Below are 133446 nucleotides of genomic sequence, written 5' to 3' on the forward strand. Positions count from 1 at the left end.
AATAAGTACTTGTTGAACTACCTCCTTTAAATGTATCTATCCATCTACCAGAAAATAAGGAACAGGATTCCACCAACTGGATGTTTTGTTAGGCACATACCTGATGTTTTACATCGGGTAAAAGCTAGCAAAGCGGGTCTTACGTTACTATTTAGTTGCACCAGTGGGAATATTAAAGAGCAATGCTTCTTTGTTTGACCTGTTCTTGTTTTTTCTTGATAAAGCAATCTATTGTGAAGGAAAAATGACTATTTTGATATAAAATCACATTGTGTTTCTTCATTGTCTATATTTGTGTTCAGATTATGTAATATTTTGTGTAACGTTGGAACTATAAAACTCAAGTCTCCTTTCAGTAGAAAGTTGGGAATTTTATTGGGGTAGGGGGGATTATGCTATTTTGTCTTATGAGAGTTTGTAAAACTTTCCTGATGTTTGCAGCAAGACCAGGAATCAATCCTATCCCGTTTATGTTTTTCTCTAAAAAGTGAAAATGGTTCACTTTTTATCCATTTCACTTTCATAGTTTCAAATTCTTTTAATATTAATGAAAAGTTGAAGTCTCAATATAGTCTAAATTTTCACCAGGAAGACGAGATTGAAAGGTGCAAAGCTTGCCAGTTGGTTTTCCACAAGCATTGCTTTAGAAAACTTGCAAATTGTCCTTGTGGGGCTCAACTCAGATTGAAGGAGACAAGGAGCTTAACTAACAGAGGAAGCCAAAGGGGGGGTGGTGGTGGTGGTGAAAGCAGAGGAGCTTTGGACTTATTAGGCAGAGGACTGAGTTCTGGGTTGTCAACAAGGTTCCTGTCTGGATTATTTACGAATGAAAAGGCAGAGAAGAGTAGTAGGGAGCATAAAGACGAAAATATTATTTTAATGGGCTCCTTACCTACCACTTCTTTATGATCACCAAGTGCTGTCTCTCTATTTCTTACGTTTATCCGCTATACCATTACATACATTTTATTACATCTTAGGATGTTTCTTCAATAAACACATTTGTCCATGTAGTCAAATTTTGGGTTTCTCATTCTTTGTAAAAAAATAATTAATGTATAGTGTTGCGCCTTATTCTATTTTATCTACGCTCACTGGATACTTGTTTTTGTTCATTCCAGGATAATACAATTTAGGGCTATTGCAGAAAAAAAAAAAAACACTCTTGGGGGTTTTGCATTCTGTTTTCCGATAAAATTCATTTTATTCTTTTAAAATTATATTCCGTATATTTTGGAATACATCTTTTGTCATTTTGAAATATATAAGATGAATTTTGGATTGAACAATTTAGAATACATGTGTATTCAAAATTGTACATTCTGTAATACATTATTTTGGACTTTTTGTAAATATGTTTATATTTTACTTGAATTAATTTCAAACATAATTTATTTTATAGAGTATTTTTTAATTTTAAAATAAATAATTTATGTAATGGAAAAGTATTTTTTTAATAGGAATAATATTCACCAAAAGATTATGGAATGATGATAATATCTCTTTTTAAATTTCTGTACAATATCATTCTAAAATTTAAAAATACAAATTTTAAGTATAAAGTTTGTAAATATCTGGTATAAATAATATTCTCATTCATGACGTCTCAAACTAACTATAATGAATTGTGAGTTTCGTCATGTTTGAGTATCTTTTGTCACATCCACAATTAATTATGTGTTGTAGAATGTCGGTAATACTCCTAAATATACATTGCATTCACTGAACTAGTGCATTAGACACTTGAAAAATAAAAATAAAAAGTCTTGGTAACATAATAATGGAAATAACTGACATGACAAACATGTTTGTGCTGAGATGATGATCATGTTTAGTCATCATTTGGACTATGTGGTCAACATGACACAACAATACACATGGTCGATCTTTGTCCATCTGAGGAAGTATGTAAGGATGTGACATTAATATGAGCTAGGGCTTATATTTGATTGCATATGTAGATATGACCATCCCGAGTTGGTCTTACATGTGCATGAGTGCAACACTTCCTCATACATACTCACAAACATTCAGATAGACGACGAGTTGTCTCCATGGTATCCCAAGCCGAATTGAGTTGGATGAAGCTTGGTTTGGATGCAACGAAAAATGAAAATTGACTAAAGAAGGAATGGAAGTGAATTGGTGGTGGGTTTTCACGTACGAAGCTTGAAAAGTAGAATAGTACTCTACGATTTTCCTAAGCTAAGTTCACTTGAACTTCTAGCTAGGAGAAAGCTGAGACAAGAGAGTGAATGAATCTAAATTTGTGTAGATTTTCATTACTCAATTTAAGTCTAAAATGTACATGAAGGTGAGCCCTATTTATAGGGAAAGAAGGAGCAAGTTCCGTATGCAACAAACTACCAAGGTACTCACCCGCCCCAGCCTCTCATTAACCCTAGCTTGTATGGAAAGTTAGGGTTTGTAGGAGCTCTTGTCATGTGGCTTCTAACCCTAAGTTTAGGGCATTTTATGCATGGTTATCAAACTCACGAGTTAACTCGTATGAGTTTGCATTTTTACTCACCATTTCCGAGTTAACTCGAAAACAAACTCGATTTTGGAGCAAACTCGATAGAACGGAAGCAAACTTAGTGAAATCGATTGAGTCCAAAGGGTATTATTTTTAACCCAAAACGACCTTGCGTTAGGGTTAAAAAAACTCACTTTATGCTCGTGTTTGGGTTCGCATTGAGGTGACATTCAAGTCGCCTTCTTTTGTGGTTGCCTCTGTTCGTGGTTGTCTCCATTCGTTGTTGTCGTCGTTTGTGGTCATCATTCGTGGTTGGCTCGCCTTTCTCGTCGTCGATCTTAGTTCTGATAGTTTTGCATCGTCGACAGCCCCGCTGAGTGGTCCGCGCCTAGATTAATGTTTTGTGTTCTCTTCTCTCTGGTTTAAGTGGATTTTGAGTTATGTATTGTGAGTGAAATAAAAAAAGTACCTGCAATTAGGTTTTCTTTTAATTGAAAATGAGTGAGAATTTGGAAGATTACATATTTGCTGCATTTTATTTAGAAGTGTTTTCTTTTTAATTGAATTTTTTAATTTCGTTCTTTTTATAAATTCATGTTTTCTTAAAGTATGTGTGGAGTGGATCAAATTCAAGTGAGAGCAATTCTATATTATTTTGTAATATTTGTATAAACTTATTTGTTTTGAATATTTTGAATTTATATTATTCTCATTCACTACTAAATATAATTGTTTTATTAGTATTTTGATATTTTGTTTTAAATACTTTAATTAATTTATTATTGAAATATTTTTTTCATACAAAGTAAACTCTTACGAGTTTACAAGTCGACTCTATATAGCTCCCACTAGTTTACGTAGACTTTCGAGTTTGACAACCTTAATTTTATTATGTTATGCATGACTCAAAATATAAAGCCAGAAACTGAAAATCCTACTATACTATGTACTTTTTCTACAAGGCTTAAAAGAAAAAGTGTTTTCATATGTGTCTCTTCTCTTATCATGTATTGTGGAGACTAGATATGTATGGTTGGTCCTCCCATTATACCTCCATTAAAAATATTTTTCCTATGCAATATGGTCAAGGGTGACACCTTGTTTGTTTTTTGAGATTTATCTTCCTCCTAATTCATGAATCTACCTGTAAAACACAACAAACATTAGAACTACACAAAATAGAACATAAAAGTTATGTTTTGATTTTTTAGATACTAGGTGTTCATTTTATTGTTCTGTTTTATTTTATCTTTTTGTTTCTTATTAACTAGCATAGGTAATGATGACATGTCATTGAAAGTAGAAGTTGTACCTTTTGTTTGAGAAGAGTGCAAGAGTATGCATAGTGATTTTGAAGGTTTGAGCCCATACTTTCTTCTTTTTTGACTTTTTATGGATTTTTATTTTTTTATTTTTTTGTTTTAATTTTATTTCATCCTCTCTCACTTGTTGAGGTGTGAGAGGACATAAAATTAAACTTATTTCTATTGAAAGATAAGGTTATTTTATTGGTATGACCCTCATGATAAGATCATATTGTCAAAATTTTCCAAGTATTGTGTATCCTATCTCTACAGGAACAATGTCACACATCACATTTTCTAGATATTTCCTACAACTATGTACATACTTACTTGGTGATGGAATACTGCTCCACTATCTTGACTTATTCAATCTAGCTTATATGGGTGAGGATGTGATAAGGCTAATTTTTCAACCAATCTATAACTACAACAATTGCAATAAGAGCCATTATTCATAATTATTGAACAAATGTTTTCAAAAACTCTACAACATGTGTGAAATATTTTCTCTCGTTGAGATCGTTCCAATTTTGTCAATCAGCTTTGTAGAAGCTTTTTCACCAAAAGTAACTCCACTTTTTAAGGTTGAATTTCTGCCATAGAAGTTTCAACTTCTTCTTCACTGGGTGAAGAAAAGAAAATGTTAATGTTTCTAGTATCTTTTTCTTTTAAAATCATGTTTCTTTTTTAAAGATATTAAGAAGAATAATGTTTTTTTTTAAGACACTCCAAATATTGAACATTTTTAGTTTTAATTTTTTTAGAAGATTCTTTATAATTATGTTTTTCTTTTTCTTTATTTTTCTCTCCTTTTCCTCTCTTTTTCTCATGATCTCTCTTCTTTATATTTAGAGGAGTAACCTCCTTCTTATAATATTTCTTGACATAGGAGTTAGAGTAATCTTTCCAAAAATATGTTTTTCTTCATTGTTTTCCTACACTATTGTGACTACGTATTTCTTTTTCTTTTTTTTTTCTGTTTTGCTATATGTTCTTTATTTCTATTTTTTTTTTACATTAATATATTTGTGAATTTTATATTATAATTTAAAGGATAAACAATTTATATAAAAAAAATAAGGAAATCTTCATTATATTATAAATATAGATAGATCTTCATGTGCTTCATAAGGTAATAACATTGTTGTTATTTTTATATTACTTTATTTTTTTGTTTTTGTTTTTTATATGATCAATTTTAATTGTTTTGGTTCCTTTCGTTAGTTGTCTTGGTCCCCTTTAGTTTTTTAAGTTTTTACCTTGTCACAAAATAGGAATCAGTAGTATAAATTGCTAGAAATTTTATAGTATTTTGAAAAAAATAAACTTAATGTAGATGTTCCTCTTCATTATCTTTCTTCTTTTTCTTGGTCACCCACTTTCTTATTCTCCATTTTTAACATGTGTAGGTTATTTTTAGCTGCATAGTCTTCTTCCCCTCTGCGGAAGCATTGCGGTATAAACCATGCATTCTTGTGTTTTGATGATTTTAGGTCTCTAGTGCTTATTAAATGTTCATAATATAAATTTGTCTTATTTAATGTTTAATGTATATTCGTAATTTGAATTTCGGTGCACATTATCTATAACACTTGCGAGTATTACCATGACTAATCACTTATAAAAAAGTATAAATATTTAAGATATTGTAAAATTCTTCCAAAAACTAAGAGCATCATATTCTTCTAAAGATCCACCCTTAAACATAGGTCCCAAATATCTATTTGTTATCAACATAACACAATTGTAAGGCCTCAACCCTATAACTTAATAACAATGAAAAACATAAATATAAATTATATACATGAATATATATTTACAAATTCATCTTAAGAGACTTTTATATAATATGTTGCGTAAGTCCTCATGGTACAACATAAATCTTTCATACAGGATACCAAAGTTACCAAATTAGCAAAAGTATAAAAGAAAAATCATGATATGAAAAAAAAAGTAATTGAAAGTGTGTTTTAAAAGATAAGAAATAATGATATGATCAACACATTCATGTGATCCCCACACAAAATAATAGTAACATTATCAGACACAAAGAGTAATGTTTGCATAAGCTACATTAAACATATGTGTTCAAAGTAAGCACTACATAAGCAAGTATATCAAAAGACTAAAATAATACAACGACCTTTGAAAAAACGAGAAAATAGACTTGAAAGTCATGTATCATACACAAAAGGAAAATTTTGAAATGATACACACCTAAAATGTTTAAATGAAGTTCAATCTCATATCTCAACTTTGAGTCACACAACTTACCCACTTTAAATACATATGAGGCATGTTGATATATAAACTCTTAAAAACATAGAGGTAATATAAAACTTTTACCTTTCTAAATATAACATTAACGCCCCTAATATAACAACATGTGTACCAACAATCCAATCAGGTCTAACTCACATGGTCAGACACCTAATACTCACACTCTCATGAGCCTATCAAGCTTATCATATTTCAAAATGAATATATTTTTTTTATTTAGAATTTAGAATGTGTTACGAAGTGGACTTTAAGTCTAACCCAACCCCATAAAATCGGCTCATACGGTTGAGGTTTGCATTCTCTTATATACAATGAAATATCTTTATCTCTAGTGGATGTGGGATCTCCAAGAGAATGGATTCACCCTTTAACCTATCAATCTATAACACAACTCAATTGGGTGGGAAAAAACTATAAATAGTCTTTCTTTCTTTTTTTACTTTTAATTCACTTTCATGACCACATTTTTAAAAGTTATACTCTTGAAAAATATGTAGTGTCTTAAAATTACAAAATCATGTTTTAATTTAATAATATTTAATCACATAATTATCACATTAAACTAAAGTTAAGTAACTAAAAATGGTATTTAATAAAAATAAAGTAAAAATAATAACATAAAAAAATAATTATTAAGACTGATAAAAAATATATTAAAAGATTATATCAGACAACAAAACGCTAACTAAAAGTAAATTTAGTAAAATCTCAAAGGACTAAAAACAAAATCTACCAAAAAAATTATATATAATTGTCACATCAAAATAGTCATCAAATCACCGTCTAATGGTAATACCAACTAGAAGAATAAACCATTAACTAATAAAAATTTAGAGATTAATAGTCCAACATTTATTCGAGGACAAATAAAAAACTTTAAAACTAAAGGAAATAAAACATTTTACCCAAAAATTTAGTTAAGGAGTTAACATCCTTCAACAATTTTTTTTCATAGGTTCCATTTAAAAACCGAACCCCTTTCTGAAGAGTTTGCATTGGACATTGATTACGACATTAGTAAGAAAATAATGACTGGTTGCACGTAATTAACACTGATAAATAATCTTGGTTTAGTGCTTATAAATTCATAATTAGTTACACAGTTCTTTTTCTAATTGAGTGTTGAGAGTAAGAACAAAATTCTAATGACTGTTCTGATAGAAGAAAGTATATTTTGTTTTTATTTGTGAAAATCCTATTGCTACAGAATAATAGTTTTATCTCTCTTCTTCTTTATATTTTCTTGAACATAAATAATAAGAAGATTGAAGGTGGTGTGTTCCAGTGTTGGGTTGAATTCATTTGGCACATTGATAAGAGTCTGGGAAACGAGTTGACAAAATATGGTGTTTCAGCTTCATTAACAAAGCGAAAATTCCATAGCATGGAATGTGAAATAATGCCCCTGCAAAGTACCTACAAAGCAATTACAAGTTATTAATAAGTATGAGATATCTTAAACTTGCTAGAACAAGGATTAGAGTAACAACATAATATACTATTCTTTAACTCTTTTTATTATTGTTTCCTGGTTAACATTAAAGTTTTTTACCCCTTTGTATTAAAAGTCAGCACAAGTTCTGAAGTTCTTATTTTGATTAGTAAACAAGACAAAAGAAACTTCAAAAGCTGGCCTTTAGTTTTCTGCTTTGGTATACCAATTTCAAATAATATATAATTAGGAAGAAATAAAATTGGTACCAGAGTGGAGCATAAGAGGATGATAAATCAAGAAATGGATAAGGCCACCTGTTTTGTCCAGAGAAGAAATTATATTAGAAAATTATTTATAAGATGTCTTGTAGTAGAATGAATTATGTATAACAACATAGTTGAAGACTTTATACCAGAGGTTAATGCAAGCATGAACCATCCACAGGAAAATCACATATATGATTGCCCACAGCCAAAAGTATCCAATTCGAAACCAAGGGAACCGCTGAAGAGGAAAAAAAAAAAGTAAAGGGCGAGAATTTTCTGATGCATAAGCATTGGAAGTGGAGTAATAAATGGAATCAAATGCAGAAACTCACCAGACAATTTAAAGCTGTGTCACCTATGAGGAAAACTGCATTGATTGAGTGCATAATGACTATCAACTACCACAGAACAATAGAACACATGGTCAAGAAATATCCAGCTTAATTATGTGATAGAAATTATAAGAGAAAAAATGTTAGTCAATGGGGCCATAAATGATACTTACAAAATTTAGGTTGTAATCTTTGATAGTTAGAAATGGAACTATTATAAACCAAAATACACAATCTGTGAGCATGACAGCACCAGCATTGATCTGTTCACAAGTGAAGAGAAAAAAATCAATTATGTGGTAAATGGAACAGCTATGTTCTTTCCCTTCCACTTTTGTAAGCAAAGGCTGAAAGAATAAACTTGCTACAAAGTGTAACTCTGTGCAGGAAAAGCAGAATGTTGATCTCCTTACTCAATTTTTGAGTATAATCAGAGTGCAATGTTATACTATGAACTAAATTCATCATAATAATAACTCTTATGGCTTGCACTTCAATCAGTGATACATGAAAAATGGGAAGTATACCTGGAATATTATTTGAAAAATATAACCCAAAATCCCTGCATGTTGGCGAACAATAACTTCTGAGGCTCCCAAGCTCTTCTCTTGGTCAGATGGATTATTAGAGCTTTGTGGTAATGCAGAAGAATCATATATTCCTTTCTCTGCATCTCCATCAACATGGTCAACCTTATACCCAGTTGCTTTCTTATGATGTTTGTAGCATCCATGTATGGAGAGCAATGATCCAAGCTGCAGCATCAAGCACACAAGGACAAGTTTATGTAAGGTATTGCATTCTAAATTATGAAAGAGTAACATCACTACAGAAAAATAAGATATTGGCCACTTATACTTACCCCAAAATATATGGTGATTAAAGTGAAAGTCCACCTGTTCACAAACCATTAACAAATTAACTCAAATAAAACGTCAAAAATGCCTTATCAATACAGTTATAGTGGTTTCCATCTATTTTCTTACATCGGCATCTTAAATCAGGTAAGCACTTACTTTCTTACAAGGATTCTTTATTCAGACTCCTAACTAACAAATTTCATAAGTGATTGGTCACAGATTATAGAAGCCTAATTCCAAGAGCAGACAAAGAATAATAACAATTATACGCACAACCCCTTTGGCAAAATTACAGCATGATTATAGTTTGAGATTAATCTTGTTTAAAACACAGTACACTTCACAATGCTCCTATTCATAGTGTCCCTTCCAATAGCAATCAAATTTTAATGGAGATAAATTCAACTAGGAAAAAGAACTTACTGAGTGTAATAGTAAAAAATGTTTCCTCCATCAACAATCGAACTGAATATGAGAAGCACCAAAAGAGCAATAAAGGCCACAACTCTGAAAGACATGAGCCATGCAGGGTGAATTCCTTTTAGACAAGGCCTCCAAGTTTCATCCTCATACAAAGTTGCTGATGTTTCTTTTTGTGTTTCCCCGCTTTCATTGGTTGCTGGTTTTCTCAAACGCTCATACTTCCATACAAGCAACGCTGACAACATTACTGAAACCAGAATCCATATGGAACAAAGAAAAGCTCTCCAATTAAGCCAGTAACTGTGTGTATTTGTCTTTGCAGTCATAATGGGCTGCCATGAGTCCTTGTGAGAGCCTATTAGAAAGACCATGATGGACTTACTTTACCTTCTTCTGAGGTTTCTCACACTAGCAATCTTAAGCTGGACTGGTCTTGTTTCCACTACCTAGATTATTACAAGATGTAAAAGAGAATGAAAAGAGAAATGTTGGAAATTAAAAACAACCACTGTTGAAGAATGAATGAACAAATTCAAGTAGGAAAACTTAAGTGCTTCCTGTTATTGATATCTCAGAAACAAAAACACCCAGAAAGGAAATATAGAAACTTTGAAAAGGGTGAAATAAAATCAGAGCCCACATAGGGCTCTGAACTACAACTCATGAGCAAATGAACCACTACAGAGAACCATTTCATGCTACCAAAACAAACACAAGAGAACCTCAATGGGAAAGTACTCATGCGTTTGGCATGCTTATCAAAATATGGACAGGTGCAGAAATTTTGGGCCATTAAGAACCAAAAAGTTGAAATTCTTGACCCATTTTGACCACATTAATCGCTTGGATTATGTAGAGATTCCAAACTTAAATGATTTTTTTGCAAAAGAAGATACGCGACAGTTTTAACAGTGCATCAATGGACTTATAAAGCGGGTAAAAAGGTGGGAGCTAAACTCTTAAGCAAGGAAAAGGTTGAAACTTGCAAGGGAAAACAAGACAATGTGGATATGTACGAGAAGCGAAGATGCTTTGCTTCTTTGCTTTTGTATATAGAAAAACAAAAAAACAAAAATATGGAAGGTTACATACAGGAAAAGAAAAGAATTGGAGCTTTTTGCACAAGCTTCTTCACTTAGATTTTTTTTGAAGTTACTAACTTTAACTTCATATTATCTCTTTTTTAAACTTGCTGAAGTTTTGATGTACACATATCCATGCAAATTTTTAATTAACCAATGAAAGACATGCATGTTGCTTGTGGGGTTTTTCTAGAATTACCAATCTTATTTTTTACTTTTTATAAAAAAAAAACTATGGCAGACACAGAGGAAAGCGACAGGGGTCATTTTCAATTTTGGATTTTGTGTTGGGAATTTGGGATGCGCATTGTGCTATGGTGGGGTTGCTTCGTCTATATAATAATCCAAGAACAGGTCTCTTGTGAGAGCCCTTGGTTGTTCTTAAAGGAGGAAAGTGCTTAACTTACTCAGAAGGAGATCAGAGAGACACACATAAAAATAAAAAAAAGCTAAAATAATGAAGATTAGTGTGTAGGAAACCTTATATTTCAACAATAGTTTGAAACATGATGGTTGATTTGGACAATCTGTGGTGAGTTTGAACAGCTTCAAATAAACTAAGCAATTCGAATTTCATTTTCTTTAAAATACTCTTTGGTGTGTGTTTGTTAGTGTTAATGGACACAATTATCGCAGGATGCAAAGGAAGAACTTGGGGAATGAATTAATGAATGAAAGTTGTGAGGAGGTAGTGATGATGAGAGTGGAAGAATGAAAATGTTAATTGTTTGTGCTTTGTTTGGGTCCACTTTTGGGAGTTGAGACCACCTCGTTTGGTTGGAATTGTGGCAACAGTGACTGCATGATCCTTGTAATAATAGATGCATGACTATGAACCATTTGCAAATGTAGCTATCTCATGCTCACGGTTTCTAATGCATCACAACTACATGCCACTTTCTTAATTCAGATTCCTCCATAAACATTCTTAATTCCATTGTTGTTGTTTTTTCATAAAATACCACAATCTTATTTTCCCAAAAATAAAAAAATTAGGCTTTTTTAAGATGACTTTTATAAATATTCATAAAATATATTATTAAAAAGTGAATTTTAAGTCTAACTCAACTTCATAAAATCAGTTTATGAAATGAACCCATTTATATATAATAAAATATTCTTCTAGTCGATGTGGAATTCTAACCTAAAGGTTGACATCATTGTTTTTTCTTATAAATACAAATTAGTTTGTGTTTCAACACTTTTGGAAATTTTTTGTTTAGTTTCTTCAAAATTAAAATGCAGTTTTAATTTATGACTTGGTTTTAATTTATGAAGAATCTAATTTATTTGACCTCTCACTATAAATATTTTTAAAAAATTATCCTGCCATAGATGTTTTTTCTATATACAATTTGTAAGTCCATAAATCCTAAAGAGGAAGTTGTGACTACATTTTCATATTAAGTACAAAATAAGATACGGGAATATTTTGTAATAAATGTGATTATCTTTAAACCAAAACCATGGATGAAGTATATTCTTTGTATTTAAAGGGGGTTGGACGAAAATAAGAGATGACATAGGATGAAAATAATGTTTTTTATTTTATATTTTATCTATCACATAAGTAGTCTTGTTTATTTCTTTATTTTCTTTCTTTTTGTCTCTGTATCTCAGGCACAAAATGTAATATTACTAAGAAAACTTTAAAAACAAGTTTATTAAAATATCCTTTTTTTTTGTTTTTTCTTAATATTGAAAGGACATGTAATCTAGAGAAAAGACAACAAAAGTTATCATAATTTTTAAAATTTATTCATTAAATTATCTTGAAAGTTTATTTTAACTTCTTTTATAATTAATATTTATAAAAAAATTATATATTTTCCTTTCCTATTATGAATCAAAAAAACTACTAAACATTATATATATATTATATATATTATTATTATCTCGTTTAATCTTAAAAAAAACTTAAATAAATGAAAGGTTGTTAGTTGATCATGCTGAGTTTATATGGTTTCTCTCTAAACAAAAGTTAAGTCTTGTAAAACTTTGATTCTGTTTTGGTTTAAAGATGGGGATTGTAGTTCTTATTTCTTTCATGCAGGTTAAAAGTGTGCTAATTCCATTGGGATTCATAGGTTGGTGGAAGGGGATTTGGTTTTTGACGATATGAAGGATATTGAGGAACAAATTATTTCTTTTTTTAAAAAAATTGTATGATAATTCTGATGCTGTTTCTATGGATTTCTGGGAGGATTTGACTGCTTACCATATTCCTAGAGTCGTTTTTAAGGTTGACAATATCGTGTTGGTTAGGTGCCATTCTAATGAGGAGATTAAGAAATTTGTTTTTGCTCTCAACTCTGATAGTGCTCCCTATTTATGTTTGTAATATTATTAACTAGGTTTTCTCCCAAAACTGGACTTGAGGGATGAGGGAGGATGAATGATGATGTGGTTTCCTTATTTCTAGATTTTTGGCTAACTTTATAAAAAATTTAAGTCTATTGTTGATACAAACTACTTGACAAACAAGTGACTAAGGATACAACAGATATTTCATAATTAGGTCAGTCATCCCAACATATAAGACTAGGTCCCATCAAATCTCAAGAGATGTTATTAACTAGTTTTTCTTCCAAAACTGGATCGGGGATGAATGCTGATGTGGTTTCCTTATTCCTAGATTCTTTGACTAACTTTATAAAGGATTTTAAGTCCATTCTTGACAAATAGATGACTAAGGATACAACAGACACTTCACAATTAGGTCAGTCATATCAGCATACAAGACAAGACCCAACCAAACCTCAAGAGAGCCTCAGCAAAAAAAGAACAAAACATAAACCACAACATCATATGTTTTTCCTTCTAGTCTTTTCACAAGACAAGTTTATGTAAATAAATTGGGTTCACTTTGGGGTCCAAATGGAAGAACAAGCTAGAGTAGAGTTTACTTAGCATAAATTGGGGTGTACTTAGCATAAATTGGGTTTGTGTCAAACACACCTTTCATGACAAGTGAACTTAGGTTTAGGGTTTTTTGACCTACCTTCTAGAATGTTTTTCACAAATGACGCCCCTACCCCTCTCAGTCTTGCTCCCCAACTCTCTCTCTCTTATATAAAGGGTGTCTTGCCTCATGTAATTGACACACTTGAATTTGAATTAAGAAGAGAAACTTTGCTTGAGTGATTAGTGAGTTTTGTCTCCTAAATTGTTCTTGGGTCTTATCTCGAGAGTAGTGCACCTCAAGTAGCGACTATTCACCACTCATCTTGGAATTCCCCCCCCCCTTCCAAGTGGCGTGATTCCTTGCTCCATTCTCTATAAACTTTCTTCATCTCTTCATCTTTTTCCTTTCTTATTTGCACCATTTTCATTCCTTTTTATGTTCTTGTGTTCTTCCTTTCCTATTCGGTTTCCATCTTGTTTCTTTCCATTATATGTTCTTTAATTCTGCACCTCATCATCATCAACACCATATAATTGTGTTTTTCTCTTTGCTCTCTAGAAGAGAGACATTCACACTTACTTAACCACTTGGTTAAGTTTGTGTTCAGTGAACATCTTCTTTGGGTTTCTCACCATATTCTTCTGCTTAAACAAAAACTCATAAACAAAGTGAAACCCATAACAATGTGCAATTCTAAAATCAACTCACATCATGTGGTATTCAGAGCATGATTTTAATTATGCTTATCTTTTCTGAGTTCATTTTCTACTTTAAAATTCCAGCACATTTCAACTATGTCTTTATCTTCCAACAATTTAAATTCCATTTTTATCTTTAAACACCTTCCAATTTCACCTTTAAGTTCTTGTCATTTACAATCCCGCCTTTTTATTCATTAAGCAATTTAAATTCTGCTTTTGAATTATTTGTCATTTTTTTTTTCTTTCCTTACCTATCTTGCTTGAGTCTTATGTTCTTAGTGTTCTAGGAGTCTTTAAATCCATTGCTTGAGCTAAAAGAAATTAGAATTTGTTTAAGTGGTAGTTTCAATTATAATCAATTTATACTCAATTTTTTCATAATTATTAAATTTTTCAGTAACAATACAAAAAGTAGGACAAATATTTTAATTGAATTCTTTTATATTTAATTTTTTAATAACAAATATTTTTATTGAATTTTAAAAAAAAAAAAATTATACGCAGACTAGCCCACAAATCCACAACCTGACTCTTACGGGGCGAAACAAAGAAATCAACACGCAATCATTATGCGGAGACAACCTAGTCCACATTTTGTGTAACAAACATGGGGTCAGCCCACATTACCCTCCTATATATATAAAAAGGTCCTACCTACACTATAAAAAAAAATGGCATTTGGATTTTTGAATAGTCATAAATGTTGGTTTGGATAAAGAAAGTTGAGTGACTAGAAATAATAGTTGTTTCTGCCCTAGGAATTCCAATTCCAAAGTGGTCCTACTGCCACAAATGCTACTACACATGCATAACAGTAAAACGGAATCTGCCTTCGTCCCAGAGGCTTGTTTGGGATTCCGCAAAAGTGAAGCATCGTGACACAGTATTGACAGGGGCTAACATTAACCTCACCCGCGGGGCACATAACTTCAACAAATTTTCCCCACAATTTATGGCTTTTAAGATCGACTCTTTCTTCTCATCAACTTGGACAAGTTATTATAAAGAGACAGAAAATAATAGACACCACTAACTCTAATCACGTTTCAGATAAGCTAATAACTGAATGTATACGCGAAAGCTCTGATTGGAGACGGAAAACATGATTGTGATTCGTGAAAATAAAAGCTTATGCTTTTGGTAAACGTGATTTTATGCTTTGGATTTGATGAGCTTGGTGAAAAAGATGGTTTGAGTAGGGACGTCTTAATTAACATGCAATCTTCTTTGTTCAATATTTCCGAGATTTTTTCATTATTCGTTCTAGTTTTTCTAAATATAATAATCATTTTCTTTTTCAATGCTTTGTAAAACGCTTTTTATAAATGTTGACAATTATGATTGGTGCATGATAATGATGATTAGATACTCTTATTCAATTAATTTATCTGTTCAGAAAATCGTTTTAAAATAAATATTATTTTGGTACATGTAAAACTGGTTTTGCTGGAAACTCAAAAAAAAAATCGAAACTGTTGATAAACCATTATTATAAAAGTTAGATATCTTTTATTACATCAGCAAAACAAAGAAAATTAGAGAGAAGAAAACATAGTGGACACGAAGTTTTGGTTTGTTTAGGGGCATAACCAAGTGCTGTGACTTGGCACTTAAGTAAAAACATGCTTTCCTAGTACGATACCAAAGCATGAGGAAGAGGCAACTAACTAAAAAACTAACTACACACGAAATCCTTCCCTATCTAGCAAATAATTGATAGTTTATGATGCATATTTCTTCAAAAAAAATTATTAATAACTCATATTCTATGGATATGGATCCTGAAATGAAGAGAAAAGTACATGAAATAGGGTTTCGACAATTCTTAAAGTTTATACAATTTTTGTGATGGATTTAAATATAAATATTTGACCGTGATAATACACATATATAGTGAAATAAAATAATATTTTAATTATATTTAATTTATTTTTTAATTTAAAATATGATTATATTATTAATAGGAAATAGATGTAGTTTACTTTTTGAGTGTAAAAATAAATTTTTCCTTCCAAAATATTTATCAACATGTAAAACAGCTTGGTAGAATGGTGTTGAAGGAGTATTAACTTGGCGAAATGTCAAAGGTGGTGAAGAACTTCCAAAAGGCTTCTAGCCAAAGATAATAATGAATAAGGACAATCGATTTTCATCATTGAAAATATTTGGGTGTGTTGTGTTTTTCGTTTTGGAAACTTGATCCAAATTGGAAGAAGTGTTTTTTTTTATGTCAAAGACATAAAAGGGTTGATGTTTTGGAATCTTATTTAAAGTGATTTCAAGTGGGTGTTGAGAATTTGACAATGCTTGATGGAAGGACTCCATTACCAACACCAGAACCTGAACCTGTCACTCCATTTGGCTTTTGCACTTACTTTCAAAGAGATTATAACTAGTTAGGAGAAAGGTAGATGGAAGGGGAATTATGAAAGAGATGGAGTCATGTGAAAGGAATAAACATGGATCTGATTGAAATTGGTGTGGACACTATAGTTAAAATCCTGAATTTTTTTTTTTACTTTCTAAGTTACTAGAAAGTCATAAAATAAAAAATAATTTTAAAGATAAAAATAATTAGTTGTTATACGGATTAAATTAGATATTATTTTAAAAATTAAAAAAAGTATTGGTATTTAAATTAATTTCTATTATTGGTAAATAGTTTATAAATTAATATCTAATTAGTTACTTAGAATTTAGTTACCTATTGTTATTACTAACTCTAGCAACAATGTAAAACCTATTATAAAGTTTGGGAAAGATCAAATAAACTCAACTTAATGTTCATGAAGATGACTGGGACAATATTAAGACAACTCTTTCCAAAAACTAAAAGTTCCAAAGAGTTTGAGGTTTGTGCTAGAAAGCTCCAAGACAATTCATAAGTCTCCTAATAGGACAATAATGAGTATATTGACAACTATGAAGTTTGATGGATCATTATGAATAAGCATGTTATTGAAATGATAAACATTTTAACAAGACTTAACACCTTGAGAATGACTAAGAATGAGAACTTTCTTGTATATTTTATTCTAAACTTGTTACCATCTAAGTATGACCCATTTTAAGTGATCTATAACATCTAGTGTGGGTCATTTGAAGTTACTTATTTCGAAAAAGAAATGTTCTTTATCATCTTTATTGATCATTGTTGATATTATGGTTATGCCTATTTATTGAATTTCAAGTAGTGAATGTCTTGATAATTTATTTGAAGGAAGTAGAAAGACAATTACACAGAAAGGTGAAAGTTGTCAAGTTTAATAGAGGTAGTGAGTATTTTGAAAGGTATGATGAAACTAAAAAACACCTAGGTCCATTTGCCAAAGTTCTTTAGAAACATGACATTTGTGCACAATACACAATGTCAGGGACACCACAACAAAATGGTGTATCAGAAAGGCGTAATAGAACATTAATGGATATGGTTAGAAGTATGTTAAGTAATTGTTCTTTAACTTTTATATTTAAGCATGTAGGCCTTGAAACTACCATGCATTTACTAAATAGAGTTCATAGTAAGACAATTCAAAAGATACTTTTAAACTGTGGACTGGTAGACACCTAATATATGACACAAATATGTTTTATTGTTCATAGTATGAAAATTGTTGAAATTGTAAATTCAATGTTCATTGAGAATGATGAAATAAGTTAGAGTTCAATTTCACAACAACTGCAAATTAAAGAAGTTAGAGTACAAGTTCCTTTGATTTGTTCATCTAGCAATAATGTGATTGTTCCTCTAATTGTTACGACAAATGACAATAAAAGAGAAACACAATAACGAGCTCATTATTCAAAATGATCCTATTGTAGAAGAATAACAAATAAATAACATTAAGGAGGTGTCAAAGAAAAAAGAGACAAATTATTGCAAATGATTGTGGTATTTCTACGCGAATTAAAAATTAACTTAAGCATTAATGATGTTGATCCAATTATGTTTTTATAAGTTTTCAATTGTGATTATTATAAGAAATGACTACACGTCGGGAAAGAAGCATTGAAATCCATCCATGGAACAAAATTATGTTTGGAAACTTGTAAAATTGCTAAAAGGTTACAAAAGAATTGGTTGTAACTGGTCTTTAAGACTATCTATGACTCCCATTGCAACCTTTAATTATAAGTTCAATCTTTTTGCTAAGGGTTTTACTCAAAAAGATGGTATTGATTGTAAGGAGATATGTTTTCCTATCTAACAAAAGGATTTCTTGAGGATTGTCATGGCACTAATAGCTCATTATGACTTGGAGTTACATTAATTGGATGTTAAGACTACCAAGGTTTTAACTACTAATATTTTAGATTCTAAATTAATCTTTAAAGGACTAATAGAGACTACTTTAAAATATAAAATAGTTAGTCGCGAAAACTTTGATAACTAATGATTAAATATTAATTTAAAATTATTTTATAAATTTTAAGAAAAAAAATAAAATTAATTTAAATATTGATAATTATTTTAATTTATAAAATAATTAAATAATAATTAATTATTTTATGTTACGAAAGTGGACTTTAATCTCTAGTCGATGTGGGATCTCCAACACACCCCCCTCACGCCGAGAGTCAAAATGGCTTTGATACCATGTTACGAAAGTGGACTTTAAGCCTAACTCAACCCCATAAAACCGGCTCATAGGGTTGAGGTTTGCACCCACTTATATACAATGAAAGGCTCTCATCTCTAGTCGATGTGGGATCTCCAACATTTTAATCTCTAAAATTAATTTTTATATAATGATTTGTGTGTAATGATATGTTCACTCACATATCCTCTGAAAACATAATACAATGCTTTAAATTCAAAATAAATAATTTTAAAATAAGAAAATGCATAAAATTGGATTATAAATCAATTTTATGGTTGATTATAGAAGTGATAGAAGGTAAACATGCAAACATTTGCATTCTAACTCGTAAACACTGCTAAGTTCTACTTTTTAACTCTAAGAGTTAATTTTTACTTTGAAATAATATTTTTAAATAATTTCATAAAAAGCGGATCTTATTTATATTTTAAAAGTTGTTTTTTATTTTATCTAGTACATGATAAATACTTATTTTACATAATTAAAATTCATAATAATAATTAACTCTCTTATATTATCATTGTAACTATTAAAGAATGGATTTTAAAATGTCAGTCATTATTTTTTATCAAAATAATGAGTATTTTGAAATCTTTTAACCAGTCATACGTTTAAGACTAATTGTATTTAACAAAAAAATTATAATTCATCTCTGAAAATTATTTTTAATAGTTAATTTTAAATATCCAAAATATATATTTATTTTAACTTTATTCCGTACCAACCCATTTTTGTACTGTACTATGTTCACAATCATATCTTCTTACAGTTAACCATCTATAACTATTTATTAATTTTGTTGAAGAACTGATATTTTATTATTGTGTAAGCAAAAAGATGGGAAAATATTTTTTTATTTTGTAGCATCATCCTGTACAAATTTTATTCATCATGAACATGAAATCCTATAACTATAAAAGTGAGAATAATACGAAAATTTAGTTTTTGTACAAGAGTCATATATATGAAATGATATTTTGTTAACATGTAATATCATTTGCATAAATTGATACAGTGTTTTTGGGAGAAAGACGTACCTTTAATTTCACACGCAGTGGTAGGTATAATTAAGTTGATGAAATAATGCAGCTGAGAAAGGAAGCAAAGTTAGGTTTAATTTATAAGATCATGAGAAGGAGGTGAGTGAAGATATGTTCTTATGCATCAATGGTTGAACGTAATCAACTTCTAAATTGGATGGTTTGTGTGATGAAAAGATATAATGTTGTGAACGCAAAAGACTCTAAGCAAGCACATGTGTATACAATGATTCAAACATCCCCCTTCAAACAATACACTTATACGTCATTTTGAACATCGCTCAGTATACCACCATTAAAAAAATAATTAAATAAAAATCAACTTTTATAAACCAAAATAATTAGTTACAATAGTAACTAAATTAGTTCCTATTGTTAAATAATTTTTAAATTGATATCTAATTAGTAACTAAGGTTTTAACTACTAATTATTTAGTTTTTAGCAAAAACTTTGGTTGTTAATTAGATACCAATTTAGAAACTATTTAACAATAATATAAACTAATTTAGAAACCATTTTTTTTAGTTTCTAAAATGCTCTCTAATTTAATTACTATTGCAATTAATTATTTTGATTTATAAAAATTGGTTTCTATTTCATGATTTTCTTATAATGCACTTCCAACTCTACCCAAGGCCGAGACCTCCCTCGACCACAAAAATTATTATATTTACTAAACTTCATTTCAGCACCTTAAAACAAGATTGAAAGGAGGATTAAGACAATTATACATTGTGTTAAAAGGTTAACCACAAAAATTACACTAATACCAGTCCATGAACACAAAAATCTAAATCGTTCTTATAAATAGGTTGACTGACTTAACCGTTGGAGAACCTTTTACATGTACTCTTCCAACATGCTAACCGAAAACTAAGGCACATAAGAATCGTCCATTGCAAAAGAAGGAAATCCTCCCGACCCGTGCTGTACTTTGGATTTTGAGAGAATTCAGGTCAAAATATCTATAAAGCTATACAACAAAACTAGAATAGAGCGTTAGGAAAAAGTAACCAAGAACAAGTAAGTGACCAATATCAACTACTACCAAACTGCAACTAACTGATATTTAGTAATAATGGAGTTCTGTACACACCAAAATTAATATACATTTGTAAGGTTCTCTCCCAAAACAAGAAAATAAAATGAAATATAAATTTGTACAGCAAAACATGTCTCATTCGGCAAACCGAAAATGCAAATAGTGAGCTTTAATTTCGATATGGCTGTGAGAACAAGTTCCCAATGCTTATTGGTGCAACCTGAGAAGGTGATGCTGCAATGGTACCTCAGATAATTTCACCATCATCACCATCTCCAAGTAGAGAGAGAGAAAAAGGGGCAACGTCCACGCTAAATGCTCTTGGACCTACTCGATCAACGTGTATCAGCTCAAAGTTACCTTCCTGTATTATAGCAGATGAGATTTAAATATCTGCTTTTCCGTTCAATGGGAAGATAAAGAGAATAAGAAATACTCAGAAGTTGAAATCAATCGTGAAATCAAACTGCAACTAATGTATTCAGAACATTGAGAAGTGTCAATAATACAAAACAGAAACATTATACCTGTTACACTTGTACTTAAATAACGATACCATTATAACAGTAATAAAAACATAATGTAATTTAAAAAAATATAAAGAGATGTTGTTATCATTAACTTTTTCCCCAGATCATTTACAAGTTTCTGCTATATAGAGTTCAGCATTAACAATGTCATGTGAACATCTAGTCCATTAATTTGATAGACGTGACATTACCAAACACAATTAAGAAATCAAAGGACTTTAATAATCTAACTTTCTTAAAAAAAATTAAAAAAGAGAGTATTTTTTCCACTGGGTGAGACTATTTCACAGAAGAATAATAAGAAACAAAAGAAAAGTTTTTTACCATTCTACCATTTTGTGCGTTTAAAGGGCATGTAGAAGAGAATTCAAAACTACTCTTAGGAAATATAGCTGGCTGTTCACCACCAACCCCAATTCCCCTGCACGTGGAAAGTGAAGAGCAAAAGTTGCATAAAACTTGAATCCACGTGAGTATAAAAAGAATATGAAAAAGACCATTAAAAAGCATAAGGAGCATAAGAATGATGAACTCACCAGAAATTTTCAGTTTTTCCATTAGCATCGGTTATAATCCAGTGCCTTCTGAGGAGCTGAACAGGGCGGTTTGTGTTATTAGTAATTCTTATTTTATATTCAAAGAAATATACCTCCTCTGCTGTTGATTCACTTCTGCCCTCTAAATATACACTCTTAACTTGTACTCGAATTCCCTGAACAAGTTCAAAATAAGCTCTGAAAGTTCATTTCTTATTTTACAATTATGTGATGCCCAGATGAAAAATGAACTCATGATTTCTTTCCTTTTGTAGTTTATAGAAAAAATATATATATTTTCAGGTGTTTTGGGATTGGATTAGATATTATTTCAGAGGACAGAATCCTAAACAAAAAGCTCCAAACGCACGTGAAAACCAAGTATTCCATTGATTTCCAAGAAGGTACTTGGCATTGAACTAATCACTGCACTGATGCAGTTAAATTAAAAGCAATCCCTGAAGAGATTATACCAAGAAAGGTCACAACAAAGTAACTGTTTGTAAAAGTAAGTAGTATTCATACCAAGGTTGTACAATCACTTGAACATTTTAAGAGAGAATGTGGAGCAATTTCTTTGAGCTGATCACGATATTTAGCTGCATCCTGCATATGCACAAGAAGAGAAGATAAGAAGCCAAGATCAACCCCAAACCTCATACTTTCATGGCGCACTACAAATCAAAATCAATTTTGTAAGGTTGAATTAAAATTAGAACTTATTTATTAATATATTAAAAACATGTAATTAATGTGCAAAATTCTTAGTTTAAAAACGATAATTGACCTGAAATCTCTCATCAGCAACAGCTTCTTTCAACAACCTCCGCAGACGCAGAACAGGAACCTCGTCCTCGAAGCATTTGAGCGAGTCACGAATCCTTGCAGCCTCTTCATAAAACTACCACCGTTTCAAATTCAGTATTTCCAACACCGAGGAGCCACATCAATGAAAAAACCATTTTCTTTTCAAACAAAAGAAAAAAAAAACAATAGCACTAACCTCGGACTTCGCCGCTATCTCCATCCGGTGCTTCAAGATCGCGTAATTGTGACTAGGAGACAAAAACGAACCCGAATTCCACCCTTCACTCGCGCCAATTCCCTCGTTCCCGTTCTTCCCCGAACCGCACGACACAGCCACATTCCTCCAATTCCTACTGTTTCTACAATTCACTCTCTGCATCATCCTCCTCCTACTCCTTTCTTCGGAGTTCGTTATAACCGGTGACAGCATACCCACGCATGTCTTCGCGCTCAACAACGACTGCATCATTCTCCTCTATTTTTTTATTTTTTTGTCTGAATGAAATCCTCAACTTCAAAATCGAATCAGATTGTGAAAGTAAAAAGGAATCAAATTGATTATTACCTTCAGCACTTTTATTGCTGTGTGCTACCTCGATTTCCGCGGTTTTTTTTCCTGGATTTGGTTCTGAAACCATTTTTTGCGGTTGTTCATAGATTCTTGTCTGCGTGCTATAAATAAATACCAAATCCTAAATATCTGAAAAGTCAGATGCCAAATTAGCCGTTGTCGTATTATTGGGGATTTTCGATTTGGGACGAGGAGCACACTTTTGTTTGAGGAATATTGTAAATTTACGTCATTTTATAAATTTAATTTAGGATCAATTAAAAATACTTTTTGTTCTACTACCATGGTGAAGTCATTCTTTTAAAAAGGAATAATTGAGTTAACAAAGGAAAAGATTAATTTGGAAATCATGCATAAGAAACAGTCACGTCCCCTGATAAAAAATAAATAAACTGTAAAATTCTTAAATTAAAATATAAAATATATATTTAAATTAATAAAATAATTAAAACTTAATTAAGTTTTTTAATTTTTAATATAATTTTACATATTTTATTTCTATATTATATTATATTACTTTATGAAAATTTATATAAATTGATTGTATAGCATTATGTGTATTTTGAGAGAGTTTATCTAGTTTTCTTATATCTAGAAACATGTTTGTGTTCTGTAATGTTTTTATTTTTATAGTTTAGTTCCTGAGTTTTGCTTCACTTCCTTCATGATTTTTTTTACACTTTTTTCTTTTTTAATATTATGAAAAAGTAATCATTTTATTATTTTTATAACATATATTATATTATAAATGAAAAAACATGACCTTTGAAGTTTAAATATGTTGTTACATTCAAAATACTTCCTTTTTTTTCATATAAATAAGTTCTTTGTCCTTTTTCATTTTTTGGTAATTTTTTCAGTTGCATTTTCTTTGATGGATTACCTTTTGCTTTAAAGAACTTTTGAGGTATGTTGTTTGCTTCATTCTTATGTCTAGTTTGTTAAGACATGATCAAGTACATATTAGACAAATCCCAATATTTGATGTTTTGATGCTAACAAACACAATAAAATTTTGCTAGTACTAATGTTTGTAATGAGAAATTATCAGAAATTAAAATTACAAAAAATATAAGCTTATAAAAAATGCAAGTTATATGTATACATATGTAAACTCATATATATCATATTGTTTATCATCTAAAGAGATCATGAAAAGTTATTGTAACACATGTACATAACATTCAAGCATAATATGATTCTTCAATATCTAGAAGCTTTATACATATCAACTCTACAGGGCAATGTAGGTTGACAACAATGTAGGTTGACAACCATTTTCAAGATTGATTCTGACAAATAGTACAAACATTTATATTAAGAATGTTTATGTACAACCTTTTATGCACAGTGTAGAGATATTGCATCTTAAAGGTGACATGCTTTGTAGAAATAATTGAAATCCTATAAAGCATGAAAAAGCTCTACATGCACCTACCTAATGTACAAAGATCCCTTACGAATCCTTATAAAAGAAGATGCTCATTCTTATGAATGATAATTGAATAATGTACAATACAGGAGTGTAACTTAGTTTAAGTGAACAAAGTACAAACAAGTTTTTATCTTCTTCTCTATTATATGAGTAGTCATTCTATCTCTATCTCATCTCCTTTGTGAAAATTGATTTATAAAAAGTGCTTCAGTTATTAGATGATCTTCCTCCATATCATCTAGTAAAAGCAATGGGTTTCCTTTGCATAAATTTTTTAAACACTATTTAATCCCACCTTCAAGATCCAATTTTTATTTCATGGTTTGTTTTCTAACCATGTATGTAGCTTCTTCTTCCGCTAGTAGTTTAAGTTAATTTTCTCATAGTGGTTGTTCCTTGCTAACAAAAAGAGGTTTTTGACATTGGAAATGAGTATACTAATGAAGAGAGTCGTAATGCCTCTTTCTTTAGTAAAGTAGTAGTGCAGAAAACGCATATAACACCAGTTATAGGAGACAAATAACACCGGTTCCATCATCGATGTAGATCTCAGCGATGTAAAATGTCAATTACATATAATACCGATTACATCACCGATGTAGATCTTAACGATGTAAAATGTCAAGTACATATAACACCGGTTGTAAAAACTGATGTAATATGTACCAAAATCTGAATAAAATATTCAAAAATATGTGTTTCAGAGTCACATACTAAACCCTAAACCTAGTACCAAAGCGTTCAACATATAAAAATTAAAACAACAATTCAAAAATGAAAATATAATACATTATATTTCAAACATAATACATTATAAAACACAATACACATTGCTGAGGGTCGATCACCCGTAGACCCAATACCAAGATGTTTAACATATAACAATTATCTTAAAACATAATACATTATATTCTAAATACAATATAATAAAATTAATTATATATATAAATAATTTTAAACCAAATAATAATTAAAATTAAAATATTTAAAAATTAAAAAAAAAACTAACTTAGAGCATGAACGTGAACAAACACCGATACATTTATGTATTTCATTAAAACATAATGTTGAAATCAAATGAGTTTCTCTTAATGGTGCTAGATATGGTGGTATTTTTTCAATCTATACCACCTCTTTCAAAAGTTTCAAAAGTGTACTTTTCAAAGTCAAGTGTCCAAAAATTGATGTAGTTAAACCTTTTTTTTTCTACTTTTACAACATTCCTCTCAATTTTCTCTTTACTAGAAAAAGAAACCTGACGAATTCAAATCCAATGTCGAGCACATATTAAGTTTAAAAGATAAAATGGACTTAGAAATTCAAAATGATACTCTTTAAATTGTATGTGTATTGATCATATGTTGTCATACTTTATAGAAATAATGGGTCATGTAAATCTAGGTGTATTGGATTATTTCTATAATGTAAACTGTGGTGGTTATACATGCCTTATGTTAGTATGGTCGATTAGAAATGTAGGTCTTAAACAAGAGGGGGGTGAATTATTTATGAAAGATTTTCGCAAATGTTGAAGGTAGATTGAAAGCCAATGAGGAATCAAAGAAATAGAAATAAGTTCAGCCAATTTCAAATTTGTTTTTAATGTGATTCTAGAAGATAAACCGGTTGTTTTTGCGAAACAATCGGTTGTTCTTATTAGCAATGTTAAAAACAAAGCAAAAACATATTTAAAAGAGAGTAGGGATAGAGAGATCAACACAAAGAGTTTATACTGGCTCACTCTTTACCAAGAGCTACATCTAGTCCTCAGAAACCTCTGAGAATTCACTAAGCAGACAAACACCTTATTACACAACACACACTAAAGAGGTGATCTTGAACCCTTCAAGAACACACACCACCTTTGGAAAAACACCACAGATTCCAGAACAACCTTTGAATCTACACAACACTAGTCTTTATAGAAATACAGTAGTCAAGAGAGAAAGGAATGAGTACATATAGGTACAATCTCATATTAAAGTGAAAATAATACAATGCAATCCTATTCCACTTAGAAAGAATTCAAAGCTTGAAGCATGGAAAAAACTGATTTGAAAGAGATATTCTGAATCAATAACAAAATTATTTAAACTTCAATCAGTTGCTAAAAGCATTTAATGCAAGAGCCAAATCAGTTTTAAAACAATTAAAATAGATTAAATCAACTTAACAAAATTCTATTAAGATTTTCAAAAAATCAACTGATTGAAAACAACGAAACAATCGATTGAATTGGCTTGACAACAAGGTCAACCAATTTCAAGCTTTTTTCAAAATACTCTAAGTGTAAAATATCTGGTTGAATCGAAATTTCAATAGGTTTATTTTCCACTTTCTTTAGAAAACATCTCTTTTTCAAAAGAACTTGAATCAAACAACTTTGGATCATAATTATGAGTGGATTAACAAATTCAAACTACACAAAATACATGCACTCAACCAACAGTATAGTCTTCAAGCAATCCACTTAGATTTGGAGACATCAAAGCCTATATTCAACATGGTCGTGTAATAGTTGTAGACATTGTTTAAGAAAAGTTCGTCTAATGCTTTAGAGTTATGTCGTCTAGTGAACCAACATTTTTTTACATATGTTTTATAATGTTAACATTGTGTACTTGTAGATAGTCATTTTGTAGCTCTGTATAGAGGTAACTTTTGTTTTATCTGTAAAGTAAAAGATTAAAACATTGTATGTAAAAGAGCTTACATAATACACAAAATAATTATTCAAATCCATCTTTAAAATTTTGGTTATATTTTTTTATATAAAACATTTTAAAATATCTATTTAATAATTTTTGGTGTGTCAACTTATTTACATGTTCTTCCAAAAAAAATTATTTATTTTACATTTTCTCTGCCATATCAAACAGGAAAAATATGAGAAAATGACATTTTTTTTTTCACTTTTCTATTTTCTTTTCTCTCCATCCATATAAACGTATGTTAATAATATTGAAAATACTAACTACAACAAGAAAATTATTAAATAAAAAATAATTAATCACTATATTAATTAAATTAAATAGTATTCTAATTAATAAAATATTAATTTATAAATGTTAACATATTTAATTTTCTATTTTAAATTATTGGACTTTGTTTCTTTGGCCCAACTTTTCTTTTCTATTTTAGTTAGGTCTTAATATTTCTCTTATATATACACCATGTATTTTACTCTTTAATATACAAGTGAATAAAAGTTTTTTTTATATTTATTTTTCTCTACAATTAGGGTTCATTAAAACCTCTCTTTCTTCATTACGATTACATGCGATTACGTACGCTACATTAAAGCATCACATCAGACAAGGAATATTCATCTTCATTTACTGTAATATGGTATCAGAGCTCTTCGAATGAAGAGTTCTGCTGCGCTTCTCTCTGATTTTTATTTCTTGGTTTTTTTTTTCTGTTCTCTTTCAAAATCTTGATTGGTTTTAAAAATCTTTTAGGCAATGTTTAATGAAAACCCTAGTCTTCATAGTCTTAATAGTAGTCACACTATTACATGCAATTTTTGTGGTAAATATGGTCATACTGAGGCTGTTTGTTTTCGCAAAGTGGGTTTTCCTTCTGGTAATGTTAAAACCTCAAAGTTTTCTTTTACTAGAAAAGTCTGCACTTTTTATAATCGTCTTGGCCACACTGTTGACACCTGTTATAAAAAGCATGGGTTCCCTCCTGGCTACAAATTCACCAATTGGACATCCCAAGCCAATAATATGATTACTACTGACACTTTTTCTGAGCTTTTTCCTAAAGAACATGATGTAAAGGGGATTCTACTTACATCACAAAAGTGCCAATTCCTTACCAACATTTTGCGTTAGCAAAACCTTGAGGATCCTACCCCTCACACTCAAATTAATCAAGTCGGCACCATCTCTACGGATGAAATCCTCAATACTGAGCATTCTTCAACAGGTAAGTTTCTCTCTTCACTATCTTCTATAAAAGAATCTTGGATTATTGATTTTGGTGCCACTGATCATGTTTGTCACAATTTGAACGTTTTTACTACTTATACTAAAATTAAACCTGTCTTAATTAGTCTTCCAAATGGCCAAACTGTTTATGCCACATATTCTGGTTTAGTACGTTTTTCTGATTAGTTTTATTTGTCTGATGTATTATACGTGCCTCATTTTCAATTAAACTTAATATCTGTTTCTAAACTCACACACCAACTTAAATGCACTTTAACTTTCACTTCAACCCACTGCATTATACAAGACAATCTCACTCAAGAGAGGATTGGTACAGTTAAAGCCACCGCTGGCTTGTACCTTGTCACTACCTTGCCTGCTTCTAGTCATTCTAAACCGCATTGTTTTGCTCCTCTTATTAATTGTAATATCACGGACAAAACACTGTGGCACTATAGACTGGGGCACCCTTCACATGAAAGATTACATGTCTTACGTAAACAATACCCTTTTATTACTATTGATACTCATCATGTATGTGACACTTGTAGTCGTGCAAAACAGAGAAAACTTCCTTTCACTTTAAGTACTACTGCTACCTCTGCTATTTTTGATCTTGTACACTTTGATATTTGGGGACCCTGTTCCATAACTTCTATGCAAGGTTTTCGTTATTTCTTAACTATTGTTGATGATTACTCGCGTTATACTTGGGTTATTTTGTTGCATAATAAATCTGAAGTATGTTCGCACATCATTAACTTCACTGTTTTTGTTCAAAATCATTTCCAAACTAATATCAAAACGATTCGTACTGATAATGGTGTTGAGTTTGCTATGTCAAGTTTTTATGCTTCAAAGGGAATTATACATCAAACATCTTGTGTTGAAACACCACAACAAAATGGCATTGTGGAACGTAAACATCAACACATACTAAATGTAACCAGAGCCTTACTTTTTCAAGCAAATCTTCCTCCTATTTTTTGGAAATTTGCTGTAAATCATGTTGTTTTCTTAATAAATTCTATTCCTACTCCATTACTTAATAACATCACTCCTCATGAACAATTGTTTGGAAAACCGTAAGACATTTCTTTTTTAAAAGTGTTTGGTTGCCTATGTTATGCTAGTACCATTACTGCACATAGGAAGAAATTAGATGATAGATCTATCAAAGGTATTTTTCTTGGTTTCCCGCAAAATACAAAAGGTTATATTGTCTTAAATTTAAAGTTTCATCGCATAGAGATATCAAGACATGTAATCTTTCATGAAACCCATTTTCCATATAAATTGGATGGTGGCTTGCCTAGGGACCCCAACACTTTATCTCTCCCTATTTCTAACGCATATAATTCTGCTCTTGATTTTTTTTTTGATACTGCACCTCCTGCCGAGCCGTGTGCCTCTACTCCTGCATCTCTTGCTGAGTCGTGTGCCTCTGCTCCTGCACCTAATACTGCCCCTCCACCAGCCTTATTATCCTCTGATCTTCCAGCAAATAATGTCTCTGCTCCTGCATCCAACACTGCACCTCCACCAGCATCATCACCTCCTGCACCTCCAGGAAGCACCTCACCCCAATTTCCAAGAAGATCAACTCGTCCTCACTGACAACCTGCCTATCTTGCTGATTTCCACACAACAACCAACACTGTAAGTAGTAGATATCCTATTCATAATTACTTGTCTTACAATTCCTTATCTTCTAATTTTAGAAATATTATTTCCTCTATCAATTCTCATCCTGAACCTCGCACCTATACCGAAGCCTCCAAACATGCTTCTTGGCAATTTGCCATGCAAGTTGAGCTTCAAGCTCTTGCTGCTAACAATACTTGGCAACTTACCCCTCTCCCTCCAGGAAAGAAAACTATTGGTTGTAAATGGGTATATAAAATCAAATATCATTCTGATGTCACTGTTGAGCGCCACAAAGCTAGAGTTGTTGCCAAAGGGTTCACCCAAGTTGAAGGACTTGATTTCTTAGACACTTTTGCACCTGTTGCTAAACTCACTACCGTTCGCCTTCTCCTTGCTGTTGCCACTACCAAAAATTGGGTTTTAAAACAACTTGATGTCAATAATACCTTTCTTCACGGTGATCTCCATGAAGAGGTATACATGAACCCCCCACCTGACCTCTCTCTTCCTTCTCCCCAGCATGTCTGCAAGCTTCAACGGTCTTTGTATGGTCTTCCTCAAGCTGGTCGTCAATGGTACGCAAAACTTTCTACTTTTCTTTTATCAAATAAGTACTCTATCTTTGTTGCTGACCACTCTCTTTTTCTTAAATATAATAATGATAAACTCACTGTTATTCTCGTTTATGTTGATGACTTGGTCTTAACTGGTGATGACACGGAGGAAATCAATACAATTACTGCATCCCTTCACCATCACTTCAAGATAAAAAATTTAGGTAATCTCACTTACTTTTTGGGACTGGAAATTGCTCGCAACAATACTGGTCTTCATTTAAGTCAGCGCAAGTATACTCTTGATCTCCTTCAAGATGACTCTGCACCTGTGGCCACTCCTATGACTCACACCTCCCGTCTCTCTCCCGACCAAGGCTCACCTCTCGCTGATGCCACTTCCCAGTACAGAAGACTCATTGGACGTCTAATTTACTTAACCAACACGCGACCAGACATCGCCTTCGCTATCCACAATTTAAGCCAATTCATATCTGCACCCACAACTCATCATCAGCAAGCTGTCTCCCGTCTTTTGCGTTACCTCAAAGGCACCCCTCGTGAAGGACTATATTTTTCTCACACTAGTTCACTTCTCCTTTGTGGTTTTAGTGACTCTGACTGGGCAACATGCCCTACCACACGCAAATCTGTCACTGGATATTCCATCTACTTAGGAGACTCCCTAATATCATGGAAATAAAAAAAGCAGCCAACTATCTCCCGCAACTCCTCTGAAGCCGAGTATAGAGCACTTGCCACCACCACATGGTTGTCTTACCTCCTTCAGGATTTACATCTTCCTCTCTCCCAGCCTGCAACCCTGTATTGTGACAACAAATCTGCCCTTCAAATAGCTTCCAATCAAGTTTTTCATGAACAAACCAAGCACATCGAAATTGATTGCCACCTAGTTCGTGAAAAACTTAACTCTGGTCTCCTCAAACTACTGCCTATTACCTCTGCAATGCAAGTTGCTGACATATTCACCAAACCCCTTGCTTCCGCACAGTTCTCTACTCTCAAATCCAAGCTGGTCTGACAAATATCTACTCCCCAGCTTGAGTTAACATATTTAATTTTCTATTTTAAATTATTGGGCTTTGTTTCTTTGGCCCAACTTTCCTTTTCTATTTTAGTTAGGTCTTAATCTTTCTCTTATATATACACCATGTATTTTACTCTTTAATATACAAGTGAATAAAAGTTTCTTTTATATTTATTTTTCTCTACAATTAGGGTTCATCAAAATCTCTCTTTCTTCATTACGATTACATGCGATTACGTACGCTACATTAAAGCATCACATCAGACAAAGAATATTCATCTTCATTTACTGTAATAATAAATTTTATTAATTATAAAAATTATTTTAAATATTAATATTTTTTTTAATTTTTAAAATAATATCTAATTTAATTAATATAGTGATTAATTATTTTTATTTTTGAAATTGATTTTTATTTAATGATTCTTATTGGGAAAGATATGAATGGAATGTTTTAAAAATATATTTTTTAAAACTTTTGCTGAAAACATGATTTGAAATTGTATCTGAAATCCAATTATTTCACTTAATGTTGATATGATGGTGCCTATTGGTCAAAGACAAGAGAACAGATGTTTGGTGTAATTTTATTCTTTCAAAGAAATTGTTTATTTCTTTCAAAGAAATATTAGGAAAATAAATGTTGGTAAAACTCATGCACATAAGTCTTTAGAGGATTTAATTTAAAAGAGTTTCATATGATATATAATTAATATTTTTCTTAGAACATTAAATATGATACAACTTCATCTTCTCTTCTTCCTCTTCCCTTTGCTGTACAAAGTGGAATTTTGCTGAAAATCTTCAATAGAAGTTCTTCTGAATGCAGAAAATTAGGTATATTAAAGTGGCTGCCATTGATAGTGAGTGACTTTTAGATGCAATAGGTTCAACTACTCTCACCAACCAATTTTCTTGTTTCTTACCTAGTTACCCCTCTCACATGTAATCGTTTATATTAATACTATTAAGATCTGTTTTGTCTTTAGAATACAATAATAAGATAAAAACATTATTTTCTTTGACAGAGAAGACAATAACATGACAAGAACAAGAAAATTTTAATGTGATGCACATTAGATACTGCATTAAGATAATAATACAACATCATTTTTGTTTTATAAAATTACATATAATTTAAAAAATAATGTTTTTATAAATTATATTTTTAACTAAATTATACAAAATTATAATTATTTATGTAGTTACTTTTCTTAACATATTATTAAAAAATTATATTATATTTTTTAAAATTATCATTATTATTCGAATAATTTTGCTTAAAATACTCGAATAATATTTTTTTTAATCAATAATATAATTTAAATTTAAGTGTTTAAACTATTATATATATATATAATTTAAAGAATAAAAGCTTATAATAAATGTGTGCTATATTAATTACTCTACTACTATATATAATATATTTTTTTAATAAATGTCTTATACTTTACGAGTAAATATTCCTGATCCATGTAATATGAGAATATACTTTCTAGAGATTGTTCTACTTTATTAGTTTCTTGTTTAAATTCTTATTGGAAATCAGAAATGTAGATAATATGAATAAGACAATTGTAGGTTAAAATAAAATAACATTATCATATTTTACGTTATATACTGAAATAAATCATAATAAAATAGTTATCATATCTCTTAGATAAGTAAACAGAAATCATTAATGTATAAAAAAAAAGAATGGGTTTAATCATTAATTTAATGTGACATATACACATATTTTTTTAATTTAGTATTAATTAAATATTTTTCATTTTTCATTTGTAGAATTTTTAAGATAAATTTAAAGTATATTTATAATTACATCTGTTTAAGTGATAGATAACATATCATTATCTTATAAATATATTAAATATTTAAATAATTTTTAAATTTTCACAAATTTAGGTATTTTTAATCTAGTTTAAAAAAATTGTTTTATTGAGTATCCAAATTTTTTATTTGAGTATTTCTCATTTGGTTTTACTTTAATTGAGTTGATATGGTTATTATCTGGCATTATCATTGTTTACATTTCTCCAAATGAAAAATAAAAAATATATAGTTAAGTTTTAAATTCCTCATAAATTTGATATTCATATTAAGAATTTTTGTTCGTGTTCAAAATCATTATATTTTTTAATTGAATCTCCACGTCAACTTGAATGACATGACCATTTATTTTTTTAGTAACAAACACAAGATCATGAATTGGATAATAAAAAACAAAACTCTAATGCTTTGTTTGGATTTAGAATGGATTTGGGAATGGATTTGAGGGAGTGAATTTGAGATGATTGGAAGGAAAGTGTAAAGAAAATTAGGTTGTTTGGATTAAGGTAAATAGAGTAGAAAGTGTAGGGAAAATTTATAAAAGTTTGTAAACGATAGATGTGATTGAAATTATATTTTTTTAATTGATAAAAATATAAATTTACAAATTTATCTTTATATTTAAAAATTGTTAAAAGTTTAATTTGATTTATTTATTTATAAATTACAATTATTTTTAATTAAAATATTATTTTTAATTAAAATATTATTTTCATTGAAGTATTATTTTTGATAATGTATTATAACTAATTTTAAAAAAATGAAAAATGATATAAAATTTGATAAAAAATATTTAAATATTTATAATTATAAATATTTGATAAAAAAACTTATATTAAATAACATTATTATTTTTATTTTTTAATAAATAATATAATTATTATATAAATTTATTTTTTTATTTTTAAAATTACATTTATTATTATTATTTATATTTATAATTTACTATAATATGATTAATTATATTATTTTATAATAATTCTTTTTTATAGTTTTAATTATATTTTTTATATTTGAATTATAATTTTATTTTAAATAAAAAATAATAATAATTTAAGTTTAAAGTAAAGGTTAATTAAGTAAATTGAAAATAATATGCAACTTTGTTCGCAGTTTTGCGAAGAAAGTTTGAAACGAATTCAACTTCTCGTTTTTCGTGTTTTATTATGAATTATGCTTCATTTTTCGTGTTTTACTTGAAAATAGTAAACATTTTCATTTCTTTAGAAACAAACGATACCTAAAACATTAATTATCTTTATCAAAAGACATTATTTTTGTGTATCTATATAATTGATTTGATTTTTATTTTAGTTTTTAATTTTAAAAAATAAAATTATGTCATTTTATAAAGATAATTAAAGTTTCACATATTTATTTTTATTGTTGCCAAAATTCATGATGTTGTGTTTGAAACTTGAAAATCAAACAATCATATTATCTTATTTGACAATAAAATTATATAGGAAACACTCAAAAGAAGAATATAATTTTTTTTTAAACTCAAAAAAACGAAATATTTTAATAAAAACTTAATTAAAAATACCAAATTTTATTAAGAAATTAAAACTTAATTATATTATTTCTTTTATTTTCATGTGAAAACATATAAATAATAACAATAAAAAAATAACGATTTAACAAAAAAATTAAATAATAGTTACTCACTTGAAAAATTATAAATTTTTTAAACAATCAATTAAAATATTCAAATTATGAGCCACTTTAAACTTAATTAAGCGTATTTAAATTTAAATTTTATGCATAAAAAATTACTTAATTTATGCTATTACAAATTTTTGGTTTACTTTGTAAGTTATATTATGGTATATTATTTTAAATATTTTTGTAATTTTTGTTTCAATTATGATATTTATATTTATATATGTTTCAATATTTTATAGTAATGCAATAAATTCTTGTTTATTTATCACAAAGTTTATAGTTAAATGTATGCAAGAAACACTTAATTAAATTAACGAGAGTTTTTTTTATAAATATTTGATTGCAGCCAAGAGAAATATGAAAATTAAAAAAATGAATGAAGATACGACAAGACAAACCGAACCATATATCAAAACCCTGTTAAAAACTAAGGAGATATATCATTTGATTTATACTCTAGAGGTTCACATCACTTCTTCTTCGACAAATACAATAAAAGGAATTGTACAATCAGAACCCCATAATAATAGGATTTATTAGGGTTCTAATATTTTCACTTAATTTATATGATAAGTATTAGTTTAATAGATAGCAAAACCATGATCATTTTATAATGATATCTTGATAATAAATATAAAAAAAGTTATTATTTATTATAATATAATATTTTATTTTAAAAAATATTTGTAGAATAATTATTTTTTAGTCAATGAAAAATAAACTTTATTCTTAGTGTTTCATTGGACTAACTGAACTAAAACTTTGATTGGACTTAAGCCTAAAATATAGTTAAAAGGAACAAAAACACATTAATAAAAGGTGTTAAAAAGTGGTTTCACCCACACACCATTCTTCATTTATTATTTTTTTTTTAAGAAAAAAAAGGAATCAGGCATTGGCATATTCGATATTTTAGTATGAATATTAATTTTTCTTCTTTTTTCGGCTATTTTGTCCACTAATTTCTTTGCATTTTCAGATAGATGTAGCGATCCCAAACAAAAGTATCTTCTCTTTAAAAAAAAAGCCACCTACTCCCATTCATTTCATCACTGACTCTAACATTCGCAAACAAACACCAAAGAAAACCTTGGGTGGTGGCGGCCTCTCCTAAGAACTCTCCCTCTCTTTCTCCCTTAAAAGCTAAACTTAACGTCACAACTCTTAACAACCCCTCCGACAACACATCACAACCACCAACCGCAACACAAGAGAAACCTAAGCTCTTGTGTTCCGTTTGTTTCTTCTCATTCCTTCTCCCTCTCTCTCTCTCTCTCTCTGTGTCTCTCTCAGATCTCGAAAATGCAGAGCGCGGCTTTCACACTCTCTCCCTCGCTCTCTCTTCCTCTCCGCAACCATTCTCTAAACTCTTCTAGACCTTCCCTCCCTCTCAGACTTTTCGCCAAACACACAGAAGGCGTGAACTCCAATGTCGCCTCTTCCACTTCCTTCCTTCGCCGATCTTGGACTCTCTCTCCTTCCCCTTCCTCCTCCTTCAAGTTCCGCCCGCTCCCTCCCTCCCCTCCGCGCGCCGCCGAGAACGCCGTTCCCGACAGCGCGCCTGCCGAAAATAGTCAGCTGTTGAAAACACTCCAGCTCGGCGCATTGTTTGGCCTCTGGTACCTCTTCAACATCTACTTCAATATCTACAACAAACAGGTCCTTCCCCAGATCTCTCCTTGTTTTAAACAATTGAAAAACGATTTTGCTGAAACGTTATCATTTGCCAAACACGCCCTTAGATTTGTCGTAATTTATAACACAAAACTTAAAAGGCATTTCCATATGTGTTTTTCTTTTTTTGTGTGTATTTTTTGTTGGAATTAGAGTTTCACTTCGTTAATCAGCATTGATATTTAATAATAGCTTGGTGAAACTTCAATTCTGATTGATAATGAACAATTGTGGGGCTGCATGCTTCTGGGTTTTGAGTTGTCCATAATGACGGAATCCTGTAAATGGATATTTCAATTATGGTTTCGGATTCTGTGATGATAATGTTCACTAATTGTAAACGGCAATGCTTGTTTGATGAGGATTTGAATTTTATTTTTGACTTGGTGCGTGTGTATGTTTTGGTGTTGTTTTGGCTTCTGTTGTTTGTAGGTGTTGAAGGCGTTCCATTTTCCGGTAACTGTGACTCTTGTTCAATTTGCCGTTGGGACCGCGCTCGTGTCGTTTATGTGGGGTTTGAATCTCTACAAGAGGCCGAAGCTCAGTGGTGCTATGGTATGTTGGTCTCTCCTGTGTTGAATTTGTGTGTTTATTTTGTTGTGTTTTGTGTTGCTAAGGTCGATTATTTGTGGCAGCTTGTAGCAATTTTGCCGCTAGCTGTGGTGCATACTTTGGGGAATCTTTTCACTAATATGAGTCTTGGGAAGGTGGCTGTGTCTTTCACTCACACAATCAAGGCCATGGAACCTTTCTTTTCAGTGATCCTTTCTGCCATGTTCCTTGGAGAGGTTAGATATGTAGTTCAAACTGTCTTGCTTAACGGGATTAATCTGAAGTAATTTTTACTATGATTGTTAGCGGCTTGTGCTGTGGTTTGAATTGTCTTTTTTGTTCATGAAATTGACGATAATTATCATGTTGGTATATTTTTCACGAGGAATGAAAAATTCTAGTGTCACTTTCTAACACATTCTTTACTATTAATTAAAATTTATGAAAAATGACAAATTTTTGTATCATCTATGATGATTTTTGTAGTTCTGAATAAATTTTAATAACAGGATATTGAGCGGTAGAGAGAGTGTGTTGCTAATACTCCTCTTCTCATAAAGTTGTTTGTGAATTGTTATGTATTCTAAGCCTTTCCTTTAAAGGAAAAATAGAAATATTTGGTACATTGGGAATTAATTTTCTTCCATATTATTCTTTGTTTCTCTATCTCTTACAGTTTCCTACACCGTGGGTTGTTGGTTCCCTTGTGCCTATTGTTGGTGGAGTTGCACTGGCGTCTGTTACTGAGGCCTCTTTCAATTGGTAAGATGTCTGCTTCTTACCTTGTTCCTTCCAGAAAAAGAAGACAACTTAGTTGGTGGGATTTGAAAAGGGAAGTTTTGGTCATGCAAATTGTAATATGTTTTGGTGGAATGGTGTACAGGGCCGGTTTTTGGAGTGCAATGGCCTCCAATGTGACAAATCAATCCCGTAATGTTCTTAGCAAAAAGGCCATGGTTAACAAAGAGGTAATATGATCTGTGACCACTTCCAAATGTGGACATATTTCATTGTTTATATCCATCTTTGCACTTCAGAGGGTATTTTAACAGGAAATAACGATGAATTTTTTCTTCTCAGGATTCTTTGGACAATATTACTCTCTTCTCTATAATAACAGTAATGTCCTTCTTCTTGTTAGCACCAGTGGCTGTCTTCATGGAGGGTGTCAAATTTACCCCTGCTTACTTGCAATCTGCTGTGAGTAACTTGATGGTTAAAATAGATACTATTGTCGTTATCATTGCTGCAATCAAAATATATAATTGTGTTGAATTTGCTAGTATTGATGCACCTTTCTTGACAGGGGGTAAATGTTAGACAACTTTACATCAGATCTCTTCTTGCTGCACTCTGTTTCCATGCGTATCAACAAGTAAGCTTTGCTTTTCTATGAATTATGGTGGACCTTTATATGTTTTTACTTTTTGGGGATGCTTTGAAGTTGCAAGTTTGCAACTTGCTAGCATCTGGAAAGGGAGGGGGGGTAGCTGGTCTGGTGGAGATTGAACCCTCCAGCATCAACTTCTGTTCACTAGTGTTTTTTATGTGGTTCCCAAGCATTTTTATCTTTTGACTGCAAGATTAAATATAATTAACCATTCCTTATTGGGAAACAGTAAATTGTCTGATGTGAAATGCTTAACGTAGTACTAATAGAGTCAACTCTCTGGTGGTATTTCTCTCATGGTACTTAGACGACCAAGAATATTTTAGAGAAGTTAAGCGACATACAACTATTATGCTTCGAGATATATTATGTGTTTGTATCCTGTTATCTCCGTGCAAATGGGTATTTACTTATCGGGCTGTTAACTATTTCAATTGAATTAGAAAGATGACTTGTTTTATCTGAAGAATTGGGTGCTTAAGAAATAAATATTTTTTCTTTCTATAAATAAAAAGCCAAGTTATAATTTAGGATTCTAGTCGTTGCTTCTTGCTTGCTATGCCCTAGATAAGGTCTTGCTTGCCCTATAACTGTTTACATGGCTCCGTTCTGTAATAGTTAAATGGTGTTGTATTCTGGAATGATATACTGATGTTTTTCTGTGAATTTGCAGGTGTCTTATATGATATTACAAAGGGTATCACCAGTTACCCATTCTGTGGGCAATTGTGTGAAGCGGGTTGTGGTCATTGTGAGCTCTGTCATTTTCTTCCAAACACCTGTCTCACCCGTGAATGCTTTTGGTAAAGTTGCTTCTTTCTGGTTTGAACAGGAAAACATTTGAAGATATTTGTTCTGAAAATTTCTTAAATATTCAATATCTCTCTATTCACCCCGTTGCTAAGATTTTTATTTTATTTTTCTACAGGAACTGCCATAGCTCTTGCTGGCGTGTTCCTCTATTCAAGGGTGAAGCGAATTAAGTCAAAGCCAAAAGCAACTTAATTTTCAATGGTGAAATTTTGTTAGTTGCATCACGAAAAGCCAAATAGCTGCAACCAGCAATTCTAATTTCTTTGTAGGGGCGACATAGAGAATATGAGGATTACCTTTATTTACCCTCGCTTGTGCCATTTTTATCTTGTGGATTTCATTATTTATGTCTGAGTAAACTACCTATTGGTTTTGCTCCATGAAAAAAAAATATTTTGGTCAAATACCACGGCAAGTTGTGATTTTAATGAATGATTTTCGTATGTATAGCCATAAATATTTTGAATGTCTGCAAGTTTTGATTGGGAAATGGGCCCTGTTAAGTGTCAGCAATATTACGTACTGAGTATTCTTTTTCTCAGATCCCTGTGCATTAAATTGTAAATGTAGTTGCATCTGAGTATAGTTGAAATTTGAGATGCAACCACCACAATATCTTTACAGTTCCGCATGAAGTTTTTTTGAAAATAAAAAATGCAACTATACATTCACAATTCATTTTTTTTTCTACACCCATTTTATAATTTTAATACTATTATTTTAATTATTGCATCAGCAGTTATAATTTTTCTCAAAATATAATTTTATCTTGCTACATTTCTCGTTTCTCTTTCATTCTTCTTGTGTTGTGGATTGCGGTTTCATGTGGTGTTTTTTTTTTTTACCTTTCCGAGGCTAGCAATGGTGTGGCTTGTGGTGGTGAGGGGAGTTGTGTTCGTTTGTGTCGTAGGTAGTGGTAATTAGGATGGTGGTTGTTGTTGTTGCAAGAATCGCTATGGGCAGTAGAATCCTTAAATCCCTTAGTTTGGCTAAAAGAAATGTAATTTGTGTTAATATACTCATGTGTATAGTTTGTATTGACACTCTGATCACTTGTATAATTTTAATCTTACAAAAAATATATAGAAATATGGAACTTGTAATTTAATTTATTTTCTAGAGAAAATGCTTTGTGTCATACTGTTGAAAAAAGTTGTCTGTGGTCACTTGCATGGTAAATTAACTTTTATTTTCTATTTTTTCATTCGTCAGGGTTGTTATAATGTTGTTTATGATTTTGTGGTAGTGTTAGAAAACCTAGAACAAGTGGAGTTACATTCTATTTTTTGTTGTTGTTTTACATTATTGGTTTTTATGCAATAAGATTAAAAATATGCAACAAGGGGTACATATATTCCCAAGCATTTGGTCTTTCAACTTTGTATATTTTCCAAGTCTTTTTACAGACGAAGACTAAAAACATTGTAGTAAGTCATTGCCACTACAAAGAACATAGACATCAATTACTACTCGAATGCTCCCTTCTCTTGTAGAAGAAGTGTCTAAATTCTATAAGTCCAAGACTCTTCTATGTATACTAAATAAGAATAATTAAGAGACTTTTGTTTGCTATATTATTTAGGATCTGCATTATATAAATTTTTTAAATGCCCAAATTATTTTTGAAATTTGATTTAAAACAAAGGAGTGTGAGGGGGTTGGTTTTTGCTTTCTGGAAGTGCAAGTCCAAAAGTGATTTTTGTAATGGAAAAGTATTTTTGGAAAGAGTACGAATTTCGGTATACGAATTTAAGAAGACGAAATTTGGCACCAGTTTCAAATAAGCATACGGATACCAAAATCCAGGAAATTTTCGCACATCAAAATGCAGAAAGGTATTACGAAAATCATATTCTAAAATGTAATTTGCAATCAGTTTCAAATAAGTTTATGGATATCAAAATTTGGGAATTTTCCGTACATCAAAATCTGGAAGAAAAAAAAAACACACATCACCTTTCTTCTCCCCGTCTGAGAGAATACACCGGAGAACCACTGAAAAACAACTTGCAAATGCTCCGATGAACCACCACCAATACTATGGACTCCCACAAAGCACTTAAAGCATCCAAAATTTGCACCTCACAACTGTCGGAATAGTGTTCTTCAATGCAGAGAGGAAAAGTGCAAACTTATGAGTTACTTATGTCATTTTACTTCTATGATATAGTACATGTTTCAAAATGATATTGTATTGATATGGATCGGCTTCGACAACATGGGCCGATCGAAAGTAAACAAACACTTTCAGTTCAATTACACTCAATTAAGATTAGTGAAGATAAGTAATCATTAAGAACTAGGTTATATTTCCCTCTGACACCATTTCAAAAATAAATAAATAAATAATATTTTTTTTATAATTTATTTATTTTATAATTTTAATTTTGAATGCATTAAAATATAAATATTTTTAATGTTTAAAATAATTAGAAATATAATTAATGAATAAAGAAATGAGTTTTTATAAAATAAAAATAAAAAAGTAATAAATTAAAATGTTTAGTTTAAAATTATTTTTTAAAATGAAGAAAATAAAAAATTAAACCCTACAACAACATAAAAGTTGAATCTATAAACATAAATTAGTATTGATGATGTAATCATGTTAATTTCAAGTAAAAAATACAGGACATAATTATAAAAAAAAACAAAGTCAATTAGTATGAATTAATAGTGGACACACAAATAATATTGAAGTGTCTACCCTAAATGTAAAATCCTAAAAAAAACTAATGCAAATGCTACACTTAATGCTTAAAAATGAGAAGAAAAAAATGCAAAAATAAATAAGTATAGAAAATAAAAACAGCAATAATAAAATAAAACAAAAATAAATAAAGAATGACAGAAAAAAAAACTAAAAACATAAAAGATATAAAATAAAGGGGAAATAAAATAAGATAAAGATAAAAGATATAAAAAATAATAATTCAAACAAGATAAAGATAAGAGATATAAGACAATACTAAGTAAGTATATGTTGATCATGAAAAGGAAAATAAATGAAAGATGATCATTCATTTAATATTTTCTTCAATGTTACATTAAATAGTTTGTGTGAAATGAAACATAATTAACGACGAGTACAATCCAATAATGTTGGGACAATGTTTGTTGTGTGTCCTGGTGTTTGACAATATGAACATTTTTTGTTGGATCATGTTATTCTCTTACGTCTATATCAGTCCTTATTCGACTTGACTTAGGTCTCTCCTTTGAGGTTCTTTTCATGTCAGGACTTGGACATAGTATTTGACCAGTGTATGCAGGCCAATACTCTTCATTTTTGAGTTCCATCAAATAGTCTTTTGTAACATGAAAAACCTGTTGCAATGTTGCAGTTTTTATTTTTTATATTTATTTATTTATTTCATTTTTTTCTTCTAATTTTTAAGCATTATGTAGCAATTGTATTAGTTTTTTTTAGGATTTTGCATTTAGGGTAAACACTTTAATATTATTTGTGTGTTTACTATTAATTAATACTAATTGACTTTGATTTTTTTTATAATTATGTTCTGTATTTTTTACTTGAAATTAACATGATTACATCATCAATAATAATAAAAATAAATACTAATTTATGTTTATAGATTCTACTTTTATGTTGTTGTAGAGTTTAATTTTTTTATTTTTTATTTTGTAAAAACTCATTTCTTTATTCATTAATTATATTTTTAACTATTTTAAACATTAAAAATATTTATTTTTTAATGTATTCAAAATTAAAATTATCAGTTTTTTTAATTTATTTTTGAAATTATGTTAGATAAAGAAATAAAAAATAAAAAAAAGCTAGATAAATAAATAAAAACAAAAGGATATTAGATGGAGAAATAAAAGTGTAAATAATACTATATAGATAATTGAGGCGTTTAATTGATTTTGTTCAAGAGTTAAAAAAATTGTTTAAGATTTTTATCATGCGTCCTCTCATGTGTATGGTAAACTGATTTTATTTATGACATTCTTATGAGTGGACCCGCATGCATGCAAAATATATTGTAAACTGATTTTATTTATGGCTTTCATTTAAGTGGACCCGCATGCACATGCATATATATATATATATATATATATATATATATATATATATATATATATATATATTTTTGTATGCTTGCCTGTTTCTACATGCTTACGAATATTATAAAAAAAATTATTAAACAAAACATAATTTTAAAAATAGAAAATAATTACTCATTATATTAAGTAAATTAAATATTAATATTTAAAATAGTTTTTGTTATTAATAAATTTATAAATTAGTTTATAAATTAGTATTTAATTAACTATAAATATTTCAGTTATCAAATATTTTAGATTTTAAAATTAGTAATTAAAATTTTAATCATTAATTAGATATCAATTAAATAATTAAATGCTAATTTAAAAATTAATTCATTAATTTATAAACTAATTTAAATATTAATAATTTTTTATATCAATTTAAAAAATAGTAATTAACTTAGTTAATATAATAATTAATTATTTTTTATTTTTAAAATTAATTTTTATTTAATGATTTTTTAAGTAGTAAAAGTAGTTATAAATACTTATGAGTTCAAACACATCAATTTCTAAGAAAGATATTCATCCAAATTTCATTGCTTTTTATTTCATTGTTTTTTTTTTAATAGTTTTGTTTTTGGAGTTACATTTGTTAGTTATACATTCAAATTCATTTACCATCTCTCATCACATAAAATATACTATTATTAAAAAGAAAGAATAAAAGAACATGAAAGTTAATTACTCTCATTTTCAAAAGATACAAAACAAACTCCCTACCAACCAACAAACTATAGGATACAGAATGAAAGAAATGAAGCCTAATAAATCAAAGGGGTAACTATAAACCATTTGAACTCAAGTTTCTTCTCAATCCTCATATTATGTGAAAAACTCGAATTCCATAATTTCCCAAATCTTGAAACAAGTTTTTCATCTATCTCTAATGGACTAGTACTAAAAAAAAAAAAAAACTCAATTTATTTTATGATAATTATTCACAATTATTATATTCTATATACTAATTATTATTAAAATTAGAAAGCATGTGGGACTTAAGTCCCGTAAAGAATGATAAAAGAAACTTTAATCATTAAACCAATCAAGTTTGGTTGTCATGTTATTATTATTATACTTATTAGTATGACTATCAATATTAATATAACTAATAATATAAACATTTTACTATTGATATATTTAATATCATTTCTATTATAAATTTTATTAATAATTTTATTATTTAAATTAAGGTTTAATTACCTTTTTCGTCCCTATATTTATAGCCAATAATCAATTTGGTACAATGGTTTTTAAAAAATTCAATTTGGTTCCTAAGTTTTTTAAAATGTATTCAAAATGGTCATTTCTGTTAAATATCACCAAATGACGTTAAGTGGTGCTTATGTGGCAGACACGTGTAAGTTACGTGGATGGTGCTTACATTACTTTAGTGAATACTGAATTAGGGTTTAGGTTATTCAAATTGAGGATTTCGAATTTCTGATTTAGGGTTTCTAATACGAGGATTGCTCCCCTGGTTGGATTCTGTGGTGCGCTTCCCTGCTTCGATTCCATTCAGAGGTGTGCTCCCCTCATTCGATTATGTGGTGCGAGTGAAATATTACATATAATATTTATTCATGTGAAATATAAATATACATATGACCACAAATAACAAATAAATTACAAACCAAACCAAACCTTTACTTAAATGTTGGACCACACATCACAAAATTATGTCAGAGACCAAATGTTGGACCACACATTAAAAAAATGTTGTACATGGTGGACCCTACATTATAAACAACTTTGTATATGTTCTCTAAAACTAATAAAAAACAGAACCGCTCTGAAACTAATTAAAAAATTACTAACCTTATAAAGGAGCAACCATAAAACGACACCACGATCTGGATTGCAATCACTGCCCCTTTACCACCTCTGGACCGCACCACATAATCGCTCCTCCAAATCGACCATGGGAACGCAGCTCACCATCGTAACTCACGATCGCACCACAGAATCGAATGAGGGGAGCACACCTCCAACAGGGAAGCGCACCACAGAATCCAACCAGGGGAGCAATCCTCGTAACAGAAACCCTAAATCAGAAATTCGAAATCCCCAATTTGAATAACCTAAACCCTAATTCAGTATTCACCAAAGTAATGTAAGCACAATCCACGTAACTTACACGCGTCTGCCACATAAGCACCACTTAACGCCGTTTGGTGATATTTAACAGAAAGGACCATTTTGAATACATTTTAAAAAACTTAGGGACCAAATTGAATTTTTTAAAAACCACTGTACCAAATTGACTATTGGCTATAAATATAGGGACGAAAAAGGTAATTAAACCTTAAATTAATAACCTTATTAGTTATTATAATAAGATTATTAATAGTATTAAATATTATTAATAGTATTAAATATTATTAATAGTATTAAAATTATTAATAGTATTAAATATTATTAATATTATTAAATATTATTAAATATTATTAATTTAATAATATTAATAATATGTATACCTGTTAGTTATGATTATTATTATTTGTTATTATTATTTATGAATATTAGTCATAATTTTATCATTATTTATATTATAATAGTATTTTTAATATTTATAATATAATTCATAGGATAATAGTTGGTAGGTAATAGAGATATGTGGATAATAGTTGGTAGGTAATATAGATTTATGGGTAATAGCTGATAGGTAATAAAGATTTATGAGTAATAGTTGGTAGGTTATGTTGAATTTACCTACATATTCATATCTATGAGTAATATCTGTTGGTAATGTTATCCATAGGTAATAGTTGTAGGTAATGTTGAATTTACTTATGGATTCAAATCTATGAATAAAAATCTGTAGATAATATTGATTTTTTTTTTGTAGTGCACTACAAGAAATTGCTTATTTACATTTTGATTATTACATATAGATTCAAATTTATATATTAAATACGAATTTAATTAAGTACATAAATAAATGTTACATACTAAATTTTTTGTATGTAAGCCAAAAGTGATTATATACGAATTTTATCAGTATGTAATTTTGGCTCCATGAAACAAGAATAGTTACATATAGATTATATTAAATTATTACTTATGAAATTAAAAAAGTTAGGAATAATTAGATACTGATTTTATCCGTACGGAATTAAAAAAGAATTAAAAAAATATTAAGTGTTTTCTAGATATGTGAAAGTTCGTATGCTAGAAGACGCAAAACCGTGAACCTTATATGAAATCGCACTGCATTGAGAAATCACACTGCATTGAGAAATCCCACTCCAACCTTGTTCTCAAAGCCATTTCCCAAATCCAAAACCCAAACTTAGTTTCAAAATCGAAACCCATTGCCCAAATCGAAGCCCTAATGGAAATCAAAATCGTGAGGAGTTCTGAAATCAAACTCTGAAATCCTCGTTCTCTAGTTCCAAAATATGCAATCTTTAGTTCGAAAAGCGTATCCGAAATACCCAATCGAAAGTTGTGCTTACCCTAAGTGTTATTGAAGCCTCATTCTGGTGGAGCGCTTCAAACTAATCGGCCCGTTGTGGCGGCTTGAAATAGTGGTGAGTCAAAGAAGGCATGTGGGGCTTCATTGATAGAGTGATGACAAAGGTATTAACATTTTTCTGTCCTTGTTGTTGGATAATCTTTAGTAGGTTTAGATTTGTTTACAAGAATCCAACGAAACGCTTGTCTAATTGAAATTTAAGTCCCGAGCTTTTGTACTCATTTAAAATTCTTTTTTCATTTTACTTTTGAATGTCAAGTAGATATCTATTATGGGATAAAAGCATTCGTTTTATAAATCAACATTGTGTACTGAATTAAAAAAAATGTATTTAGAGGAGGAGGTCCTCTCAGTTGGTGATCGCCCTCTGATTAAGCCTATTGAGGGAGGGTAAGAAAATAATAGATTTCAATTTATATAATTTACTATTATTGTCTTACAATTTTGACTAATTTTGTTTTCGTATTTAGGTTTTATTCACAAAAAATTGAATCAAAGGACATCATTGCCACCATTAAGCAACAATTTGGTGAGCCGTGGCTAACATGGTTATCCTAAAGGCTGATCGGGATCTATTTTTTCAACGTTTTAAGGTACTTATTTTTTATTCCCTTTGAAAATGCTTATATTTTACAATTTGAGTAATGATTTTTGTTGTTTTGCAGAGGAAGGTCACATGGAGGGTTGAGGATGAGGAACAAGTTAAGAAATTTTTTCATTCAAAGGATTCTCACACCCTTTCAAAGATGTTTAAAATGGAGTGCCAAGAAGGTAAACGATCATAATGGATTCAAAATAGTGTCTGAACCGCCTCCTGGAAAGTGTGGAACATGTCTGTGTGTCGATCAAAATGTGATATAGCTAAAAAGAATCATTTATCTGAAAAAGGTGGATGTTTACACACCAGAAGATTCATTAGCGTGCATGAACACAAGATTCGTTTGGTATGACTTCCCTATAATTTTTTTTAGTAATCTGTGATTAATTATTACCTCCTTAATTTATAAAACGTTTTATTCCATGTTGATGAAGTGTTTCAACAAATACATATACGTAAGAGTAGAGGGGATTTTGTTGATGATAGATCGAGACAAACACATGTTAGTTTTTTTCAACTTTTTTGTACATGTATATTAGTTACTATTATTATTTTATAAAAACATATTTATTATTTGAACAAAAAGATTTTGAAAGTAGATTTTCTTGAGCATTATCTCAGTCACCATCTATGTGTACCTCGATATTTACTCCATTAGATCCTGCTGAGGAGGAAAGATTGAGAAATAATTGTTGGTTAGAAGTTGCAGGTGGAAGGTACAAGGGACGGGTGTACAAGGTTGAACATTTCGGTTGTCAGGACGACTATGTTGATCGTTACCTACAACAAACACAAGCATCTTCTAGTAAGAAAGTTTATTTATAAGAAATTGTTGAACTTAGACAACGACTTATCAACAAGTGAAGAGCATACTTGACACATGAATTACCGATTTCAATCCTTTCATGATCTTATATTTCAATCCTTTCATGAATTACTAATTTGACACAACATATTTTTCAGTAGTCAAATACTCAAGAGAATCGGATGCAAGATAATGATCAAGTGCAACATGATAGTAATCATGATGAGCAACACAACTCTCTTGCTCAACATTATAATAATTATTAGTTTCTTAAAAACTTTGTAATGTCTTGAATTTCTTTTTATTAGATGTTTTCTTTGGTTTGAATCAAATACATTTGGATATTTTGAACATTTGGAATTAGTATTCTATCATGCTTTTTAATATTGGGTCAGGTCTGAATTTTGATTAATATATGTTTCTGAATGCTTTTGAGTATATTCAGGTCTTGAAAAAAAAGGTTTTGAATACTTTTAAATTTGCAAAAAAACAAAAACAAAATTAGAGTTACAAACGAATTCTGAATCTGTATGTAACAATTACCTACGACAGTTTTGTTGAAGATGGATGAAGTCTCTTCTCTACCTAGTGTTGTGTGTGTTTGATGTAGAAAAATAGCTAGTTTGCTTTGAAGTTTGTAATAGGTTTAAATGATCTTGTATGTAGGCTTGTAATTGTGTAAGGTTGCCTTTTGCTGTATGATCCATCCTAGATGCCTAACCAAGTCTAAATCAAGCACATGATGTTGTTAAATGGTTTTTGAAAAGCTTTTAAAAGTGCTCTTAAAAGATTTAAATCAGTACAAAAATAAATTTGTTTTATGGAGAAAGAATCGGTTTATTTCTTCTCTGTTAAAAGGCTTTTCTAAAATTCTGTTAGGGCACCACTGGAAAAGCTTAGTTCGTTATTTCAGTTAAAGCTGAGCTGGCCTGATTGTTATCTTTTGATCTGTTTCTGTGTGAAAGAACAAGTTTTTTCTTTGGTCAGCTGAAAGGTTTTTCACAAGTTAGTTAGGGGACCAAAGGTACAACTCAGACAGTTATTTCAGTTAGCTGAGTTGGCGATTTTCACAAAATAAATCTGTTAAGTTCAAAAATGAATCTGTTGTTTTCATAACTGCTTTTCAACTGTTTTTTTGAAAAGAAGTTAGCAACTGTTTTCTATATAAAGAAAAGCTTCTCTCACATGAAAGCGTGCTGAGCAACTACGTTTTTGACAGAGATCAAACATTTTCAATGTGAGAAGAAGGATTGAAAGATTTTTGAAAGGTTTTCCAAAGAGTTTTTGTGTGCTTGTTCTAGGAAATCTTTGATCTTGGTGAAGGTGCTGGTGCAGTTCTGCAGCAAATTGAACTACTGGTTTTGAGTTCTTGCATCTTCTTTTCAGGTGTAATCTTTCCTTTATTCTGGTTTGTAAAGGTGTAAGTGTTAGTCACTCCTTGATAGGGTTTCTTGGAGTGCAAGGTGTGCTGAAATAGGGTTTTTCAGCTTTGGTTGTGTTGTTCTTATAGTGTTCAAGAACTGCTGTGTTTGTAAGTGTTTGACACTGTTTTTAGTGGATTCCACCTTGGGGTAAGGTGAGACTGGACGTAGCTCTGTATGAGTGAACCAATATAAAAACTTGTGTGCCTTTTCTTCTCATCCCTGCACTCATTTCTGGTTTTGCTTAATTCTGTCAAGAACTAAATCTGTTCTTTTGAAATTGAATCTGTTAATTCTGATTTTAAGTTAAAACTGTTCTTCCTGATTTGTTAAAGATTTCTAATCACAAACAAGGCAGTTGTATATGATGGTTTAAGTGATCTGTAAACAAACTGTTTATTCATTAAAATCTGAGAAAGAATCATTCTCCTTAAAACCTTGTGTTGAGTAAATTTGTTTGATTTCTAAGCATAGCTGTATCCTTCATCCTCATAATATTCAGCTGATCTGACTGTGCTAGACTGCTCTGAAGAATCAATCTGTTTCATGTAAAAACAATCTGTTCTTTTTGCCTCTGGTATACTGAAAATTGTGTGTTCTTGCGAAAATTTTATAAGCTCAATTCACCCCTCCCCTCTTGAACTTAGACACTAATAGACCCAACAAGTTTAACATACAATTTGTATATAATCCATACGTAACTATGTTTTACATGCATATTTAGTGTCTTACATACGGATTAATATTGTATGTAATAACAATTTTTCTTGTAGTGTAGGAAACAATCAAAGAAGGAGAAAAACATGACAAAAAGAAAGAAAAAAGAATCATACTCGAACCAAACACACCTATAGCCAGCATCCCAAGAATGCTTGATAGCCAAAATCTATAATCTCAATGAGATTTTTGAACTCCAAGCTGTCAATGTACTAATCCCGGTTATCTCTAAAAATACTACCACAAACTGCATACCCGTGACACCATTTAGCAACATCGGTGTTGACTTAACCCAATTCACGTTTGTCACTTGTCAAATAACTTGAATAATAGAAAAATCTTTTCTACAATTAATCCTAAACCCAAAAAAACTACAAAAACAAAAAGTTCAACATATCATTATGCATTAATCCTTTCGAAACATTACCTTATAGTCTAATAAAACCTTTAATAGTGTGAATAATAATGTCTAAACTTAGACTTTGCTGAAATCTAACATGTTTCTCATCGTTCATATTATCCATAAAACATAAGTAACCGTATACGAATATGCTTAACTAAGATTATCTAGAATTGTAAAAAATTATATTATAAATTGACTCATAAGACATCACTGTTTTTATATTCAACGTCGTCGCATGCAATTTGACGATTTTCCAATTTATATAATTTTTTTTAAAATTATTCATTTACATAATTTTAAAGTCAAATCACAACCTTCTTTTCATTTTTCCGAACAAGGTTACATGCTATTAAAGACTTCCTTCCAATTAAATGACAACTAAAACTCAATCAAAATCCTGAAAACTGCGTAAATAAAAAATCTTTTGGACTAAAATTTTGAAGAATCTATCTTCTACGCATGCATTAGATTGATAAAAAATCAGATTTGATTTAAAAAACCGATATAATTCAAATAAAACGCGTCTGTATAAAAAAGTTATGTATTTTTTTAACTTATATGTATCTCTGACATTTCATGTCTGTTTGATTATGAGTATGATGCCTGACACCATGTAGAATTATTGAAATGAGGAGTGGGGGCAACAATAACATGTCAGTTTTACTGTTTAGATTAATCCAAGGGTCACCAAGAAAACAAGTGCAAGCTAGCTCCTGACATAAAGCATGGAAATGATGAGAGAAAAGGGTGAGAAGAGAAGAGCATTGAAAATGGGAAAGATGAACTCAAGTTTGAATCTCACTTCTTCTTCTTATGGTGTGGTTCACTATGGACTTATACTTTCCTTACTTCTCTTATCACACTGTTCCTTTCATCCTGCATCTTGTGCCTCCACTGTGAAGTTCCTTCCAGGATTCCCTGGATCCCTTCCTTTTGTTCTTGAAACTGGGTAAGTTAAAGTCTTGCTACTAACTACCAACCCTACATTGTTTTAAGAGTATTTGGTTGAAAGTGATGGTATAATAGGTATGTGGGAGTGGGTGAATCAGAGGATGTGCAGACATTTTACTACTTCATTGAGTCAGAGAACAATCCCAAGGACGACCCTCTCATGCTTTGGCTCAGTGGTGGCCCAGGTTGTTCATCCCTTGCTGGCCTTTTTCTTGAAATAGGTAAATATTGAAGAATGAACTTTAAATTTAATAAAACTGATTTGTGAAATGTAATTTATTTTTACCTTTGAACATATGAAGATGCAAGCATGTTTACTGTATTTGGGTGATGCAGGTCCAGTTGCATTAAAACACGAGGAGTATAATGGGAGCACGCCCAATTTGATCTCCAGGACTCAATCATGGACGAAGGTGGGACTCCATGATTCTTTGTTAATATATTTTTAGTGTTTTTCTTTTGAAATACATTTTTTCTTATGTTTTTGGTCCTCTTGATAGGTTAGTAGCATTATATTTGTGGACTTGCCTGTTAACACAGGCTTTACTTATGCCAGAACAGAGCTTGCTGCTGAAAGAAGTGACACCTTATTAGTTCATCAAGCCCATCAATTTCTAAGGAAGGTATTCATCCAAATTTTATTGCTTTTTATTCCACAATCCTTGGTTTTTCTTTGTTTTTAGTTTTGTTTGCAGCTACATTTGTTAGTCAATTACAATCATGCTTCATGTTTGTAGTGGCTAGTTGATCATCCAAAGTTTTTGTCAAATGAAGTTTACATTGCTGGTGATTCATACTCTGGCATTCCCGTTCCAGCAATTGTTCAAGAAATTGCACAAGGTAGAATGTTAGTAAGTTATTCGATGTAACACTCACTAGGCCATTAATTAGTGACAGCTGAAATGTGATTATGGTCATTGATTACAATAGCTTGATATAACTATGTTGAAAGTGTATCTATTAGCAAGTTCCATTGTTTTCAGGAAATGAAAAAGGGGTTCAACCATGGATAAATCTCCAGGTTAGCATTTTAAACTATTTTTTTATGATGTATTTTATATTAGAATTGTAATGTATGTGCAAAGATGTCATGAGAAAAATTAAGAGTCTATGATTTAAAAATTATAATATTATGATGGAATTAACAAAAGTTAAATTAAAATGGAGATTTAGAATAGCAGGAAAAAAATCTTCATAATCGGCCACAAGAATATAAAAAAAAAATATTAAAGAGAATGACTTTAAAAAGAAAATACTTCCATTATAAAAAAGGTTTAAAATGCTTTCCTAAGAAATAACAATCCCTTATAGGGTAAAGTTATTTTTTTTTCAAAACCTTCTTAACACCAATGTTTTTGAAAAGATATTTTTTTATCACTAAATAAAAAATTAATAAATACTCCAACCCTATTTCTTACTTTAGTTCAACCAGGTGTTTCTACCTACACACATTAAATCAAATACCTCCTTCTAAATTATTTATATCTTTAAACTTAAAATTAAAATATAGTATTTACCAACATTCTTTTACTTACTTTAAAATTTAAAACATTTTTAAAATACAATTTTATATAAAACGTTTTTAAAAATAAAGTGTACTTTAACGTAAAGAACATTCGAGAGTTGAACCTTACATATAGTAAATATGAACTTCCATTTGAGAAAATATACAGGTTTAAAAGAGTGGTGTGTGGCTTTCACTAATTATCATTGGATCCATAAACATGTATTTTAAATTAAGACGTTGTCATAGGAATGAGAAAAGATTATTTGATTATTTGTTATAAAAAATTTTCAAACATGATAATAAAAACATTGGAAATAGATTTTCATGCACTTTGACTTTAATCTAGAAAATATTTTATCATTACGGCTTGATTATTGTGTAAATTCATGTTAAGAATACATATGGTCTATAATATTGTATGTCATGATACTTTAAATAAGTAGTGAATGATCTTATAAATCTTTAAGCTTTCAAAAAAGGCATGTTAGAATGATTAGATGATTATACTTTCTAAGGTCTAAACAATTACATGGTCATAAAAAAATAATTAAACTCATGCATTAATTTAGCATTAATTTATAGGAACGTATATTTTTTTATAATAACAAAATTTCATGCATTCCCTACTTGATTTTCGTACACGTAACATGCAAAAGTTGGAAATAAGATTCTTAAAAAAAAACTAAAATTGGACATGCACAATAAATTTACAACTTTTTTTTTTAATAATTTTTTTTATCAGCAATAAAATAAATAAATAAATAGGAACCACTTTATGGGCAGTCCAACCCATATACATAAATACCTGACAATAAACTCCAATTAAAACGCCTACCTACCAGTTTAGTAAAGAGGTTACCAGACCAATACTATCCAACATTACAGAATCAACCTCATAAAATCCATAGGATTTAAAACCCAACTAGAAGGTTGCATGAATTTTTATTTTTAATAATAGAAGGTTGCATAAAATGATTTTTTATTTAATAATTTCTGTATTGACAATGAAGTGTTTTTTTTTCTTCAGGGATACCTCTTAGGGAATGGATTTACAACTAGGAGTGAAAAAAATTTTAGAATCCCCTTTGCTCATGGAATGGGACTTATTTCTGATGAACTATATGAGGTGATTTAATTTCCTTTAATTCATCAATTTGAATTCTTAAGGATGGCACCCAAGAAACAAGAGTCAAAGACTAAGAAACTCCTTTACTTCGTGAATAGTCACTACAAAGAAGTTGTAAAGGAGATTACATCAACGTAGACCCCAAAAATTTACCGTGCCATCGAGATATGGAGTCGTTCAATGAGGTATGCAATCTCTTTTTTTGTCCCTTCTTTTCTTGCCATATTTTGCTGACTAGAATTTCTAGTTAAATAATAAGAAATCACAAGGTCAACTATTATTCCTATTAGAATTTTAAGAGAGACAAAAAAAAAAGGTAGTTATTTTGTTATGTGAGTTTAGAAGAAAAGTTTAGTGGAGTGAGTAGCAATATAGTAAATATAACTTGTGGAAGGAAGCTTTGGAGATGTTGGATAATTTGGAAGAGTTTATATTGATTTTCATGTATGTTACAATAAATATGTCATTGCCTATTCATATTTCTTAATCCACCCATTCTACAATTATCTAGACTTGTAGTTATAATTTCTGGAGTTATCTATTACATACATGTCTTTCTAACATAATCTCATTGTTTTTAGATTTTTCTTTTCCTGTAATTTTAAGAAATTTGTATCAAATTTAACACCCCTACTTGATGCAAAATTTAGACAACTCCAAACACGAAACGTAATTGATCAAACTTGACTCTTGGTAGTGCCTTGGTAAATATGTTGGCAACTTCATCTTTTGCTCCATAGTACTCAAGTTGAGTTTTCATATTTGCTTATAACTCTGTGATGAAGTGATATTTAATAGTGATGTGAATTATTTTTTTATGATGGACTGGTTTCTTTGTCATTGCTATAGCTGCTTGTTATCATAGTAGATGATAACAAAGTCATCTTATTGTTCTCCCATTTCATCAAGTATTCCTCTATGCTATATTTCTTGACTTATAGTTTTTGCAACTACCATGTACTCTACTTCAACTGTTGATTAATTTTTTAATGCCTATTATTTCTATCACTAATAAGAAGGACATATACCTTAATTTACTAATCATTATTATGATTGCATCATGTTATGGAGGATAAAATTTACAATTTTCTCAATAATATTCTTATCAAGAATATTTTTCCCTTATGTGACTAACTAATTCTTTAGTTCTAGAATAACAATTTTTAAGGGTCTTATACTCTTTCATATTTATTAACTCAAACTTACCTCTTAGAGTTTGAAACCTTTACAGTTTTTTAAAATTCCTCGTAAAGTGTGTTTTAAGTCTCTTTGTCACTTGTGTTATCCATTATTCTTGAAAATATTGCATCCACCACTTGTTGTAAAAAATATATATAAGACCTAATTATTAGTGTAAAAGTATATGTAGGAGAAATGAAGCCATGTTCGATAATCTCCCATAGATCTTGAGTTAAAAAATGTCTTTGTTTTAATGTTCCAATAATTATAATTTTATCTAGTGAAAATATATCCGAGAATAAGTGAAGGAAAATTTGTATAGACCATGGATGATGTGAGTTGATTTTAAGATTGTTCATTTAGGTGACACTTTTAGAATTAGAATTGAGATTGTTTAACAAATAAGAGTGAAAACTTAAGGAAAATCCTCACTGGACATTAACTTAACCAAGTGGTTAAGTAGATGTGAAAGTTTATGTCACAAAGGCAAAAGGAAAACACAATTAAATGGTGAAGATGATGACAAATATGGTGCGGAATTAAACAAGTAACATAAGAACAAAAGAAATGACCGAATGTAATTCAAGGAAGCAAAAATAAGAACATGTTTATGAATAGAATGGAATGGAAATGGAAGGAAAAGATGAAGGAAATGGAAGCTTATGAGGAATGGTTTTGAGATGGTGAGCACGTCACTTGGATGGTGAAATGACTTCAAGATAAGTGAAAGATGTCGCCACTTGAGAGCTCTCACACTCACAAGATAAGACTAAGACTAAGAGGACAAGCCTCACTAATTATTCACACAAAAATGTGTAGAGTAACTTTTCTCTATTTCATTCAACTTGTTAATAAAATGAGGGAGGCCTCCTATTTATAGGATGAGGAGCCTTGGAAAACAAGAAATGAGGGTAGAAGGGGAAAGGGAAAAGTGGTGCGGTTTCTAGGGTGGACTTTAGTCAAAGCCGCACCTTATGCATCATTCTAGAAGCTAGGGTTTCCTTCCTACCCTAATGGACTTCTCCTAGGCCCATTCTTATATCTTCACCTCCTATTTATGCTATATAGACCTACTCTAAGGAAATTACAAAAAGGGAAACCAAATGATGCTCAGTACCCAAAGTTTGTTTCTACTTCTAGTAATCCTCTGAGGTATGGTGGGTGATGTGGTCATGGGTTGGGCTTGGGTAGTAGGTGCCCTCCTCACCATGCTCCTCGGGTGGGAGGGAATTCGTCCACGAATTTGGAAGACTTGTAGAGAAATGAGTTAGATCACTGATATTAAAAGAATCACTACCCAAGTACGTATCAGGCAGATCCAACTCATATGCATTGTCATTAATCTTCTTGATGACCTGAAAAGGATCATCACCACGTGGCATATGTTTGGACTTCCTATGAGTAGGGAATCTATCCTTCCTCAAGTGGAGCCAAACCCAATCCCCGGATTCAAAGATCAATGCCTTGCGCCCTTTGTTGGCATGCTCAGCATACTTGTCTACCTTCCTTTCAATTTGCTGCTTGATGTGGTGGTGCAAGTCTAAAAGAAGCTTTTTCAAAACCATCTTTGCACAACACCTCCTCAAGTACAGGAATAGGAAGGAGGTTAGGAGGTGTGAGGGTTAAGACATTTTTTTGGAAATATAGTAGGAATTTTGAAGTAGTTGGGTAACCATGGGTTAAGAATTTGATTTGGAAAGAATCTAGTTGGGTATTATATCTACACCCTCTAAATGACCAAACTTAAGTTCGGTACCATTATTAGAATTTTAGGACCGAAAAGCTAATTGTTTTGTTATGTGAGTTTAAAAGACAATTTTAGTGCAACATGTTGAAGCTATATATAGAGGATAGCTTTAAAAGATGATTGATATGGAGAAGTTTATAATTATTTTTCATGTTACTAGCATTGCCTATTTATATATGTTTGATAAGTCACTTTTATAATTTTCTAGATGATTCTAGATTTTTTTTAAACTTTTAGAACTACCTAGCCTTCTAATTGTAGTTTCTGGATTTCTATTACTTGGCTTTCTAACACAATCTCTTTGTTTCTATATATATTTTTCTTTTCTTAAACTTTTAGAAATATGTATCCAATTTAACAGTTCTATTGCCACAGCTTTTATCAGGAATTTTTGTGTACAATATTTTGGAGCCTTTGTGTGAGAGGGATAGGGGTAATAAGGAAACATCTTTGAGAAGATCCCTACTTAAGAAATTTCCTAGGAAGAATTTCCTCAAAACGCATCTCAAATTACCACCCTTCAACTGTTCGGTAATCTTCATGCCTTTATTCAATCATATATATTCTCTAATTACTGTTTCCTTTCTATCTTTATGCAATCATGTTTATTCCCTTTCCACCATTAGAGTTATGAGGAATTCCTATGCGGTTATTGGGCAAATGATCATAATGTTCGAACTGCACTTCATATTCGCGAGGTTAGCAATGTTTCTATTTCTAATCCAACCAAATTACTCCAAACTTGTAGTCAAAATAAGTCAGATATGAACTTGTTCTTAACAATTTTTCCTGTATTTGTCTTTGGTTAGTGAAATAAGAATTACAAATGCATGTGTTGCAGGGAAGTATAGGAACATGGCGTCGTTGTCCCAGTGATATACCTTTCAAGTATGATATCTTAAGCAGCTTTGAATATCACGTAAATCTTAGTAGAAAAGGCTATCGTTCACTGATATACAGGTCAATGTTCCTTCTCTATGTTTTTATAAATTGCATAAGGTAAAAGTATACCACAAATTAACTATAATTCAAGTTTCTTGTGGCAAATAACAGTGGTGATCATGACATGGCTGTTCCTTTCTTGTCAACTCAAGCATGGATAAGGTCTTTAAACTACTCCATTGTGGATGATTGGAGGCCATGGCATACAAATGGCCAAGTTGCAGGGTATTTTGCTAACTTTTTCTTCTCTTACCGAATATTTGAACCCAGTCTGTTAGGTTATTGTCTTCCAACAATACCATGCAGACCAAGATGATAAATGTGGTATTCCACTAACTGTAGTTATGTAGTAACCATGCTTAATCTATGAAAAAATAATTAAATTATGCAGTTAATATTGTGTTTTCTACATGCAGATACACAAGGAGTTACTCTAATCAAATGACATTTGCAACTGTGAAGGCAAGTATTCATATTCCCCTTCTTACACTTATTGAGTTTATTCAATATAGCTGAATTTGACATTATATTTATTGGATCTTATTTGAGGCAAGTAATTTTGAATGGTTAAGTCCACCTGTGATTGATAGACACCTTTTACCCACAATTTTAGTAATATACAGTTGTTGATAATTAGGGTTAATGAACTCTAGAATGTGGTTTGAATTGTGGAATTCTTTTGAAAACTGTTACAACCTTGCACTGAGAATGATATGGTGTGTGAGTCTTTTACTAATTCTTTATTCTATTATTTTTTACTGAAATAATTTCAGGGTGGAAGCCACATAGCTCCGATGAACAAACCTGAAGAATGTTTTGCCATGTACACTCGATGGATATCTAAGAGGGCTTTGTAAGCACCCAATTAGGCATATTGCATTCTACTGGTTCACTATTAAATGTGTCTTTATGAACCCAAAAACAATATAATACCTTCTAAATATAGAGGTAGGTATTCAATAACTCTGGAGTAATGCTTTTATTTTGAAGAATCACGAAAATAAAATATGATGCTTCTTTCTATTACCATATTATAGTTGTGAGTTAGTCATAAATGACATTATTTGCCTCAAATTTTGATAAGTTAATACTCACATTTTATCAGTAAATAATCTAATAAATATATTTATCAATAAAAAAAATTCTTGATTTTTAGTCTATTACTAAAAAAAAATATGATTTATTTATAAAAGAAAATTATAAATAATAACAAAAATTTGAAAGTAAATTAACATTACCTACAAATTATTTATGAAACAAAGTTAGTAGATAATGCGAGTGTAGGTGAAATAGTAAGTTATCCATCAACTCCAATCTATAAGTAATAGTTATCACTTCCGTTTCACTCTAGTCCGGAGGTAATACTTACCATCTTAGGCTCTAAGTAAATCAGTAAATAATTCTATATATTTTATTTTTAATTTTTTTAATTTTTTATTATCATTTACAATTACTGCATGGAAACCATCTTATGTATGGTATATTAAAAAGAATTAGTTATAGTGTAGTAAGTTGATGTTATGAAGAATAAATATAATTAATATGATAAGACAGTGATGATCTAATTGACTTTATAAAGTAAAAAAAGAAAAATTCCACTGACCCTTTAAAATAAGAAAATATAATGTCAATCAGCCTTCGTCAGAATCTTCAAAATTGTAGATTCCTTCTATTAAACAAGGAAAATGATTATTTGACACCTCTAAACCGTTTGCTCCAATTTACACCTGTGTGACGTGGAGGAATGGATGATGTGGCATGGGCACTTTTGGTATTTTTGGTAAAAGCAACGTGGCATGTGATCTGAAAAGGGGGAAGAGTGTATTAGGGTTTGAAATTCAAATTTCCCGCAAGCATAGGAACGTGTAGAGATAGACAAACGGTGACTTCGGTGACTGCGAAGAAGAAGTAGTGTACGGTGACGGCGGAGAGGGCAAAGGTGCGAATTGACGGTGACGGCGGAGTAATGCGAACTGAGGGTGGTTTAGTGCGAACTGACGGCGAAGTAGTGCGAAGTGACTGTGGTGTGCGAAACGCTGCGAGGAAGGAGGAGAAGGTGGTTTGCGAAACGGTACGAGGAAGGAGGAGAAGGTAAGTTTGTTTATTTTGGTGTAGTGATTGACCAAATTTGACTGCTATAGTGGATGTATTTGAGATTGTGCATGCATAACAAGAACCTGTTAAAAAAGCATCATCTGTTTATCCAGAAATTTAAAGTTAAAAATTCATTGTGTAGGTAATTTTTTTTTTTCATAGACAAGATGATAGGTAATCCTGGGAACTGAATCTGTATGGGGTTTGTGACTGTGAAAGATTTTGGATTGATGTTATATTTCGTTGGCTGACGTTCGAAATTGATATACTGAGAAGCAACAAATGTATCTTAGAAATTAACGTGGGTTCATGGCCTAAGTCCTGATGTGTGAAATTTCATGAAAATCTTACAAGTCCTAACACATTTGGTAAGTTGGAGAATCATGTGTTCATAAAAGTACTTGTAATTCCAAAAGCCTCCTCTAAGGTTATTCTTTTTTGGACATTTTGTTAACAGCAAATAGGTATCATCATTTGGTGTACATATTATATTTAGTTTTTTACCCTTGAGTATGTATTTGTTGTCTAGAATACTGCAAATATTTTATGTTTCAGCCGACAAGAGGAATTGTCGCACACACCCAGAAACGAAGTCAGTATATTAAATTTCTATCTCATTGGTACCCTTATAGTGTAAGTGGGGATCCATGTGTTAATAAGTGGGGAACCATTAATAACTTTTTGCATGCTGATTGTCTTCATTTTATTTTTCAGATTCTTGTATTTGGAATTGAATGTTGTGTGTAGTTGACAATAGTTGGATGGTATGAATCTTATTTGGGTGTGTTTTAGCATGATGTGGTGTTCATTGGAACCCTGGTAGTGAAAGTGGGGACCCATGTGTTAATTAGTGGGGACCCATGCATTACTTTCTGCATGGTCATTGTCTTAAATTTTGTTTTTGGATTCCAAGAACTGGAAGCGATAGTTGTGTGTAGTTTAGACATAGTTGGATGGTATGAATGTTAATTGGGTGGGTTTTAACATGATATGGTGGTCATTGGAACCCTTATAGTGTAAGTGGGGACCCATGTGTTAATAAGTGGGGACCCATGAATTACTTTCTGCTTGGTCATTGTTTTCAAATATTTTTTTTGGATTCCTGTAAATGGAAGTGAATATTGTGTGTAAGTGAGACATAGTTGCAGTGTATGAATGTTAATTGGGTGGGTTTTACCGTGATGTGGTGGTCATAGAAACCCTTATACTGTAAGTGGGGACCCATCTGTTAATAAGTGGAGACCCAAAAATAACTTTCTGCATGGTCATTGTTTTCAAATATTTTTTTGGATTCATGTAAATGGAAGTGACTGTTGTGTGTAAGTGAGACATACTTGCAGTGTATGAATGTTAATTTGGTGGATTTTACCGTGATGTGGTGGTCATTGGAACCCTTGTACTGTAAGAGGGGACCCATGTGTTAATAATTGGGACCCAAGAATAACTTTGTGCATGGTCATTGTTTTCAAATATTTTTTTGAATTCCTGTAAATGGAAGTGACTGTTGTGTGTAAGTGAGACATACTTGCAGTGTATGGATGTTAATTGGGTGGATTTTACCGTGATGTGGTGGTCATTGGAACCCTTGTACTGTAAGTGGGGACCCATGTGTTAATAATTGGGACCCAAGAATAACTTTGTGCTTGGTCATTCTTTTCAAATATTTTTTTGAATTCCTGTAAATGGAAGTGAATGTTATGTGTAAGTGAGACATACTTGCAGTGTATGGATGTTAATTGGGTGGGTTTTACCGTGATGTGGTGGTCATTGGAACCCTTGTACTGTAAGTGGGGACCCAAGAATAACTTTGTGCATGGTCATTGTTTTCAAATATTTTTTTGAATTCCTGTAAATTGAAGTGAATGTTGTGTGTAAGTGAGACATAGTTGCAGTGTATGAATGTTAATTGGGTGGGTTTTACCGCGATGTGGTGGTCGTTGGAACCCTTGTACTGTAAGTGGGGACCCATGTGTTAATAAGTGGGGACCCATGAATTACATTATGCTTGGTCATTGTTTTCAAATATTTTTTTGGATTCCTGTAAATGGAAGTGAATGTTGTGTGTAAGTGAGACATAATTGCAGTGTATGAATGTTAATTGGGTGGGTTTTACCGTGATGTGGTGGTCATAGAAACCCTTATACTGTAAGTGGGGACCCATGTGTTAATAAGTGGAGACCCAAGAATAACTTTGTGCATGGTCATTGTTTTCAAATATTTTTTTGGATTCATGTAAATGGAAGTGAATGTTGTGTGTAAGTGAGACATACTTGCAGTGTATGGATGTTAATTGGGTGGGTTTTACCGTGATGTGGTGGTCATTGGAACCCTTGTATTGTAAGTGGGGACCCATGTGTTAATAAGTGGGGACCTAAGAATAACTTTGTGCATGGTCATTGTTTTCAAATATTTTTTTGAATTCCTGTAAATGGAAGTGAATGTTGTGTGTAAGTGAGACATAGTTGCAGTGTATGATTGTTAATTGGGTGGGTTTTACCGTGATGTGGTGGTCATAGGAACCCTTATACTGTAAGTGGGGACCGATGTGTTAATAAGTGGGGACCCAAGAATTACTTTCTGGATGGTCATTGTTTTCCAATATTTTTTTGAATTCCTGTAAATGGAAGTGAATGTTGTGTGTAAGTGAGACATACTTGCAGTGTATGAATGTTAATTGGGTGGGTTTTACCATGATGTGGTGGTCATTGGAACCCTTGTACTGTAAGTTGGGACCCATGTGTTAATAAGTGGGGACCCATGAATGACTTTCTGCTTGGTCATTGTTTTCAAATATTTTTTTGGATTCCTGTAAATGGAAGTGAATGTTGTGTGTAAGAGAGACATAGTTGTAGTGTATGAATGTTAATTGGGTGGATTTTACCGTGATGTGGTGGTCATAGAAACCTTTATACTGTAAGTGGGGACCCATGTGTTAATAAGTGGGGACCCAAGAATAACTTTTTGCATGATCATGGTTTTCAAATATTTTTTTGGATTCCTGTAAATGGAAGTGACTGTTGTGTGTATGTGAGACATACTTGCAGTGTATGGATGTTAATTGGGTGGATTTTACCGTGATGTGGTGGTCATTGGAAACCTTGTACTGTAAGTGGGGACCCATGTGTTAATAATTGGGACCCAAGAATAACTTTGTGCATGGTCATTGTTTTCGAATATTTTTTGAATTCCGGTAAATGGAAGTGAATGTTGTGTGTAAGTGAGACATACTTGTAGTGTATGGATGTTAATTGGGTGGGTTTTACCGTGATGTGGTGGTCATTGGAACCCTTGTACTGTAAGTGGGGACCCAAGAATAACTTTGTGCATGGTCATTGTTTTCAAATATTTTTTTGAATTCCTGTAAATGGAAGTGAATGTTGTGTGTAAGTGAGACATACTTGCAGTGTATGAATGTTAATTGGGTGAGTTTTACCATGATGTGGTGGTCATTCGAACCCTTGTACTGTAAGTGGGGACCCATGTGTTAATAAGTGGGGACCCATGAATGACTTTCTGCTTGGTCATTGTTTTCAAATATTTTTTTGGATTCCTGTAAATGGAAGTGAATATTGTGTGTAAGAGAGACATAGTTGCAGTGTATGAATGTTAATTTTGTGGATTTTACCGTGATGTGGTGGTCATAGAAACCCTTATACTGTAAGTGGGGACCCATGTGTTAATAAGTGGGGACCCAAGAATAACTTTCTGCATGGTCATTGTTTTCAAATATTTTTTTGGATTCCTGTAAATGGAAGTGAATGTTGTGTGTAAGTGAGACATAGTTGCAGTGTATGAATGTTAATTGGGTGGGTTTTACCTTGATGTGGTGGTCATAGAAACCCTTATACTGTAAGTGGGGACCCATGTGTTAATAAGTGGGGACCCATGAATTACATTCTGCTTGGTCATTGTTTTCAAATATTTTTTTGGATTCCTGTAAATGGAAGTGAATGTTGTGTGTAAGTGAGACATACTTGCAGTGTCTGGATGTTAATTGGGTGGGTTTTACTGTGATGTGGTGGTTATTGGAACCCTTTTACTGTATGTGGGGACCCATGTGTTAATAAGTGGGGACCCATGAATGACTTTCTGCTTGGTCATTGTTTTCAAATATTTTTTTGGATTCCTGTAAATGGAATTGAATGTTGTGTGTAAGTGAGACATACTTGCAGTGTATGGATGTTAATTGGGTGGGTTTTACCATGATGTGGTGGTCATAGAAACTCTTATACTGTAAGTGGGGACCCATGTGTTAATAAGTGGGGACCCATGAATTACTTTTGCATGGTTATGGTTTTCATGTTGCTTTTTCTCACTGCAACTGCATGCATGCATGGGAGGGGATTACAATAATTTTATGACCAACCTAATTGTCATTCAATTCAACGAAATTGAATGGAACAAATTTAAAATGATTGTATTTTGAAGACATCATGGTTATCATTTTGTTCAATACCCAAGGTACAACTAAATGGTGCAAGAATGGTTTTTATATAACCATCTATTCAAACAAAGAAGATATGAAATTGATTTGTAACTTAACATTGCAGTACAACAAATATTATCAATACATATAGGAATTTATCTCATGTATGATGTTAAAATAGTGAGGAGTTGTGATGCACCAAAAATGATAAAGGTTCTCTTCTATGTCATATAAAACACTTCCTTGTGTGCAAAAAGTTTTGTGGATCCTTCATTACAACCTGCAACCAAATAATGAATTTAACTTACATGAACAAATTGATATCTATAGAACATTTGTTGGGTTTAAGGTCACAAACCTAAACAACTCTGATGCATTTCATTCTTGAGATATTGGTAAATTAGTTTGGACTGAGTTCAACAATGAAAGGAAGCCAACAGACCCCGTACTTGACACCTACACTTTATTTCGTAGTAATTAAACAAAACAAGAAGTTCCAAACGTGAAAAATAGTGAAGAAGTACAACAACAAATACAATAGACACGTACCCCTGCAATTGCATTAGTCATCCCATTGAATGTATTCATGTTCCCTTCAGTTTGATCAGGCAGATTTGCTTGAACACCTCCCACATAACTTCCTTCCTCAATTCCCTAAGGCATTTAGTTTTGAATTAGATATAATATTTACATTTGACATATCAAAGTAAACAAAATAATGAAAAGGTAATGAAAAGAAATAGTTTTACTAACCGTAATTGGCTGACTAGGAAGTTGACGTCTAGTACATGTATTTTTTCTTCTCGAAGCCTTTTCACACCTGGATTTTTGTCGTGTTGATCGCGGCCGACCCTTTCTTTTCACAAGTATAGGGCTACGGATATCACCGTTGATGTTGATTGTTGTGGTAGGAGTATTTGGTGTTGGTTGTTCAGGACCTCCACAAATGTTATGCTTTGTCCTATCTTGATCATGTCTTCGTTGACCATATTCCAACACAAATTTGTCAAGTTCTTTATGCAAGATTTCTATTGTATTAATTTCCCCGCTGGCATGTTCAGCTATGTCATAAAACTTCTTGCACAATCCATCATACCTTTTAACTTGTGGATCCTTGTCTTTTGTGCCAAAGGATGATCTTATGTACGTGTGCTTTCGGCTTAGATTTTTACTCCACCTTTCCAATACATACTTTTTTGGGACTTTTGTCACTTTTTCTTGAGCAAGGACAACAAGGCAGTGCCGACACAAAATTCCCCTAAATTCAAATAATAAGCAAGTGCAACATACATGTAGTTGTTCACGGTCAAAAAGAACTACTACATTGCGGTGTTCAGGTTTACCATTTTGGAAAGACTCCTCTACAACAGTGAAACGACATGCATCACCCTCAATATAGGCATTAGTAACAGCACAATTCATTTTTCCTCTAAACTCCCCTTGCACCTCATTCAATTTTGCATGTGTGTATTCCGATTGGAACTGTCTTTCAATGCCTGATAGAGATGTGCAGGGAATTATGGTGTTAAGAGAAGCAAAATCCGCTTCACACTCTAATTCGGCCTTATGTTGCAGAGCGTTCTCATACTGTTGCACAAATTGTTGGAGACTTGTGCTTGAATTAATGTACCCGTCAAAAAAAGCATTCATGCTTTCACTTCTTTGCGTTGTTGACATTCCGGCCCAAAAAAATGATTTTAGATAACAAGGAACCCAACGATGTCGTTCTTCAAATAATGTACTAAGCCAATCGTTTGTACTTAAGTTAAACATATTTATCAAATTTGCCCACGAAGACAAGAAATCATCAACACTTGTGGACTCATAGACTACTGTCTTCATTCCACGTTTCATTTCCTTGTACTGACTATATCCTTGAAGTTTTTCTGGTATTTTTTTCATAATGTGCCAAATACACCACCTATGACGTGCATTTGGGAACACAACTTCAACTGTAATTTTCATTGCCCTGCATTGATCGCTCACAATGCCTACAGGGCGTCTGTTTGACATGCAACGCAACCAACTTTGAAAAAGCCACACAAAAGCATTAGTGTCCTCAGAAGATAGGAGTCCACATCCCAACAATATTGATTGACCGTGATGATTTACACCAACAAAAGGTGCAAACGGCATATCATACTTATTTGTTAGGTATGTGGTATCGAAACATAAAATGTCTCCAAAACTATCACATGCTGCCCTGCTTCTAGCATCAGCCCAAAATACATGTCGTATGCGGTTATCATCGCCCAAATGAATGTCAAAATAAAATTGTGGATTCAATTCCCTCATGCGACAGAAATGATTTAAGAGAGCTTTTCCATCACCTTCCTTCCCCAATGATCTCCTACTTTGGGCAACATAATTACGCACATCTCGTTCAACAAAGTCGAGATTCTCGTAACCACCAGCAGCAAACACAAAAGACCTAAAAGTCTTATTTATACGAACCCCAGCATCGTCATTAATATCCAACACTCTTTTTGTCTGCAAAGATATTTTCCTATTACCGTGAAACAATCTAGAATTCGTCGGGCTCAATTGATGTGAGTGTTCCTCGTGTACCGACATAATATACCACTTGACTTCTTTTATTCCAACAGTTATACGAGCCGGACATTCAACCGTCTGAGTAAGGTGAGTGCTTAATTCTGGTGGAATCGCAGACATGTAATTTCCAACCCTAGCACATACCAAGATGTAGTACCTTAATTCCTTGTCAGGTCCTTTTTTCGAACTTCGAGTTCTAATTGCAAAACCCTTTTTAATGCCATATTGTCGGTAATAACTTTTCACGGCATCTGCAGTGTCAAAACACATTCCAACTGTAGGAGCTGATTCATCAACTACATTTGGAACGGACTCATCAATATTGATCTGAGAATCTGTATCAGGAAGTATATTTGCCACATAATCATTCTCAGCTAAATGATTCGAATGCTGAGATTCTTCAAAGAACGGAATGTCATCAAGTGACAAATCTGCCATTACCTTAAACCTGTTGTGTGTACAATGCTTAGCTTAACTGACATTGACAAAAAACATGAATTCATATGTATACAATTTTGTTTAATTTATAAATTAACTTAAACATTTCAAACAATGAACAAAATAAATCTACTACATTATTAAAGAACTATGACTAGTTTTATGCATTATTTAACAATTTGCACAAAGTTACAAATAAGCTATGTATTGAATGCAAGAGTACCTTCACCAACAGAACCTTCAATGGTTATCTGCTAACTTGAATGTGTAGTTAATGCAATGAAGAATAATGAAGAAGAACTGTTGCTATCAATGAATGCTGACAGTGTTGGACGTTATCCGCTCTTGAATTTGTAGTTAATGCAATGAAGAACAATGAAGAAGAACTGTTCCTATCAATGAATGCTGACAGTGCTGGACGTTATTTGCTCTTGAATTTGTAGTTAATGCAGTGAACAACAATGAAGAAGAACTGTTGCTATCAATGAATGCTGACAGTGGTGGATGTTATCTGCTCTTGAATTTGTAGTTAATGCAATGAAGAACAATGAAGAAGAACTGTTCCTATCAATGAATGCTGACAATGCTGGACGTTATCTGCTCTTGAATTTGTAGTTAATGCAGTGAACAACAATGAAGAAGAACTGTTGCTATCAATGAATGCTGACAGTGGTGAACGTTATCTACTCTTGAATTTGTAGTTAATGCAATGAAGCACAATGAAGAAGAATTGTTGCTATCAATGAATGCTGACAGTGCTGGACGGGGTGCTGGACGGGGTGTTGGACTTTAAGGAAGGGCACACACTTTCTCTTTAATGTGTGAATGGAAAAATCAGCATTTGTGCCATTGAGGAATGAACCCCACCTGCAAAAAAGTAAAGTTAAAGTAGGAGCAAAACTATCCTTGCACGTAACATTCATGGCAAATTCAGCATTTATTGCCATTTTAAGAAGAGTACTGTACTGCACCTCACCTTAAAAGATATTTTAAATAAAATTATTGTTGCATTTATGCTATGTTATTAATTAGACAAGACATTTGCTTTTTCCTTGCTTGAAACGTGAACATGTGCCCAACGTTCATCTTTATATGGCACTCACCTAAATTGCACCACACCTAAACTGCACCTTACCTTAAAAAATATTTAAAAAAACAAATTATTGTTGCATTTATGCTATGTTATTAATTAGACAAGACATTTTCTTTTTCCTTGCTTGAAACGTGAACATGTGCCCAACGTTCATCTTTATATGGCACCTCACCTAAACTGCACCACACCTAAACTGCACCTCACCTTAAAAAACATTTAAAAAAACAAATTATTCTTCCATTTATGATATGTTATTAATTAGACAATACATTTGCTTTTTCGTCCCTTTTCCTTCCTTCAATAACATGTGCCCAACGTTCATCTATATATGGCATGCGATAGGATGAATTTGTTGAACTATACATCCATTCCAAATGGAGTCATGGGAAGGGCTTGATATCGACGACAATGACATTGGTAGTTATGTACGACGTTGCAACTCTACTACCAATGTTATTCCGGGACCAGCTGGTAATGTGCAAGCCATGATTCTTAATCGGAACTTTAAGCAGCCAGTAAACACTCAAGAATTTATAAACCGTATAGGTCAACAAACTTATGACCATGATTTTACATCCAACCAATGGAAATGGGCAGAAAAATTCCTTCAATTCCAGGGTAATAATACTCAATCACGTTTTTTAGAATGGAACAACAAAAGTTTATGTCTAATGATGTTTTCATTTTATTGCGAAGGAGAAATTGAAGGACGTGGTTCTGAACAGAGATCATTCCTGGGAAGTTTGAAAGAATTAGATGTTTTCCCACTCTTAAGTTGTCTAATCACATCATGCAAGCACAATGGTCTAGGAGACATGTTAATAACAATTAAGGTAATATACCTATTATGTAGTCTTTCTTACATTTTGCAGAAGAAGTTGTATATTAAATTTCTTGCTTTACAAGATCCGACGGGGACTGCAAGTGCAAGTGTTCATGGGAAGGTTTTAAAGAATGAAGAATTTGGTTCTCTAATTGAAGTTGGCTCTGTCTTAGTCTTAAAGAATGTATTAACGCACGAAAAACAAACTTTTCTTTTACAATTCCATATGTATGTCATTCATACAAGTATTTTTGTGTGTTTTTTAGGTGGGCATTTTCACTCCAAATCGAAGGAACTTCTACCTTAATATCACTCTTAACAACATTGTCAAGGTATGTAGTCAAACAACATAAATATAATACAACTGTGCAGGTTAAAATAATAATCGTCTTCTTTACATTACATTACATGCTTGAAATTAAATTGTCATTCATGTAGGTTTTCAATTCTGACATGTGTCCACTCAGTGACGACTTAGTTCGTGTTTGTCATCCAGCAGTAAGACTTCCACCCACGACTCTAGGTACAATACAAGAAATGAACAACACTTTAAAAACTATAATGAAAGTTGCCCATGTATATTGTCTAACATTTGACTTCCCAATCAATTTTCAGATGCAGAAAAGATGGAGTAATTATTCAAGGCCATCAAAAAATAAGGAATTTGACAATCTTGAATATTATGTAGCTCGAACTTGTATGTGACGTCAAATAATGTTAAATGACGATTATTAACATCTCAGTTTTTTTGGTGTTTTTATGTAAGTGGGGACCCCTTTCATTTTAACTAGGGACCTATGTTGTACTTTTTGCACAGTAATTTAATCCTGCAACTGGGTGATTAGTTTTGGATTTTTTGTCTGCAAAGAGGGTTGAGATGGGAGTCCAGGGACCTCATTGGAGGTTCAGGCCATTCATTGGTGATAGACTACCTCAAATTCTGGTGTTTTGATGTAAGTGGGGACCCCTTTTATTTTAACTGGGAACCTATGTTGTACTTTTTGCACAGTCACTTAATCCTGCAACTGAGTGATTAGTTTTGGATTTTTTGTCTGCAAAGAGGGTTGAGATGGGAGTCCAAGGACCTCATTGGAGGTTCAGGCCATTCATTGGTGATACACTACCTCAAATTCTGGTGTTTTGATGTAAGTAGGGACCCCTTTTATTTTAACTGGGGACCTATGTTGTACTTTTTGCACAGTCACTTAATCCTGCAACTGAGTGATTAGTTTTGGATTTTTTGGCTGCAAAGAGGGTTGAGATGGGAGTCCAGGGACCTCTTTGGAGGTTCAGGCCATTTATTGGTGAAAGACTACCTCAAATTCTGGTGTTTTGATGTAAGTGGAGACCCCTTTTATTTTAACTGGGGACCTATGTTGTACTTTTTTCACAGTCACTTAATCCTGCAACTGAGTGATTAGTTTTGGATTTTTTGGATGCAAACAGGGTTCACAATATAATTGTCACCATTAAGTACAAAGTTCATTAATAAAAACAATAGTACAAAATTAATCAATAACAATACTGTTAATGAATAACAAAATTACAATGGTTTCAACAATGTTAGTAAAGCATACATCCACTAACTTAAATACGGAAAGCACCTAAAAACATATCCATTAATGAATCATCAGTTTTTGGGTTTTTCACCATTCAGTACAAAGTTCATTAATAAAAACAATACTACAAAATTAATCAATAACAATACTGTTAATGAAAAACAAAATTAATCCACTTACACATTCAGAGTTTCCACAATAATTACTCCTGAACAAAATTATTTGATGAGAATCAAATAAAGGAGGCTTTTATTAATGGAGGAAGAGGACATCCACCCTCACATTTGAAGTTCTTCCTTCTAGTCTTCTCAAAATTAAAAGAAGACATAAAATAAAGATGAGGCCCAAGCCCAAAGCCCAAGCCCAAGCCCAAGAAGGCCAAAGCCCAAAGAGCCCAAGTCCATCCCATGAGGGGCAAGGCCAAGCTTTGAAATACTCTTGTATAGTTTTAGGAGGTGTGGTTATTAAATAAAGGAGTGTGAAAATGTAAAATAAAGTCACATTACCCATGTGACTTAGGAGAGTGGTGTAGGTGTAGTTTTTGGGAGGTGTCATAGTAGAAAAAGGTCACACCTCCCATGTGACTTGTTTTTGGTGGGAATTTCAAATGAGTTTATTTGAAATTTCCCACCTATTTTTCAGCACCTTAAGCTATAAATAGAGGTGCTTCCTTTGTAAAATTCAGATTGGAATTAATCTAAGAAAACTCTACTCAAATTTTGAGTGAACTTTGGAGAGCTTTTGGAGCCTTCTTCTCTAGTCTTATCTTGATGGATCATTGGAGTCCTCAAGTGGCGGCATCACTCTCATCTAGGAGCATTCCACACTTCTAGTGGCGAGATCATCCAACTTTCTTCCATCTTCATGAGCACTCTCTTCTCCTTCCTTCCTTCTCTTTCAATTGTTCATGTTGTCTTGTGTTCTTGAGTTGTTTGGTTCGGCTTTTCTATTTTTTTCCAGCACCTATGTTCTTGTCTTTTAATTACACTTTTGTTCGGTTCATATGTTTGCTAATTCAATTCTGTTTGGTCCTTTCAATTTTACCTCTCTTTGTTGATTCAATTTGACAATATGTGGAGCATCCAAATGAGTTTGGGATTTGGTACTAGTTTTTGGTGAGTTCTTGTCTTAGAACAATGATCCAACTCTAAGAAAAGTGCCTCTATAATGTCCAGCTCAAGGTGATTCCTAAGAATGTCAAGAATCATTCTCTATATGGCTAGTGGAATCACATCATTATTGGTGCAATACTACAAATTACAATGGTTTCAACAATGTCAGCAAAGCATACATCCACTAACTTAAAAACAAAAAGCACCTAAAAACATATCCATTAATGAAGCATCATTTTTTAGGTTTTTTTTGGCTTCCTCCTTGAATATGTGGTCCAAGGTGTTTTCAAAACAACACTCTTGAAACGTTTCCTCGGCTCACCGTTCATTTTAGGAAACATGTTGACTTCTTCATTTGGTTGGACTTCATCTACATGTAATTGTTTATCTTCATGTACATCTTCATGACTGTTGAATTCTTTGGTTCTACTTCATCTACATCTTCATGACTGCTTTCTGCCTTTTTCAAGTATGTGCAATCCATTGCAAGAGGTTCAACTTCAACTACTTCTGACTGAGTATAACGACGAAGACAATTTCTCCTTGCAATTAACTCAACTATGTCATTAACCTCTTTCTCCATACTTGTGATTAATAATTCCTGCTCCTCAGATTTCCGCATCAGTTGAAGAACTTTCACCCTCATTGCACGGACTTCATCCTTTGTTGGTTTCTTCTTCGTAATTCGACACCCAATTTGGTCAAAAGCTTCTTCAACAAATTTATTGCAAAGTTCTTCATTGGAAGCACATAACTCAACAACAACCTGTTTGTTGACATATATAATTCCAAAAATAATTATCTACATTCAAAACAACATTAAGATAATACAAATTACAAAAAAAAAACATACCTCATTGATGAGCATATATTTATTCACACTCACTAGCCTTATTCATAGATTATTGGACTATAATAATAAATAAATCCATTGTTTTAATTAATATTCTTATAATTGGGTTTATTTGGGCCTTAACTATTATTATTGTTAATTTTGTGTTTTTAGAGTAAATTATCCGGAGGAAGCATCTACCTTTGTGAATGGGCCAAATATGCAAAAGTCCAAGTTGCTTCTTGAACCAAAACAGAAAACAAATTTTGAGGAGAAGAAAGAGAAAATAAAATCTACAATATCTCAGAAACAGAATTGGAAGCAAATCTTTTGCAAAATACAGGAATTCTGGAAAGATGGAAACTTGGAAACGGTTAACAAAATATAAACTACAATATTCTCTCAAGATCCTTGGAGCATAAAAGCCTATAAAAGGACACAAGCATCAAGGAGAAAAAGAGAGAGCTTCATAGGGTTTTCTTATTTTCTTTTCTTATTTGTAATTCTTTTGCCTCCGCATGGAAAGCTAAACCTTTTGGTTGATTCCTTTGTGATTCCCCATTGAGTTCTGAGGTTTTGATCAATAAAAGTTTCTATTTTTAATTCTCTATAGTAGTTGTTTTTATTGTCTAATCTCCTGGAAAACTAGTTTTTGTGAGAGGTTGTACTTGAACGCATGATTGAGAGTCTTCCTTATCTTAAACTTTGGTTTCTTAGTTAGTTCGTATTGTTCTAATTAATTTCTTGGGCGCATGATTCAAGAGAGAGGAGATAAGCATTCCCATGGAGTATACGCATGGAACAAAGTGGGTATTGATTAAATCGGTAGACGCATGCTTTACTGGTGAGCTTCAGTTGAATTAGGTTTGGCGCATGTTCAATCTAGTTTAGCTCTGCTGAGGATTGAGAAAAGAATAATCTTTAGAGAGCCCGTGAAGAATTCATTGGTGGAAGAACTTGGGAGTCAATCTGCATTCTTTACTGATTCAAATCATCATTTATATTTTCTTGCTAAACGATCGTAACCCCTGTTTCTTTACCATTATTGCTAATTTTCATTGTTAGCAGATAGGTTTTGAATTCTATTCACTGAAATTACTATTGGATTCGTTGGGAGACGACTTGGGGTCATCTGACCACAACTATATTATCATCTCTCTAGTGTTAGGCAAGTCTACGCTAGAATCATATTAATTTGGTCAAAAGCTTCTTCAACAAATTTACTGCAAAGTTCTTCATTGGAAGCACATAACTTAACAACAACCTGTTTGTTGACATATATAATTCCAAAAATAATTATCTACATTCAAAACAACATTAAGATAATACAAATTACAAAAAAAAAAACATACCTCATTCTTACGCAGACCACGTTCAAGTTCATGGTCACCAACTCTAACATTCATCCAATGCATGATACGGGGATATTTATTCCCACTAGTAGGTACTTGACGCTTATAAGAGAACAAATGTTCCATCGCCCATATCTGAACAATGAATACAAAAAAGGAATTTATTAAAAGGTCAACACAGATGCACAATTATTACAAACATTTACCAATAACAAAAATGTTTCATTTTACCTGCAAGAGGTAAACGCAACCATCCACATGGATATACGACATATTTCCCCGCGTAATCCATTTTGAAGCTGAACACAAACTATCAACCAAAATCTCATACACTAAACCCCCCCAATTATACATATCAAGTTTGTCTAAATCATCAACAAGGTTAAACAACCCATCATGAACTAAACCCAATCTAGTAGGGAGAATAAACTCCGAAAAACCTAACAAGACATACAACTTACAAAAGTCCTCTGAGGAAATATCATTCCCAAGTTTCAAAATAACAGAATATATCATTTCCACAGTTACATGACCTTCTTCAAAAAAACTCCTTATGTGAGATATAATACTACTTTTCCTTAAATCAATTTTTCTACCACCTAATCTAAGACCTACACCTAAACACACATCTACCAAACTAAACGACACAAATTGATACTGAATTGAAAAAATTTGCTTCCTCTCCACCCAAGAACTACATAACTTACTTAAAAGTCCATGGCTCAATTTGATGTCCTCACGAACAAACAAAAGCCATCCAAATGGAGTGGACTGTATAATACTCTTTTGTTGCAAAGTTATAACCATATTCACAACAGCCAAACGCTTTGACCTGCAATTATGCCTAAACACCTGTATATCAAAATCAAATACAAATACACTATAATAATTAAAATTAAAGATAAATAAATGTAATTGTCATGTCTACTTAAAAACAAAAAAACATCATTTCAAATAAACCTTAGCTTGACCCTCAGGATGACGATCAATCGTAAGAACCTCCTCATCTGAACATCCGCTAATTGACATTATATCCTCAAACAATTTTGTGAATGTTTCCTGTTGAGAACGAAACCAACATACACTCTTATAACATCAGTATGCTTATGCTTCAATAATAGAACATTCAGTAAATTTAGAGCAACATGAATTGTTGTGCAGTTCTATTAATACCTCAATTCTTAAATATATGTGCAGTTCTATTAATAAATAAGTTTTTTATTCTACATGCAGATTTAGGTCTATGCAAACAGTTTTGAATATTTTTTGGTGGCAGTGGTGGTCCTTCAAAGAAAGGCCCATGAGGATTGGGCAATGAAGCATAATTACAGTGTCTAATAATACAAGGCTTTTGAAATCATAGGGATTAAATTGCTCAACCTAAATAATCTCAAGGACTACCAACAGCTTACTCGTACTTATTTCAGTTGTGGTCTTATACTATATTTTTATCTTGCTGGGTAAATATGACGTTGTTCATATTCTCTCACTTTTGATATTTTTGTCAATAATGTAAAATAGACACAGTTGAAGTCCCAGTGTTAAAAAAATTAAAACAATAATATAAAGCTATATATATATATATATATATATATATATATATATGATACCCCAAACCTATTTAATCTTCGTTGATTTAAAATTAACAAAAAATAATTTGTGTGAATGTTTCCTGTTCAGAACCAAACCAACATACACTTCTAATAAAATTTTCTCCATACAAAGGGGAATCATATCTCTATTTGAATCTCACTAGTAAGAAATTATTTGAAAAAGATTGTCTGGAGGACATTACAAAATGCATGTAATCAATTTTAAATATTGGAAGAAGAGTTAAGGATCAGAATTACTATAAACTACAATTTAATTCCAAGCAATTACTAAGCAGTATGATCACAAAAGTGGCATCAATTGGCACTTCTCTTCAGCTCATCAAACAGGGCAACATACACTTACAAATGGGAGCAATCAGATTTTCAATTAACCAAGCCTTTTCCATCACCAGGTGGCGGCACATCATTAGCAACTACAAAGGGATTTAGAGAGAACATAAAACAATATTGTCCCACAATTTCATCAATAACTAACATAAAAGAATAATGCCCTATAGTTGTTTCTTACATTAGTGTCTCACACACCCATCCATTGCAAATTTAGGAACCAAATAGCAATTTCAACATAGTTGCAAATTTTAAAACTAAATAATTATTTCAACACATTTACAATTTAAGAACCAAAGAACAGAATAATTTAAAACTAATTTAAAAAGGTACATGGTGGAATCTTCACTCTAACAAAGGCTTGTAACATCAATGACGTAAGGCTTTTCAAGACACCAATAACTAAATTGGGGCAACAAAGGTTTAATGATATTTTCAAATATTTTTCACAACGAATGTAGAATGCAAATGAGTCAAATGTAGACCAAATTTACTCAGCTAACTAAACTCCCAAGAAATTAGATGAAAATAAAATAACATTTTAACCAAAATTGATTCTACTAACCTCTTCTTCATCTTTGGTCGGATCCAATATAATACAATAACTATCTGTTACAGAACGACATATTGGCACCAAACAGACAAGGATGACAATTAATTACTATTAATAGAATTAAAATGTAGAAATAAACTAAGAGACAAACTAACTAGTGTAGATTACCAGGAACATGCTTTGACGAATTCCAGTCTCTGTAGGTGCATCACATGCTGCATAAACTGTACATGGAAGAAGCTATATGTTAAGTTAAGTTAAGAAAAAGAAGCAAAAATCCAGAAGCATATATTTTAAATATTAAGTTAGGATAGGATTACGTTTTAGAAGCAAGCCTGGTTAGCCAACAAGAACTCATTGGCTTGAGATGCAGCTGCAGCTTCAGACACCAACGCCTTTATGACCAAAGTCTTAACCTCCCGGGGTTTGTAAGGAAAACCCTCTCTCGCATACGAGTTAACAAACACTGCAGTTCCCTCCTTCACCAATTGCTAGGAAACCCTAAAAAGTCAAATCCAAACCAATACAAAGGTCATTCAACATATAGAAAATCAAAACACCAATAAACCCCAGTGTCCAACACTCCAAAAGCCCAACATCCAACAAATAAACGAAATCAAAAAACGCTAAGTCCTAAAAAATCAAAACGAAACCAATGAAAACTTGACGAAAAATTATATGAAAATAGATGCCAAATCAAAGAGCTCACCGGAATCAGAATCACAGACGTTACCGGAATCAGAATCGCACACGTTACCAGAATCAGAATCGCAATTTCAGAAATATCCAAACAAAAACGAAATCCAATATAATGCGGTACCGATATCGCACTACAAATCGTGTTGATCGTAGACTTCACCGGAATCGGAATGAGAATCGCTACCACTCCAAATCGCACTGAGAAAATGGGGCTGATTTTGCCTTTCTAAAACCTAATCTTTTACTACAGAACCCTAAATTTTAAAACTTTGCCACCTCAACAATACTGGCCCCACATAATACTTTATTATATTTTTATCCACATCAGCAGGCGTAATCTGGCACAACACTTAATTGGGTGTCAAAATATCGGTTCCCATTAAACAAACACTACACAGTAGAAATAGTTAAAGTAGAAGATGATAAATAAGAAAGATAAATGTGTAAAACCACAAATTGTTGTTATATAAAATGGCCTAGAATAGAGCTACTGGAATTGTGATAATTCCTTAATTAAAAATACAAATTTTTGATTAACATTATATTACACAACATGTCTCTTATAGATAACTAAAGTAATACAAAATAAAATCATTTTTTATCATCATAAAATAGAAGAAATAAAACAGAATATTTCAGGAATATTCAACTCTTATAAAAAATATTTATCTTAAATCAGTCTCCCTCCTTAAACAGAATTAATACATTTTCTATTTGTAGAACATATTGAAATTGCACAGCTCTGTTTTAAAATATGTTGAATGGTATAGTGGCCCGAATGCCTCTACTCAAAATATTGTGCATGTCCTGTTTTTGTTTCTTCCGTTTGTTCATGTTTCATCAATGTTGTATATAGCTGTTGTGATTCCCAACTTCTGGCATTTAGTTTAGTTGTGCAATGCAAAATATTTCTTCTTGTTTTGCCCAATTTAAGATTATTGAATTCCTTTGTTGATAAATATTTCTAATCACTACCATCCACATAGTTTTCATATCCTATTTCATCATGAAGAACCATATACTAATTCTCACCCATTTATCACACATATTCCATATTTTTACATCAAAATTAGAGATGCAAAATAAGTGGTTTATTGATTCTTCTACAAATTCACACATGACACAATGAAGACTACTCTATGAAGCACATACACGAATATGACACGAACACAGATATAAACACAAATATATGACTAAATTGAAAATTATAGGACACGAAACACGAATATATATATATATATATATATATATATATATTAAAATGTAGTAATATATTTTGTTATATGAAAAAAATCAAGAGAAATGTTTATAAAAAATAGTTTAAAAAAGATGTACTTATTTAAACCATAATGTTTGACTTTTACATTTGTTCATCTTCATTAAAAAAATACAACTTCTAATTTTGGTTCATCAAGAGATAAGTTAGCAATATTAAGAATTTTATTGTCATCCAATGAAAAGTCATCTCCTGCATTATCCCATAATTTAGTTTCCTCTTTGTAATTTGAGGAGTTTCTTGAAAGAAGACTATGGACAAATACTAAATCTTGTACCCTTTTAATTGTCATCTTATTTCTTCTTAAAGAATGTATAGAGGAGTAGGTACTCCAATTCCTCTCACAATAAGAAGAAGAACATGGTTGTCCAAGTAGTTTAAGAGCTATCTTTTGAAGTGTTGGTGCATGAGCTCCACGAACAATCCACCATGATTTTGCATCCATTTTGTTAGAATAAATTTATGAAAAATCAACCAATTGATTTTTGTTCAACCGAATAAAATTTCAATTTTATAGTTCTTTATAGAAAATCAACATGTTGTTTTCTTGAAACAACTGATTGTTTATACCAGAAAAACAAAGAACAATTTACAAAGCAGGGAATAAGAGTAGGGATAAAGAGATTCACACAAAGATATTTATATTGGTTCACTCTTAACCAAAAGCTACATCCTGTCCTCAGCTAACCACTGAGAATTCACTATGCATTCAAATATAGATTACAAAACACACACTAAGAGTGTTGATCTTGAACCCCTCAAGAACACACAACACTCCTTGGCAACACCACAGTTTTCAGAAACCCATTCTGAAACTTCTTTACACAGATTACACAAATTTATAGTATTCAAAACAAGGAAATAAAATACATTTGGGCTTTACAAAGCAGTAGTACAAATGGAGAGAAGGCCTAGTTCCTATTTCACACACAAGCTATGATCCAAAAACTATTGATTCTCTTGAAAACGATTTTAATAAGCTCTCTTTCTTAGGTTCTCAAAAAGACCATCAAACAGTCTTTATATAGACTCAAAGAAGTGGTTAAATCTGTTAGATCATAAATCAAAAGCAATTGGAAATATTTAAAAACAGTTTGGAACTCTTAACATAGTTTTGTTAGAAAAGCAACTAATTGTTTTACAAAACAACTGATTGAAATAACTTTTCTATTGAGGATTTCATATAAAACAGTCAGTTGTTTTATCGAAATAATCGGTTGTTCAGTTTGAAAATAAAGACAAAAGCATTTTCAAAACCTTGTGAAAACTACTGGCAAACAATCAGTTGTTTTGACAAATCAACTGGTTAAAAAACTTGTTATAAACTCAAGACCTTTGAGTAACAATTTTTCAACATATTGATTTGAAAAACAACTTACTAAAATTTCAAACTTTTAAGAAAGCACTTCTTTTAAAAGAGATAAAGAGTCAAGTGATCTTGGATCAATACAAGGTGTGAACTAACAATTCAAAAGCTACCAATCAACACACACAAACACAACAAGTTCTTCAAGTCTTCTACTCAGATTTGAAGGCATCAAAGCACCTTGTTAACACATTTTACCTCTATCCCTTAAAGAGTCAACATCGGCAACATCTTCTCTTCTATCTGAAAAGTTTGCAAACTCTACATTTACCTATCTCCTTACATCCACATCATCAAAGTACCTCCTAAACATTTCATCCTTTCCTGAGAAAGTTCCTTATCTTGATGTGGGGCAAGTCTTTGTGAATCTTCATTTAACCATTCATGGCTATAATATCTATATAAAAAAACATATAAACATAAATTAACATAATATTATGTACTCAATAAAATATAATTATAAAATAATTTAACTATATTGTATTACCTTGGATTTAAAGAATGAGCAAGACAATGGAGAGATATGCTACTCTTAGTCCAACGATCAATCAATATTAAGTTTACTACCGCAGAAAACGATGAATGTTCAACTTATGTCTTTCTTTCATTTTTTTATATAGGTTGGAGAAGGTTTTCTACATGACTTTTTTTCATTTGAAAGTAAAGGACCTCTCAGTTTATTATATGTTGGCAGCACATATCCACTAAGATTAGAAGTATTAGTTGCACAAGAAAATGCACTCCTATAATAAGGACTTCTTACTAAATGAAATGGTAGTCCAGAAGAATAAAACATCCTCGCAACTTCACAATCAAGAGTATTTCTCGCTTGAATATTGAAAGTAGCTTGTAAAGAACCTTCGAGTTTTGGGTTAAGATCATTGTTTGTCTGATTTCCTTCATCAGATACAAGTGGTAGAGGAACCTTTTTCTTTTTTAAATTTCTATTTTCAATGATGCTTCATTGCCTAATTTTTTAAACTCAATAAGTTTTGACGGAGTCACATTCGGACAAATTCTAACTCATCCCCTGTAATTTTTAACAAATGAGCTCTTACTCGAGTCTAAGATCCACTGAATGAAAAATCACACAGACTACACTTGATCATACTATTTCCACCACTAGGGATTTTTCTTAACTTTGAAACATATCTCCACAAAGGTTTTGTTTTATTTTCTTGTTGGGTAACTTGATTGAGTATATTCATCTTACAAAATAAATTAAATATAAAAGATTTACTTACATATAGAAATCAAATAAATTCATTTCATAGAAATCAAATTATGAATATAAAAAATAAAATATGCAATAAATTAAAAAATTAATTATAATATAATATATTATATATTTTTAATTAATTTTCAATTATTATGCTATTTAAGGTTATTTAATATTTTAATTTCAACATAATTATTATTAAAAGTATTATCATCTTTAATATAATAAAAATAAATTTAAAATAAAAAATTTACTAAATAAATATAAAAAATAAAACATATAATAAATTAAAGATTAATTATAATATATTTTATATTTTTAAAAAATATTGAATTGTTATGTTATTTATTTAAGGTTATTTTGTATTTTTCGTTTTAATATAATTATTATAAAATAAATTATCTTTAGTATTTATTTTTTTTAAGTAAAAGTTTAATTTACCTTTATAAAATATTATCTTTTAATAAAAATTTAAGTGAATATTTAAAATATAAAAAAAATATTTTCATGTTAGTAATTTAAGAATAAAATAAAATATTTAAATTATATAAGAATACAGAATATTATATAATTATATAATAGATTATATTTGAATTATTTGAAAATGTTAAAAATTAAATAATAAAAAATTAAATTCAAAGTTCCTGTAACTTTATTCAGAATTACAATACCCATTAAATATTGAATAAAAAATAATCATAATAAATAATATTATATAATAAACTATATGTAAATTATTTGAAAATATTAAAAATTTAATAAAGGAATTTTAAATTCAAATCGCCACTATTATGTATATTCAATATAAAAGAAAAAGTTGTCAGTGTACATTCAATATAAACTCAATATAAAAAGTTGGCATTGTATGTATAGACATTCAGTATAAAAGAAATAGCAAACCGTGTTCTAAGAATGGTAGGTATGTATTCATAGAAGAAAAAAAAACTTTACATTGAACTGTGAGAATCATTGAGAAATGATAATAAAACAAAAAAACATTAAGAATAAGAACACACTTATCTCTCCCCGATACTTAGTTTTTCTTCTTTCTTTCTTCTTTTGTGTTGCTTTTATTCTTTTTCTTTTTTTGCGTTGGGAACGTACAACTCAATAACCATCACTATCACATCACCCAAAATTATTTTCATGTTCACATGTCAATAAAACAAATGCAATAGAGGAGGTCAAACTCATTAAGGTAACACCCATAACCTTAGTTTTGTATGTATTATTCATCATTAACATAATGTTAAAGGAACTCAATAGTTTCATTAAATTAGGGTGTATCCAAAATATATATGTGACCACATTTATATGTTCATTGAATCTACACTAATAAATATACATGTCTCACTCAAGTAACATCATCAATTGTTGCATCAGTTCTATGACCTCAGTCTAACTTACGATACACATACCTTACATTTTTCTTATTATGCTCATTTATTGTTAGGAAAATATTTCTAGGCTTCACTACACTCTTTGTCATATTAACAAGCATTGACCGACTTCCCATTAAGTGTTAATCTATCAGCATATAGATGACCTTCCATCATATCTTCCAAGTCATGATGGTGAGAGACACAAAGTAATTTCATGTTCCATTCTTCACTAAATTTTATTGATTTCCCTAGTAATTTAAAAAGATACTCACATTTCCTACTTCCACTATTTGTTACTTCTAAGTCATCATTACAAAGTCTTCATTCCTTGTTACACATTTGATGTATCTGACCTTAATATAACAATAACAAATCCAAATTTATAAGCGACCTTTTTTTCCTACTTCAATAGGTTATTTGAGTAGCGAATACTTACAAAGACATGTGACAACTTTATATTTAATTAACCAAAGATGTTTCATAAATACACATTATGTAAATATTGATGTGGCAACTGACTTTTACCTCTTTTGTTACAAATGCATCGTACAATCATGTGCTATACATTCATTATCCAATGTATTACAAGACATAGAGTACTTCATATTAAACATCATCTAGACTTGCACAAACATCAACCTCCTTTGATATCTTTGTGTAAAAGTCTTAATCCATTTTTGCCAAAAATAAATTTTAATCACTGAAAAATCAACCATTTTCAACATTCTAGATTAATGAATCCGAAATATAAAATTCAATTTCTGAAAAGATAAATTCATAATAGTAGTTAAAATTTACAGAAAGAGAATTCCAAAATTATAATCTTCAGAACCACCAAAAACTAAAAAATAACACCCTTCCATACTTGAAAATGCCTAGCCTTCCTTCTAAACAATATTACTAGCTCATGTCTTTCAAATAAAACTCTAAGAAAGACCAACTTTCAAAAGTTTTTAGGTAGAAATTGAAGAGTGCAGGGAAGCAAAAGCCGAATAAATATATCCCAATTTAAACATTTTTGGTTTTAATATTTTGAATGTTTAAATCAAAACCTACTCAAACTAACCAAATCCGTTAGGGAATGTTTAAATCAAAGTAACCCAACTGAATATTTTGAATGAATAAATTAAATTAACTTAACCCAATAACATTTTATTACTTTATTATTATTATTATTAATATTTTATACTACTTAGCATTCAAATGTTTTCTACAGCTTATTAACATCCTTATTAATGTCTGGCGTACCTGTTTTTATTTAATTGAGTTTTGGGTTGTTGGGTTTTATTTTAAGTCTTAATTAATCCTAAAATGAAACAATCGAACACATTAAATCACTCAATTACCCATAATTAACGCATCCTTTGACTGCTTTCAGTTTCTTTTTATTATGTATTAGTAATAGTAATACCTCCATTATGATAAAAATACGGTACTTTATATATTTTAATTTATCTTTTTAATGTATACCTTTTCTCTCATATCATTTCATTTAATTTTTCAGTGTTTTTATTTCATTGTAAAAAAAAAAATAATAGTGTCTCTATTATTGTATATACATGACCCTTTACTAAATTTATGAACAATTTTTGATAAATTTTCAAGAATTATTATTGGAATACTCCAGTTTCTAATTATCTTATTTCATATTCTTAATGAGTTATTCACTTAAGTAATCACTTTTTCCATTTTATAATTAATAACATGCAAAGTTTAAATAAAGAAATTATTATACATAGTAATTTTGTTCTCACGATTGAGTAACTGAGTAATTAAGGTTATTTAAAAAAAAATGATAAACGTTTAGAGGGATTTTATTAAAATCTGTTGTATAGATCTAATGGTAGCAATCAAAATTAGAGCATTCAAAAATGGATATCCCTTGATCCTTGAATCATAGTGACAAAATAAATAAAAGTATAAAAAGAATCGGAAGTTTATACTTAAAGTGCACGAAATATCAATTATTTTAAAATAATGACATTGTGAAAAAAAATGAAGTTTCATCTTTTCATTGTTTTATCCTCAAATATGACATTTTTACCTCTTACTAAATGACCAATGATATTTTTAAAAAAAAAAGTGGTGATAATTATGTGTGTCACTTAATAGATACAAAATATCAAATTTTGAGAAAACTACATACCACCTATGCTTATATGTTATATCCACTTAACAAAAGATTAAGAAAATCAGTTAATTTAATTAAATTAATTTTTACAGGTGTTCACGGAACACAATTTATTGAATTCACTATTAAATATCCTTTTAATTCGAATACTCATCTAAACTTTAAACTGGAGACAATCAGCTAAGAAAAATCACACGTTTAAATTTGATAACAATTTGCATACTTTTTTAATTTTGTTTAAATTCGTAAAATTTCATTTTCTTAGTAATTCCATCAACATTGCATCCATAAAGAAATGTGAAATGAAAGATTCAATTTCATTTTCTCTTGCTCAATTATGGTAATTCAAAGCATTAAATATACTTTCCTCCTCCAACAAGGATCCATAAAAAACCACAATACCTCATAAAACGGTAACATTAGAATCATTATTTCTTTGACTCAATGTTGATATTATTGAAAGCACTATATAATTACACATAAAAAGTTTCATTATTAATCTGAGAGATCATCTCAACCAAATCTAGCTCCTTCTTAACTTGAACCTCCAACATCTCTAGTGCCATATCTCTCTCAACATCATTCTCATCCATATTAACACCTGCAACACCCTCTATTCCTCCATAATCACAATATTTTATTCCCTCCATCATTCCATCAAATTGCAATTTTCCTTCAAAAATTTTGGTATTCTCAAGAGGAACACAAGACACACCATCTAGAAGAGAATCGATACAACATCCTTCTTCAAACAAATTCTCACCAAAGAGAAAATCTGGAACCACATTGAAATCAGAATTTGGTGCCAAGCATTCAGTGGCACAAAATTGAAAAACTGTCTGGGGCAAAGCTGGTGCAGTGGCTTTGCTTGTGCTGGTTTTGATATTCATGGGAGTAGCATAATTAACACAAGATTTTCTCCTATAATCTCTTGGGGGGTTCTTGTCTAAGTTCAAACTCTTGATATACTCTTGGAGAAGGGTGCCTCTAGGGTACTTGGATCGACACTTTCTTTTGGAATATTGCCTTCTCTTGGTTGCATTCCAGTGGTTTTTGATCGAGTTCTCAGTTCTTCCAGGCAACCTTTTAGCAATCTCTGCCCATTTGTTTCCAATCTTAGCATGAGCTTCGATTAGTATTTTATCCTCTTCACAATTCCATGTGTCCTTCTTCATAATGGCACAACAAAATTTCAAAACATAAGATAAAGTGTGTACATAAAATATGATAAAAAAAAGGTATACCTTGATATCAGGCCTTAAATGGTTATGCCATCTCTCTCTGCACTGTTTTCCAATTCTTTCAGGCAATATCTTAGCAATATGAGACCACTTCCTTAATCCGTATTGTTCCACCAGTTGAATCAATAATCTGTTCGGGCAAACACAGATGCATATTTTTAAAAGAATTTCCATATTGTAAACAAAGAATATGGTATAAATATGACAAGGTTTTAAAAAGGGTTTGTGACCAATTTTTGCAACCTGCAGTTGTAGTCATGTATATCACAACGAAACTGTGACCACGAAATAATGTAAAAGCATGGTGTAAATGGCCACAAATGACAAATTTCATGAAATTATTATGTTTTTTACCCATCTTCTTCTATTGTCCAATGCCCCTTGACTGTGTTGGACTTCTTGTGAACTTTGTATGTTCTTCGAGTGGTTGGATAGGATCTATGGCTTTTGTTAACACCAATTCCTTTGTAATAATTCATTGGGGATATGCATGAAACTTCATCTGGTAAAGCAAAATTGGAGGGCTTGATTTGTTGAGGAGTAAAAGGCAAAAAGCTTTGATTTGAAACCATGATATCTAGTTCAATATTCCTTTGAGAATCTCCATAAAGGAAATTGTCCATAACATGAGTAAAAGGCTTGCACTCGTATACATCTAAATCAGGTGATGAAGGTGTAAAGGTGAAATTGTGCAAAGCATGAAATGTTGAATTATTGGATGAGGGCACACTGAATTGAAACTCATCAATATTGTGAAAATGTTGTTGCAAGAGTTCATGCGATGAAGGATTTCCCAAAGGAATCATATCTTTCATACAACTTTCTTGCAAGAGCTGTGAGACAAAGCTTTCTTTCACCAATTTCTCAATATTCATGTCCTTTGATAATATTAGTTAGAAGAACCAATTCACTTTATGTCCCTTCATACAAGAGACTAATATTATATTTTCGATCAATATTTCATTTTCATAACTACTTTGGTAACCGCCATTTTATTAATGAAGACATTTATGTTTCTTTTTCCGGTTACTAACCATTATTGTAGTCAAAGTTACATTGAGTCGTTTTTTCTAGAAACTCCATCAATAAGAGAAGAATATAAAGATGAAAGCTACAAATCAACACAAATGAGGTGAGAAAAACCATTAGTATAATTTAATTTCTTTAATTTTTTATTATATTTTACATATATAATATAACGTACCATTGGTTACAATGCAACAAATAAGATGCCCCAAAAAGGGGAGATAGGCTTCTAGTACCCATGGTAATAAAGGTTTTTAATGTGTTTTGTTCTTTTTTTTATTTATAAAAAATGTTTTGTACATTATGAACTAACCGCAAACATTAACATATAATTTATTCTGGTCAAAGTGTAACTCTGACTCAAGAGAGAGAGAGAAAAAAAAGTTACTATATAAGCAGCGGCGGGAAAAATAAACTAGTTACTTATTATACGTTCGAAAATAGAGTTCACTCCTACTTAATTGGCTGGTGATCTAAATACTTATTGTATGCTTCTTCTTTTTTTACTATTGTTGTTGTAGAGTGGAGCTAGGAATTTTTTTTGTTGATTTATGGAGAGAATTTTTTAAGAAGAGAAATGTTATTTAAATATAATGAGTAAAGGGAAAATGTAATTAGTTGATGAAATTTTCTTTATGAAATTTAATTAACGACTTAATTTTAAGAGAGTTTGAAATTATTTAAGACTGAAAATTCAATAATATTGTAAATAGAAAAGACAATAAATATAAGGTATTAAGAAATATTCCATGGGACACATAAAATTTGGTTAATAACATTAGTACTTATAAATTTTTTTTTATTAAAATCATGTTAAGAAGAGTATAAAACTTTTAGCATTCTAACTAGCTTGCCACCACATGAAACTCTATGAAAATAAAGAAAAAGATGCAGAGAGAGCGGAATAATCAAAGGTCATGCAATGAATAAAAACATCAAAATAACTAACAAAACCTAAATTTCAATAAACTTTCTAAAAAATATCAAACAAACACGAGACTGTACAAAGACAAAAAAAAAAGTCCACTCTATTAATAATATCAATATTAGCAAAAAAAAAACACATTTATTATCCTTACGAAAGGCAATTAGGTTTGGCATATGTCAAACTGGTGACAAATACATGATTTAAGTGTTGGGTTCTCCATCTATCATGAGGGTGTGTTTTACGGGTGGGTTGATGTTTTTGGGGACTCTAGTTCTTGTTTTTGATTGTTTTGGGTAATGTGGTGTAAGTCATGTTGGGTTCTTAGCTGGTTGGGTGCAAGGAAACTGGTTTTGTTTTGTGTATAAGGATTGGAGCACCTGAAGTGCTTCACTTTATTTTATTTATTCTTTTCTGATAAAAAAAATCCTTATGAAAGATAAGGAAGACTTTAAAATTCATATTTTTATAGATGGTAAGAGTCTTCTACCAATAACCTTTCAGTCTCCATGAAATAATACCAAAATTTTATAAAACATTGTAAAACTAATAGGAATCATATTCTAGGCAGACACGTTTGTAGTTTTTAGCTTTAGAGGTCTGTATTACAAGGATGACAAATCATAAACCTTGCATAAATAAAGGAATTGATGCCAAGATGGGTAAAAGATCCTCAAACAAACTCTCTTGATGAAGCACCATCTCCTCTACTTTATCTGAAGATGTCATAACTCTCAACACACTACAAGAAAATCATGAAATAGAAACCAATTTTAGAACCATAAGTAATTAGTTGCTATAGTTACTAAATTAGAGACCATTTTAGAAACTAAAAAATCCTTTGGTTTCTAAATTAGTTTCTATTATTGTTAAATAGTTTTTAAATTGGTATTTAATTAGCTACCAAGATTTTTGCTACCAAATTTAGAATTTAAATAATTGATAGTTAAAACTTTGATAACTAATTAGATATCAATTTAGAAACTATTTAACAATAATAGAAACTAATTTAGAAACCAAAAAAATTTTTAGTCTCTAAAATGTCTCTAATTTAGTCATTACACCAACTAATTATTTTTTTTTCTAAAATTGATTTCTATTTCATAATTTTTTTTAGTAACATAACCAAGGCAACTTTGGCAACATCATCAGCACTAACCTTTACCTAGCTTACACCAAACATAAACCAATTTACCTTTTTAACGAGTATTCTTAAACTATGTTACATTACATGACGTAAAGTGGATTTATGTAACAAAAAAACTATATTAAATTTACACTATATGTAAAAAATCATTAGTTTAATAACAATGAAAAATCTAAAATCCATAGGTCCTTCCATTGTGTTGTAAGAATGTTCATTCAAACTCCACAAAGATATGCAATAGTCTGTAATATATCAATTGCAATTTGTTGTTGAGTTTAATAATGTAGGGATCTTTCAACATTGTAATTCAAAACTTCAGGATCAAAAGTGTTATTAGGAGTGATAGGTGAAGGAGCTATGGAGTCGTACTTCTTCTCCCAGTTCCAACAAACTTTGGGGAAATCTTATATGTGGAAAATATTTTAGAGTTGGGACAAGATGTATGAAGTTTTCATTTCAAGAAGACTAAACAAAGGGACCAACAATATGACTTTGTGAGATTAAGTAGAGGTACTAAACACAATGTTCTTGGAGAAATAATTGAATCAAATTTGGACTGGGAATAGAAAATGCACGTCAACATCCCCAAATACAACAAACTTTTGGTTTGCCCATATTAAAAAACTATATGTCACGGTTTGTATTAGGGGTCAAAAGTACTATGATCCATTTGGTGCATTAATACTTCAAAGTTGCGCTCGAGATTCCATTATTCATGTTATCATTCTCGAGGTTTCTATTATAGGCATAAGTAGAATTTTAATTCCTATTAAACACTGAACCAAAATTATTTGGGTACTTTTGCAAGGTGACATCCCCCACCCCTCCTAAAGAATATCATTAAAATTAGATGATTTATTTGAGTTTGAGGAACTTGTCCTTGGTGTTAAGATAATAGAAAATGGTGGAATAGTTTCTACTCGAGTTGTCATCACTGAACAAACTGGTGGGTCCAAACTTACAATGGTTAATACCGACATAATTAGAGACATGGATAACGTTGTCAATGAAGAGTTGTTGTTACTAATGACTATTTTATGAGTATATTGAGTTATAAATAATAAATTGTCTCTGAATCCACAAGAAATAGTTCTAAAATCTTAAGGTTTAGGGTTTAAGGTTTATAATATTCACTAAATATAAGAAAATATGTAAAAGTTTGTTTGAAAGGTTGTTTGTACAATAAATTTGTAAGAAAATAAATTAAAAAACAAATGATTTGGATTATTCAATTGGGAAAATTGGGATTGGAGTTAATCTTTCTCACTCGTTTGTATTTTCAATGAATAAAACCATATAACATTTCATCTTGATTAACATTGATGCAATATAAAAATCATTCATATCGATTCCTCGCGTGCAAAATTATTAAGAATGTCTCCTAAATATCGATTTCTCACATATTTATAAAAATTTCTTATCATTACGAACATATATTATAAAGTCATTATTCTAGCATTCAAATATGTTAAGCATTATCATTTAGGTCAGATGCTTAGAAGTACTTTTCAGTCAAATCTAATGATCAAAATCATGAATAAAGATATAAAATGTCAATATCAATCATCAATCAAGAATACAATATTATAAATAAATATCACCTCAATACATAAGAGTTTGAACAGAATACTCTCAATCCCAAAGAATTAGTCACTCATATTGGCCATTACAAGCATGGAAAGCAAGAAAAGAAGATCCAAGGTGTTTCTCATTGACGGTTACCTCCTCTAAGGTTTTCTATCTCTCAATATTCTCCCAATGATGTCTAGGGTTATGCATTATGTCTTCTATTTAACCTAGTTGGGTTTGGGTTAAGTAACATCTCGCTTAAGCGAAATATTGCTTGCTTAAACGAGTTTCACAAGAAAAAGTCAAACTTCACTAGAGTGAACTTGCCTAAGCGAGCCTTGGGCGAGTCTTAGGCAAGTTCCTCTAAAGTGATCATGCTTGGGCAAGTTTTTAATGTTCCAACTATATCTTTTCATCTTGTCTTTAACTTGTTCATTCTCCTTTAGTCATTTTATCTCCATCTTCCCCTGGATTCCTGAAATTAACACAAATTTGGGAATAAATAGTTCATATTCATCTTATAATCTAGAAATATGTAAAAATGTTCAAATTCCTAAATTAAAGATTAAATTATAACTATATTATGAATTAAATTCTATAAGTATTTATCTTTTTTTATGAAATATTACTAATTATGACACTTATCATTTGCTACCATAGTACTTGTAGTGTTGTTTGTATTTCCTTCTCATCGATGATTATTATTATTATTATTATTATTATTATTATTATTATTATTATTATTATTATTATTATTATTATTATTTTTATTTTTATTTTTATTTTTATTTTTATTTTAAGTTATTTATCATACTTAATTTTGTCATGGATTCTTTAAAGATGGATATAGCTTCTTCTTTCAATTTATGATTTTGTCTTTTAGATACTCATCAATTAAAAAAAATAAAAATAAAATATAATTTTTTGTGTTTAATCAAATTATCCATATACTAATGTTTACATAAATAATTTTATCACAACTTAATACATTTTGTTAGATAAACCATTATATAAACAAATATTTGATTATATTTGTGTTTGAAAGATAAAAGAGAATCAAAAGTGTAATGGAAGAAGAATAAAAAAAAGAATGCAAGTTAAAAGAGGACAAAAAAGACTTAAACTAAGAGTAATAAGAGAGGTAGAATTTTCATAGAAAAATTATCTAAGTGCATATGCTTTGAAAGGAATTGCACTAGTATTACAGATTGAACTTTAAGTCTAACTCAACCCCATAAAACCAACTCAATAAAGTGAGGTTTGCACCCACTTATATACTATGAAAGGCTTTAATCTCTAGTCGATGTGGGATCTCCAACAACTAGTGTTATATGTTCTAACCTTTTGTAATTAGGAGTGTTGATATGTTGACAACCTTGCATCAAATTACAATTGAAAAAATAAATAATTTTTTATTGAAATGTGTACTCCATGTAAAGAGATAGAGCAATTTTGAAATTGCATTGTGTCATATCATAGTTTTAACTACACAATGAAATATATGAATTTACAATTATGATGTGACACAATACAATTTTAAAATTACTCTATCTTCTTATAGAATCCACATTTCAATAAAAAAAATATTTCTCTTTTCAATATAATTTGATGTAAGATTCTCAGTGGTTAGAATCACTCTTTAGATCATCAAACTACGTCAATCTTTAACTCTTTTAAAGTACCTAAAATGTTGTCATTTTTATGAAATATATATTATACTTTCAAAAGTATCTTGATTTTCATCATAAGTTTTTATACTAACATCATTCTTCTGAATTTATTAATATATAACATTTCTTTTAAGACATGTACAATTATTTGAACTATCTCATTGTTTAATATACATTTTTACATTAAACATTAATTCTGAAGCTAATTTCTCTTACATACTGATCCTGCCTGTTGACCAGAACGTTGGAACCTGCCTCGTCAAAGGATCGACGTGTGCACCGCTTCAAACCTCCGTCCTTCTTCAAGATCCACCTCAAGAACCTGCAAAAGAACAGAGCGGCGCCGCTGCGGCCGATCGCACTCCAACGCCCAAGTCAGTGACCGAACCACCAAATACTAAGAGCAAGAACACTCTAGAACTCTCAAGGAACCGTGCAATGTTCTCTCTCACAGTATGCTCAAGCACTCGCAAGCGTAAAGAGTATAATCTGAACGTGCGTACCTCAGAAAGTTCGTTGAGAACTCTTATATACCTGGTCACTTTCTCTCTCCTGGCAGTTACAGACCTGGACACGTGGTTCGCATCCAGTCGTACACGTGCCATCATCTGGAGCCTCCTTGACTTGGGCGCTGCTTCTGACTCTCTTTTTGGCTAAGTTACTTATGCATGGTACTGCCCAGTGCATAGCTAACTTGGGAGTGCAATCTCTACTGGAACTGGCGAGTTAGGGTGTCTTCGTATACCTTCCCTGTGGTCTCGCCGGCCGCCTTCATAATCTGCACCACCTTCATCTCTGGCGATGTGCTTGCTCTGGCGATCTCCAATCACTTGGTCGCCTGGGTTTACATCTGGCGACTTCATCTTTAACCCGGTGATCGCCGGTTCTGGTATGCTGGAGATCGGAACACGCCAACTCAATAACTGGCGACTTCACGAGCCCCCCGACTTCCTCCCCTTCTGTCAACCTGGCGCCTTGTCAACACGCCTATACTGTAGCTGGATGCCACGTCATCACTTCCGACTGCCAGGGCGGTACACATACCACCTAAGATAGAAGTAAAAGGTGATATAGGAAATTTTTCAGTTTCAACCCCCTTTACTATCCACTTGTTCATAAATGGAGTGTACAACAACTCAGTCTTGAAAGAGTTTTGGCTTTAGTTTTTATTTGTACAAGAAATACTGTCTTTTATCTAACTTTTAAGATTCTTATCTAAAAAAAACACTTTTTAATTCATATAAAATAATTATCATATTTTTATTTTATTATTTTTCGAATACGTAAGAATTAATTAATTAAAGATCAAGTAAACAAACAAAGATATAATTTAAAAATAAAAATAATATTATCTCAAAATCTGAAAACAATAGATAAATAAAAATATTTTTTAAATCCATTAATTAAAATCATAGAGAGATTATAAATAAAAGTTCTCTAATTTTATATAAGGCTAATCTGTTTTAGAGATTAAAGTCAAATATTAAGTAAGATAGTAAACTCTCCCATTAAAATTCCTCCATTACGAGCAGATATCCTTAATTAAGTCTAAAAAGGCCCAGAAAAATTAATATTGATTTAACATTTTATTAATAAGATAAATTTATTTTTTAGCCTGCTTAATTTATAAAAGAAAATATTTTAGTTTTTAAATTATTTTAAAATATTGTTATCCTTTCAACTTAATGTTTATAGACTGAAATCAATGAATAAAGTAAAAAAAAAAAATTAAGGAATCGAAATAAAATTAATTCCAAATTTTAAAAAACTAAAAACATAATTAATCTGAGGGTCTCTCCCACTCTTTCAAAGTGACCTAATTCTATACGTGACATTAACTTTATAGTTGCATGATGAAATTTCCACCCAGAAGAACTTTAGTTGCATGATAATGCAGTGTGGATAGATAGATAGATGTTTTGCCTACTTTGTAAAAGGTTGATTAAATGATTGGGATAAGGATTCGTGATATATATTTTTCTATTTAGATAGACATAAATTGGTGGAAAGCATAAGATGCTGTCACTTCTACACGCACTAACGTACAAAACTATGAATTCACAAGGTGGAGGTTGTTTCTAATAACATAAAGAGTGAAATATTGATTACTCTACCATTCTAATAAATGAAGAAGATCTTGTCTAAGAAAATTGCCAATGGTAAAATGGAAAATTTAGTGATAGACATCTTGAATTGATAAGGTGTGGTTTAGGGATTAGGATTTATATATTAGGATAATAAGTGTTTCTTTTATTTTGATTTTATCGTTAAACAAATTATTAAGATATTGAATTTTTTTGTGGAGCTTGTGGTTTTCTATTAAAAATGTATTTTAATAAGTTCAAATACTTATAAATTTGTGGGAAAAGTAAAAAACATTTCAATATATTAATATAACATTTCAATATATTATTTTTAATATTATATATATATATATAACAAATATACCTTTTATATATCATATCATCAACATAAGTAGAATATGTATAAAAAACATATAATGACCACTTGTATAAATATAGCACATCATCACATTCTAGCATACTATCACTTGAGTAAGTTTCTCTCACTTGCTTAAAAATAAGTAAGGTGACACTCATTTCACTAGTGATATTCTTGTTGTTTGAGTGAAATTCAATATGAGAGCATCACCCTTCAGGACTCTCCATGCTCTAGCGGCTACCTTATTGATGGAGTGTTCTACAAAATGCATAAGCAACAACCATGCTTGGTCCACCATCCAATAAGTTTCAACAAAAAAATCAACTTCCTCAGTATGCTTGAGCATCCATGTCACATGTCTCACATTACCTCACATCAAGACATGTGTAAACTATTATTATGTCACACTTAAGCGTTCAAAATCAGTGTTTGAGTCGTAAGTCACTTGAGCATCATGCACAATTCATGAGCGATATGATTCCAAAGGACATAAAAAAATCGACAAGACTTCTTTCTCGCTCAAGCTACAAGCCAAAACTTCAACTATATGACTCGCTACTTCAGTGATATGTACATTAGTTGAGCGACGTAAGACATTTAGTGCAATTAATGCACAATGCTTAAATGATTTACCAAGGAAAATGTCAAATTAAAACACAAAAGTGAAACACTATATGCAGAAAATAAGAGTTTAAAACAAAATCTTGCAAATTAGAGTATAGATTTTGAAAAGATTAAAAAGAAAATGTTTTCGAAAATCGAAAGTTCAGGAATAAGTTTATCCTCAATGGATGCAAAAAAATAATAATAGATATTCCTACTAGCAAAAAAATGCAACACCAAAGAAAGTCATTTCTCAAACCATTGTAGGGGATAAAAGATTTAATCTTCTAATAAGAACATCAAAGAAAACCCACAACAAAACGGGAATTGGTTATAAGGAAGAAAAACCACATCAAAAGACATACAATGTTTTTTATTCTGCATCATCTAACATTCCTAAGAATGGATTGCATAAACACACTAGACTGAAATGACCCAAGTATATTTGGGTACTTATATAAAAAAAATAATATCTCTTGCAAATATACTTGACAACAACAAAGAAATACATGTTGTGGTACTTATAACAGGGGATGCTGGCAACATGTGACAAGAAAAAAGTCTATATTTCGATACCTGAAATGCAAGAAGGGGGAAATAATTATGTTCAAGGGAAATTATAAAGAAAAAATAATTTGATATTTTCATATAGATACGAAACTTTCACATTTTATTAATAACATTCTTTTAGCATGGTCTAAAACCTAATTTGTTTAGCATAATACAAGTCTAATATAATGTGACCTAACATAGCAGATAAAATGTTGTTTTTAACAAAGACTAATCACTACAACAAGAATTACTAGAGGCAACAACATAAAAATGTGACTTAACTTTGGCAATTCTATTTCTTCTTCTTCTTCTTATTATTATTATTATTAACAATATGTTTCATTATGTTTAAGAACTTTTTTCAATGGAAGATGCTAGGGAATGTACGAAAACCCTCTCGGCATGATCGTTGGTGGTTGAGAGTGGGGGAAGGATGGTGGTTTGAGGTTTTTCTCTACGAAACCAATCTCATACCCACCCAATCTGATGTGTCTTTTAATTGACAGTCCACATAACCCCTTCTCTCTGCCACATAAGCAGCACTTGACACGGTTTGGTGCGACTTAACAAAAATGACCATTTTGGATACATTTTAAAAATCATAGGAACCAAATTGAATTTAAAAAAAAAAACTATTGTACTATATTGAATATTGACCCTAAATGTAAGGAAGAATAAGGTAATTATACCTACGCACTAACATAATTTAGTTAATATCAAACATTTTTAAAAAATTTGCATTGTTCATCATTGAAATCTCCAAAAATTAACCATAAATTCAATTTTAACAATAAAATGAAGATATGGAGCAACTAACTAACTGACATATATTGAACATTTTCAAAGATATTCATACAAAGGTGATCAAATTAAAATAGTCATGATGCAAAATGAAGCACACAGGGATAGATAATAATGATTGGAGCATTACAGGAACACGAGCATGAAAGTCATCACCAAATAATAAAAGAGAAAACCAATTCTCATTTGCGGCACAAATACGAGAAGAAAAATAAATCAGCTCCAGTTATAAAACCTTTTAAGTTTGTTGACCAAAGTTTAGTGTAAAAAGTTTTTCTCTAAATAAAAAAAAAATATTAGGATTCTTTCGATCCTATGCTTGTTAAGATATTATGTCAATTATCGCATTGAATGTATTGTCTATTTTGGAGTTTTATCATGTTGTTGTCTTTAAAAGACGTTTCAATTCACTCTTAAATAATATGAGACTATTAGGAATATTGAAATAAATCATTAGTAGAGGGTTAAGAAGAACAAGGATTTGTCTTTGGAATCATTTTTTCATTCTCACAGACAATGTCAATGTTTTAACCTTAAGTTCATTTTTTTATTAGCAAATAATAAATAAAATATAATGAGACACTTCAGGGGTGTCCTAACCCTTATACAGACACTTCAAGGGTGTCCCAACCCTTGTACAAAAAGTGGTCAAGGTCAACCTACTCAATATTTGATCTACAAACATTCTTCAGACTCTACAGACCACCAAACAAATCCTCAATTAAAAGGAATGGTAAGTCATATCAAAAGAAATCATCATCTACCCTATAAGGGTCCTTATAACTAGTCTTTAGTCAAAACAATACACACAAAACATCCTCTAATACAACCAAAAGCCCACAAACACATCTACAAATCAAATTCACCTGCACAAAAATCCAACAAACCTAACCGGGAGTCACATTCTCTTTTCATAACCATACCAACAGTAGAACAAGAACTTGCATAAAAAATCCAATTGTCTAGACAAATAGTTAAAACAGTTTGCAAAGCAACATTTTTTCAAATACTTCATACAACACAAGGGATCCAAGCACCAATTCGAATAAGAGAAGTTCGTCAATCCTTTCCTTGGTTGTAACCCAAGACCAAGATTTCCTTTTAGCCACAACAAAAACCTCCAAAGAATACATTTATTACTATGATTCTAAATTGCTACCCAAATTCCCCCCAGCATCTATTGACAACTTCCTTCATACCTGTAGGCTTAAACAACATTGAAGTAGCGTCATTAGGGTTCATCACCCTATTTGAGGTATTGTTAGCTTTGGAGTTGAGAGCTTTATCACGATTTTGTCCTTAAAATTCACCTCACGAAGTTAGAGAGAGGAATATGTATTTAAATTGTCATTGGTCTCGACTCCTAAGAAATATAAGACTATTAAGCATACCAAAACAACCACTTAAGACGAAAGAGAACAAGGTTTTATCTTTGGAACCACTTTTCAATGGATTTGATGCATTGTCCATTTGGAACTTCGTCACGGTTTTGTACTTAAAAGGTGCTTCAGTGGGTTGAAGGACCAAGGAGTATACATATAAATTTCTCTTGGTCTCGACTCCTAAACGATTTGAAAATATTCGCATACCGAAACAAGCCCAGTAAAGGACTAAGGGGAGCTAGGGTTCACCTTTTGAATCACTTTTTCATCTCCAAAAACGAGACCAATGTTTTGACTTCAAGTCCATTAAAATAACATTGTTATGGTCAATCACCGCATCTGATGTATTGTCCATTTTAGAGTTCAGATATTAGAAAAATGAATAAAAAGATTCCAAAGACAATTGCTCCCTTTAACCCTCAACTAGGGAGCTTGTTTCGATATGTCCAATAGTTTCACATAACTCAGTGGTTGAGAGTAATAACAATTTAAATATATATTCATCCATTAACCATTCAAGACATCTTTTAAAGACAACACAAAATTTTAAACTATAAAATGAACAATATTTAAACACTAATAAAAAATTATTTACTATGTGAAATATTTAAACAACCAACAAAAACAAAGGTAAGTAACCCTCTTATTTGCATTACATAAGATGATATTTTTCTACAGATAACAATCATCACACCATTATATCATATCACTTATAATTAGCAAAAACTGAAACCACATATTACTAACAATGATATTTTTCTTTATTTTTCTTTCTTAATCAGTGTCACTATGCATTTTAATTATTTTATTTTCCATACTAAAAACACATGCACAAAAAGATTTGGTAAGATGAACTCATCGGTCCGTACAACTCTGATTAATTGTGACAAACATATGGTTGGAAAGGTTAGGTTCCTAACCACCTTGTGATAAAGACTTGATGGTATTTTCACATCAAAATCAACACTCTAAAATGGAAGTTTAAGATAATATTTTTTTTATCGCTAAAATGAATTTATTGAATAAGTAGTTCCTTTGAAGAATTTGACATTTGACAGATTTATCATCTACATGTAGTTCACTATCTAGTAGTAATCATTATGAACCTTCCATTTAAATTGCTACAAGTCATTTACGTTACGATGAAAGATGTAGGATGAACAGAAAAATTATCAAATTTATAAAAATTAAACTCATCTCATCCAGAATAACGATTTAATTATTGTTATTTACATGAAAATCTTAGTAAATAATCTGTAAGTATTTGCAGAAACATTTCTAAGCATCAAGGTAGCCTTTGATCGTTGTAACCTAAATTTTTCTTTTGAAAGAAAGAAAATATGTTAGTTCAACATTTTCACTCAACTGCCCTTAAGGTAAATATTATTTGTTTTGTTGAAAGTTGTAAGGTAAATATTGATCTCATTTAAAGTGAACGAATTTTGGATAAAGAACTAAAACTAGGTCTCGAATATAAAAAAATATAAAAAAAAAGCTTCGTCAAAATGTCAAATATCTAATCAAAGTAGTTAAAAAAAGTAACACTTTCAACGTTTTAAGGTAAAATCAGGTTTAACTTTTGAACTTGAATCCAGTTTCTCTAAAGGCAAAAGCAACATTTGAATAAAATCAAGTTTAAATTTATAGAACTTTTTTTGACACTCTTAGCTAACACAATTCAATTCAACACACTAGACTGAAAACTTTATAGCAATTCCACAAGGGATTACTCTTATTATATATTTTTGAGCATTCTAAAAAACAATAAATTTTATATTATTTAATTATTTAATTATTTTTCATCTCACTTTAAACAAGAATCAATTTTGTAAAATCAACTATATCCGTCCAAAATCAAGTTTACAAACTTTGATCAAACATACGGTAAAGTGCATCATAACACTATCCTACAAAAATTTAAAGGGGGATATATCTTTATCTTTATTACATTTTATGAAAGAAAGAATCTTTTGAAGGCACGAAACAATCCCTTTATTGATTTTTAAAAGATCACAGGAACCACATAAAACTAAAATTCAAAAACAGCAACATTACTAACAGTCAACAGTATCCCTGCCCATTTTTATATTGCTAAGAATGACAATGTAACTATGAAACAACAACAAACAAGATAAAAATGTTCTTACAAAACCAAGTTCATAACCTCTAGAGCGCCACATGAAGATAAATTTTAGCTTGAAGGTGAACCTTTGGTAACTTTTCCAAGAGCTGGTGAGTGTGGACTAGGTGTTTGGATTAACTTGATCTCCTTCCCAGTTGGTCTCAGACTGCTTTCCCCTCTCAATTCACTCACTCGAGGGCTGGGAATGCTTTTTCCTATCCTAGGACTATTAGCTGGTCTAATATCTCCTGTTGAAGTTGGTGTTGAACTTGTTGTTTTCGGGCTCTGTGTGCGACGAATCTCTCCACGACTCCTCGTAATAACTTCATCAAGAATTTCCCCACCACTCATATTTACTGCTGGTGCCTGGCTACCTGGACCCTGTCAGGTTTATAGACATTAAACTGTCAACAAGAGCTATGCCAGAGACAAATGTGATGCAAGTTCCTTTTTTATTTTTTTAAAGATTTCACATTGGTTAAAGATATGAATTTAACAAATTTTACCATATGCAACTGTTTGTGAGTTGACTTAAAATTCAAACAATGGTATCAGAATTTATAAGTACTTATCTGTGATGGGTACGTTGAAATACTGATGGAAAATCTCTTATCGATTAGAGATAGATAAGAATCTTTTATAATATATATAAGTGAGTGTTCACCTTATAAGTCAGTTTTGTAAAATTGAATTTGGCTTAAAGTTTACTTCTTAATAATACCAAATAAGTTTTTATAAAATCTAAATTTTATACAAACCTTTCACCTAATTTCTCTACAAGTTAAAGTGTACAAGTAGGTATTGAAAACTTAATGTGGTTGGAACTACTTACTTCAAAGGACATGTTGAAAGCAATGGCAGGTGCTTCCTCGTATGCTGCTGCGTCCAGCTCTTGAAGATGGACACCTTTGAAAAACTTTGGAAGACAATATTGGCGTACTGGGACAAGAAGCATGATTAACAGTGGGAAAAGGACCCCAGCAATTGGTATCCAGGTTAAGCCAAAGCAGAGAAGCAAGTACACTGTCTGGAACACGGTAAACATGGCAACTGTTTTGAAGGGAACGGTCTCAACGAAGGTGGCATGGTATTCTTCCAGCATTCTATGAAAGTTGGAAAGCAAAATGGGTAGTCAAATAAAATGAAATGCCAATACTAAATGTGCACGCAAACATACACAAGCATATGCTACTATTAAGATTGATGAATGCGCAGGTGAATATGCGCATGTACAATTGAAATCCATGGGAAAAGTTTAGACATTCCTCAGTTTATGAATTAGATATAAAATCTAAAGTGGTGTCAAATCTTATACTAACAGAGGACACCCTTTACTTCATGAACTAACTTTTGAGGTTAAGCCTAAACCCAAAATTCTAAAAGAGTATCAAAATCCAAGTCTATCCTAGATTCGTTATTGGACCACCTATGATATTGTTAATACACTAACTCTATGAAAGCTGGGGTGAAGGTGTGTATTGGAAAAAGAAAACAATTCTAATGATAAAAGTTAGTTGTATAAATTAGGTCCAAAATCTAGGAGAAATCAATTCACAGAGTTTGCTAAGAAATAAATAACTAAACAAATAGTGGAAAAGAAAATTAGACAAATGATGTACGCTGATTGTGCACTAGAATTAGGAAGCAGAGAAAGGAAAGAATTCTTTGACATTCTAGAACTTTGGGAATGATAAAATTGACTATGAGTATTGACATACTTGTATCTTCGACTTGGGGCAGTGAAAAGATATAATATTCTCTCCCAAAACTGATTTCCTGGCAAGCTTTCAATGGCCATGAAGGCAAAGTAGCCCCAAAGCACTGAAGTCGGGATCTTCTTCAAAAGGGGCATAGCAGCAACACAAGCTGCAACCATCAATGCCTGAAGAAGATTGCTTAGACGTTGCTCTTTAACTTCAACTGGCAAAAGGTCATCAACATCCTTATTCACATCAAAGACAACCTCATCAACAGGGGCATCAATATATCCTTGACTTGAAGCCAGTTCAATGGTAGACTCCTTCAATTCTTTCAGGCCCTGCTTGATGAATAAACCAAGGATAAGGATAAAGAAGATCACAAATTTCAAATCAATTGGAAATCATGGGAGCACATTTACCAAGGTAGGTGGCATTTGGGGAACCAATGGAGTCTGCATTTCATCATATGCTTCTTTCATATTTTGGTACAACTGGCTCAAGTTAACATTCCTCCTCATGCTTTTTCGTGCAGTAGATACAAGCTTATTCCGTAGAAGCTGTTCCATACAAATCAAATGTATATGATAGTCAACTAGCTTAGCTATATATAGACAAGAATAAACAAAATGGGTGATGGCCAAATTTGAGAATTTTTAAAAAGATAATAAAACAAGAGATTATATGCAACCCTACAATCATTAGCTACTTATTTTAATAAATATTTTATGTTTATATTAATTTAAAATGAAAATTTACCACTCTCCTATGTTTTCCTCAAACTTTTTCATCACAACATAATTGTCCACTTGTGACATGCATGATCAGACAAGGTAAAAGGTACAAAAAACAATACTCAAGAATCAAGATATATATAATAATTCAACAACAAATCTGAACGAAGTTAAAGCAGAACTGAGATGGTTAGATTCTGAGAAATCTAAAAAACAAACCATTTCCTTTCAAACTAAAAAACAAAAAGAGGAAAAAAAGATCCATGATTACCAGTTGAGATATATTGCACTTAAAGGTCAGTAAAAACTATATTACCTGATGTTTTAGAGTAGCTAAGCTCTTCGTATGCATTGGAGATTGAGGAATCACACCATTAGAAGGAGGGATTCCAAGAAGCCCACACAATATGGTCTGGCCAACAATGAATAAGAATTAAAAAGGAAATATTAGGCTGATGCAGCAGAAACACATTACGTATTGCTTTTCAATGCACTGGTACTACAGTTGAATGTACAAGTATTTTAAAGAATTACATACCAAAAATCCCAAGAGCAGCAAGTCATAATGATAAGATGAGGGTTTTCTTAGATTGAACTCCTTCTGCTGAGCAAGTTGTGATGCAACACTGTGATCGAAGTAGTAAAGCACAGCAATCATAGTTGCTGGTATAAATGCTCCAATAATATATAGGATGGGCACATTCAACATTTCCTGCAAAATGTAACAAAAATAAGCAATGAATCATGCTTGCTTTGCTTGGGACAAAGCAAGAATGTATCTTTCTGTATAGAGACATTATCCACTAAGTGCTATCAGAGTAATACACACATAAATAATCAGAATCACCTTGACAACAGTCCAATTTGAGTATGCACCAGGAGACCATGGGTTTGGACTGAAAAGTCGCCTAGGGACTCCCCTTGGAACCTTATTGACTGGTATGTAAGACACAGCAGTCCATATCAGAACCATTAGAGGGACTCCATAATCAGCTATAAATCCCCGTAGCCAACCTATAATATAACCATGTTTCAGAAGAATGAAAATGTTGATAAGAAGTTATTTAGGTGCAGCAATAATTCAGAAGAATACATTAAGGCAATATTTGACTAATAGTGGAAAAGGAAACAAACAGCTGAATTAGCACTCGAAGACACAAAAATGGTTTATCTTAAGTAATCCCAAACTTGTGCTCAATCATGTAATGGACTTAACTTCCCTACTGAATTTTCAGATCATAATTCTTAAATATAATCAATACCTGTCCCGTAACGCCAGGATCTAGCTTTGCGGCTTTGTAGACCAGTAAAAAGAAGACCAAATGACAAAACCAAAGCAAACATTCCATTGCCAAACAACCAAGATGACTGGAGGGCAATCTGATTGGTACCTTCTGCCTGGTTCTTGGGCACACCAAACTCTTCCACGAGTCCCTGTACAATAATAGAGAATCTTAAACAAGAGTTTCGCTTTATGTAATTGTGAATGAGAGATTCCTATTTGGGAACCACATATACAAGATGCCCGTTGCTACATGGTTCATGGCTGATGTAAACTCACCTTTATAGCCTGCTGCATAAAGAGCATTGCAATTAACAGACCAAATAATTCGCCAGCAACGCGTGTGAATCTATTGATTATGGAGCATGCACCAAGAATGGCAAGCAAGAAAAGCAACAGGGCAGTCCAAACACACACCCTAAATTCAAATAAATGAACAAATTATTCAGAAGTAACTTCACTTCACCAGTAATGTTCTAAACAAAAAGTAAAACCACTCAAGGAGCTCCAAAGTTACCATCCAGTCCAAGGTAGGAATAGTTTGTGTCCCAAATCCTGGCGATCCTTAGCAAAGTCATACATGAATGTATACATCAGAACTGTTGGCTCCGCTACGCCGAGTATGAGCAGAGGCTGGCCTCCAATGACTGAGTGGATGATACCACAGAGTGCTGTTGATGCAAGAGTTTGCACAGCAGTGAGAGTTCCATCTGCATAATATGATCAAGGAACATTTCTTAGCAAACAATGACTAAAATACCAAAAGGAGACTGAACCTGAAAAATGTTCCTGTACCAGTATTTCTCTCGAGTTGCTCGCCAAAAGAAATAACAGGAATTGCAGAAGCAAAAAATATGTATGTAGTTGGGGCAAGGATCCTATATAAGACAACATAAACATTAAATCATTGACAAAATTTGTTGCTGCTGTTTAAAAAGGAAAATTTAAGTTTGCACGCATTAGGTGTGATTAAGTTTGAGGAGCTGATTGAAAACTAATCACAACAAGTCAAATTATAACCAAGGTTTTAAAAAACAGTCCACGGCCATGATTTTGGCCACAACATGAATGTTTTTGGGATCTCTAGGACCACATTTGTGCAATTTTTTGCAATATCAATGAATGCAACAAAACGACGGCCAAAATTTAAAACCTTGGTTATAGCAATAATATTTGAATCTGCAAATTTATAGCACAAACCTGACTCCTGCTTGGAATCCACTGCTCCAATCTTGTCTGTAGCATGTAATTCTTGCTTTGAGATCATTCTTAATCCCACGGAAGGGAACAAATGTTTCTTCCATGAAAGTCTTGGAATTCCAAGGAACTGATATTGATCTTAAATTCTGATGTATAGAGCAAAAACAGAAAGGAAAAAGAAAAAAAAAAAACACTTGGAAGGAGCTCTAGAGGTTTACATAGTGATCAAAGCTGAATATGTGAAAATATCAATATAACTCGGGCAGGGATACCAGAATCCTACATATCATCCCAAACAGGAAAAGTTGAAGAAGGTATACTCATTTTTTATTGTTGAGCCCTTCAGGCCCTTGATGAAGAAATTGAATAAATGAATCCAGTGAAAGAATTTACATTTCAAAGAATTTATGAAGAACTTTTGGATGTATTGTTATGAGTAACAAAAGAACAAGTCAGTAATTGAACAAAAAGCAATTGGATTACATATCCAAGAGCAACTGAAAGAATATTAGAGAATTTATGCTATAGTCAACACTTGAACAAGAAGAGTGGACACTCTGCACAAAGCTGAAAATTAAGGCTAGCGCTCAGCCATGACAAATTCCAGATCCAACATTTCCCTCCATATGCTATCCATAGAGACCAAACTTACTCCCAGAAATAACACAGTAGAAGCAGATATGCAGCATTCAGTTACATTATACAGTTAATACTCTCAAACTAAGGTTAATCAAATTTCAGTTCTGAATGTATAGCTATGGAGGGCAATCCAACACGACTAACGGAAACACATCTTCACAACCTGCATTTGTTACAATTTAAAAGCACCGAGAAGAATGCTCATCAACAGAGCAGAAAGGTCAAAGATGAGTCAGCTAGACCCAGATGGGAATCTGGCATAGATTAACGAGATTCCATGAATGAGACCATGATTGGAAAGGTTCAGAAGACTTTTGAGGATTTGGGCATTGATTGAAAAAGCAAAAGGGTATCTTAATCCGAAATCAAATTTACATTTTTCTGCAAGGAGACTCCAAAAGGAACAAACAGAGCTTGAAATGAACCAAAGAAGAGGAATGGATTGCAGTTACATTTAATCACTGATACACAAGCAGTGGACACTATTGTAGACAAGATTGAAAGAAACACAGGGCAAAACAGATGAACTAAGGAATTTCGCGGTAGGAAAACAAGACAGGTCTCTCAGAAGAACAAACAATCACAAATGCTGCCGTGAGAAGATTTTTGTATGATAGTGTTGTTATGCTGAGAAAAATAGTTTATATAAAAAAAAATATTGGAATAGAAGAATGGGATTAGAGGAAAAAATAGTGAGATAGTGGTAAGGTTGTACAAAAAACATAGTAGTAAATAATAGTGTGACATAGATGCAGAAGAGACAAAACAGTTAAAACAAACACACTTAAGATACAGATGAACTAGTTGTTTTGTTCTTTCGGTAAACCGTTGAGGAAAATGATAGTTGCGTGTTAAAAATATTTTATTAATGACTTAAAAAATGATTTTGTGTTATCGTTGCAACCCCAAAAATTGTATTATTGAATCGTTTGTGGAAAAGTTTATCATGACCTGCGTGCGCAAAAAGTTTCTTGTTTTATGTTTACTTTCAAGAATAGTTATAAAAATATCATAAAATTAACTTTACTTTTTGTTATATAAATTTTAAGTATGAAAAATTGAAAGTTAAAAGTAGGAAATAAAGAATCATGTTTTCTTACAAATATCTAAAGATAAAAGAAAGTGATATGTGTATGATAATTAAAAATAAATAAAGGCAGAATTTAAACAAGATTGTAATTATCTCATCATCATTCCTCAAATAAAATTCATCTCATGGTATGAATTTTTTATCTTATCACATTCTGCGAACAGTGTTGGGTATGAAGCTAGAACCAATTGGATTGAGCTGAATAAACACCATGTTTTAGTGAGTGGGCTTAATCATTGTGTCCCTTTATTAACTCTATTTATCTCTATTTAAAGAGATCATTGTACTTGTAATTGGTGTGCAACAAGATATAATGGAAACCTAATAGTTGCCCGTGTGGATGTAGGTTGCAGTTGGCGACCGAAACACGTTAAGTCATGTGTTGTTTATTTTTTGCAGTTGATTCGTGATTGTGTGTTGCTTCCGCGTGCGCTTTTTCCAATCAAGTGGTAAGAGCCTTGGTTCGTTTACACACTAGAGATCCGATCAGCAGAAATTAATCGACGAGACGTGAAAATTGCGGTTGCAGTAGCGTCCCAAAGTTAGGGTTTCGCAAAGGCGGCAATAGTGCTCCAAAGCTAGGATTTCGCAGAGGCGGCAGCAGCATCCCAAAGCTAGGGTTTCGCAAGGACTGCAGTAGCGTCCCAAGGCTTAGGGTTTCACAACGGTGCAAGGAAAGGCTCCCAGATCTGCTTCACAACAGCGGTGACCAGCGACGGTGGTGGTGCGGAGCGCCAGTGCAGTGGGGACTGCGACCAAGTCTGTTGGTGAGTGATTTTGGATGGTGCAATTTTTGTGATCTTGATTTAAAAAAAAAAGGATTGCCAAGATCTGAAATTAGTTGTACCGAGTATCTCGACTAGTCATTTGAGATGACAGAAGACGGGAAGTTCCGAATTAAAAATTCGATGGTACATTTCAGTTGGTAGAAAATGCAAATTGAGGATTTGCGAGTTCAGTTACTAAGCACATCAATATGATCTTAGCCAGACTTATGTCAGTGGGCATTAAGTTCGATGATGAAGTTCAAGCTTTACTATTGCTATTGTCTTTGCCTGACAGTTGGTCCGGAACGGGTACAGCAGTTACCAGTTCAACGGGATCCGATGGATTCACTTTTGAGAAGATTTGTGATCTCATTCTTGGCGAGGATGTCCGAAGAAGGAGTTCTGGGGAATTATCTAGTGAATCGCTATATGTCATAAGAGGTAAGAGAAATATCAGAGATAGTGGGAGCAAGAATAAAAGGAGTCAGTCAAAGACTCGGGATTGCTCAAGTGTAACATGTTGGAACTGCAAGGAGGTGGAGCATTTCAGGAATCAATGCCCAAATGATAAATAAGTCAACATTGCAAGAGACTTCGCGGACGAGGACCTTTTAGTCTGTTGTGCGGATAGTAGTGTGGATTCCTGAGTCATGGATTTTGAAGTATTGCATAATCTAGTTATTGGAGACTTTGGAAAGGTAAAACTAGTGGACAACAGAACTCTTGATGTTACGGGCATGGGTGACATAGTGTTGAAGACACCAGTTGGTTTTTGGACTTTGAAGGATGTCAGAGTTGTTCCAAGCTTGAGAAAAAGTTTGATTTCTGTTAAGCAGTTGGACGAACAGGGACTTGAAGTGAAGTTCGAAAATCAGCAGTGGAAGGTCGTCAAGGGAAATCTTGTCATGGCCAGCGAAAGAAAGAGAGGTTCGTTGTATATAGTCAGATTACCGTGTGTCTGAGGGAGTGACCATCCCAGTTCAGAAGATAAACAAAGTCCGGTTCACAGAATCTCGTGGGCAGAAGAGGGTTGTCTTTACAAGAGAGAAACCTAGAGCCACAGGTCAGATTCAGGATGAACGAGCATGGAAAGGTTCAGGTAGACCAGTCAGAGGTACTTGTAGCAATGGGAGCACAGGTTGTGCTTCAGCTGAGGTTCCTAGACGACAGTGGATTAGGAGAACCAGTATTCCAGCGGTTGAAATATCCGTCCCATTACCGTCTCTATACTTATTCAATATCCATCTTTGTCTTCATATCAGTATATTAACTCTTGTTTCATTTTTATAACAGGTCAATAAGAGAATTCTCTATTAAAATCAATAGGTTTGGAAAATACCCCAATGAAAATTAATTCGTCAAACCCGAAAGTAAATTTGAAAAAAGAATAAACAAATTAGGGATACAATTTTTTTAAAATGATTTTAATATTTTTCTTTGATTGCTTTTGTAAGATTCATGCTCGAAAAGTCATTTTCTCTCTTTCTTTCTTGCCTCTCTTTTTCATTTTTTTTCTTTCTTTTTTTCTAAGATGAGTTTGAGTTATAAAGCAAATTAATTTCAATATTTTCTATTAAATTATAAATTCTTTTATTTTCTATGACGAGTGTGAGTTATGAAGCAAATATTTTTCAATATTCTCTCTTAAATTCTAAAATTAATTTTCATATTTTCACTAACAAATCCTGCAAACTATAACCTAGGAGATATAGAACTTTCCTATCTCAGAGTAAGTTATTTTTTAATAACTTCTTTTTTCTTTATAATCCTATATTCTTAATATTCTAACTTTATTTGGGAATAATTCACATTTTGTTGGTTTAATGGAAGATTTCAATTCTCTCAAGTAGTTTACCTTTTAATTTTTATTTTTGGTTTATTTAGTGATAGATCTATAAGCACCTCTCCAAATAATTTTTAAATAGGAGAAAATATTGTAAATTTTAATTCGATTTACATATTATTGTTGTCAGTAAAAGTATTGATTATTTGCTTGAGAATATATAAATTCTTCTATGTTGTATTTATTTTTTTTTTTATAAAGTTTTCGTGTTAGGCATCACTATGCAACTTGACATCTCAGCTAAGCTGACACCTCAAGTAACAACAATCATTTGTCATCACATGAAAAAAATATTATTAAAAAAAGAAAAAAGAAAGAAAATACAAAAATATGGGGGAACTAGACCAAAACCCATATGTTAACACAAACGATACATAGGTAAATTATACCTATTCATAAAGAATTCTAAGAACAGACTAGCTGGGAGTCTATTATACCAATGAAATGATTCTCTATGAATAAATCCTAAATTAGCCAACTTATCAGCACACGCATTCCCTTCACGAAAAATATGAGTTACCCTAAACCTGATTGTCCCACAAAAATTAAGACAAGTATTTCATCAATTCTGAAGCATCCACGGAACATTAGTCCTAGCAGTAAACGCAGCACAAACCAAGGCAGAATCACATTCAAGCCAGACATTAGTAAGTCCCATTTTTTGAGCTTCCTCCATAGCATGTATAACTCCATAAAACTCAGCAACCAAAGCAGTTTGAACTTCAAGAAACGCTGAAAAAGCACCAATAAATTCTCCTATACTCCCATGAAAAATACCTCCACAAGTAGCAAGACCAGGATACCCCCTAGCAGCCCCATCAGTATTAATTTTGACCCAGCCTGGTGAAGGAAATTCCCATCTAATAGGAAGAGGACGAAGAACTTTACCACTACGAGTCTTAATACCGAAAAACTTAATCACGTTGAAGTCCAACATATCATTCTTCATTGAAGCTTTAGACGAATTTCCCACTAGACAAGTTAAATCTTTAATTATCAAAATAGCCTTAGAAACTCCAATCTTATCCTGAAATCTAGCATAATTCCTCATAGAATTCTTCTATGTTGTATTTGTATTGTTATTAACTTGGGATTTCAAATTGAGTTTCACATGTTCAGATTGAGAAATATGTGTTATAACCTGAAGTCTATGTTTTACATGTAATTTTTGGTACCTTTTAAACATATTAAAATAAACAATTTGGTTACTTTGGGTTCAAATTGGTTTTGAGAACATTATGCAAAATTGTTGGTTCTTTATAATTCTTCAAGTGAATTTCATATAAAAAAAACAAGTTAATTCCAAACTTGATATGCTCATTGTATTCTTATTTATCCCACAAATCATTTATTTGTATCTAGTATAAGAAAATTATTAGACAGAATTAATTTTAGAGAAAAAAAATTTACTCAAAAAATTAAATATTATTTTAAAAATTAAAAAAATTATTGATATAAAAACTATTTTAGATATCAATAATTTTTTTAGTCTCTAAAATAGTATAATTTAATTAATATAAACACTAATTATTTGTTATTTTTAAAATTAGTTTTTATCTAATAATTTTTTTTAATGCAAAAATTCAAAAGAAAAGTTATTAAAAAATTAGAATAAGAAAGAATCTAAACAAAATCTAATTACATGGAAGACATCATATAAAGAAAACGAGTTTAGAGCGATACTGAATTTTAGAAATGAATAACAACTAAATAATTAAAATTTTAATTTATATTCTTAAAACATGGCAAAAAAATTCAACATTTATCCTTTCAAAAGAATACTAGAAAAAACAATTCTTAAAAATAATATAATAATACAATAAATTATAAAAAAAGTTTCTTGTTATTTATTTTAAAAGTAAAAAATAAATTATCATTAACTAATATTTAATTTAATTAATATAGTAATTAATTATTTTTTATCTATAAAATAAATTTTTGTTTAATAATTTTTTTAGTATATGAAATAGTTATATTATTTTATATATTTTTTTATAGACTACATAATATAACTAAAGTTGTTGATATGAAACAGTCAAATAAAATTTATAGAATCTTCTATAATTAGATTATGAAAATTTCTATTAAATTTACAACTGTTAGTTTACGTACAACTTACTGGAACAAGTTATATATATATATATATATATATATATATATATATATATATATATATATATATATATTAAAAGCATACTAGAAGAAACAATTCTTAAAAATAATATAATAATACAATAAATTATAAAAACAGTTTCTTGTTATCATTTAAAAAATCATTAAATAAAAAATAATTTAAAAATAAAAAATAATTAATTATTATCATTAATTAATATATAATTTAATTAATATAGTAATTAATTTTTTTTTATTTCTAAAATATTTTTTTGTTTAATGACTTTTTTAGTGTATGAAATAGTTATATTATTTTATATATTTTTTATAGACTACATAATATAACTAAAGTTATTGATACGAAAAAATCAAATAAAATTTATAGAATCTTCTATAATTAGATTATGAAAATTTCTATTAAATTATACAACTGTTAGTTTGCGTACAACTTACTGGAACAAATTAAATAAACAATATTTGTCGTTAAAAGTATATATATATATATATATATATATATATATATATATATATATTTACATTATTTATTTATTTGCATATCTAATTCTAGCTTAAAAGCTAAAATTAATTAGTTAAATTTAGTTAATAGTTAAAAACTAAGATAATATACGTAAAGTTATTTAAAGTCATTGGGGTATCTTTATTGTCAGCATTATACCAAAAAGCTTGAAAGCTAAAAGAAAAGGCGTTCACATGTGGTGTAATAGATTATAAAGCAATAATAATTTCACAAATTTATAATTATTATAATGAACCCTATTTTTGTCTCTTTGTATTGTGAGTATTTATTGACAAATTGTAACAATTTGATTCTTATTAAGCAGAATCAAAATTTTGGTAAAGAATTTGTTTGAATCTAAACTTTTACATGATGAAAACCAAATAATGTGTGAAACAAAATTGAATCAAATTTAAATTTTATTTATATTGCATAAACAAAAATATATTTAATCACTATACCATACAAACTTTTTACAAGAAAAAATTAATCATTATTGTTGTGTTTGTTTAGAAGGAAGGGTGTGGTTCGTGGATGTTTGGATTAGAGGTTGTGCAAGCAAGTGTGATGAAGAAAGAGTGAGAGAGTGAAGTTTTTGGTTCATCTCTCATGAGCAGAAAAAACGAGAGTAAAGTCATGTAGATCTTATGTCTTTTACTTAAATGTCTTTCGTTACATTGTGCGTGCATGTGAAAACTGTGTGAGAATTGTGCATTGAGAATCTTTGGCTATGATGACCTAATTCAGCAAGTGTATCGAGTCAAAAGTAATAAATTCTCTAAAGATGGATATCGAACCCACAAAGAACAATTCTAAAATCTCAAGGTGTAATATTCACTAAATATCATAAGATGTGCAAAAGTTTGATTGAAAGGTTGTTGGTATCATAATTGATGTAAGACATTAAATGAAAACAAACTAAACAATTTACATAATTCAATTGAAATATGACACTTATCAAACATACACAATTCAGTTACTAGATCAACTTATTATCTAAATTAGTTACTCTTACCTAGAATCCAGTGGAAACTTCAACTCCAACAGGGAAATAGAAAAGAAAGAAAAGAAGGTGGGTGGGGGGGGGGGGATTTCACGGGTCTGACAATTATTATTATATTATTAAGGCGAGTGCAAAATTAACATTGATGGGTTTTTCAAGGGGCTCTCCTGGCACTGCTACATGCGTCGGGATTTATAGAGGTAGTATGGGTGAGTATATTGGTGGCTTTTCTATATATCTTGGTGTCCAATCTCCTTTATATGTTGAGTTTATGGGTGTGATTCTTACTCTAGAAGAGACTAGTAAAAGAAAGTATCAGAATTTATGGCTTGAGAGTGACCATGTTCTAGTTTGCAATGCTTTTAAAGATTGTAGGTTGGTTCCTTGGTCTCTCAGAAATAGATGGAGGAAGTTTTTTGTTTTGTCAGCAAATAAAATTTAAAGTTTCTCATATCTTCAAAGAAAGTAATCAATGTACTAATAAGTTAGCTAGCTTAGGCTTTATTCATCGGTAGGATTGGGTGTGGCATAATACCTTGCCTCCTATCACTTTTTTGAAACTTTTCCATAATACGTGTAAATCTTTTATTTCTCGCTTGATGTAATTTGATGTTTTTCTTCATAAGTATGAGTCTTGGACTAGTCTCCCATACTAGTTTGTATTCTCTTTATTTTTTTTTCTTTTAACATGTTTTTCATGTGATGGTAGATGATAGTTAAAATTTGGTGTGTTAGCCTAACTGAAATATCAGTTTTCATAGTGATGCCTAGTATGAAACTTGTTTTAAAATTAATAATAATTTACTAAAAAGATATTAATAATGTTATTATTATTACTATTAATTAATAATATTATATTATTGATAAATAATAATATTAATATTAGTATTGATAATAATAATAATATAATAATATTAATATTAATACTATTATTATTAATATTAATATTAACAATAATAATATTAGTATTAGTATTTATATTATAATTATCATTATTAATAATATTTGTAATCTTAATAATAATAATACTAATAATAATAAGCCAATTAGTGATGATAATAATATTATTATGAATACTTTTAGTAATGTTATTATTACTACTTTTATTCATATTATTTTTATTAGTAATATTAGTAACAATATTATTAATAATGAAAATAATATTAGTTTTAATAATAGTAGCAATAATAGTCATAATAATAATATACACAATTTTGCATACATAAATATTCATGGAATAATTTATATATAATGACTAGGTGCATTATCTACCGTCGTAATTCGTATGTAATGCTAAATTTATAGACGAAATAATGCGAAGGGAAGTGGAGGACTAACATGTTGCGATAACAAGCACAACTTGAGAATGTAGGGAAGGCGTCGTTTCCTTTTTGCGGTAATGGCAAGTAATTTCCTTTTTGCGGTAATGGCGGCGATAGAACCAACGACAGTGTCACATTGGCATGGATGCGTGTGGCGTGGGATGAGAGTGAGAAGAGTTGGGTTAGGATTGTTATGAAAAAGGTTGATGATTCCAGAGTGAGGGGTTTGTATTTCCAAATGAGAGGGTTTCCAAAGAAAAGAAGTGAGAGGTTTTCCAGAAGAGTCAAAAAAATGAGGTTCGCGGGAATACAATGTTTTAAGGGGAAATTATTTTGCGAAAAAGAGGAATGTTATAGAGGGAATGAGGAAAAATTATTTTCAGGAAAAAGAGGAGTGTTGTGGAGGGAATGAAAACGCAGTGAGTGGTCTATTTCATAAAATGACAGTTATAAATGACACATTTGGAAGGGAAAATGTGACGCTTATAAACATGTTGTATTATACGGATAATTGTGGCGATTTTTAATAACTACCATATTAAAATTGCTACAACTTACATGTGTTTTTAGTGTGGATAAATCGTTGGCAATCATCCTTTTCTGTTTGTAATAGACAAATTGTAGGAAAGTGGATGTTGTTTTTGTTGACTAAAGTAGATGAATTTGATGTGCTCAAAGCTCAAACATGAAGATTACAAAGTTGTGCATGTGTGTGTGTTTAAGTAGATTTTGTTATATCCTTTTCACTATACATTATGGTTCAAGACATCTCTAAGAAAACGTTTTAAAATTGTTATGTTTTCAAATTAGTTGATTCAAGTTTTTAATCGGTTAAAATCACTTACACTGAAGCCCTTATGACTTTAGTAAAGTATTTTAACAGGTTGATTTATCATATCAACTGATTCAAAATACTAAAGTATTTTCCATGATTTAAAAGTCAAATGTTTTTATCCTTGACCTTAAGACTTTAATATTAAATGGTTTTGTCTTTCTGATTAATGAAATCAACCAGTTATTTCGATAAATAAACCAAGTGTTTTAAGTTGATTTCTTCTATTAAATGAAAACAATCAGCTATTTCAAAAAATCAATTAAATGTTTTCAACATATTTTTGTTATGATTACCAATCTGATTTGAAAAATTGTTTTGGCAATCATTGTAACCTATAAAAAGGTGTTTTCTAAACATTTTAAAGTGATGAATTTCTTGAGAAAAAAGATTGCAAAAAGTTTCTTTGAGTTCTTGGAGATTACTCTTAATCTTGGATCATTCTTGCTATGTGAAAAAGTTAATTATGAGTTTGTAATTCGCTACTTTCACATTCTATAAAAAACAAACTCAGGTGCTTTCATTTCATATTTTTTTGTACTATATTCTTAGGTAGATCCATATAGGGTTAATGGTTCTTCTGTTGCGTTTGTGAGAGTTTGTTTTTCTTGAAGGATTTAACGAACAAAACTCTTGTGTGTAGTTCTTGTGTAATCTTAGATTCTGTGTTAGTGAAATCTTAGTGTGTTCATTGGGGACTGGATGTAGCTCTTGGTTAAGAGTGAATTAGTATAAATTTCTTGTGTATTGTTGTTTTCTGGATAGTAATTCAATCGGTTAAATAAACATAACAACTCATTTATATTATTTTTATGATTGCTTCTTTTTTACAATCGATTGAACAATGATTTTAGTTGGTTGATTTTTATGAAATTTTCAATCTGACTTAAACAATTGTGAAAATTTCTGAAAATTTCTTGAAAACAATCTACAACCCCTCTTGCTTTTATGGCACTGATAAGTGCCTAATTTCAGTAATATTTCATATTAAAATAAAGACACGTATGAGTATTAATTGCTAAATTACATATAAAATAATCCCTAATTTATTAATTTATATCTTTTTACATATTTTGTGATCTTTATTTGAATAAAAACTTTTTATTTCCAAATTTGGTGTTAATTTCATATTTCTAGGGGAGAATGAAGATTTGGACTAAAGAGGAATGATATAAGTTAAAAAGAAAAAGCAGGAAGGTCTGAGAATGTATAAAAGTGCTAAAAAAAGCCAACTTTGCAACAGGAGATTTCGCTCAAGCGAACCCAAGCGAGAATGCTCCAGGGACATTTTTGAAAATCGACGCCTTTCTCGCTTAAGCGATATACTATCGCTTGAGCGAGAATGTGTCAGAAATTTGAGTCATTTTTATGTTTTATCAATAAGCTCATTAGTGCGACGCAGGAAGTCACCTAACCCTAGCAAATAAGGTTAAATAAGGGTCTAGAGACACAATCCTAGGGGGGCAGATTGAGAGGAAAACATCATTGAATGAATTGTAACCAATTGGGAGAATGGAATGTGCTGAAAGTTTGCGTGACTAATTCTACCGTTTGGGATTGAGAGTAATCTATTTGAACTCTTATGTATTGAGGTGATATTTAAATATGATATAATATTATGTTCTTGGTTGATTATTGGTATTGTTGTTTTGCTTCTAAATAGTTGTGACATGTTTGAGAATCTTAAATCTGACTGAGAGGTATTTTTAGGATTCTGACATAAACAACAATACTTAACATATTTGTGTGTTAGAGATAGACTTGAAATGTTAATTGCTATTAACGTGTGGGCGAGATTCTAAGTTGTTTTTATAAGTATGCGAGAGATTGATACTTAGGAAACATTCTTAATAATTTTATATGCGAGAGATCGATATAAATGAATTTTATACGGACATCAATTTCAATCAAAGAACTTAATATTAACATGCTAATCAAAATACATGAGAGTGAGAGAGATGAAACTTAATCCATATTTTTCCAACTTGAAGCAACTAATTCTTTGTTTGTTTTCTTATTGATCATTGTCAATACAACCACTTTCAACACACTTTTAATTGTTCTGTTTTATATTTAGTGAATATTGTACTTGATAATTCAACAGTTCCTTGTGGGATCGATATCCGTCCTTAGGGACAAAATTATTACTTCTGACAATGCGGTGCACTTGCCGTAAAAAGTCATCAATCGCATATTCTAACAATTGGCACTAGGAGTTAAGTTCTTGTATATTATTCAAGTTACAATCCTAAAATTGTTTTCCGAAAATTGCTGAAAAAATACAATTTGGGGAAGGTGCCTTCATAAACAAACCACCATTGTTTTGTGGAGTGAATTATCAATTCTAGAAAATCAAAAAGAAAATATTTGTTGAATCAATTGATAAAAGGATATGGAATGCGATTGTAAATGGATCTTTCATACCTAAACATGAAGTGAAAAGATAACTATTGAAAAATCTTGGTCTCAGTGGACTGAATCTGAGGAAAAGAAAGTTGAATATGATTGCATTGCCGAAAATATTATAACTTTTGCATTAAGTTTTGATGAGTTTTTCAGTGTCTCAATGTTCTTGAGCAAAGGAGATGTGGGACATCCTAGAGGTGACTCATGAAGGAATATTAGATGTTAAGAGAGCAAAAAAGCATGTCTTGATCCAAGTGTTGTTAAGAATGCTTAAAGGTAAAACTATAGCAGATGTGCAGAAAAGATTTACTCACATAGTAAATCACCTAATTGGTCTTGGAAAAACCTTTGATAAAGAGGAGCTCAACATCAAGATTATGAAATTTCTTGATAGAACATGGCAGCCAAAGGTCACAACAATATCTGAGTCAAAGGATTTAACCACTCTAACCATTGCTTCGTTGTTTAGCAAATTCATAGAACATGAAATAGAAATGAATCAATTGAATGAGCAAAGAACTAGAGAAAAATAAATCAAAGGAATTGCTTTAAATTCTGCATTTTAGGAAATTGAGGAAGAGTCCAGTGATTGCAGTGATATCGAGACATTGAATCTATTAACAAATAAATTCAGTAGGTTCTTGAAAAAGAAAGGCAATGACAAGGCTCAATCATCAAAAATGTATAATCCTAAGAGATCAACTGATTCTAATTCTTCTAACTATACCTGTTTTGGATGTGGAAAATAAGAACATATCAAGATTGAATGTCCCAAGGCTGTAAACAAAGAGAAAGCCTATGACAAGAAATGATGACTCTTCCTCTAGCTTAGTATGTTCACTGGGGACTGGATATAACTCTCGGTTAAGAGTGAACCAGTATAAATTACCGTGTGATTCTCTATCTCTATCCTTTTATTGTATTGTTATTTTCTGGTTTCTATATATTTTACAATGATTTTAGTTTGTTGATTTTTATGAAATTTTCAATCTGACTTAAACAATTGTGAAATTTTGTAAAAATATCTTAAAAACAATTCACTTCCCCTCTTGTTTTTAAGTCACATATTCTAGTAGTTTTTATCCTTTAAATATTTTCTATTAGAGGTATTGTTCGAGGGATAATAACCCTCAAGTTTATTTGTGATGCTATTGAAAAAGATATTCAAGAAGATGTAATATTTGGCATCTTATAGACTTTTAATCTAGAAGAATTCTCCATTCAAAAACAGTTTCACTTTTCCATAATCAAATTGTCTAATCTCTCAAACTTAGGGTGTTTGTCTGAAAAGAGTAGGAAGAGTCCTTTTCCTACTCCATTTTATAGAAAATTTTATGTCTTTCACTTAATGGTTTTTCTAGAAGTAATGTTTGTCTTAGTAATGTTTGTGATAAACATGTTAATTTTCTTATTGTCTGATTTTAAAAATATTGATGATGTTGTAGTGAATTCTAAAGAGGAATGTTGTAATAATAAAATTTTCTCTTATATCTAACCTATGAATTTTGGATATTTAAAAAATAATGAATAGTTTTCATTTAAAAGACTTATTGCTTTGTTTATGTAATAGTTAAAGTATATTGGTTTTGTGACTAAGCCTACTCAATTGTTCCTATAATTAAATCTTCAAATTTGTTATACTTAATATCTTTAAATACATAAGGATTGATTCGTTAAGTCTCTCATTGATGAGGGGTTTGATTTCCACTTGGACATATCTTATGTAGAGGTATTTGTACTTTTTGGTGTGTACTTTGATAGAATCATTGTTTAAAAGATGGAATCATTGTTTAAAAGATGGAATCTTTGTTTGATAGATTCCGGATCTAAAGGAATGTCGTTTTCAACAGTTTTGATGACATATTTAGAGCTGTTCTATTTTGATTCTTTATAACTCTTCCTTGGAAATCTTAGGAAACAGAGAGAACTTGAAAACCAAGTTTCTCACTTTTTTTCATAATAATTAAAATAAAGAGTTCCAGTAAAAATTAAATTAATGAACAAAATAAAAAAAGATTACATATGTTTTAGTTTCTATAAAGTGGATACATTTTGTGTTAAGATTATGTAAAAAAAAAATCTTTATTTTGTCCTACTAAAATTGGAATCACTACTTTTGATACCTAATATTATTTGACTTGTATGGGTAATAATAAAATATCAAATAATGATTTTAAGTGAGGCGTACTAATTCTAAGTTATAATGTTGATTAATATGTGAAATCTAAAAATCCTTCCTAGAATAAATATTATTTATCTATCTTAAAATGAACATTAAAGATGAAGAATAATGATTTAAAGTTTTGAAGAAATAATAATTAAATTTTACCTAAACATAAACCAAAATTTACACATGTGTAAAGATTGAAAACAGTTATTCAAAATTTATAAGAACAAAAAGCAGGGAAAAAAATATAAAAACCACAATCAAAACTCATTATTTATCTTGAAAAGCTAAAAATATTTAAGTTTTGAAAAATAGTTAATCGTTTGCCATTTCTTTTTGAATCAGAATGAGAGAGGAGAGAGAAATAATCAGAAAACAAATAAAAAATGTGAAAGTATAACATACTATAATGTTATACCTAACAATAAAAAAATTTGTCGATAAAAAAAACCTAACAATCAAATAAAGGAGCATAATGTATGTGATGTGTCTATGTTGAGTTGGTATAACATTACTTTCGACCCTAAAAAGAGAATGCTTTTTAACAAAAACAAAAAATCACTTAAAGTTCAATAATTTAGATGGTCCAAGGGTTCCACATTTGATTTACGTTCGCTTTCCTAACGAACTTGAAATTAAAACAGTTTCAATTTGATGGATGACTTTAAATATTATTAAGAAAGTTGAGACAGAAAGTTTTTAACATAAATTAGTTCACAAGCATGCTCCATCATTTTGAAAAGCACTTTCAATCTTATGGCCACGTCTTGACCTTCAAACAAAAATTATTTTCTATCTTTTCGTGATTATTATATATATATATATATATATATTTAATTAGTCTATTGGTGTAAATGTCACATTGAATAGAGATAAAAATATTTATGAGTAAATGCAAATTTTATCTTATAAGTCAATTTCATAAAGTTGAGTTATAGTTAAAATGGGTTGATTATTAATTTAGATTTTATTATTATTAATTCTGATTTTATTACCCTTAAACTATTTTACCATTATTATTGCATTAATGGTGGTCAGTTTCCAGGACAGTTAGTATTCATATTTTATAGTTTCTAGTAATTGTAATTTTATTATATATTATTGAAGTAAATCAAAATGAATGAATTAGTTCAGCAATTTTGCAATTTCGTGTAATTACCTTCGATTAGTTTCTACAACATTTTGCCTTCTCTTATTTCCTTCAATTAGTTCCTACAAAATTTACTTCTTAATATGACATTATATTTCATAAGAGTCCATTTTAATGAAAGTTTGTTAGATTTATCAAACTGTTGTTAGGTTGCTATCAGACCACCAATTATATAATCACATGCAAGAGTTGACATCATGGACGTAAGGGAGTGTATTGGAGATCCTTTATATAAAAACTTCATCTTATAAATCAATTTTATAAGGTTGAATTGGACTTAAAATTTATTTTTTAATATTTATAATATTAATTGGATGATACGAGTGTTTTCTCATAATAATTAAGTATTCTAAGTTTACATTTTATAAAAATAATTTATTTAAAATAAAATTGTATATTTTTTCTGTATAAAATTGTTTCCCTTTAGCAACCACACTCATTGTGTTGAGACCGTGTTATCTATTTTAATGACCAAAATATTAATATTTTGAAGTTAAACAAACATCTATAAATTATGATGCGGTATTGTTTTGTTTTGGGATTAGTTATATGTAGTGGATACACATTCTTGTTTATATTTTATTATTGTTAAGAACTTTGAGTTTCAGGTTTTTTTTATGACGTGGATTCAATTTAGGGTAATAGGTAGAGCAAGTTATTTAAGAGTTATTATGAATAATTTTTATAAGGATTGAAATATCTCTTAAATACTTTTATTAATTATTTTTTATTATTGATAAAAAAAACAATGAAAAGTTATTAAAAATACTATGAAACAATAAAATTATACACTAACTTGTGAATTTTTATATGTAAAAAAAATCAATATAAAACAAAAACATATTAATTATGCTATTGTAATTTAAGGAGTGAATGTATATAAACATGTTAGACATTACTAATGTTAAATTAAATTAATTATAAAATATAAATATACATAAATACATATCCTATGCGTGTATCAAAATACTTATTGAAATTTAGTCATAAAAACTCAAAAGAAATATTAAAAGTGTTTTGATCCAATAATTTCATATTTTTAAGAGTCAAAATTAATGACACTTTAAAAAAATTCTTAATCTTTCAAAACACTTTATAAGTTACAAAATCATAATAAAACTCTCAATTTCAAAACAAATAATATTTCAAATATGATGATGAATACTAATGATACCATACCATCTCAATAGATTTAGTTTGAAAGAAAAATTAAGTTTCTTTTATTCTAATTCTTAAAATTTAATCTTATTTAATCAACTCTAACTATGTTCTGACCATTTTTGTACTCACAACAAAATCTTTCTAACGGTAAGTTACAATTTTTTTTAATGATGATGACTTTTTCATTAACAAATAAAACTAACTCGAAATAAAGGAGATAAAAAGATTGAAATAAAAAAATAAAAGATTGACATAAATAGACAATTAATGTACTAGTTTTGTCAAAATTATTTAGAAAAGATAATTGATTCTGAATAAGTCTGATAAAATTAAGATATAATTAAGAGTAAGATTAAAATATTGATTTACCAAAAGCAATAGTCTAGACCCATATATTCATGGTTGTGACATATTAGGGTAACATTACAATCAACCGCAAAGGTTTTGTTCGACCATTCTTCCCTTCAAGAAAGAGTTTAGATGATGCATTCATGTGGTCAAATTCATTCTCTTGTCTCAATAATAATTGTTTAAATTCATTTATGATCTCAAGTGGATACAATAATAATTAATATTATAAAAGATTTATAAATACTTTTTCAATTTTTTTATAATATTATAATTTAGAGGTGACAATATTGATTAGAAGGACTAACTGCAATATAAGACTTCTATGTTAATATATCTGATTTGTTTGAAACAAGTATAAGATTGTCTGAATAAAATTTAAGCAAAATTAAAAACTTTAACCTTTTTTTATTTTTTAATTTCAAATTCCAACAACTTATAGAACAACTATTAATGAAATGTGAAATGTGATAGATTTAAAATTTATTAATATTATTTATATATTTAATATCATTAATATTATTAATTTCATTAATAATAATATTATTCAAAATCAATAACATTATTAATTATTATAATAATGTTATAAATATTATTAAAATTATTAAATATTATTAATATTGTTAAATATTACTAATATTATTAATATTATTAAATATTACTAATATTATTAAAATTATTAATATTAAATATTATTAAATTTTATAATATTATTAAATGTTATTAATATTATTAAATGTTATTAATATTATTAAATATTATTAATTTTATTAATATTAAATATTAAAAATAACATTCATATTATTAATATTAATAATATGTATATCTATTAGTTATGATTATTATTATTTATTATTATTATTTATGAATATTAGTTTTGATTTTATAATTATTTATATTATAATAATATTTTTAATATTGAATGTATAATTATTATAATAATAATTGGTAGGTAATAGTTTGTATGTAATAAAGATTTATGAGTAAAAGTTGATAGGTAGTAAAGATATGTGTAATAGTTGGTAGGTAATGTTGAATTTACCTATAGATTCAGATCTGTTAATAATATTATTCGTAGGTAATATCCGTAGGTAATACTGAAACTACATATTTAAATCTGTGAATATAAAAATCTACAGATAATATTATTATTTTTAATGCATTTTTATACCAGGAATTATATACCTACCCATATGACTCGGTTTACACTATGATCCATGTTATAATAACACAATAGGAGTATTAATAGTTTTCATAACCATATAAAAAATTACAAAAACTTATAAAAAATAATCACATTATTAAATTATTAATAGGAACATATACATTTTCAAGTCCATCTATTTTTTATTATATCAAAATAATTTAATTGTTTTAAAAAATTTAGTAAATAAATTATTTAATTTTTTTAATAGAAGCACATTGTAATTCCGTATTTTATTAAATAAAAATTAGTTTATTTATTAAAATTAAAACTATATAATATAAAATAATATTAATAAAAGTTATAAATATATTTAGTTGGAGATTTAGTTTGCCTTATTTTTTCACTCTATGATTATAATTCTTTGGTTAATTAGGATTAGATCCAATAAATGCATTGTTTATTTTAAATGTATTTCTTTTAAAATTTCTCATATTTATAGGAAAGGTAATTCCTACTAATTTAGGTTTTCTTTGTAGACAGAATTTTGTGTACAATAGTTTGTCACCTAAATCTTTGATTTTTATAATGGTATGGATTATCTATACCTATATAAAAGAAATTTCACATTATAATTATTTTTTTACATAAATTTGTTACTATTTTATTTTATTTTGATTATTTTGTTATTTTATTATTATTTTAGACACTACTGTTTTATTTTTATTTTATTTTTTATTTATTTTATTATTTAAAAACTAAATATAACTTCCTTCAAAACTTCTCACTCCCCTTCTTAATTCTTTTTTATCTTTTTTTACACTCCCCTTCTTAATTTTTTTTATCTTTTTTTACTCTTCTAATAATCAATAAAAAATGCAGATACACAATAATAATAATAATAAAATAGATACATAATATTAATAAAAAATACAAATATCACTAATAATAAAAATAAAAAATGTGAATAAACGTACAAAAAGAAAGAGAATGTTGTCTTATTCATTGGTCTGACTTTTTTTAGAAGATAATATTTTGAGAGTGGGTTTTGTAGTATGTAACAACAAAATTTACCATGAGTGGAGGAAAATAATGAATTACGTGTTCCAACAGATTATTAAAATGATCATACGTGTGGAAATGAAAAACAGAAGAGAGTGCGTGTTATCAGCTACTTGTCCTCAAATAATTATTAAAAATATAGGTTGAAAAAATAACCAATAGGTGAAAAATAAAAACATGGTTTATAAATAGACATGTAACCTTTTATGTGTAAACTCTTAAATGATGTGGAATGTCACTTGTTGCTAATAATTAATTAATTTATTTGATAACATAAAAAACGTCATTAAAAAACTTTAAAAACTTTTCTTTAAAAATTAAAGGTCCAGAAAAGTTTAGAAAAACAAATATTAAATCCTGAAATAAGTGTTAGTGTATCAATCAACAAATATATGTGTTTTTGAAAATAATGAATTGCTAATTGGTTAATAATGGGTTTCCTTTTCTACATATGGAGATATTTTGTGGGAATTAAGTTTGATTAAGTTCGAAGTTTCTACATTTTTTTTTTCCGACGTTTTGTTTTATGCATAAACCATGTAACCATGTAAACCAAAATATTATAAAATGAATGGAAGCAAAGATTTTAGGTCAATGATTCGAGTTTAATTTTTTATATAAGAAAAATTTATAAAATTTATTATTTTAATACTGAACCAAAAGCCAATATTTAACCCACAATTATTGTACTTTTTTAACAGTATAATAGAACTAGACCCTAAAGTATTTACCAATAAACAAATTATGATTAGCTTATTTCTAAGTTGGTAGAAGTCTTACCTATTATTATATCAAACACAGATAAACATTCATTTTATTTGTTTCTGTCTATTATAAATTAAACTTTTATAGGTCAATTCTCATTCTCCATAAAAGTTGTATTTTATTAAGAATTTTTTCTGATCATTAATTAGGTTTTTCTTTTTTATTTAATTATGAATATTTCCTCAATCTAGTGATATCTAATCTTATTTGTGCCTATATAATTAATGTTAATTAGATAAATTTCTTCATACATCTTTGAGTATTATATCTATATAACATATTTAAACAAGTAGATTAACCCATCAAATTTCAGTATTTGTTTATTTATTATACATTAATTTGTGTTGGAGATCTCACGTCGACTAACTTCATCCCATGAACCAGTTTTATGGGGTTAAGTTAGGCTTAAAGTCTACTTCGTAATATGGTATCAGAGTCATTTAAAACCTATCCTAGGGAGTGTTTGTTGGACCTATCGTGTCACCTGCTATCGGATCGTTATTGGACCACCCATAATATGTTGTCCCACACACGAGCTGTCACTCTCGACGTGAGGGGATGTGTTGGAGATCCTACATCTACTAGATATTTCATTGTATATTAGTAGATGCAAACCTTCCCCGTGAACCGATTTTATAGAGTTGAGTTAGGCTTAAAGTACTCTTTATAATAATTTGTTTATTTATTATATAGTTGAAAGGTTATATATATATATATATATATATATATATATATATATATAAAAGTTACAATTATAGAATGAATGCATAACCAACATTATATTAACCAAATAATTGATAATTATGTGATGTAAATTATTGTAAAAGATAAAAATTTTAATCATGTTTTGGGTACCCTTTACGTCAGAACTACTAAGCTATAATAAACCAAGTTGTAGGCTTTTTCGTTGTAGCCCTAAATAAAGTAAGCAAATATTATTTTGTTATGATAGGATAGGAGTCGGTGGTTGAATGTGAAGATAATAATATTTTTTGCATTAATGAGATGAGACCCATATTTCCACACACTTTAACAAAATATCATTATTATTATTAATATTATCATGCACTAATAAACAAATATACATACACTTTCATGATTAGCCTTTCTGGATTAGGAAATCACTAATTAATGATTGATCAACAAACTTTTTATTTATTTATTTATTATCTTCATCGTTAGTCAAAATTACATCATGCGTGATTTTATTTATTTGCTAAGAAAGTATAGGTTAGGAGTAATTAATATAAAAATAAGATGTGTACGGTTTCTTTTCATTATACGGCATACGTGATATTTGTTTATAAAGAGTTAAATATGTTGTTTTTTCGTTTATTATAAGTAAAATTATTTTTTTTTTTAGTTAAAATTTTCGATCTTTTAAGTATTTATAGTATGAAAATTATTCTAATTTACACTGCACAATTGCACAATTGTTTGTTATGTAAAAAAATATTTATAATAATTCATTTTAATAATTTCTTTATAACAAATACTCAAATGGTCTAAATTTGAATTATGAATAAAACTTTGTAAAATAATTATACTACTTCCGTTACCTTTTAATAAGTTTAATTGTAAAAAGTTTCCTAAATCTCAATTTAAGTTGAATTTAAATTCTCTCATTTTTTTAGAGTTAATAGTTTCTTTTAGGATTAACTTTATATATAGTAGCGAAAACAAAGCATAACGATGTCGGTGTATCCTTATTTTCCTTTTTTTTCAACTGTTATGATAATAGAAATTTAACGTACATATAAAAAATAATTTTGAATGAGTCGAAATTGAAAAACAAAAAATGGAGTGTAGAGAGTGATTGAAAATAGATGTTATTTTATTTGATATGTGAGATTTGGTGTGGAAATGTGCGAGAGTATGCTCTCTCTTTCTTCCAATTGTTGCCTTAAAATAAAAGAATTAAGAAAAAGTGGAGGAGTCATATAAAAACAATACATTAATATTAATTTAAAAAATTAAAATATAATTTAATTTTTTAAGTAATTTATTGAAAAAATATTCCATTGTGTACATGTGTGGATGTCAGAGCCAGAGTAATGTTGATCAACGTCGATACACAATTGTTGTCGTGCCTGCAGCTACCTAATTCTTCGAGTCCTTCCTCCTTCACACGTGCATTCGTCCAGTCGGCGGGTACCTTCGATTGCACTCCAACACTCAAGTCAGTGTCAGTGTTTAGTTTAGTCTCTTAGGATATCATAAAAACGTACTTTTCCCCCTTTCAGAAGTTCCTTTTATAGGTTGACTTAGACTTTGGTTCGTGTGGGCCAGGTAACCGGTTACTAAAGACATGCGTAGTGGTCCTTAGGTTGTGTGTAGTGGTTTCCTGATATTAAGGAAGTGTTTCTCGAAGTGTCTCTGACTTATTCAACGCTAGTTGTAACTGTTTCCTTGCCACGTATTTACTATATTACATTATTTTAATGTATAGCTTCGGTCGTCTGGGCCGACCGGTACACATTGTATTAATAAAATGAATAGGTACCAGAAAACAGTTATAATGGGAAATCCCTTTTATATATAGGTTTATATATTATTTTATTTTTCTTCTTTTTTTTTACTCAACTTTATTTTTTTTTATTTGTCTCATATTTTCCTTAAATGTTACGTATTTCTTCTGTATTTTTGTGAGTAATTGTTGGATTTGAATGGATGTTAATTGTTCCTTACTTTCCAGTACTCTTTTGCCTGTACTCTTTAATTCTTTTGGTTTAATAGACTTAAATAGAATCTACATTAGAATTATTATAAAAAGAAATAAAAGACAAGTTTTACATTTTATGATATAAAAATACAAAACAAAAGATTAAAAAGCTATTGTTATAAGTGATAACATCTTTATCTTACTTGAAATAGTATATTATTACTTCTCTTTTATCTTCATTCCAGCTGCATCCATAGTAATGTCATCATTTAAATAATAGTAATAAATTGAAGCTTTATTCAATATGTAGGTACCACCCAACCTCATCTAGAATTCTTCCTATAAAGAAAGAGTTCATTAAGAATATTTTAATCCCCACTTCTGACACCTCTTTTACAAAAAGTAAGAATATAATAATAAAATAAAAATAAAAATAAAAATAATACCAATATTATTATTATTATTATTATGTTTTTTATTATTATATTAATCAAAACTTCATGGTTTTGGATCCTATATAATCTTTGAATCCATCGGCTTATATAAATACATTAAGGTATAAATGAATATAAGATAAATCAAACAATATCATTAATATATTGAGAACTGAAAATGTAAAGCATTTATTTCTTAGCGTCTTATAAGTACAAATGAGCAATATATATGTTAAATTTGTTTGAGGTGTACTTCATAGAATTATCGATCGTTGGATACTCAAAATCTGAAATCAAGGATGAATATCTCACGGTTATGTTGATAACGGTCGTAGATTAAAATAAAATAAAATCTAACCTACGTATAATAGTCATTAATAAATAATGTCTCGTCAATTTAATATAAAAATCATGGGCTTAAATTAGCCGCCTTTCATTTTCTCTATAAGCATTAAATACCTTATTTTGTTAGAAATAAAGAAAATGGATTTTAAAAAATTAAAGTTTAAATAATAAAGCTTTCAATTTTATTTCTACACTATTTTTCTCTTTCTTTTTTACATATTTTATTTATCTTTCATTAAATATAAATATTACATTACAAATGTGTCATATAATGTCTTGTCAAAGTCTTTTTTATTGTTTTACTAGTTTTTTAAAGTAATTTCTCATTTTTTTTATATATAGAATTATTAGTTAGAAGGTGATTGAATATTTGTTTTAAAGTAAGTTCTCATTTATTTTAAAATTTAAAGTGTTTTTATTTTACATTCTTTTAATTTTTCATGTGAATATTTTAAAATTTTACATATTAAATAAGCTAAAAGAATAACTACCACAATTGGTTTAAATTTTGATAAATATTTTAGACGATAAAGTAGTGTTTTTTTTAGGTTTTTTTTATGCATTCTTAACTTATTTTAGAATTGTTGTTCAATGTAAACTATATCTTGAAATTATTTAAATTAAATGTAGTGATGAGTCAAATGATTGTATTGTTTTGAAGTAAGTTGGAAGTGTAGAAGTGGCTGCATAAATTTGGTGATTGGTAAATGACTTTATTTCAAATGTAAAACACTATCGTTTAAACATTCATTGATTACTTAAGTTTTTGTTTAAGTAAGAGCGATGTATCAGTTATCTTTCTTTAGTAACTCTCATCACTCAAGTGACCTATGACCGCTTAAGAGATGATGAGATAAGCGTTGAAAAACAAATTTTGTAACTTAGTAGTGGCATAAGACAGTATATCACATTGCTCAAACAATGCCGATAAAAAAAAAGACATTGCTCAAACAATAACAATGTGTGTATAAAATTATCTCTAAAATCCTTTCTTCAAGGTTAAAAAGGGTACTAAACAAAGTTATTGATCCCAGACAGTCTGCTTTCTTGGAAGGAAGAGGTTTGTTGGACAGTGTGTTAGTGGCTAATGAGACACTGGAGGAGGTAAAAAGGAAAAAGAAAGAATGTGTGGTGTTTAAGGTGGACTATGAAAAGGCATACGACTCAGTTAGTTGGGAGTTTATTTACTACATGATGGGAAGATTGGGTTTTTGTGGTAAGTGGATTGATTGGATAAAAAATTGTTTAGAATCATCCTCAATATCTGTGTTAGTAAATGGAAGCCCTACAACTGAGTTTAAACCTTTGAAGGGCCTAAGACAAAGGGATCCTTTAGCACCGTTCCTTTTTCTAATTGCAGCTGAAGGTCTTGCAGGGGTAATTAGGCAGGCGGAAGAAAAGAAGCTAGTAGAAGGTATTGAAGTCGGGGAAAAGCGAGTAAAAGTGTGCATGTTGCAATATGTAGACGACACTCTTTTCTTCTGTAAAGCCTCAATCCAAAATGTTCTGACTCTAAAGGCTATTCTGAAATGCTTTGAACTTGCTTCTGGTCTTAAGGTTAACTACTCCAAGAGTAAGGTTGGGGGAGTGGGTGTGAATATAAATCAGACGATGACTTTCGCCTCAATCCTTAACTGTGACATTATGAAGGCACCTTTCAGTTACTTGGGGATGTTGGTAGGTGGGAATCATAAGAGGTGTGTCTTTTGGGAAGGTGTGATCACTAAGTTACGGAATAGGTTGAGCGCGTGGAAAGGGAAAACCCTCTCTTTGGCAGGCAGAGTATGTCTTATCAAATCGGTGCTTACGTCCCTACCGCTTTTCTATGTCTCCATTTTTTATATGCCGGTAACTGTGTTGAGGGAAGTGAAAAGGTTACAAAAAAACTTTTTGTGGGAGTGGGGGTCAAAGAACCGAAAAATTGCTTGGGTGGCGTGGGATAAGATTTGTCAATCGAAAGATAATGGCGGATTAGGGGTCATTGACATAGAAAAGTTTAACTTGGCTCTTCTAGGGAAATGGATATGGAGACTTAAGTCTGAAGAGAGTGGGTTTTGGAAGGATATTATAGAGTCTAAGTACGGTGGGCGGAGGAGTTTAAGATCTCAAGATCAGTCTTGTAAGGAGTCGATGTGGTGGAGGGACCTCAAGAAAGTTTGGCACTTAGAGGGGTGGGGATTTGATTTTGAAGATAGAGGTCGGTGGGAAGTAGGAGATGGGAAAGAAATCAGATTATGGGAGGATAAGTGGTTGGAAAACATTCCTCTAATGCATAAATTCCCTAGATTATATTTAATCTCCTTGGATACTGATTGTACTCTGTCACAAGTTGGGAGTTGGAGTAATAATGGTTGGTCCTGGAAACTGCGGTGGAGAAGAAATCTTTTTGTGTGAGAATCCAATCTACTTGATCTTCTAATGCGGAAGTTGGATACCAAAAGGTTAACAAGAGAAGGTGGAGTTAAACCTGATAAATGGCTATGGAGGGATGTGGATCATACGGATTTCTCTGTGAAGGTAGCATATAAGTGCCTCATGGGGGAGGAGTCTGTAGTGGGGGAGGATTTGTTCGCGAATTTCTGGACTTTAAAGACCTTACCTTCGACACATTTTTTGGCTTGGAGGGTGTTACGTAATGTTATTCCTACTAAGGACAATCTTTCGAGACGCGGTATACCTTTGATGTGCGATCGGTGCCCTTTGTGTGGTGTGGAAGAAGAGTCGGTAAGACATTTATTTTTTTAGTGTAAGATTTCTTGGAGAATTTTGGGTATGTGTCTCACGTGGCTAGGTTTCCCGTTGGTGCTACATTGTGATGCACAAATGCACTTTAGGATGTTCAAACCTCTTGGTTTGAACCACGCAGTTACCAAGTGTTGGGGGGGGGTATTTGGGTAGGTTTTGTGAGTGAAATTTGGAATCACAGGAATAGGATTGTGTTTGAGAATGGGCGGGTGGATCTAGTGGAGGTTTTTACCGTGGCACAAAGGAAGACTTGGTCTTAGGTCACAGTAAAAGAAAAATCGGTTGCGTTCTCTTACTCGGACTGGTGTTTGGATCCTATTTGTTGTATGAGGTATTTGAAAGTCTGATTTTTTGTGTTTTTAACTAACGTTCTTTCCTAGTTTTGGTAGTTGTGGTGTGGTTTCCGTAGGTTCCTTCGGTAACTCCTATATGAAAGGCTAGACTGAGGCTTGGAAAGCTTTAAGTGGTTGTGCAGGTTGTTTTGGTATTTCCTATCTGGCAGGGTCAGACTGATGATTCTGCTCTGTATTGCGGTTGTCTTGGACATTTTGTTTGGCAGGGACAGACTAAGTTCTTTGCTCAGAACTGCGATTGGAAGCTGTTACGTTTTTCTTGCAGGCAATATCTGGTCTATGTATTATCCTCGAAGGATCGGTTTGTTGATGTTAGCTTTTGGATTTTTGGTACAGTTTGCCTGTTACAAAGTTTTGGCTTAGTTGTTGGGTGATGTGTCTTTTATTGTCGAGTTTGACACTTGGTTATGGTAATTCAGCCTGATGGCAAAAACCTTTTGTATGTCTTTGTTTGAGGGTGTGACCTTTTTGGTGGGTTGACGTAACTGTGTTTGTTGGGTTCTTATATTTTGTACTGGGATTGTGTATTGTTGGATCATTAGTTGGTAGGGTACTAGAATACTTGTATTTGAGGTTTTGTATAAGGGTTGAGACACCCCTGAAGTGTCTCTTTTTATTTTATTTATTCTTTGCTGATAAAAAAAAAGAAAAAGAAACC

At 30.8% G+C, this 133446-nt stretch overlaps 8 protein-coding genes and 1 pseudogene across 15 annotated transcripts in view; 3 read left to right on the forward strand and 6 right to left on the reverse strand.

Annotated features, from left to right (window-relative positions):
* Positions 1–1082, forward strand: part of LOC137820464 (Phox (PX) domain-containing protein) — a 7132-nt gene extending 6050 nt beyond the window's left edge. Inside the window, exon 5 of the mRNA XM_068624573.2 lies at positions 589–1082. Within this exon, the coding sequence (XP_068480674.1) occupies positions 589–909 (321 nt within the window). The 3' untranslated portion in view covers positions 910–1082. The remainder of the gene's footprint in view (positions 1–588) is intronic.
* Positions 1083–7218: 6136 nt separating this feature from the next.
* On the reverse strand, positions 7219–19720 carry LOC137822518 (uncharacterized). 3 transcript variants are annotated; one of them, XM_090295853.1, is made up of 9 exons: positions 19703–19720; positions 9377–9822; positions 8956–8989; positions 8621–8848; positions 8267–8356; positions 8094–8159; positions 7908–7999; positions 7762–7809; positions 7219–7476 (listed from the first exon to the last, which is right to left on the reverse strand). In XM_090295853.1, exons 2-9 carry the CDS (start codon positions 9745–9747, stop codon positions 7359–7361), a joined length of 1047 nt encoding a protein of 348 aa, XP_090151979.1. In that variant the 5' UTR covers positions 9748–9822; positions 19703–19720; the 3' UTR covers positions 7219–7358. The 3 variants fall into 3 exon arrangements, with proteins under 3 accessions (XP_090151979.1, XP_068483514.1, XP_068483513.1); XM_068627413.2 differs by lacking the exon at positions 19703–19720 and adding an exon at positions 10469–10533; XM_068627412.2 differs by lacking the exon at positions 19703–19720 and having other exon boundaries at positions 9377–10289.
* A 1028-nt stretch (positions 19721–20748) lies between these two features.
* Positions 20749–23400, reverse strand: LOC137822786 (uncharacterized). Of its 3 annotated transcripts, none has more exons than XM_068627783.1 (7): positions 23187–23400; positions 22818–23116; positions 22602–22715; positions 22340–22420; positions 21815–21990; positions 21603–21699; positions 20749–21112 (listed from the first exon to the last, which is right to left on the reverse strand). In XM_068627783.1, the coding sequence occupies exons 2-7, from the start codon at positions 23088–23090 to the stop codon at positions 20996–20998; spliced, it is 858 nt and encodes a 285-aa protein (XP_068483884.1). In that variant the 5' UTR covers positions 23091–23116; positions 23187–23400; the 3' UTR covers positions 20749–20995. The 3 variants fall into 3 exon arrangements, with proteins under 3 accessions (XP_068483884.1, XP_068483886.1, XP_068483885.1); XM_068627785.1 differs by having other exon boundaries at positions 22818–23081; positions 23187–23316; XM_068627784.2 differs by having other exon boundaries at positions 22818–23096; positions 23187–23314.
* Positions 23401–36259: 12859 nt separating this feature from the next.
* LOC137823181 (phosphoenolpyruvate/phosphate translocator 1, chloroplastic) lies at positions 36260–40163 on the forward strand. Its single transcript, XM_068628341.2, has 9 exons — positions 36260–36965; positions 37413–37535; positions 37616–37768; positions 38209–38294; positions 38416–38500; positions 38613–38732; positions 38839–38907; positions 39596–39725; positions 39851–40163. Exons 1-9 carry the CDS (start codon positions 36609–36611, stop codon positions 39925–39927), a joined length of 1200 nt encoding a protein of 399 aa, XP_068484442.1. The 5' UTR covers positions 36260–36608; the 3' UTR covers positions 39928–40163.
* Positions 40164–46962: 6799 nt separating this feature from the next.
* On the forward strand, positions 46963–59709 carry LOC137823182 (serine carboxypeptidase-like 11). 3 transcript variants are annotated; one of them, XM_068628342.2, is made up of 18 exons: positions 46963–47388; positions 47755–47877; positions 47950–48228; positions 48583–48687; positions 51900–52177; positions 52255–52400; positions 52516–52592; positions 52680–52802; positions 52917–53019; positions 53163–53200; positions 54714–54812; positions 54911–54997; positions 58114–58269; positions 58365–58436; positions 58580–58698; positions 58792–58905; positions 59097–59142; positions 59454–59709. In XM_068628342.2, exons 5-18 carry the CDS (start codon positions 51954–51956, stop codon positions 59535–59537), a joined length of 1488 nt encoding a protein of 495 aa, XP_068484443.2. In that variant the 5' UTR covers positions 46963–47388; positions 47755–47877; positions 47950–48228; positions 48583–48687; positions 51900–51953; the 3' UTR covers positions 59538–59709. The 3 variants fall into 3 exon arrangements, with proteins under 3 accessions (XP_068484443.2, XP_068484444.2, XP_090150856.1); XM_068628343.2 differs by having other exon boundaries at positions 48592–48687; XM_090294730.1 differs by lacking the exons at positions 46963–47388; positions 47755–47877 and having other exon boundaries at positions 48115–48228; positions 48586–48687.
* Positions 59710–65426: 5717 nt separating this feature from the next.
* On the reverse strand, positions 65427–68191 carry LOC137822345 (protein FAR1-RELATED SEQUENCE 6-like). The gene is made up of 3 exons (XM_068627228.2): positions 65954–68191; positions 65750–65854; positions 65427–65480 (listed from the first exon to the last, which is right to left on the reverse strand). The coding sequence occupies exons 1-3, from the start codon at positions 68189–68191 to the stop codon at positions 65427–65429; spliced, it is 2397 nt and encodes a 798-aa protein (XP_068483329.2).
* Positions 68192–79533: 11342 nt separating this feature from the next.
* Positions 79534–83531, reverse strand: LOC150025243 (uncharacterized; annotated as a pseudogene).
* Positions 83532–86001: 2470 nt separating this feature from the next.
* On the reverse strand, positions 86002–87644 carry LOC137822347 (transcription factor MYB98). Its single transcript, XM_090295808.1, has 3 exons — positions 87124–87644; positions 86773–86899; positions 86002–86697 (listed from the first exon to the last, which is right to left on the reverse strand). Exons 1-3 carry the CDS (start codon positions 87642–87644, stop codon positions 86002–86004), a joined length of 1344 nt encoding a protein of 447 aa, XP_090151934.1.
* Positions 87645–100854: 13210 nt separating this feature from the next.
* Positions 100855–106100, reverse strand: LOC137820078 (boron transporter 1). 2 transcript variants are annotated; one of them, XM_068623864.2, is made up of 12 exons: positions 105922–106100; positions 105517–105599; positions 105239–105431; positions 105001–105139; positions 104702–104873; positions 104287–104453; positions 103978–104151; positions 103756–103851; positions 103128–103265; positions 102727–103046; positions 101841–102111; positions 100855–101389 (listed from the first exon to the last, which is right to left on the reverse strand). In XM_068623864.2, exons 1-12 carry the CDS (start codon positions 106023–106025, stop codon positions 101078–101080), a joined length of 2169 nt encoding a protein of 722 aa, XP_068479965.1. In that variant the 5' UTR covers positions 106026–106100; the 3' UTR covers positions 100855–101077. The 2 variants fall into 2 exon arrangements, with proteins under 2 accessions (XP_068479965.1, XP_068479966.1); XM_068623865.2 differs by lacking the exon at positions 105517–105599.
* Between the last annotated feature and the right edge of the window lie 27346 nt (positions 106101–133446).

Source organism: Phaseolus vulgaris, chromosome 9 (genome assembly GCF_051622355.1).
Source record: "Phaseolus vulgaris cultivar YP4 chromosome 9, ASM5162235v1, whole genome shotgun sequence".
Classification (NCBI taxonomy): domain Eukaryota; kingdom Viridiplantae; phylum Streptophyta; class Magnoliopsida; order Fabales; family Fabaceae; genus Phaseolus; species Phaseolus vulgaris.

Bases quoted from the DNA above. Each gene is read 5' to 3' on its own strand.
- LOC137822786 (XM_068627783.1), bottom strand. From the start codon at position 23,090: ATGATGCAGTCGTTGTTGAGCGCGAAGACATGCGTGGGTATGCTGTCA. The intron at 22,421-22,601 runs GTCAATTATCGT...GTGCATATGCAG, and splicing joins TTGCTGATGAGAGATTTCAG to GATGCAGCTAAATATCGTGA. The intron at 21,113-21,602 runs GTAAAAAACTTT...GCTATAATACAG, and splicing joins ACGCACAAAATGGTAGAATG to GAAGGTAACTTTGAGCTGAT.
- LOC137822518 (XM_090295853.1), bottom strand. From the start codon at position 9,747: ATGGTCTTTCTAATAGGCTCTCACAAGGACTCATGGCAGCCCATTATG. The intron at 8,849-8,955 runs GTAAGTATAAGT...TTGATGCTGCAG, and splicing joins TAATCACCATATATTTTGGG to CTTGGATCATTGCTCTCCAT. The intron at 8,357-8,620 runs GTATACTTCCCA...ACTTGTGAACAG, and splicing joins TTTTTCAAATAATATTCCAG to ATCAATGCTGGTGCTGTCAT.
- LOC137820078 (XM_068623864.2), bottom strand. From the start codon at position 106,025: ATGGAAGAAACATTTGTTCCCTTCCGTGGGATTAAGAATGATCTCAAA. The intron at 105,140-105,238 runs GTAACTTTGGAG...ATTTGAATTTAG, and splicing joins TTCCTACCTTGGACTGGATG to GGTGTGTGTTTGGACTGCCC. The intron at 104,874-105,000 runs GTGAGTTTACAT...ATTATTGTACAG, and splicing joins TTATGCAGCAGGCTATAAAG to GGACTCGTGGAAGAGTTTGG.
- LOC137823181 (XM_068628341.2), top strand. From the start codon at position 36,609: ATGCAGAGCGCGGCTTTCACACTCTCTCCCTCGCTCTCTCTTCCTCTC. The intron at 36,966-37,412 runs GTCCTTCCCCAG...TGTTGTTTGTAG, and splicing joins TCAATATCTACAACAAACAG to GTGTTGAAGGCGTTCCATTT. The intron at 39,726-39,850 runs GTAAAGTTGCTT...ATTTTTCTACAG, and splicing joins CTCACCCGTGAATGCTTTTG to GAACTGCCATAGCTCTTGCT.
- LOC137823182 (XM_068628342.2), top strand. From the start codon at position 51,954: ATGGAAATGATGAGAGAAAAGGGTGAGAAGAGAAGAGCATTGAAAATG. The intron at 53,201-54,713 runs GTTAGCATTTTA...TTTTTTCTTCAG, and splicing joins AACCATGGATAAATCTCCAG to GGATACCTCTTAGGGAATGG. The intron at 54,813-54,910 runs GTGATTTAATTT...CTTCGTGAATAG, and splicing joins TTTCTGATGAACTATATGAG to TCACTACAAAGAAGTTGTAA.
- LOC137822347 (XM_090295808.1), bottom strand. From the start codon at position 87,644: ATGAATATTGAGAAATTGGTGAAAGAAAGCTTTGTCTCACAGCTCTTG. The intron at 86,900-87,123 runs GTAAAAAACATA...TTGCCCGAACAG, and splicing joins TGGACAATAGAAGAAGATGG to ATTATTGATTCAACTGGTGG. The intron at 86,698-86,772 runs GTATACCTTTTT...GCCATTATGAAG, and splicing joins ATTTAAGGCCTGATATCAAG to AAGGACACATGGAATTGTGA.
- LOC137822345 (XM_068627228.2), bottom strand. From the start codon at position 68,191: ATGGCAGATTTGTCACTTGATGACATTCCGTTCTTTGAAGAATCTCAG. The intron at 65,855-65,953 runs GTTAGTAAAACT...TAAATGCCTTAG, and splicing joins TTCCTAGTCAGCCAATTACG to GGAATTGAGGAAGGAAGTTA. The intron at 65,481-65,749 runs GTACGTGTCTAT...ATTTGGTTGCAG, and splicing joins TGACTAATGCAATTGCAGGG to GTTGTAATGAAGGATCCACA.